Source organism: Sciurus vulgaris (assembly GCF_902686455.1).
Source record: "Sciurus vulgaris genome assembly, chromosome: 4".
Classification (NCBI taxonomy): domain Eukaryota; kingdom Metazoa; phylum Chordata; class Mammalia; order Rodentia; family Sciuridae; genus Sciurus; species Sciurus vulgaris.
The window spans coordinates 87,673,019-87,817,197 of NC_136464.1; the positions used below are offsets into that span (position 1 = coordinate 87,673,019).

At 43.3% G+C, this 144,179-nt stretch overlaps 1 protein-coding gene, 1 long non-coding RNA gene and 1 pseudogene across 10 annotated transcripts; 1 reads left to right on the forward strand and 2 right to left on the reverse strand.

Annotated features, from left to right (window-relative positions):
* Window positions 1-21,274: 21,274 nt before the first annotated feature.
* Window positions 21,275-22,078, reverse strand: LOC306658746 (glutathione S-transferase Mu 5-like; annotated as a pseudogene). Its single transcript has one exon. The product of its transcript is annotated as a glutathione S-transferase Mu 5-like (transcript).
* Window positions 22,079-32,774: 10,696 nt separating this feature from the next.
* LOC306660491 (cardiac-enriched FHL2-interacting protein) lies at window positions 32,775-58,720 on the reverse strand. 7 transcript variants are annotated; one of them, XM_079138761.1, is made up of 4 exons: window positions 58,699-58,717; window positions 56,557-56,660; window positions 40,480-40,582; window positions 32,775-37,888 (listed from the first exon to the last, which is right to left on the reverse strand). In XM_079138761.1, the coding sequence occupies exon 4, from the start codon at window positions 37,739-37,741 to the stop codon at window positions 33,440-33,442; it is 4,302 nt and encodes a 1,433-aa protein (XP_078994887.1). In that variant the 5' UTR covers window positions 37,742-37,888; window positions 40,480-40,582; window positions 56,557-56,660; window positions 58,699-58,717; the 3' UTR covers window positions 32,775-33,439. The 7 variants fall into 7 exon arrangements, with proteins under 7 accessions (XP_078994887.1, XP_078994886.1, XP_078994888.1 ...); XM_079138760.1 differs by lacking the exon at window positions 58,699-58,717 and adding an exon at window positions 56,783-57,122; XM_079138762.1 differs by lacking the exon at window positions 58,699-58,717 and adding an exon at window positions 51,854-51,949 and having other exon boundaries at window positions 56,557-56,776.
* Window positions 58,626-97,552, forward strand: LOC306660492. 2 transcript variants are annotated; one of them, XR_013763648.1, is made up of 4 exons: window positions 58,626-58,757; window positions 60,970-61,054; window positions 66,776-66,808; window positions 97,384-97,552. It is a non-coding gene; the product is annotated as an uncharacterized lncRNA (long non-coding RNA). The 2 variants fall into 2 exon arrangements; XR_013763649.1 differs by lacking the exon at window positions 66,776-66,808.
* The last annotated feature ends 46,627 nt before the right edge of the window (window positions 97,553-144,179 follow it).

The following is a 144,179-nucleotide window of genomic DNA, read 5'->3' on the forward strand; positions in this document are numbered from 1 at the left end:
TCTCTGACCTTCCTCTTGTTTGTCCTCCTGCAGAACAGAACTGTTCCCTCCCCTTTAATCTCTCCAGACCTTCACTCAGGTTTTAGCCCAGACATTGACTGGTTCACTGTGGTTTGGAGCCCCTGCAACCCTTTATAGAATGAGTGTGATCAGTTCCACCTTGGGTGGGGTAAACATCTCTGGTTCAGTACGGAGTGGCGAATCATGGCTCCTGGGCCCTGCCCTGCTTGGGGAGGGGACATTGTTAGAGTTTAGATATGAGGTGTCCTCCAAAAGTTCATGTGTGAGACAATGCAAGAATCTTCTGAGGTGAAATAATTAGATGATGAGAGGTGTGACCACCAATATGGATTAACTAGGTGACAACTGTTGGCAGGTAGGGTGTGGTTGGAGGAAATAGGCCACCTGACTGTGTCTTTGGGGTTTATATTCTGTACTTGGTGAGTGGAGCTATACATCTTCTGCCTGGTGGCCATGTCCTAAGCTGCGCTCCTCTACTTTGCCCTTCCATAGTGATGTTCTGCCTCACCTCAGGCCCAGAGCTATGGAGTTGGCCAATCATGGATTGAGCCTTTGAAACCTTGAGTCAAAATAAACTTTCCCTTCTCTACAGTGTTCTTGTCGGGTCTATTGGTCACAGAAATGCAAAAGCTGACTAAAACAGAAGTCTTTCTCAAGGATGTGGGCTGACACTGAGAATATGCCCACTCATGGAAGGCCACACCAGATCAGAGAAGGGCAGAGATGCAGAAGGGCTAGGTCCTGCCGGGGCATGTGAAGAGCAAGGATGCTATGTTCCTTAAAGACAGAGACGGTAAAGGACTCGTAATATTCATTTTAAAAATGACAGTACAGCTCTATTCTGAGCTCTACTCCTTGACATAGTCAATCTACTTCTGGAAAATTCATCATATTTTTGCTCTCCAAACTTGGCCAAATACTTTCTGTGGCAATTGCTATGAACCAGTGTACAAACTTGAAATGTGGGGCATGCCCAGCCCTGCACCCAATTGGCCTATGAACCCTGGGTTGTGTAACACTCCTGTGTCCTCATAAGCTAGCATCAGTTGCTCATCCAATGACAACACAACTCTTGCTGCTGAGTTTGGACTCACAGGGCCCCAGCACCACCAGCTTCTGTCTGAGGGGACAACATACAACATGCTGGGCCCACAGGCATTAGTGGTCTGCGATCTCTGTGTCCAAGAGCAGCGGTGGCCCCTCCCTCCTCCCAATGTGAGTTGTTCTCCCTGCAAAGCCAGGCACACCAACTCTCTCAGCCTCCTGGCAGGAGACAGAATGATGGGTTTGTGTAAACCAGGATCTGCCCCCTCAGTCCTAAGATGTATTCAAAAGAAGGAGCTGTGCCCTATGCAAACACGGACTTTTAAGCTACTTCTTTCAGAGTTATCTCAAGACAAAGCAAGACATCTTGGTGGAAAGCAGAATCTACTTACTGGGCACCTGAGAAGCATCCAAAGTCTTCTTTTTCACTCTGACAGACAGAAGGAGAATGGACCTAGAAGTTGAGCCTTCTCTCCTTGTGGCCTGCCCTCTGCTCTCAGGCCACCCCTGCTGGGCTAATCTGCTTCATTTTGAGCCTGGCTGTGTGTGGGAGACAGCTGTTTCTCTTAGAACTGGGGCACAGCCCTTCCCTCTGTGCTGGGTGCATTAGGGATCTGGTGCTAGGACAGTGCCCTGGGAATTTTGTTCAGATCATGCTAGGGCTGTGGCTGCCAAATCCTGACATGGAGCAGCAGGGAGTGCAAGTGCCTTAGCAGCCCCTATCTTAAGATGTCTCTGCTATTGTCTGGAAGAGACTTGCCAGATGGCCTAGAACCCCGCCTTGGCCACAAGATTGGGAGTGCTGATACAGCCTGAGCAAAGGGACCAGAGAATGTAGGGAGGGCTAAGCAGGGGCCTGCCAGGTCAAGGACTACCTGGCTGCTGCCAATGGGTCAGGAGTTCCTTTGGAAGAAGGCTGTAGTCTTTGGTAGCTTCATGCCTTTATTCAGCGGAGAGAAGTGGCTCTTGCTCTTGCCCTTGCTTTGAGGTCGTATTCTCCACACATGGTAACACACCAACAGGATTGCAGCAGCATAGGTCTGGGGAAGCATCATAGGTCTGGGAATCAAAATTTTGATGGTATTAGCTGTGTGACTGCGAGCAAGCCACGTAACCTCTCTGTGCCTCTTCTTTATCTGTATAGTGGATATGATCATCCTAACTTAGGATATGAAGAGCAAAGGAGATGAAGAATGTAGTTTGTGAACAACTCTCAAGAGCAAGCACAGGATTTCAAGAGCCCCTTGCTCTCTGAAACTGCCTCCTGCTGCTTCAATGTGGCCTTGAAAAATGCAGCCTTAGGTTGGAGAGGAGGCAGTACCAGGAAGTGAGTGGTGTGGGCCCTCCCCAGGCTTTGCGAGCCTCATGGATCCTCCCCTCCCAAGGTCTGGACGGGGCAGGGAGAGGGGCTAAGTGATTGTGTAATGGCCGCATCTGTCAGTGCTGGCCAAATGGTTTTTCCAGGAGTCAGCGAGCTAATGGCCCTGCAGCCGGGAGAGAGCTTCCCTAAGTGGAGTACTTTATCTACCGGGTAACATGGCCCCAGGCCGCTGGGACTCAGAGAACAGCTGCTCTGCCTGCAGCCTGGAGTTAGCACCCCATTCCCATTGGCTTGCCTCACACCTGCTATTAGGGGCCAGCCTGCAGGTGGCAGCCCAGGGTGGCCAACAGGGAAAGAACAGGAGTCCAGCTGGGGCGTTACCAGACCTGGCCTTGAATCTAGGATTCGCTTCCACCCACTGGCTTTGGGATCTTGGCATGTCCCTTGCCCTCTCTGACCCTGAACTTCACCATCTGTAAGATGGAAGCAATGAGGATTAGGTGGGATGAGATGGTGAGGATCACTGTGCCCCAAAACCATCCCTCAGCCAGGGTATAGAATGTTCCACCCTACCCCCTCCATTCCAGGAGACTTTCATGCTCCACTTTATAGTCATAGCCTACCCTGATCCTAACAGATTGGTTCTCCATCACTATCATTAAAAACAAAAAATGTTTGAAAACAATCATGTACCTGGGATCTTGCAGGGCTATAGACTTTTTTTTTTTTTTTTTTTTTTTTTTTTTAGAGTGTTAAACATGATCGGTTATTTGTGATTATTTAAAACACTAAATACAGCTGGGTGCCTGTAATCCCAGTGATTTAGGAGGCTGAGGCAGGTGGATCACAAGTTCAAAGTCAGCTTTAGCAACTTAGTGAGGCCCTAAGCAAATTAGGGAGACCCTGTCTCAAAATAAAAAATAAAAAGAACTGTGTATGTGGTTCAGTGATTAAGCACCCTTGGGTTCAATTCACAGAACCAAATCAACCAAACAACTCCCCCTGGCTCCCCCCCCAAAAAAAAAATTAAATACAGAGAATAAACACCAACTATATACAATGTATATTAGTCAGCTCAGATTGCCATTACAGCATATCACAGGTTGCATGGCTTAAGCAAGAGAAATTTATTTTCTCTTGGTTTGGAGTCTGGAAATTTAAGATTAGCGCGTCAGCAGGGTTGGTTCCCTTACGTTGGTGGGGGCTCTCTTTGAAGTTTGCTGGTAGGTGTCTTCTTCTTGTGTCTCACCTTTCCTCCTGTGCATGCAGAGGTGTGGTGAGGGGAGGGGAGAGTGTGAGAAGGAGGGAGAAATATCTCCACTGTGTCATCTTATAAGGACAGTAATCCACTCGAATCAGCACCGTATCTTTATGACCTCATTTGATCTTAATTACTTCTGTAGAGATGTCAGCTTTATATAAAGCTATGCTGGGGGTTAGGGCTTTCACATGAGAATTTCCAGGGCTCACAAATGTAAGTTAACTTCTGAAGGACTTCACAACAGTCTAAACCTCAACATAACACAACATAACTTTTTCTTATCCCTGAATGTAGTTCTGTTGGGTAACATACAGTGACAATTAGGAGACAGAGGAAATTGTTTTTGAATTTTAAACATTGTGGTGCAACACACATAACACAAAATTGGTGATGTTAGTCAATTATGAGTATACATTTAGCAGTGTTATGTAGATTCATGTTGTGCATCTATTACTACCATCCATCTCCAGAAATTTCCATATGATAAAACCGACACTCTATGCCTATTAATCTATAAACCTCCATTTCCTTCTCTCTCTATTCTTAGAAACTCGTATTCCACTTTGTTTCTACAAATTTGATTGCTTGAGGTACCTCATATAAGTGGAAGCAGTACTTGGCTCATGTTACTGGCTTATTTCACTTAGTAAAATGTCTTTAAGGTGAATTCATGTGGCTTCATGTGTTGAATTTCCTTCCTTTAAAAGGATGAATAATATTGAGTTGTACATATCTAGCTCATTTTGTTTATCCACTTATCTGTCAAGGGACATGGGTTGCTTATACCTTTTGGCTACTGTCAGTGCTTATATGAGCAGGGGTGTGCAAAGAACTGTTCAAGTCCTGCTTCAGTTCTTTTGTACATATACCCAGACATGGGAGTACCAGATCATATGGAAGTTCTATTTTTATTGTGCATTTATGTTCTTCATACCATTTTCCATATTGGCAACACCATTTTTCATTCTTGCTAATCATGCACAAAAGTTCCAATTTTTTCACATCCTCACCAACGTTTCTTGTTTGTTTTTCAAGTGACTGTTCTTGTGGGTGTGAGGCAGTATCTCATTGTGGCTTTGATTTGTATTTCCCTAATGATTAGTGATGCCAAGCATCTTTTCACGTGCTTATTAGAGGGAATTATTTTCAATGTGGAACAAGCTTTGCTGATGGGGATTCTGCCAAAGATGGAGCAGGGTAATGTGAAATTGACTTTGGTGACGTCTTATTAAATTTTTGGAACAATTTTTCAAGAGGCCATGAAATGCCAGACAGTTTGTCTTGGCAAAGGAATCTGTGGCAAGACATAAACATAACATATGGACTCATAAATTTTGTCTTCACTTGGGTCCTTGTACTACAACCTACTCATGGTAAGAAAAAACACTGTTGGCCTTTCCTCCTCTGGTCTCTCTCTCTTGAGGTGCCCTCTGCTACAGGGTTCTGTGATGCACAAGTAGTCATATCCCTCTTTCAAACAAATAGTAGCAAGCCATGCACACTGTTTGGTCTTTTCTTTTTTCCTCTTAAATGATATTTTGGGGAGAGTTCTGTATCAGGGTGTATGGATCTGCTTCTGAAATGTCCTTTTGCAGCTCATTCTCAATCCACGGGTCTCCTGTCCCTCTGTCAATGCACTTAGCTTCTAGAAACTTCCTGTTTCCTCCCAGCATTTGGCAAGTAGGTTCATTCTATATATGGTGAATACCCAGTGCCCAGGCTGTCCAGTGAACATCAGAGTGAAAGCAGAGGTTTAGGGTAGCAGTGTACCTAATGATTTTTAGTTTCTTCTGCTTTAGTTTTAGTTAGGAGCTTAACATCCCTCTTTCCACTTTTATTTATTTATTTTTTAAAGATAATGTAAGTTTCAGTAGTCTTATATAACAGAAGTACTGCTGTATTGATAAATGTATTACTACTAAGGTGCTAATTTTTTTTTGTTTAAAATGTTCATTCATTGACTGATGTCCCAAAGTTTAACTTTGATTTGAGAAGTTGATTTATATAGAATGTTGGGAAATTCTATGTTTATATCAAGAGTTCCTGTATCCTGGTAGGCTTGTTTTTACTACCATTTTTTGGAGTTTGAGGTTTTAGTCCCTTTCAAAGATTCATAATTTTTTCCAGGCTACTTCAGAACAACTTTTTGAGGGTTCAGCACATGGCCAATGGACTCATTGCAAAGTCTTAAGCCAACCTTGACCCTGGAGTCTTTTCTGATGTCTTATGAAGAAGGCTTCCCAAAAGATCCAGTGGGCTCTCATTCAGTCTTCTGAGAAATGTTAATAAGGGATTTTTGTAACTTGAATCTCAACTCTACTGCCAAGTTGCCTTCTCCTCTACCAGAAGGTCTGCATCAACTATGGGACAGAGGTGAAGGATTTTATAAGAGATCAGAGACTACTTTCCCCACAGGTAGAAAGGCATCTCAACATTGTTATCTATGTGGAAAGAGCAGTTGGCCAAACTGAGATATTTTCTAAGCAATGGATTTTTCCAGCTTGAAAGAATAACTAAGAGACATTGTCCATAAGGGAGTTAAAGCGAACCAAGAAGTGTACCATTCAAATGTACCTGCAGTTATTGTGTATAGCATAGATGGGCTCCTTCTGAGAATGCTAGAATAGGGAATGAATATGAAACAACTGATTTAGGCATAAATCTTATCCTATTCTCTCTTGCTGGTAACTTTACACAGGGGATTGAGAAAGCTACTCTATGGTAGAATAGACTATATATCAATAATTTTGAATAACCTATGATATGGGTTCTATGATATTTTTCTCTTCTTGTATCTCTTCCTACCTCAAAAGTAATAACTTAAAAGGAATCTGTGCAGTTCGAAAGTATATAAATGATTTCAACATACTTTAGTTCAACTTTCTAATTTGACCCAAAGAAGCACCAATAGGTCTCATGTTTTCCTGTGTATTTTAAAAGCCTGAAGGATGTGAGATGAAACCCCAAAACTGGAAAGAATGTAAAGAGAATATTGGATAATTTGGTTAGAATGTAATAATAAGGGTAAACAGTTATATTTTCTTTTTTTTGAAAAATTGTGTTGCAATCAGGAAATTTGGATGTGCTATTTCAATTTTCAGTAGTAAAAATTTCAACTTTTAACACTCACTCTATAAATGGATATAGAGAAACTTATTTAAATTGACCTATTAAAAGTATTGGAAAAAATAGTCCCTGTATTCCAACATAAAGAAATGGTAAATGTTTGAGGTGATGGATATTTTTACCCTGATCTGATCTTTTTTTAAAAATTTTTTTTTATTGTAAACAAATGGGATACATGTTGTTTCTCTGTTTGTACATGGAGTCAAGGCATACCATTTGTGTAATCATAAATTTACATAGGATAATGTTGTTTGATTCATTCTGTTATTTTTTCCTTCCCTCCACCTCTCCCACCCCTCTTTTCCCTCTATATAGTCCTTCCTTCCTCCATTCTTACCACCCTCCTTATCCCTAACCCTAAACCTAACCCTAACCCTAACGCTAACCCCTCCCACAACCCCATTATATGTCCTCATCCGCTTATCAGCGAGATCATTCGTCCTTTAGTTTTTTGAGATTGGCTTATCTCACTTAGCATGAAATTCTCCAATTTCATCCATTTGCCTGCAAATGCCATAATTTTATCATTCTTTATGGCGGAGTAATATTCCATTGTATATATATGCCACAATTTCTTTATCCATTCATCAATTGAAGGGCATCTAGGTTGGTTCTACAATCTGGAGATGGTGAATTGAACAGCAATGAACACTGATGTGGCTGTATCTCTGTAGTATGCTGATTTTAAGTCCTTTGGATATAGGCCAGGGAGTAGGATAGCTGGGTCAAATGGTGGTTCCATTCCAAGCTTTCTGAGGAATCTCCATACTGCTTTCCAGAGTGGCTGCACTAATTTGCAACCCCACCAGCAATGTATGAGCGTACCTTTTTTCCCACATCCTCGCCAACACCTATTGTTGCTTGTGTTCTTGATAATCGCCATTCGAATTGGGGTGAGATGGAATCTTAGGGTAGTTTTGATTTGCATTTCTCTTATTACTAGAGATGTTGAACATTTTTTCATATATCTGCTGATTGCTTGTACATCTTCTGTGAAGTGTCTGTTCATTTCCTTAGCCCATTTGTTGATTGGATTATTTGAATTCTTGGTGTAGAGTTTTTTGAGTTCTTTATAGATGCTGGAAATTAGCGTTCTATCTGAAGTATGAGTGGCAAAGATATTCTCCCACTCTGTAGGCTCTTTCTTCACATTACTGATAGTTTCCTTTGATGAGAGAAAGCTATTTAGTTTGAATCTATCCCAGTTGTTGATTCTTGCTTTTATTTCTTATTCTTTTATTTCTTCCTGTTAAGGAAGTCTGATCCAAAGCCAACAAGGTGAAGATGTGGACCTACTTTTTCTTTTATAAAATGCAGGGTCTCTGGTCTGATTCTGAGGTCCTTGATCCATTTTGAGTTGAGTTTTGTGCAGGGTGAGAGATAGGGGTTTAATTTCATTCTGTTGCATATGGATTTCCAGTTTTCCCAGCACCATTTGTTGAAGAGGCTATCTTTTCTCCATTGCATACTTTTGGCTCCTTTGTCTAGTATGAGAAAATTGTATTTATTTGGGTTTGTGTCCATGTCCTCTATTCTGTACCATTGATCTACCTGTCTATTTTGGTACCAATACCATCCCGTTTTTGTTACTATTGCTTTCTAGTAGGGTTGAAGATCTGGTATTGTGATACCCCCTGCTTCGCTCTTTCTACTGAGGATTGCTTTAGCTATTCTGGGTTTCTTATTCTTCCAGATGAATGTCATAATTGCTTGCTCTATTTCTGTAAGGTACGTCATTGGGATTTTAATTGGAATTGCATTGCATTTGTATAGCACTTTAGGTAGTATGGCCATTTTGACAATATTAATTCTGCCTATCCAAGAACATGGGAGATCTTTCCATCTTCTAAGGTTTTCTTTAATTTCTTTCTTTAGTGTTCTGTAGTTCTCATTGTAGAGGTCTTTCACCTCTTTTGTGAGATTCATTCCCAAGTTTTTTAAAATTTTTTGATGCTATTGTGAATGGGGTAGTTTTCCTAATTTCTCTTTCTGAAGATTCATCACTTATGTATAAAAATGCATTGGATTTATGAGTATTGATCTTGTAACCTGCTACTTTACTGAATTCACTTATGAGTTCTAAAAGTTTTCTGGGGGGATCCAAGATGATCTGATCTTTATACCTTGCATGATCAAAATATTGTACTCCATAATATGTGCCATATATGTGTCAATTAAAAGTTAAGATACAAAAAACAATAAAATTTTTTAAAAAAGATGATAATAAAAGAGCTAATGTAGTCCTAAGTGAAAAAAGCAAAAGCATGAGTGGTTGGAGGATGTGGGTGAGGCGATAGGAGTCAGGAACACATGCTGGGGCCAGATGCTGAGGGGCCTTACGAACGAGGGGATGGTTATACCCTGCAGAGGATGAAAAAGTATTGGAATACCAAGGGTTGATGGGTGACTTTATCTTTGGTTATAAAATAAAAATGATAAAATATGAAGCACCTAGCAGAAGACTGTGCTAAGCCAGGTACTTCTTACTTATTACTTCTGATGCTTATATCAGTTTTAAAGGCTGCTGTCTTAGTTTGTTTGTGCTGCTATAACAAAATACCTGAGACTGGGTAATATATAAAGAGTAGAAATTCATTTGATTATGGTTCTGCAGACTGGGAAATCCACTGGGTCACAGTAGCACATCATAAGATGGTAGAAGACCTCACATGGTGGGAGAGGGAGGAGGAAGAAGAGGAAGGGAAAGAAGAAGAGGAGGAGGAGGAGGAGAGGATAAGGGGAAAGAAAGAAAGAAAGAAAAATCAAGTGCAAGACTTGCTCTTATAAGAAACTCACTTTTACAAGTCCACTCCCTTGTAAGGACATTAATCTACCCATAAGATGAAGGTAGAGCCCTTATCATCTCTCAAAGTTCCCCGTCTCAACATTGTTGTTTTGAGAGTTAAGTTCTAATATAGAAACTTTGGGGGAGACATTCAAGCCACAGAAGCTGATGTTGTACTTCTTCAACTAAAAAATTTAGTTGTTGGGAGGCTGAGGCAGAGTATTGCAAGTCTGAGTCCAACCTCAGTGACTTAATGAGACCCTAACTCAAAATAAAAAAAGTAAAAAGGTCTGGAGATCTGGGGATGTAACTCAGTGGTAATGTGCCTCTGGGTTCAATCCCCTGTACAAAAAAAAAAAAAAAAAAAAAAAAAAAAAAAAAAAAAAAAAAAAAAAAAAAATTAAGTGAAGCTTACTTAAGTGACTCACTTTAAGTGATGTATCCAGAGTTAAATGGCATCAATTGTTGGAGCCAGAACCAGAATCCCACTTGGGACCTGTGACACCCAAACCTTGGCTCCTTCCTTTCTTGGCACTGGTGTTTCTCAGTAGAGAAACAATCTTGAGTGCATGTGAGGCTGCTACAACCCTCCCACCTCATTGACTGTAGAGAGGCATCCTCTCTGCAGTGCAGGTCACAGAGGATGCCACAGCTTTCCTAGGGCTTCTAAGCAGAGGGGCCCTTCTTATGATTTGTTTCTCCTGGGGCACTGGGCACTGGGGATCCCAATTCCTATCTCTAAGGATAGCTGCAGGGATCCTGCCCCTCTCTGTGAGCAGACTGGGTCCATGCTTGGTCTCAGTTGGAGCAGAGCTTCCTGAGTGTGGGCCATACTGCATTGGTGGCACTAGAAATACCTAGAAAATTGGTGCAGCATTGCTGTTATCTATGGAGGTATTAAAGTAGCACTGCTACTATTAGTGCTGTAAAAATAAATAAGAAATAAAGAACTGCATGCAGACCTTTGAGATGAAGTTTCCTTTTAGTCTATTTTATTTGAATGAAAAAGTGAGTTGATTTAAAGAAAAAGTACTAATGACACTGTGGTCCTAAGAGGACTTGGCTAAGACTCACCATGGGCAGTGGCCAGATAGTGCTGGTGAGTGCACGACCCTGCCAGCGGGTAGCTCCATGGTGATGCTGCATCCAAAAGGCCCAGTGGGGTGCCAGGATGCTCTGGTCTGAATTGCTTGCTCCCTAGGGGAGCACTATGGGGAGGTGCTGAGGAGCTTTCAGAAGTGGCGCTTAGTGGGAGCTCATGGGGTGTGTTTTTGAAGGGGATAGTGGGACCCCAGACTCTCAGGCTCTCTCTGCTTCCTGGCTCATAATGAGCCTGCTTGGTCTGATGCGTGTTCCTGCCATGATGTCCTGACCTTGTCAGAGGTCCAAAATCAAGGGGCTGCTGGATCTTGGACTTGAACACTCAGGACCATGAGTCTAAATAAACTTTTCTTTACTTCATAAGTAGCCTGTGCCTGGTGGTTCATTGTGATAATGTGACAGTGACTAACACACAGGAAAAGACTCCTTTCTTCTCTCCTTCCCCCCTTCTTTCCCTCAGCCTTCTTCCCTTCCTTCCTTTCTCTTAATTTCTTTCCTTCCTTCCCTCCCTGCCTCTTTTTCTCCCTCCCTCCCCTTTCTTTCTTTCTCTTCATCTCCTTCTTTCCTTCTACTCTTCTCTCCTTCCGTCCCTCTCCTCCCTCCTTCACCTTCTTTGACTCTGTGGCTCACTCAGTGGGCAGCTCTATCAGCCTGTCAGTTTCAACTTGTCACCCTTCCCCCCAGCATGCATAGTGGGTGTGGTAGCAACTCCTAAAATGATTCAATGATCCCTGACTCCCCAGTGATCCCCTCCCCTTGATTGTGGACTGGGATTGAGTAACTCGAAGTTATGGGGTGTTACTTCCCAATTAGACTATGAAAAGATGGCTGCTTTCATCTTGAGTGCATGCTCTTGCCCTTTTTTGGATAGCTCCCTGAGTAGGGAAACCGATGCCATGTTATGAGGCAAGAACTAGGGTCGGGGGATGGTCCCATAACCCCAGAGGAACAGGGGCCCCCCTGGCTGGTCCTGGAAGGGTCCTCCTCCCTGTAGTCTTCAGGTGAGCTTGGGCCAACAATTTCATGGCAACTTTATGAGATTTCATAAGCCAGAGGCACTTAGCCAAGTCATGCCTAACTCCTGACCCACAGCTACTCTGAGATAATCAATGTCAGTTGTTTTAAGCAGCTAAGTTAGGATAATTTGTTATACAACAGCTGTCGGGGTCACTGCCATTAAGACTTGGAAAAGAGGAGCTGGACCTGGGTATGAGTTGGCATTTGGAATCATCCAGGTCCTTTCTGGCTCCAGGCATGGGGTAGAGAGCCCGGTGCCTTCCCTTAGTGAGGCATTGTTAAGCAACCTCTTATAAGAGCTTTATCAGTTAGAAGCAGTGGAGGACCTTATTGAGGTGGGGGTCCTGGGGTTCCCTTTCCTTTCATTACTGACTGAGCTCAATGTCTCTTTTATTAATAATACATGCCTGATGGTGATGTCTGAACGCAAGTTCATCTCTCAAGTCTAATTGTTCTGTCGGGCATGCCTCCCGTAGATTCATCATTCCATCTCTGTTCTTTATTTAGCAGTTTTATTGCCAGCAATTAGTAATGGCATCAGTTGGAGTCCCTCTTTATGGGGAAGATTCATCTCTGTTTACTCAGTGGGATGATTTTGGAATGAAGGGGTTTGCAGGGACAGAGCATGGCCCCTTGCTGGCCTCCCTCACTTAGCAGCTCCAGGTTCCCTAGTGACTCCAGAATCTTGGGCTGCCTGTGCCAAGCATCAGCCTGCCCTCCTGGCTAGGCCCAGATGTCCCTCAGGCTTGGCTCTGCCTCATCACCCTCAGGAGGCCTCACCAGGCAGGGTGCTCCTGAGCAGCTCTGTGCTTTACTCTCCTTGCTCCCATTTGTGGGACTGTTATGGCTTGGATCTGGAATGTCCCCCAAAGGCTCATGTGTTGAAGGCTTGGTCCCCAGGGCAGCAATGTCCAGAGGTGGGGCTTTGGGAAGTAATGTATCATGAGGGCTCTAACCTTATCAATGCATTAATCTCTTGATGGAGTCATACCTGAATGGACTCTTGGGAGGGTAGATACTGTAGGTGGTGGAAACTAGGAGGTGGGGTCTAGTCAAAGGCTGTGGATCCTGAAGGGGAGGTGCTCTTGGGGACTATACCTAGTCTCCAGCCCCTTGCTCTCTGGATTTCCTTCTCTGCTTCCTGGATGTCATTAGATGAGTAGCTCCACACTACCACCTCCTCTCTGCCATGATGCTTTCCCTCACCACACACCTAAAAGCAATGGAGCAAGCCGATTGTGGACTGCAATCTGAAACTGTGAGCCAAGATAAATCTTTGCTCCTCTAAGTGCATTTTCTCAGGTATTTGTTGCAGTTATGAAAAGTTGTCTAACACAGGAACTTAGACTCTTGATAACCTCTGAGTTTCCCTCCAGGCTTCTCTGCAGCACCATCTCCTAAAAGCAAATTCTCAGGAGTCTTTTATAACTGGAAGATGTTTCTGTAACAGATGTGGAGATGAGTTATTTGCTTTTGTCACTGCATAGTCTAAAATTTCCCATTGCTTGGCCCACCATTGCTGCCTGTCCAACCCATGACCCAGTAATGGACCTGACTAACTTCAGGTGAATTGGCCCTTTGGTTGCTGTGGCCCTCCATGACAGTTATGCCTCTAGAATCACCTGAAGCCTGCAGGACCCAAGGCTGGGGTCTGGGGTATGGAATTCTCACCTTCACTCTAACCTGCCTAGGCATAGGGCAACTTCCCTAATGCCCCTGTGCCCCTGATGATGAAGGTGCTTTTGTGGAGGTGGCGTATGGACTGCTGCAGGGGTGAGGCAGGCTGATGCCAGGGTTTGTGGGGAGGGAAACATCTCCATGGATAGATGTTGCTGTGCCTTCTTGTGAGGGTAGGAGAGATTCATGGGCAGTAGTGGCCCAGCCCTCTCTCAGCAGGGCCTTGACCTTGCTAAGCCTGGCTCCAGAGTCATTTCTTAAGTTGCTCTTTTCAGAACCCCACCCCATTTACTCCTGTACTGGGGTGCAGTCTGCACACTGTGGCAGAGCTGTGCCTTGAGGAGTCACAGTGTTGTGATGTAGCCTGGGCTTTGCAGATGAACCAACCTTGGGCTGGGATCCCCGTTCCACTCTGTGTGAGCACAATGACCTTAGTATATACTGGACTACTTGGATTTTAGGTTTTTCTTCATTACTGTGAAGACAATAATCACTTATCTGTATGGGGATTATCAAGCCCCTAAAAACTGAAGGTAGCCCTTTGAGACAATGAGGACTGCTGGTCAGAGATGATAGACTCAACTCCTACCCCTGAGTTGCTCTCTTACTAATCAACGGCCTCCTCCACACTGGCCCTGAGGGATGAGGGATGCTTATTCTTAAACATAAGCACAGACATCCACCATTTCCTTGCTCCCAAGGAAGGAAGATTTCTAGAATATTCCATTGTTTTTGTTATCTATTGCTGAGTGACAATTACCTCAGAATTAGTGGCTTAAGACAATAACAATGCCCAGTGTTAAACATGAGTCTGAGTCAGAAATGACTTGCTGGGTGGCTCTGATTCTAAACTTTTTACATAGTTTTCCTGAGAGAGTAGCTGGAGAGGGCAAGGACTGGGGCAGCTTGGGGGTGGCCAGGCATCTCTCTCCTCACATGTTTCAGGGATTCTCTGTGTGGGCTGCACAAGTGAGCCCATTAGGCTTCCTTAGAGCATGGTGGCCTCAGGCTTCTTACTTGGCAGCCCTGGGATTCTAAGAGAGAGACAGCTGGGTGGAAGCTGATTGCCTTTTGTAACCCAGACTTGGAAGTCATATAGGTTTTCTCCTACACTCTATAAGTGGGGGCAGTCACAAAAGTCTATCCAGGGACAAGAAAAGGGATGTAGATTTCTCCTCTTAATGGGAAAATGGAAAGTTTTCAAAAGAGCAAATAGGATAGGAAATACTTTTCAGTGTTTTAGAAAACACCATTTGCCAAATTCATACTAAGGGAAAAATGCACTGTGAAGAGATCTATGTCTGGGGGTCATCATAGCCCAGAGTATAACACCTTCTTCAGCTGGGAGACCACCATGGCTCCATCCCTCCTCCCTCTGCCCAGCTCCGTAACCTCCACCAAGATATTAGCTCAGTTATTTCCACTGGAGAAATTTCATGTCCTCAGTTGAGGTCCCAGGTAGTGAGGTCTGAGAGCTAGGCAGGACTTATCTCACTGCCCTTTCTTTTAAGATCCACTTTCTGTTTAAGGACCTTCCCTTTTCCCATGACTGACATGGGGGAAAGGGCTTGCCCCCAGCTTAGGAGGAACAGCCGTAACTACAGGTCTGTGGTCCGACATCGTGATCTCCTACTTTCAGGCGTTCTGGGCCAGCAGGGGACACTGTTTCGTCCTAGGCCTGCGGAGTTGTGGACCTGTCCTCTGCTGCGATCACAGGCAGTGAGTGACAGGGAGAAGAGGCTCTGATTCCTCTGTTGTTCTGGAAGTCCCCCCGACTGGGCTCCGCAGCCTCCCCTTCCCCACCCACCTCATTTCCTGACTTTCCGCCTAGCCCAGGACCCTGTTGGGTAAGGGTCCTGCTGGCCTGTGAGTTGCCCCTGGTGTCATCAGGGGCTTCAGAGGGTCTTGGACTCTGCTTTGTGGCTGGAGGCATATCTGATGGTAAGTCATGCTCCTGCTTCTCTGCCTCCCTCCTCCTTCCCTTCCCTGCTTTCCTCCCTGCCTCCTTCCTTCTGTAACATAAGAACAGAGAGTGACTCTCGAAACACGATGATTTTACTCGGGAATGAGTAGAAGGTTGAAACCTGGGATATGCATGCCAGGACAGATCATAGGCATTTTGGGGGAAGAAGCAAAGGGAGACTATGATTTTTAAAGGTAAAGTGAGGAAGGTCACATGATTGTTTTGAAACAATTATTCTGGCTACAGGAGTAATGACAAAGATAGTGTCAGGCAACTGAACAATCAACTGCTGGGCAGAGGTCCTTGCAGAAATATTTTTTGTACAAGGTTGTGGTTTTGGGAGTCTCTTGTGATAGTTACCTGGCAAATTGTGCACGAGGGGCATTCTTTCAGGACCTCCTAGCTTTATTTTGCTAGGTTGAAATAAATGGCGCCATTTTGATTGGGACAACTTACATCCCCCTCTTTCCTGCCATCCATACGTATTTATTGAGCCTACTATGTTTCTGGGTGCAGAGAACAAAATAGACAGAGACAACCCTGCCTTCTATGGTTTGTTTTCTTCCTAGAGGGGAAAAGACAATAAATCATAGATGTGACTTGATCCTAAATGACCTGGTGTGCTAACAGGTGACAAGCACTGGGAAAAAGAAAGGAAGAGGAATAGGGGAGAGGAGCCTGTCAGTGTTGGGGTGCTGGAGGTTGGGTGGTAGGAGACAGAGTCAGAGAGTGGAAGCAAGATCTGGGAGGCCTCCGGCGTGGGGTGGAGGGTGCTCGTGGGCCGTGGTGAGACCTGGTCTGAAGCTCCCACTTCAGTGTCTCTAGGATTCTGGGTCTCTCTCACACCAGGCGCTGCAGTCCAGGGCTGGCCAGAGTCTGCCTCTCTCAGAGAGTGCTTCCCATGGACAGCACCAGGAGATTCTTTGTCCAAGGACTGAGCCCAAAGCCTTGGACACTGACTCAGAAGCTAGGCTCTGTGCTGCCCCCTGGCTCTGGTGGTGCCTCCCTGTGGTGCCTCAGGGGCAAAGCTCTTCCCCTCACGTTTCTTCTTTGGCTTTTGTTCTGGGAGTTGGAGCAAGAGAAGGCTGAGTAACTTTTTTCCAATTAAGCTGCATCGCTTTGTCATCTGAATCCAATTCCCCGCCAGTCCCATGGTCTAGGAGTTTCCTTTATTAAACTTGGGCCTTCCCTGCACATGCCAGGTCCAACTGCAGCCACAGCAAATCCAAAGCTGTCCCCTGGTGCCACGTGGCCCTGTGCTTCTGGAGATTTCCCCCTTGTAGCAATTTTAGACCTGTTTGGTGGGAGGAAGCACACTCAGCAGTGACCTCCTTGGCCTTTGGGAATGTTGGCTGTGGTGGGCAGGACCCTGCCCCAGTCCAGTCCTATTGCCAAGTACCCAGGGTCTACAGCAGGCTGTCTTTGGATCATGGGGCATCTGCTGAGCAGTGAGGGGTTGTGGCCAAGGATGTGATGGCAACCCTCTGATATTTATGAGCACTTGGTAGGTGTCAGGCACGGGGATACTAACTCACCTAGTCTTTATCACCATTCTGTGAGGCTGGGATTTTATAGATGAAGATACTGAGGGTCAGAGTGTTCTCTTTAGTAACTGAGTAAGTAGTGGTCCAATGGTACATGAACCCAGACAACCTGATTCTAGGTCTTGCCCCCCTCATAAGTGGGGCCTGTCTTTAGTAATGACTGTGAAGTGCCTTTGTGGGTTGGTTTATAGGAGTGGTTTTCTTCCTGGCATGCTTTGATTGCAGGTCTTTCTATTGATGGCAGGGACTCTACCTTCTTTCAGACTTTCTGACTAAGGAAGGCCAGATAAATTCAATCCCAACCAACATTTTGACTCAAGATCCTAAAACAGAATATAATAGCTAAGCCACTCCTGAATTTCTTACCCATGATAATGTGAGAAAATATTTTTAAATTTTAAGCTGCTATGTTTTTGGTACCATTTATGTATCAATAGATAACTAATACAGTGTTTGCACTAATTAATATTCTGATAGGCAGTGTCCTAAATTTCTCATTATTTGCTATTCTTGTTAACACTTGAGATTGCCAGAATTTATAATTTTTCCCCAATCTGATGAGAAGGTAACACTATTTCTTTATAGCTCTTATTTGTTTCATACTTGAGAAGCAACAGTCTTACTGAGTTGCTTAGGGCTTTACTAAATTGCTGCGACTGGCTTTGAACTTTTGATCCTCTGGCCTCAGCCTCCCAGGCTGCCGGGATTACAGGTATGCACCACTGTGCCTGGTGTTACTTTATTTTTACTAGTATTAGCATGGTCTATCTTTTTCTTTCTTTTAATTTTTATTTTTACTGACTGCATTTTGATTCATTTTACACCAATGGGGTACAGCTTTTCATTTCTATGGTTGTACACAATGTAGACTCACACCATTCATGTAATCATACATATCCATAGGGTAATTCTGTCTGTCTCAGTCTGCTATCTTTCCTTCCCCCACCCCCTCCTTCCTCACCATTTTTCTCCACACCATCCAAAGTTCCTCCTTTCTTCTCTTGCCCTTCTGCCACCCCCTGGATTATGTATCATCATCCACTTATTAGAGAGATCATTTGGTCTTTGGTTTTTTGGGATTGTCTTATCTCACTTAGCATGGTATTCTCCAACTCCATCCATTTACCGGCAAATGCCATAATTTTATTCTTCTTTATGGCTGAGTAATATTCCATTGTGTATATGTACCACAGTTTCTTTATCCATTCATCAATTGAAGGGCATCTAGTTTGGTTCCACAATCTAGCGATTGTGAATTGAGCAGCTATGAAGATTGATATGACTGCATCACTGTAGTATGCTGATTTTAAGTCCTTTGGATATAAACTGAGGTAGCCAAAGCAATCCTGGGCAGGAGGTATCACAATACCAGACCTTAAACTCTACTATAGAGCAGTAGTAACAAAAACAGCATAGTATTGGCACCAAAATAGACAGATAGACCAATGCTACAGAATAGAAGACACAGAGACAAAACCCAGGTAAGTACAGTTATCTCATAATAGACAAAGGTGCCAGAAACATACAATGGAGAAAAGATAGCTCTTCAACAATGGCGCTGGCAAAACTGGAAATCCATATACAGTGAAGTGAAATTTAACCTCTATCTCTCACCCTGAACAAAACTCAACTCAAAATGGATCAAGGATCTAGAAATTAGACCTGAGATCCTTCACCAAATAGAAGAAAAAGTAGGCCTGAATCTTCATCATGTTGGCTTAGGACCAGACTTCCTTAACAAGACCCCCGGAGCACAAGAAATAAAAGCAATAATCAATAAATGGGCTAGATTCAAACTAAGAAGCTTTTTCTCAGCAAAGGAAACAATCAATAATGTGAAAAGAGAGCCTACAGAGTGGGAGAAAATCCTTTCCACACACACTTCAGACAGAGTACCAATCTCCAAAATTTATAAAGAACTTGAAAAGCTTTACATCAAAATTACAAAGAACCCAAACAATAAATGGGCTTAGGAACTGGGCGGACACTTCACAGAAGATATACAGGTGATCAACAAATATATGAAAAAGTGCTCATCGTCTCTAATAATTAGAGAAATGCAAATTAAGACCACCCTAAGATTTCATCTAACTCTAGTTAGAATGGCTATTATCAAGAACATAAACAATACTAGGTGTTGGTGAGGATGTGCGGAAAAAGGCACACTCATACATTGGTGGTAGTTTTGCAAATTGGTGCAGCCACTCTGGAAGGCAGTATGGAGATTCCTCAAAAATCTTGGAATGGATCCACCATTTGGTCTATCTTTTTCTATGTACTTATGTTTTAAACTGTGGCTTTACATTGAAAGTTAATATCATTTGCCAGCTTATAATAGGATCGTTTTTTTCAATCTGATCTTTACCATCTGTATCTCTGAACTGGGGCATTTAGGTCATTTCTGTTTAATATAGTTAAGTATTTTGGATCTAAATTAGTCATAGTTTGTCCTGTACCCTCTTTGTTTCTTTTTTCTTATTTTTCTTCCCTTCTTTTGGATATATTTTTTAATAGTTTCATTTTACTCTATTATTGGTTTAATATTTTGTTTTTCAGTGGTTGTTCTAGTATGGGCCATTTAATCCTTAATGAAAAAAACCTCCCAATAATATTGCCACACTTGATGTGTCACAAGAACCTTACAACAGAATTATTCTCTTTACCTCTTTTCATGATTTATGCTATGGTTCACATGTATTTTTCTTCTGTTTATGCTATAACCCCACACCATCTTGTCATAGTTTTTTCTTTAAGCGATTATCTTTAAAACATGTTAGGTGAAGAAAAATGTCTCTTTTATTTCACCACATAACTACCGTTTCAGAGCTTGTTAGTTCATTTGTATATACTTGGACTGCTGGATTGCCATCTTGTGTCATTTTCTTCTACTTGAATAAACTGTTTTTATATTTCACAAGGTATGGGTCTTCCAGAGATGAGTTCTTTTAGATGTTGTAAGAAACTAATTATTTTACTTTTAGTTTTGGAAGCTCTTTTTTTTTTATTGTAAACAAATGGGATACATGTTGTTTCTCTGTTTGTACATGGAGTCAAGGCATACCATTTGTGTAATCATAAATTTACATAGGGTAATGTTGTTTGATTCATTCTGTTATTTTTTCCCTTCCCCCCCCACCCCTCCCACCCCTCTTTTCCCTCTATGCAGTCCTTCCTTCCTCCATTCTTGCCACCCTCCTTAACCCGAACCCTAACCCTAACGCTAACCCTTCCCACCCCCCATTATATGTCTTCATCTGCTTATCAGCGAGATCATTTGTCCTTTGGTTTTTTGAGATTGGCTTATCTCAGCATGATATTCTCCAATTTCATCCATTTGCCTGCAAATGCCATAATTTTATCATTCTTTATGGCTGAGTAATATTCCATTGTATATATATGCCACAATTTCTTTATCCATTCATCAATTGAAGGGCATCGAGGTTGGTTCCACAATCTGGCGATGGTGAATTGAACAGCAATGAACATTGATGTGGCTGTATCTCTGTAGTGTGCTGATTTTAAGTTGTTTGGGTATAGGCCAGGGAGTGGGATAGCTGGGTCAAATGGTGGTTCCATTCCAAGCTTTCTGAGGAATCTCCATACTGCTTTCCAGAGTGGCTGCACTAATTTGCAACCCCACCAGCAATGTATGAGTGTACCTTTTCCCCCACATCCTCACCAACACCTATTGTTGCTTGTGTTCTTGATAATCGCCATTCGAATTGGGGTGAGATGGAATCTTAGGGTAGTTTTGATTTGCATTTCTCTTATTACTAGAGATGTTGAATATTTTTTCATATATCTGTTGATTGCTTGTACATCTTCTTCTGTGAAGTGTCTGTTCATTTCCTTAGCCCATTTGTTGATTGGATTATTTGTATTCTTGGTGTAGAGTTTTTTGAGTTCTTTATAGATTCTGGAAATTAGTGCTCTATCTGAAGTATGAGTGGCAAAGATATTCTCCCACTCTGTAGGCTCTCTCTTCACATTGCTGATAGTTTCCTTTGCTGAGAGAAAGCTGGAAGCTCTTTTTGCTGGACAAAGAATTCTAGGTTGACAGTGTTTCTTTCAATACTTTGAAGAGGCTTCTCCAATGTCTTCTCCCTTGTATAGCCTCTGGTGATAACTGTGGTAATTCTTATCTTCTTGATGTTTTTATTAATGTATTATAGTTATACATAATAGAGGAGTTCATTTCAACATTTTCATAAGTGGTATAACATAATTTGCTCCATTTTAATCCCTAGTACTTCCTCTTTCCCTCCACTCCTCTCTGCCCTGATTCCCTTTTTCTCCTTTATCTGGCATCCTTCTATTTATTAATTATTTTAAATTGGTGCATTATGCTATGAATAAATGTGGAATTCATTGTGATATATTCATACATACACTATAATTCTTCTTTTTTTTTTTTTTTTTTTTTTTTTAACCTAAGTGCTATTTATTGGAAAGAGAAGAGTACAGACCCCTGGGTACAAGATGGAACAAAACAAGCAGTTTCTCTTGCTCAGCATATACACTTGTTACCCCAATTGGCCATCTTGTTATTGATGGGCATCCTGAAGAAGCTGTCAGACTGCAAGTAGGTAGATATTTTCTCCAAGGCCTCAAAGTGGCACATAAAAGCCTTCAGATTTGGGAATTCATTCAGGCACTTAGGCTCAAACATACGGTTCTGGTCTAATACATCATAGGTGAGAAAATCCACAAAAGTAAGCTTTTCCCCTGCAAACCATGAGTATTTCCCCAGGAATAAGGAGAATAGTTTCAGTTGTCCAGGTAACTGTTCCGGGTACTGAGGCTTCAGTTTTTCATGGTCAGAGTTGTAGCAGAGGCGAATCAGTTGCATGCGGAAATCCATTACTTGGTTCTCCATGGTATCTACTCGAATCTTTTCTTCTTCTGTTTCACCACACATGTTGTGCTTGTGAGTGAGGTAGCGCAAAATGGCATTACTCTGGTGATTTTGTTTTTCCCATCCATGAGGTAGGGAAGATTAGGAAAGTCCAGGTCTAGCTTGAACTTCACATCCAGCCATTGGCTTTGATCATAGTCAGGAGCTTCCCCGCAAATGTACTGCTTCTCCTCATAGGATGTATCAGTGAACTCCAGGAGCAGGCGGATAGCATGCGCCAGCCGGCGAATATCCCAATAACCCAGAACCATAGACAACTTGGACAACGTGGTGAGGAAACTTGTGGGCTTTGGAAGACAGGCCTACACTGTAATTCTTTAAAAAAATTTTAAAAATTTGTTCTAACTAGTTATATGTGACAGTAGAATGCATTTATGCATTTTGATGAATCACACATAAATGGAGTATAATTTCTCATTTTTCTGATTGTACATATTGTAGGATCACATACACTGTACTTCTTTGATGTTTTAAATGTACTTTTATGTGTCTGTTTCTCTGACTGTTCAAGAAATTTTCTCTTTATCATTGGTTGGCATGATTTTGTTTAGATTTATTCTGCATGGGCTTTGTTGAACTTTTTGGATTGTTTGGTTTATGTTAATTATCAAACTTGGAAAAAAAATTCAGGTACGGTTTCTTTAATACCTCTTTCTCCCTCTCTCTTTTTGATTCCAATTAAATGTTTATTTAACTCTTGGTAATGTCTCACAGATCACTGATGCTGTTAACTTTTTTTTTCTATGAGTCTCATTTAAAATAGTTGATGAATGGATAAAGAAACTGTGGCATATATATACAATGGAATATTACTCCGCCATAAAGAATGCTAAAATTATGGCATTTGCAGGCAAATGGATGAAATTGGAGGATATCATGCTAAGTGAGATAAGCCAATCTCAAAAAACTAAAGGAAGAATGATCTCGCTGGTAAGCAGATGAGGACATATAAGGGGGGGTAGGAGGGGTTAGCGTTAGGGTTAGGGTTAGGTTTAGGGTTAGGGATAAGGAGGGTGGTAAGAATGGAGGAAGGAAGGACTGTATAGAGGGAAAAGAGGGGTGGGAGGGGTGGGGGGGAAGGGAAAAAATAAGAATGAATCAAACAAGATTGCCCTATGTAAATTTATGATTTTTAATTAAAATTAAAAAAAACATAAAATTGTTCCATTGTAAAATGATATTCATGTAAATCGTCAGTATTGTTATCTATTATAACAATATTAATTTTAATATTAATTCTGTACCTCAAATGTCATAGTTCCTGGAATGCAGAAGGGGCTTATTAAATTTTTGTTGATTGAATGATTGTGTAAATTGACAATTTGTATGCCCAAAATATCAAGTATGCTTATGGCATGAAAAAGGTAAAATGCTTACACTTTATTATTCTATGGTAACAATAAATTCACACCCTTTTCATTGTGGAGTCATCAAAAAAAATAGTTTCTATTGCTATGTCTTCTAATTTTTTTTTAAAAACTGATTTTTTTTTTCTGTCAAATAGGTTGTTAATCTCATCCAGGGTATTTTTCATTTCAGATATTGTATTTTTCATCTCTAGAATCTATATTTGAGTTATTTTTATACTTTATTTTTATCTTTTCATCATGCCCATGTTTTCCTCCACATTTTAGAATACACAGAAAATATTTGGATTAGCTTTTACATGTCCTTGCCTGCTCTTTCATTTAAGTATCTATTTCTTCTGAATTTTTTTCTTGGTTAGTAATCATATTTTTCTGCTTTTTTGCAGTCATAACCTCTGATTGCATTTTGAAAGTTGGGATTTTAATATTGTTGGTTCTTGATTGTGTTATTTTCATCTAAAAGGACTTGTATCTTGTCTTGTGAACAACTAAGTTACTTGAAACCAGCTAGATCCTTTAGAACTTTATGATAAAATGGCCTGTAATCTGTGTTGTCTAAAGTGACCACTACTCACATATGGCTCATGAGAACTTTCTATAAGGTCAATGCAACTGAGGGACCAAACTTTTATGTTTCCCATATAGAACTTTACAGCTTTAGAAGATAGTTTTCAAACTTTTTAAGGATAGATTCAGTGAGCCTTTACTCTGAGATTTATTTAGTACCATCACTAAGATGATAACCTTCTGAAGATTCTTCCCAGTGTCCCGTGTCTTGGTAGGTGCTTACCTTTGATGAGTGGGACGTGAACTATTCCCAGCTGTGTGTGAACGTTGGGAATTGCTCTGCTTATGCATTTCTGGTGGTTCTTTTCCTGGCATTGGCAGTTTCCTCTCACACATATACATATGCTCAACTGAAGACTTGAGGGAACTCCTTCCAGCAGGTTCCTGGAGCTTTCTTTCTATGAAGTCCCTTTCTCCCCAGTATTTTAACTTGCAAATTTTGACTTTTTTGGCGTCTCTAAAAATCTGGTCTCTGTGACCACAAACCCAGATTGACAGACTCTGTTTGGGCCCTCTTCCCTGCATTGTACCCTGGAAATTGCCTCCAGACAATAAGCTGGAAAATTCATGGGGCTCACCTATTTATTGTTCTTCTCTTCAGGACCCTCAACTGTCTGTTGTCCAACGTCTAGAAACTTGTTTCTTACAGAAATTCTGTGGCCAAGAGGGATGGTATAGAGGTAGGCTTTCACAGCGTGTGATTCAGTTGTGGTGGTGAATTTAAGTGATTGGTAGATTCAGTTAAGAGTTATTCATAGAGTACAATATGATTCTTTTTGATACCAAGTATCCCATTGAATGTCCAGAAGGCTTGGTTTAAATCAGAATGAGGTAATCAGATGGGCTTACTGATGTCACATTGGACGGACACATCTTATCTGGCTTTTTGGAGTCTGAGTGGCTAAAAGAGAGGAGTCACATGCTGAGAGTTTTATTGTACCTGGAAAATTTTTTCCAGGGTCATCAACATAGGACTTAGGTTTATTTAGAAAAACTCTTACCTGTAGCATCTTCTGCCAACAGCCTGGAGGACTCAGATTAAATTTAAATATAACATGGACATTTTTGGAAATTTCTTTCTTCCTTCTTCTGGCTTCTGGTGGCCCTTGTCCTACCCCTCCCCTATCCCTTTCCCAGGGTTGTCAGAAAAGATAATAGGAAGACAATATGGTCAGGGTTCCTTTAACCAAGGAATTTAGCCAGGGTTTATTGATTTCAAGTTTTTGGAGACTCAAGAAAAGAAAACAAAGAAACAAACTACCAAAACTTTAAAAAGTTAAAAAATTTTAAAAGTTAAAAAAGATTTTCAGTGGCTTATTTGACTTCCTGGGAAGTCTCAAGAGTCACCAGTTTCAAAAACTCATAGAGAAATGTGTTGGAATATGAAGATGTCAAGCCTACCCTGGGTGCTCTAGGCTTTTCAAAAGCTCCTCTGTGTTTGATGGTGTTAAAATTGTACTACAAATCCAAATGCGAATGTGTGGATACTACTTGTCTTTTAGAACCATCAATTTCTGTGATACTATTTATTTCTCCATCTATGAAGCTAAAATTCAATGGGTTCATTGGATTGAATTGAGGGAAAATGAGAAGAGAGATAGAATAACTATCTTAGTAAAGCTTCCTGATCCTTAAGGATAGCATTCTTGATTTTCCTTGGGTGACTTAAAAGTTAAAACCCATCTATGCTAACCTGGCCTTCCAGTTTGGCAACCAAATGTGATGAACCACTTCAGAGGGCTGTTGCCTGGTGCCGAGCTCTCCTCTGGTAATAAACACAGAATTCAGGCACATTCACCACTTGCACTTAATACAATTTGCCTAATGTCCTCATCATTCCACCATCACAAAGTCAAACAATAATTTTGTTGGAATGTGGATTTTGGATGTTGTTATGAGTACTGGATCAGCCTTTTGGCTTCCTTTTGTTGGCAGGTGTAGAATCTCTCATCAAAGAACATTAGTGAAATGTGAGTACCTACTTAGGGGTTACATTGTGGGACATCTGTTCTTGGATCTTGAGTCCCTGAGACTCCATCTGTGGCATGTGATCTGCTCAGCTGCCCACCACAATAGGGTTAGGGGATCAGAATAGCCACTCTGCTTTGGGCCTGGGACTGGGGCTCATCTACATGATGTTCCACAACCAGTTGGGGAAATTCAGAAAATAATAAAAATAGCAATGTTTGCTATATCAAAAGATTCTTTCTATTGGCTTCAATCCAGAAATTTAAAATGAAAATTTCACCAGCTCTAATGATGTTTACTGACAGTCCACTGCATACCTGCACTGTTAACCACTGAGGGATGCCGCAATAATTCAGACCAAGCATGATTCCTTCCTTCAAAACTGACCATCGAGTTTGTAGGAGGGACAAACAGAAAATAAGGTAATTACAGTATGTGCAATAATGGTGGAAATACACAGTGCTGGCAGACTCAGTGAGTCAGATAGGGCCAGGAGCTAGGGCATCAGGTGTAGTCTCCTGGAGAACATGGTGTCCAAAATGGGGCACTAGTACATAGGAGGTAGGTGAGAGGAGACGGTAAGTTGGGACCCATAGGAAATAGGCAGGAGAAGGTTGTAAAGTTAGAACCTGTAGATATCAGACAAGGTTAGTACCAATGGGAAGTAGATGAGAAGAGGCTGTGAGGTTAGAACCCATAGGAAGTAAACAGAAAAAGGTTGAGAGTTCAGGACCCACAGGAAGTAGATAGGAGAAGGCCGGCAGGCGGAGGGTAGGGGTGGAGAGGGAAGGGAGCTCAGAAGACAGGGTCTGGCTCTCTGTTGTTGGGTAGTGAAACCCTCCAAGACCTAATGGATTAAAACAATGACAATCACTTTTTTATCTCTCATAGTTTTGTGGGTGAGGAATCTGGGAAGGACCCTGTCAGTCTGTGGCTGAAGCTGGCTAGGAGGCTGAGCATGTCTCCCTTTCTCTCCACGTGGTCTCAGGGCCTCTCCAGGCCTTCTTTCCACATGTCCTGGTGTAGGCTTCTTTACAACTGGTGACCCAGGATGGCAGACTGCCTGTATGGGGACTTCAGAGTTGTGTGTTCCTGAGGACCAGTGGAATGGCATGGCATTTTACCATCTTCTGATGTAGATGTTAGAGCAGTGTTAGTGCAAAAGGTGTGGTCGACCCAGAGAAGCTTGGTGCAGTTGGGGTCTCAGGTAGCTGCAGAGACAGGCAGGCTATGAGGCCAGAAGGCCAGAGATCTAGCACATGGCCACCTTGCACTCTGACTCTGGAGCCCAGCTCTTTTCTGAGGTGATCAGAAACTTTCTGGACGAGGGTGGTGCTTAAGACAGGACCTTGGGTTACCCTGTGGGGAATGGTTTGTAAGGGATATTGATTTGGGGGCAAGAGATTGGAGCAGTGAGAAGGCAGCTCAGGAGGAGCCTGGACCACTGGGCAGAGTCGTCCCTGAACATGGGATGGGAAGAAGACCTGGCTTGGGGGCAGGCCCTGGAGCTTCTTCTCCCTCCACCCTCCCCTGTGGAGTCAGTGCAGTTGCCTCACTGTGACCAGAGGAGCACTGAGCAGGCTCTCCTATTCACATAGAGCTCAGAATCCTGACTCCTGCTTGACATTTGCTCTTTCATCTGCAGGAAGAAGGTGGAGCAGAAGAGCCAGGAATAGAGAGGGCATCTCCTTTAGGCTCCAGCCTGCATTTGGGTGTTTCAGTGGGTGAATGGAGTGTATCACACCAGGTAAAAGGCTTTTTGTTATGTTTTTTTTTTTTGCTTATGATTGTGATAAAGTATACGTAATCTAAAATTTATCACTTTAACCATATTTAAATGTCCATTAAATGACATTAAGTATATTCATCACCATCCATTCCCAGGCTTTAAAAAATTTTTCCAACTAACTCTGTACCTATTAAACAGCAGCTCCCCATCGCCCCTGTCCCCCAGCCCCTGGCAACCACCATTCCACTTTCTCAATGAATATAACAGATATTTCTCTTAAATAAGTTCAGTCATACAGTATTTGTCCTTTTGTGAGTAACTTATTTCACTGAACATAGTATCCTCCAGATTCATCCATATTGTAACATATGTCTGGATTTCCTTTTTTTAAAGACTGAATAATATTAAACTCTATGAATATGCCCGATTTTGTGTATCTGTTCATCCACTGATAGATGCTTGGTTTGTTTCTACCTTTTGGATACTGTGAATAATACTATGAACATGAATGGACAAACATCTAACTGAGGGCCTGCTTTCATTTTTTTTTTTTTTTTTTTTTGGTTTGGTGTATATACCCAGAAGTGGAATTGCTGGATTGCATGGTAATTCTATGTTTAATTTTTTGAGGAATTGCCAAATTATTTTCCACAGCAGCTGCGCCATTCTATATTCCCACTAACAGGGCACAAGGATTCCAATTCCTCCAAACCCTCACTAACACTTGTTATTTTCCATCTTTTCTTGTTGCTATTTTTATAGTAGCCACCCTAGTGGGTGTGAGGTGGTATCTCACTGTAGTTTTGGGTTTATATTTCCCTAATGACTAGTGATGCTGAATGTGGTCAAAAGTTTTCAATCGGAGGCATCTTCCTTCTGGGAAAGTAGCATATCGGACGGTGTAGGTGTGGTAACTGGATGGGTCAGGATAGATGGGGAGTTCCATGCAGTGGCTCACTCCTGACATGGGTGCACATAGGTGCAAGGAAGAGCAGCCATGACATCTCTATTATGGCAACAGTAGTGGGAGTCTGCTGGAAGCCAACCATTGGATTTACCCTTTACTGGACTTTCTGACACTTTTAGTTTTGGTCATTGAACATGTGGAGAAGCTAGTGCCTCTGAGTTCTTCTTGTCCCCAGGCAAGGTGGGTAGACCTCTGGGTCCTGTAGCACCTTGCTGGTATGTTGGTACCAGGTATGGGACCATGTTCTGGAATGGCATTTATGAATCTGCATGCACCAGAGTTTCTACAAGCTTTTGTATCTCTAGCGACCCTTGCCCAACATCTGGAGAGTCTGATGAGTAAATTGGAAGTAGGGCCTGCAACTGTTTTGTCAACAAGTGCTCTGATGATGCTATAGCCTAGATAGGATTGGGCATCTTGATTGGGAATTGACAGGTAAGGGAGGGCTCAGGCAGACGCCTGGTGGAAGGGAGGACCCTTCTGCTCAGATGGCTCTGCAGAGGTGACACTGAGGAAGCCTAGGCAGAACTTCATGGTGACAAGCTCTGGTGACATGGTCCAGAGTTCTCTCTATTCAGATTAGATTTCATATCTGAATGATGCTGAAGACCCACACAAACGAGTATGTCCAACGTTATGGTGCTGCTTTGAAATATTCTACATCTATAGAATTCAGGTTTGCCACGGAGTTCCTCCTTTCCTTTTTTTTTTTTTCTGTACTGGGGATTGAACCCAGGACTTCACACATGCTAGGCAAGTGCTTAACCATTGAACTATAGCCCCAGCCCTTTTAATTTTATTTTGAGATAGAATCTCACTAAATTGCCCAGGCTACCTTGAACTTGTGATCCTCCTGACTCAGCCTCCTGAGTAACTAGGATTATAGGCATGTGCCTACTCTTCTTGGTTAGAGCTCCTCTTCTAAATGCAAATGATTCTTCAATTACATGCACATGGTCACCTTCCACTTAGATTTTTGTATCCTTGCCATTGACTTACTGGAAACCTAACACATAACATGGGTCATGGAAAGCCATGGTTATGTCCCTTATGGTATCTGTATTTATGTGTGTCTTAGCAAAGGAGTCATCAGCTTCCATGATGCATCTCTAACCATGGGAAGCTCAGCACTCCTAGCTCCTCATGTCAGGTGGTACAGCACTGGTCATTAGCATTGGTTTCTTTATACATATTGTAAACTGGTCTCCCTGTAACTCTCCCACCCAGGGAGGAAAGCCTTCCTTCCCATGTAAGTGACAATACTGTACAGCCATGAAGACATTCCATGCACCTCCCTGAAGTTTTCTCTCCGTGCTGAGAGGTCAACAGTACTTCTCTAAGTTCACTGGGTGGATGGAACAATCACCTAACTGACCTTGGGAAGATGCAGATTGAGATCCTGGGATCTTATGCAGCCACCCGGTGAGGTACAGGTGGCTGATCCAGGGACCACACTAACAAAAGCCCAGGCTAGGGGTTAGGAGCATCCATCTAGAAGTGAGAGGCTTGAGCTGCTGGCACCGTCCCTCCTTTTGTGGCTGTATGACCTTGGGCAGTTACATTCAGTCCCAGTGACTTGGCTTCCATTGCAGTAAAACAATGAGGGTGGCCAATGAGGGTGGCTCTGGTGGGTTTGTTGTGAGGACCAAGACCAGATTCAGTGCTCCTGGCTCAGGACTGGCACATGGAACCCACTCCATAGTGTGGGGTCATGGTCATTTCTATCTGAACAGCCCCAGGATATTTGATGTTTTTCTCAAGGCACTCCACATTTATATCTCCTCCTAGGAGACACTTTGAGGGGCCCTAAGTAATAGAAAATGTCCAGGGCACTAAACAGAAGATGTAGGCAACATCTACAGTTTCCACAAACACATATTCCTATTTCTTACCACCAACAAGTAGGGGTTTTTCCGGGACACAAGATGAGTGAAATACCATTTCAGAATCAGAAGTACATATTAATAAACATCTATGCTATGAGTCTACACTGGTTTAGCTCTTGTGTTGATTAGGAGGTGCTAATGAATAACTAGTCAACTCAATATACTTTGATATGATAAGATAATCTATTAGTACTTAATTGGTGTCATCTTTGATAGGCAAATTGAAGCTGAGGAAATTCTGATTTCTTCATGAACAGATGTACTACTTTGTGTTTCTTTCTTTTGAGGATTGAACTCAGGGGCACTCCACCACTGAGCCACATTCCCAGTCCTATTTTGTATTTTATTTGGAGACAGGGTCTCACTGAGTTGCTTAGCGCCTCACTTTTGTTGAGGCTGGCTTTGAACTGGTGATCCTCCTGCCTCAGTCTTCTGAGTTGCTATGATTACAGGCGTGTACCACTCTGCCAGGTAACTTTGTGTTTCTTGACTTGGCTCAGGCACCACCTCCCAAAGGAGGTTCGTTTTCCTTCCAGTTTGAATTAGGTGGTCTTCAGAGAAACATAGTAAATTACTGAACACTTGGGATGACAATGGTCTTTCTCATCTGTTAGATTTTAGCTCCTCAATTGTGGAAACCCTATCTTATTATAGCATCTTTAGCATCTATGGAAGTGCCTGGCACAGTGTAAAGGTTTGTAAAAGGGAGAGAGGAAATTTGGCAGGAAGGTAGGATGGCAAGAATGAGGGAAGAAAGGAAGGAGGAAAGGTGAGAAGAGAGGATGGGAAGGAAAGGAAAATAGGGACTAAGGAAGAGAGGGAGGAAGCAGGCTCCCCCCAACCCTGCAGGACAAACTAAAAGAGGAGAATACCACCGGCAAGTGAGTTGGCTTTCACTAGGTAGTGACTCTACCTTTTGTCCCCTGGGGCATTACCTGAATTTAGGAACATGAACGTTTTGCTGTGAGCAAGTGAGGGCTGGCTTGCCAGGTCCAGTAGTCCAAAGCATTCCTGCTACCTGTCATGAGTGGATGCTGAAATCTGCCGTAGTCCTGCACCTCTTTTGCATCCACAAGGGCAAAGAGGACTGGAAAGTTGACATTGATCTCCAATGACATTGATCTCTATGCTTAAGTGTTTACCTCTATCCATAACCCTGCCAATATTGCCTTTCAGATTGAAGGTGACTGGCTTCCCCAAAATAAATTTCCTGAAGTGTTTTTTCTTGTAGGGATGAAGTTCTTCTAACTATGGTTTTTACTGAACTGAGGGCCTCTTCTTCAGTTAGACAATTATTTTCTTGGAGCTCTGAGAATTTTAAGATGAGATTATTTTTCATCTAGTAAGATGAAAATATAGTTAAGAGAACCCTCAAGGTGATTTGCTGGTGGCATCCAAATACAACTTTGTTTTTGTTGCTCGCATCTCAGTGAATGGCTCATGGGAACCAAATCTGTGGGACACTCCAGACTGGTGGTCTGGCTGATTGACCATGTATAGTCAAACCTAAAGGCATAAGGCTGTGGGGGAGCATTTTCAGAATGAAAGTCAGGTGTGGCCACACTAGCTCAGGAAACAGATACAAATCCTTAATCCAATCACAACCTCAAATATGGCTCAAAGTCCTCTCTATTTGAATGAGTTTGATCCATGCATCTGATCCTCATCCTCCCAGTGTGGAAATGACACCTCTGTGAATAGAAACAGGATGATGCAGTTTTCATGGTCCCCTAGGACTTGTGAAGCATGATCTTGACAGCTGTTAGGATTTTGAAACAAGGAGGGAGGTGCTTGTTAGCAATTATCTTTCCCCAGAACAAGAATTAAGAGGTTTTAGCAGAGCTTCCACATAGAAGTCCAGGAAGTCCAGGGATGGCCAGGGAAAGAGGAAAGGAGTGGGCCTACTTTGTTCCCCAGCACTACTGCCTACAGGGCTTGGGGACATCTGAGGGACTCAGACCCTCAAAGCCTTACATACTCAGCTCCCTCAAGTTGATTCAGATACTTTTCAGATACTTTCTTCCAAATCTCCAAAGGCCAGGGACTTAAGAATCATATAGTCTTCTTTGGAGTGCTAGGCAAAGGGATAGATCCCCAAATTAGGGCAGCCAGGGCCTGCCTCAGTTTCCTCTGGCCAGCCCTAGTGGGATGAAGTCACCCTCAGATGCAGCAATGGCAAGAGCAAGTCCACAGACTCAAGGAAGCTCCATTGCACATCCTCATGATCCATTGCTTTACCTGAGGATGACTTAGAAGACTCCTGTCCCCCACAGTCACTTGGCACCTGTTGGGAAGGGTAGAAGGCCTGACCCAAAAAGGCATGAACAGATGTTGAAGGAATGAGGTGACTTCTGGGGCTACAGTAGACCCTGGAAGCAGCTCTCTTTAAACATAAAGACCCCATGTGGTCCATGGCTGCCATGGAAGACTCCATGGATGACCTGGAGGGTACATGGCCCTTTACTCATTAGCCTGACCTCCCACCCACAGAAAGACAGGAATCCAGAGACAGAACCACGTTGGCAAACTTGTTTCACTTTTTAAATAATAGCCTTTTCCTTATCAGAAAATAACTTTCAAGGGCAAGTTTCTTTGGATAAAGAAAACCTATTCCATGCCAATAATCCTTTCTGCAAGGTTGCCTTGGCACAGTCCTCAGCCTGTTCCACCTGTGATGACCTGAAACCTGGCTGTTGTGTGCCATATCTGACCTTGAGCAGTGGGTGGTGGACAGTCTGCTCCCTGCCCACAGCAGGGCTCAGCTTTTGGGGGTGTGTGTCACTGAGTAAGCCCATCTTAAGAAGGAGAGAGTGGTGCAAGAGCCCAGCATCCTGTGCCACCCTGATGCAGGTTCACAGAAGGGCAGGGATGGCCAGGGAAAGAGGTAAGGAGGGGGCAGGTCTGGGAAGACGCATGGAGGAGAGGGGACTTGGTCATGCAAGGAGTGCCCCTACCTCAGAGATACCCCAGGGGAGACTTTCACATGGGTTCTTGGAATCCCTACTTCCTTTGGGGCTTTTGGGATCTAGAAGGGCTAAGTATAAGTGAATGTGTGTGTGTGTGTGTGTGTGTGTGTGTGTGTGTGTGTGTGTGTGTGTGTTTGCCTATTGGGAGGACAGATGTAACCTTTTTTGTTTTTTGGGGGGAGGTGTGGGAGTGGGGGTTAGTCTGCTACAATTCTCAAGAAATGCCTTCAGTGGCAAAGTCCTCCAGGTCGTCAGTGGAGATGATGCCCAGACCTGGAGCTTCTGCACCCTCCTCCTCTGGGCTCCTGGGAGGTCCCCGGGGCTGCTGGGCAGCAGCATGCTGAGTGGAGTCGCCTTGAGGCCCAGGGATCGGTTGCAGTCCTGCCTCGTGGGCGCTCTGTGGCCTGGCGCGGGGGCCTTGCCTGAGGAAGGTAGGGGCAGACAGCTGGGAGGAGCAGCGCAGAGGCATCAGGGCGGTCACAGGCACGGGCCTGAAGCCAGGGTACAGCAAGTAGGGAGCAGCCAGGGCATCCTGCAGGGGCGGCTCAGGGGAGACCCCCTCAGAGGATGGGACGGAGACCTTGACATACTTGCCAGTCTCTGGGTCATAGAAGGTCTTGATTTTCACCTGGAGTGGCAAGTCGAAGACAAAGTATTCTCCAGACTGTGGATCCTGGAGGACCTTCTGGGTGGCGGGGTAAGGAGGCAGGGGCGTGAGGGGCTGGGGCCCCCAAGGCCGCCTTCCCACAGGCTCGGAGACCCCGGACACTGAGTGGCGGTGCACCGGCGGAGGCAAGGAGCGGACCATAGGGAACCTGGCGCGGGACCTCTCTCCAGGTGACAGAGGCCTTCGCTCTGTCCTCTGTGAGTCCTCTGCGCAGGGTTTTCCCTCCCAGAACTCGCTGTGCTTCTCCTGCGCCAGGTCGGTCTTTCTCCTCTTGCTTGCCAGTTTCTTCGCCCTTCGCAGGGCCTTCTCCGTTTTCGGTGGGACTGCAGGTGGTTTGCCGGCGGCCTTCTCCAGCAGAGCAGGAGGCCCTGGTTTCTCAAGAGGGGCTGCTGAGCCGGTGGCCACGTCCATCAGTGCACCTCGTGGAGAGGCGGTCCGGAGGTCTTCCGCCCCCGGCTCGTGTTGGGTGTCGGAACTGTCCTCCCACATGAGGCCGTGCGTCAGGTCCTCCCTCCGAGTGAGCCTGGCAGGACCCGGGCTCGCCCAGGGGCTGGCACGGGGCTGCTCCTCCGAAGGACCCAGTTCCTCAGGAGCCTGGGAAACATCATCCCAAACACTGCTCGTGGCAGGGGAGCAAGCGCTGCTCTCTCCCGGGGAGCTGGAGTTGGGGGAAGTGGCCAACTCACCAGGGACCAGTCTTCTCCCAGGTGGCCCTGCTCTGGGTGCAGACAAAAAGTGACTTTGGAAACCTTGTTTCTGCGCCTGCTCCTCCCAACAAGTGCTGAGTGACTGCAGGGGGCGCTGATCTTCTAAGTCGTCCTCAGGTAAAGCAATCCTGGGGATATGCAGTGGAGCAACCAACTTCCCTGAGTCTATGGACCTGCTCTTGCCATCGCTTGCCATGATTTCATGTGCTGCTTCAGGGGGTGGCTTCATCCTGTCCCCCTCTCCCACCAGTGATGGAGATGAGTAATTCCCTTTCAGGGTTGTTTGGGAGTTATCTGTCCTGGCTGCATTGAATACCTGCTCAGGGTCTTCTAGGCCTTCATAGGACATGTGCTTCAAGTGTGTACCCTGCATATTAGTGGATGTCAGGGTGTTGGGCATTTCCTGGCTTTCATGGGCACAGGGACCAGCAGCATCTCTGCCCCACCCTTGCCTTGGTAATTCTTCCTCTTTTTGGTCACTGCCAAGTGAGTCCTCTGAGGATACGGTCCTCAGAAGAGGCAGGATGATAGGTTTGATCACAGGGGTGGCTCTAAGAGTGTTGTCTTTAATTGTAAACAGTTTGTGCTTGTTTGTAGCAGAAGATGGAGAGGGGGTGGGGTCTTTGCCATGTGAAAGGGCCATATCCTTATTTCCCCCAATCCAAGAGCCTCTGAAATTTCCTTCTTCCATTGATGCCTTCCTGGGTCTCTCTCCTCCCAGACTTTCCTCTTCTCTCTGTAGTGCTTCCCCTTGGCTGTGCTCATCCATGCACATGTGTCCATTTCTTAAAGCATTCTGCTGTAGCTCATCTTTCCCCATCACCTTTTCCTTCTCATCCTTCTGTCTGTCACCTACACTCATATCATTCTTCCTGTCTTCTCGTTGGTTCTCAGTAAACCAAGACTTCTGCTGATCATCAAATGAGGCAAAGGATTGATCTGAAGAGCTGGTGCTGAATTTGGCCTTACTTTGGAGGTTTGGCATAAAATCAGACTGGCTGTCACTGTAAAACACATCCTCCTCCTCAGGGGATAAGGGCCCTGGGGAGAATTTCTGGTTCAGGAGTGGGTTCTGAAGTCCTATATCTCGCTCTGCCTCCATCTCTTGGGAGATGGATCTCAAGAGCCCATTCTCCAGCTGGTGGCTCTTTGTTTGCTCTGCAGCCTGTCCAGCCTCAAGCTCCCTATTGCAAAGTTTCAAGGAGAGGTGCTTCCTGGAGCGGCGTTCCCTGGAGTCTGGACTCCAGCCTGGCCTGGTGGGACACAGCTCTGAATCTCCGTTGGCATCTTCCTTTCCATCACTGCTTCTTTCTGCAGTCTCCCCATTGACACAGGGGTCTTTGGTGAGAGTTGGATGTGAATTGAGGGTTGGATGATCATCTGCAGGGGACTCACCAAGGTCAGTGGTAGGGTCCTTTTGAGTACCACTCTGTGATGCACTAGGGACATTGGCTGGTCTTTCCTTAGAAAGTTCACTAGGAGGGCTTTCCTCAAGTCCATTGGAGAGGATGACCCCATTGCTCACAGGTTCTTGCTGGCCATCAGTCTTAATTCTTGTTTTCTCATCGAAGCCTTTCAAGAGAGGTGAGGGACTGTATGTACTCTTAACACGCTTCCGCACATCCTTGAGGTTGAACAGCAGACTGGGTGCTTTGGATTTGTAGCTGTCTCTTGACTGACATTCACTGGGTTCCTTCTCCTGGTATCCATTTAGCTGTCCTGTGGGGGATGGGCTTATCTCCCCTGACTGGGTGTCTGATGATTCCAGGACATGCTTGGTGGGTATAATGGGAGTCAGGAGCTTACTGATATTAAAAGGAGGACTATAATGCTCATTGGGGTCCCCAGGCATGTCCAGAACCTCATCTTCTGGAAATTGCCCCTGGAGGTTGTGCTTTGAATGCAGAGGTGGGCCTCTCCTGTTGGTCGGTTTCTTTTCTTCCAAAGTGTCTTGTAGACTTTCCTTCCCTCCTTTGCCAGTCTTTGGCTTCCTCCATGGAGGCTGGGTTGACTTCACCTGAGGGTCAGACTGTGAGCTGGAAGCTTTTCCCTCCACAGGGAATACTGGGAGTCCTGGATCTCTGCAGCCCCAGGGTCCGGATGTGGACAGAGCCCCTGCTCCTAATCTGCTTTCTTCCTGAGTGCAGCTGGCCCGGACGGGGCAGGGAGAGACTTTGTGCTCAGGGGGATAAGGTTCTCTTGACAGGGGTGCGTCCTCATAATGTTTGGGCGTTTTACTTTCTGGGATGGTTTCAGTGATGTCCTTTCTCTCGAGCAGCTTAGGTTGATGGGCATTCCATGACTCAAAAGCACTGTTTTCACTATGCAGAAAAGTCCCTTTGTGAACCCATTCCTTGCCTCTTATGGGTTCGGCCTTGGCTGGCTTATGGGGTGGAGAGGGGAATCTTGACTCAAATGAGCTGGCTGAATTGTCAGGCTTGGGGAGAAAGCTGCCGGAGCCATGACAGGCCATTTCTGGATTCTTTGGGGACTCTTGTTCTCCGTGGTTCCTGCCTGACTGGAGGCTGTTCTGATGGGTGTTGGAGACTTCAGCGGGCACCCTCCTGACAGTCAAAAAAGCAGAATCAAAGCAGAAGTTGACACTGCTGTCTGGAAGAGGGGCAAACTTGGGGGGATTTTTGAGAGCTGGGGGCTTGCTGGTGGGAGGCCTGCTGTCGCAATGTTGGCTCTCAGTCCTGTCAAAAGACTTGATTAGTGATGATACTTTGGAAACAGGCTTGTTGCTGCTCCTCAGGCCAGAAACTGGCATCTCCAGTCTCCTCTGGGATGGTGTTGGTGGGGGGCTGCTTTTGGGGTACTTTTCCTCCCCTTGAACATACTTGGGTAGCTGTTGGAAGGTGGCTGCCCAGCCTGCATGCTCTGTGCCTTGTGACGGAAGCTGGCTCCAAATGCCACTTTTTCTATGGGTGTGGCTCACTGTTCCCTGGTGGAATGTCCCAAACACCTGGTGGGTGATATCTGGGGACAGATTGGAGTCATGGAAAGATGCGTCCTCTGAGATGCACAAGCTTCGGAACGCCCGGTCTGTGAGGTTGCTCACCTCCCTGTCTGCATCATCCAACACACTACCAATGCTGGAGGAGTCGCTGAACCCATCTGTGCATTTCTTGTTCCCCTGCATTGTCTGTTGGCTCTAGGAAGACTGTATCTGCCAGCTGGTGGGTGCCTTTAGGTGATGATTCTGGCAAAGAGTAGGTGCAGGCCACTTCCCACAAAATTAGAGCTTCTTGTTGACCAGTTACAATTGCAAAATGAGGATTATTTTTCTCTGCAAAAGAAAGAAGTGCATGGTATGAACAGGACATCCAGCTTAATAGCTTTGCACAAGAACTACATTCTGGGATGGCTAATTTTATATGTCAACTTAGCTAGTCCATTCTACAGAGTGTTTGGTTAAAAAACAGTCTATGTATAGCTCTGACAGTATATTTTAGATGTGATTATCATTAAAGTCAGTAGACTCTGGGTAAAGCAGATTATCCTCCACAGTGCAGGTGAGCCTCATCTTTGTAAGATGTAAGAGGGAAAATTTATTGAGAGGTCCTAGGGAATGAAAACAAAGATGGACAAGTGGGATTACATCAAATAAAACTTCTGTGCAGTAAAGAAAACAGTCAGCAAAATGAAAAGGCAAGCTGTGGAATGGGAGGAAATATTTGTGAACCATATATTTGATAAAGGATTAATGTCCAAAATACATAAAGTACTCCTAAAACAATAGTAAAAATAATCTCAAAAGACAAAAGCAAATGATCTGATAAAAAATTGATAAATGAACCGAACAGATATTTCTCAAAAAAAAAAACCCAACTAACTACAAGTGGCCCACCGGTATAGGTAAAGGGCTCAAGATCGTTATTTGGGAAATGCACATTAAAATCACAATGAGATATAACCTCATGCGACAGGCTCCCTATGCAGCTAGCATGACTAGAATATGTGGTTCTGATCACAGGGATGGAAGCAGCCAGATGTCAGAGGAATGTTCTTGTCTTTCTGATCAAAGGAACAAACCCTGTCAGTGCCTTTTTTTCCTGCTTTGAATGCAGACAGGAAGCCTGAAACTGTATTTGCTATGATGCTCTAGCAAAGTTCCATATGCTGATGCTTGAACAATAGAAATATATCATGTCTCAGTTTGGGAAATGGAGGTCCAAAATTGAGGTGTCAGCAGGGTTGTTTCCTCCGGAGGGCAGTGAGGAAGAATCTGTTCAGACCTCCTTTGTTGGTGCCTAGATGCTGTTCTCTTCCTATGTCTGTTAACATTGTCTTCCTTCCTTGCTTGCCTCTGTGTTTCAGTTGTCCTTTTTTATGAGGACATCAGCCAAACCTGATTAGTATCCTTCCCACTGTCCTCATCCTGTCTGATTATATCAGCAATAGCTCTATTTCCAAATGAGGTATTAGAGGTTAGAACTTCAACTTATGGATTTTTGGGGGTACCATTCAACCATAACATGGGACAAGCCTTGACCACCAAAGTCCAACTTGCTGAGGACGGCAGTTGAGTAGCCCCAGGTCCTCAGTAGTATTGCTGTGACAAACCCATTCTGAGGTTTGTGTTATCAGGGTCGAGGGGAACCTTAATGGTTTGAGCTACTATAAATCAGGTTTTCTGTTCCTTGAGATCCTGTTCATATAGCCAGGGAGTCTCTTGGTATCCTGAATGCTGGGACTTTGATCTTGGCAATGACTAGTAATAAACTCAGTAAAACTAGTGCTCCTACACTTCCACATTAAGATGAAATTAAGACAGTTGCAGACCTAAATATCTAGAATCTTAGAGTCAAGTAAATGGTCCCTAGCTAATTAAATGCCCCTTACTATTATATTAACAGAATTTTCTTTTTTCTTTTTGAACACTCAGCTTCTATCCCTCTCTGAGTAAAACCACTTGTTATTTTTTGGGAATTTCTTCTCCCTGCCACCATATTTAGACTTGGGGTGTGAGAGTCAAGGTGCCAGGCTCCCCATGTGGATGTGAGACTCAGGGCAGGGCCACGTGTTTTACCATTTCTCCTGAAGTCAGGCAAGGATGGAAACAGGCTTGCGCGTTCTTCTCTGCAGTAAAGCTTTCAATACGCCGTGGGGGCTGCCTGGTCCCTGACCTTTCCTTCCCTGGTGCTGCAGTCTTCACCTTGAGTGCACAAGATCACAAATTTCCCTTTCATACTTGCCATTTTCCTTCATTTGTCCACTTTCTGTTGCCTGTGGCCAAAGAACTGTAACTGATCTTGGATTTACATTGTAATTCCAAATAGTAGTGAAGGATGTTCACTGATAGAGCATTCAGAAAATAACCATTTTACTTCTGTCTCTGAGAGAGAGATACCTTCCTTCCCAACTTTCTTCAGGTAATTTTTCCAGTTCTGATTTGGAATATCTAGAGTCATATGAGACTGTCATAATGTTGGCCTCATTCTCTCACTACCCATTGGTACCCTTCAGCACAGTGCCCAACCACAGAAAGTGTTTCCAGTGTCACAGAAAGTGTTTTCCTGGCTTTTAGGTTGGTTTCGTATTGCTTTGGTTTGGATCTGAAATGTTCTCCAAAGGCCCATGTTTTAAAGGCTTAGTCCTTAGCTTGGCACTATTGGGAGGTGGTAGAAACTTTAAGAGGTGGGGCCTAATGGGAGGTTAGGTCATTGGGGGTGTGCCCTTAAAGAGGATATTGGGATATTTGTCCCTCCCTCCTCTTCCTCTCTCCTTTTGCAGAGGAGGATGAGCTGATCATCCTCCAAAAGCAATGGGGTCAACTGACCATGGACTAAAACATCCCAAATGGTGAACCAACATAAACTTTTCATCTTTTTAAGTTGATTGTCTTAGGTATTTCTTACAGTAATGGAACACACATACCTGTTACATTAGTGGGGGCTGTGGGTGCCTGCCTTGCTGCGGTTTAGGATCTGTAGTTTTAAAACTTCTTTTTATGCTTATATTTGGTGTCATCACTGCTCATCTAGGAAGAGGAGGAAAAATCATTTTAGTGGAACCCAATTGACCAAAGGCCAATAACATGCTCAGTGGGAAAGCTATCTTTAAATGTCAGTAATATAGCTATAATGCCGGCAGTGGGACTTCAGTCTTTTTTTTTTTTTTTTTTTTTTTTTTTTAATCTATACTTGAACTCAACAAAATTCCAAATGTAGGCTTTTTTTTTTGTTTTGTTTTTTGCAAAAACGCTAACACAAGTTTAATTTTTCTAATATTCATGAATTTGTTGATGGCCCAAGAAATTTCAGAAAACTGTTTTAAACCTTTGGGATTTCTAATATGTTTGACCCAGTTTGTGTAGGGGTGTGTGTGTGTGTGTCTTTTAGTAAAATCTGAGCAAAGGCCCTTTTCCCACTGAATTAATAACTTAGATTTTACAGGAAATAGAACTAGAGCGGCCAAACTCAAGTCCACTCAGCCAGCAGCAGCACGTTGTTCAATTTATTGTTGGCAGGAGGCTCGAGTATCTATTTTGACAGCTAAAAGAACCAAAAAGCTGCCCAGGAGAATTTTCAGAGTGCTCAGAATGAAGTGTAAACTAATTAAAATAAACCCACTATGCAAATGTTAAATGCAGACCCTTGGGGCTTTCACAAGACCTTCCCCAGACTGTAGCTCCTGGATATTAATCTAGTCTAAGATAGTTTATTAATAATATTAATAATCATAATAACTCAAACTTGGGGAGTACATTTCTTTGGAGAGTCACCAAGGTACTTTGTTTCTGCCACCATACGGTGGGGCCCCATCCTGACTCCCCAGTCTGGTTCAGATGGGCTCTTTCCTGTCCTGTCCCCACATCACGCTGGGGCTACCTTCCCATAGCTCATGCTGTATTGCTGCAGATCACATGTCGTAACCAATATACTTTAGAAATTGATAATTGTTTCTTTTTCTCCTCAACTGGAAAGTTTCTTGAATCCTGGAAGAAGGTCTTACATGCCTTTGTATGCTGAGCATATCAACATAGAAGCTCAATATTTGTAGTAATGCTCTGAATTGGCTATCTTTATTCTGACTTAGTGTTTCATGAATGGAAAATTGAGGCACAGGAAACAAAGGAGCAAGATAATAGAAATTTTAGTAAAAAAGACCCATGACCATGGATCTTAAGACCATTTGTAAAATTCAGATTGACATGTTTGTATCACTGAGATACGGCTTAAGGAGTCGGATAAAGTCCAGCAGGTGCTGTGTTTGGACAAGACATAGGAGTGGAATGATGTGGCGCTAATTTTGTGGACATTTAGGGGACCTATCACTCTGTGCTTGGGCTCTTTCCTGACCAGCAGCCTCCTGGAAGCATTGCCACTGCTGCTGAAACGACCTTTCCAGAGACCATTGTGGAAAACTGTCCTGCTCACTACTTTCAGTCATGTGAAGGAAGCCAACCTGAGTTGGCATACAGCCCTTTGCAGGTAGAGTGGTGTGAGTACCTTCAGATGACATGACTGAGGATAAGTTGCGTAGGGCTGAGCCATGCTAGAAACCAGGTCTTGGAATCTGGTCCAATGAGCACACAGAAACAAAAGTTAATACTTAATCACAGCATGATAAATTCCTTGCATATATCTATGGCTTTCAAAAGCATTTATTTCTCTTAAATGCTTCCTATCCTACCCTTACCTCCATTATTTCCTTCACCCTCCTTGCTCTGCTTTGTACCCCTTACCATTGCCCCCTCTGTTTGGTCCAGATGAGCCTTCCAATGAGTCATGTTCACTGACTGACTTCTAAACTACAAGCAAGACTATTGGCCACTGTATTCTTGTGAGGGACCTTGACTCTTGACTTCTCCCTCCCTGTCTGGCTGGTCAGCCGCTTGTCTTCCTCTTCCTGAGGGTTGGCTTTCCTTGGCTCCCAGCACTGGGGCTTCTCTTCTCCCTCTGCAGTGTGGACATGGGTGATCTCACCCATACCTGGTCTCAGCACACACTGACAATGTGCCCAGGCCATGCCACTTGTCTGGTTCCAGCCCATATCTCCAACTGCCCATTGGACGGCTCTGTACCTGTGTATTCTAGAGTTTCATACTCACATCCTTCTCTGGGGATCTCACAAATCTGAGAATCTCCTATGACTTCTCCCTTTCCCTCCTCCCACGACTTCTCCCTTTCCCTCTTCCCTGAGCCTTTTCCTACCCAATCCATTTCCAAGTTCTGTAAGTTCATCTTTCAGGGGTCTCTTGCCCCAGATATGCTGGTCTCCATTTCCATGGTCACTACGTGCCCCAAGCAGCTATCATGACTTCCTTGGACTTCTGCAGAAGCTCATATTCATCCACCCAGATGAAGCTTCTAGAACTCAAATCTGTTTTTGCCAACCTGTAGCTTAGAACTCTTGATGTCTTCCAAGTTTTCAAGAATGAAAATTAACCCTCCTAACAAGGAATCTCCCTTCCATCCTCCTCTTGGACTATTCTCCCCCTGATGATTGACTCTAGCTACCCTGACCTTTTTTCAGCTTCTTCAACTTGCTATGTTACTTTCTGCATTGGGACCTTTGCACTTATTATTATCTCTGCCTGGAATTCTTTTATTTCCTTCTTTTCTCTGTTACCTAGTTAACTCCTGCATATACTTCAAAGCATAGGCTACCTTCAACTCCTCAGGCTATTTCAAGAGCTCCCATCAGTACATTCAGAATAGGTTATAGCCATCTTCTTTGTTGCACTTAACAAAATTGCAGCTGTTTAGCTGATTGGTTTGTTATTTGACATTTGTCTGTCCTGTAGCCTGGGTGCTCATTTGTCTAGCTCTCCATATCTTCCTCATGTGCACAGCATGAGATATCTGTTAAATACATGAGAAAATCTCTCCACCAAGACATTATTCATGCTATTAATTGGCTAATTAGGATTTATTTTATTGAGTCAAATATAATCTGTAATTGTAGAATGATCACAAATTCCAAATTAGTGAATTTGAATCCAAATGGATTTTAATTACTTTTTGATTTCAAGTCCTAAAACAAATTAAATTTATGGAAGTGGGTGAACCAGATTATTCTTAGCATGTTCACAGGCTGGCTGGGTGGAAGACATCCATTCACACCACAGCATACACCACTAAGTTAGAACTGAGTTTCAATATTGGTTAGCATTTATATTAGAAAGAAAGAGCAAGTTCATGACTATGCCATTTCCCTGTTTCCCTGTTTTCAGTGTTCCAGTTGGGGAGTGGCTTTGAGGTGCTCTGAGGGCCAGTGTCTAGCAACTATCTGTTGAATGTACCCCATATTGTCCCATCATTCCAGATATGGAACACTATAAAAAACTTCACTATAGTATGTCATACATAGTATGATGTAATAATTTTAATTGTTAGTATAATTAATGAACATATAAGCTCTAGATTATTATTTGCCACCTATTTTAATGCACCTGTATCAATTTTGTTGAAATATTTTCAGATTTGGCAACTTGGAGCTTAAAGGGTTAACTGGGATTCTGTTTATAGCGACATTGCACGTGGTCATTAAATGATACATCATGTGAATGATGGGCATCAACAGATGAAATGTTTGCTTCTGCCCTATGAAACTCAACCCTGCAGAACTCAACAGCATTCTTCTCTACAGACTTCTAGTCCCCCATCCTGTGACACTGGACACAGAGCAAGAGTGCATCAGTACGAGCAGGCTCTGCAAAACACCATAGTACACGAGGCGAAAGAGGATCCCTGGGAGAAATGGGTGGACTGTGACATATGAATGGTGAATATGTGCTTGGGGGGGACACAAGGGCAGAGCCTTGAGGTGGGAGAGTCACACATGAGGACACATTTTGTCTTCTCCTTGTTGTGAATCCGAGTATATCAAAGAAGCCAAATTTGAGCACACCTCCCCACAAACCAGTCTTTTCTCAAGATGAGCACCAAAATATTCTTTGCACAGTTATCACTTTTCCAAAATGTTTTCTCATGTGCTGCTCTTTTGGCATGTCATGTGAATGGTGCTGTTGTACTGTCAAGGACCGGTATGTGTTGCTTTTTGTAGATATGATATTTATCCTCTCTCCTAACCCCTTACAAATGCCTATGCATGACCTCAAAGTCTTCTTGAAGGGGACCTTGACCTCCTTTCATGCTCCCTACTCCCAGCCTATAATGCAGTGGATGTGTGTCCTGGACTGGCTCCTCTGGGATGTCCCTCTGTCCCCTGGCTATGCTGCTGACCATTTCCTTCTATTCTTGTAAAATCTGTTTTTCTTTAATTACTTGCATTACTTTTTATTTCACATTTTTCTGTTGTGACTCCATCACTCCAACTAGATTTTGAGATCTTTGGAGGGACATCCCTGGACTCATTGGTTTTTGACTGACACTGTGCCTGCTGTGTGGTAGTACTTTGTAAAAGTGTCCAGCTGCTATTGCCGAGAGCACTTCTTGGGCCACAAGGATGTGATGACAGAGGTTTGCTGGAGTGTGTGGCATACAGATGGAGGAAGGGCTGAAAGCTCAGTCACTTCACGTGCTCCACATCTCCCATGGGTCTCTCGGCTGCTTATTATCTCAAGCCAGAGAATGTCAGACAGCTCAATTTCTTCTGGTCCACTGCAGACCCTCATGCACCCCAGGCTGTGAGCCAGGAAGTGGCCATGGAAGTGACTCCTGCATACCAACCATATATTCCAAGTCCCGTTCCAGATACATCACATACAGCTACTGCTTTGAGCCCTCCAACTGAGGAGAGATGGTCCCACAGAACCAGAGTTCTGATGGGTGACCCTGGAGGCTCCAGGTGAGGGACCATCTGCCTTGATCTAGCTGTGCATTATCATTATGAGATGAGACAGTTGAGCCTCAGAGAGGAGATGAGAATATTTTCTCTTTGGTGAGTGACAGAGCAGGGCTTGGGACCCAGGCCTTTGTGGTCCTGGGGTCCTCACCAGATTGAGAATGTTAAAAATACAGGACACCCAGTGAAGTATGAATTTCAGATACATGATAAATACTTAAAAAAGTATATCAAGTACACTAAAAACTTAAGTAGATCTCATGCAACATGTGGGATATACTTATACTAAAAAATTACTCATCTGAAATTCAAATTCCACTGGACTTCTTATTTATTTTTCCTTTAAATTTGGTAACCCAAGGACCACACCAAACTCTTAGCACCCAAAGTGGCTCACCATCAGTAGGAGTCAGTATGACGAGTCAATACTGGGATGACACAGTGACAGTGATGGCTCATGTATGTCATGACCTGCTTTAGCATTCACTATCTTGTTTGATTCTCACAAGCCCTTTTAAGAGAATTGAGCGTGCCTTACTATCATTTTCTAGGTGGAGAAATGAAGGCACAGAGAGGTGCCAAATATTGCTGTGTCACACAGCATGTAAAGAAAAAGAATTTGGACTGAGACTCAGCTCGGGTTCACCACTTGACTACCCTGCACTTTCTCCAGGACGAAACCTTGAACTTCTGGCCCCTGGGCTCAGGATCCAATGGGAGTTTTCTGGGAGACACCCTCCTCAAGTTTACTGCTCCTGGGCTGGAGTGCATGGAAGAATTGAAGGGCCCAGTAGACAAAAGGAGGGTGTTCATTTCATTGTCATGTCACGTCCCAAGGATCTTCTCAGCTCAACTTTTCATGGCAACTATTGGAGTAGAACTATTGATTCAACTGGTGAACATAGGGAGGGCTCTGATGCTAGGTGGCCTCAAGGTCGGGCCCCACAGACCTGGGAGGGTAATCTCTATGGCCCAGGGCATGCTTCTGAGCTTCCATATCATTCTGCTCTGCATCGCTCCCTGTCTTTCCACAGGAAGCCATTGGGGTTTGCTTGGCTGCTGGGTTTGACCACTTGCTGTAGTGTGGTTTTTGAGCCCAAGATCTTTGGGTAGATCTAATTACATTAATTGAATGATATTTTCACTTTTCAGTAAAGGGGAAGCAGGAAGACAGCGGAGATGACAGAGGTTGGCTTTATCACACCCAGAAGGCCCTAACAAATTGGAATTGATTCCTTTTGCTGTTCTTTCTGGGTTGGTCTTTTTTGAGGCATCGACTTGGGCATGCCTTAAGAAGTGGTTCAGTGTAGTGAACTAGGATGGCTCCCTTGTCTCTGTGCAGCCTAGAATCCTCATTCTAGCTATGAATGCACACACAGCCTCCATCACCCCACCCCACCCCACCCCAGCCCCTTACTCTGGACTTGCTGGCCAGTCTTGGGCCAAGCTCTTGACCTCTGTGTTCAATGGCCAACAGTCCTCCTGTTTCAGAGGGAATGTTCCTGTGCGCATTCTATATTTTATGAGATAAGTATATAAATTGGCTTGAACTAAAATATCGTAGACTGGGTGGCTAAAACAATAAACATTTCTTTCTCAAAGTTCTGGAGTCTGCAAAGTTCAAGATCAAGGCATTGGCAGATCTGCTGTCTGCTGAGGGCTCTCTTCCTGACTTGTGATGAATACCTTCTTATATGTTCATATGAGAGAGAGAGAGAGAGAGAGAGAGAGAGAGAGAGAGAGAGAGAGAGAGAGAGAGACAGACAGAGGGGGCTATCTTATAAGAGCATTACTCCCATTCATAAGGACTCACCCTCATAACCTAATTACCTCCCACAGGGGCCAACTCCCAATATCATCCTGTTGGAAATTAGGATCGCAATATGTGAATTTGGGGAGTACAAAAAGTCCATAGCAATAAGTGACATAGCGATAAGGCAAAATTAGCTTCCTCAGTTGGGGGCCTTCAGGAGAGGGGAGCAGACATAGGTAGATGTCTATGGAGCAGTAGTCTTTTGGTCCATGCACCTTCATTGATTCACCAGTAAAACCTGGCAAAGTTGGCCTCCTTCCCCATCTTACAGTGGGGGAAACTGAGGTTCCCTAGTTTAGTTGTTTGTCCCTTTCTTTGCAAGGGAAAAGTGAGTGATGGAGGCCACCAGTGCCAGAGCTGGGTAACACCTCATCCTCGACCTTGGTGTCCTGTTCTCTGGCCCCATGATGATTCTGCTTTGGCTGTTCACCTGATATGATGATTTCTCTGTCCTTATTACCCCTCCTGATTTTTGGAAATCAAGAATTTCCAGTTCATTTAGACTCTCCTGGAAGAAAATGTGTGCTCTCACAAGCTGAACTTGAAGCTCTTTCATTCAACAACTACTCACTGATCACCTAATATGTGCCTGCCCCACCTTGCTCTGGTGCTGGATATGTAGCCATATGCAGGAGGGTGCCCTTTCTTTGTGAGATTGGATGAATCCTGGTGTTGATTTGTAAAAGCACATTGGTCTCTGATTGCAAATTGGCTTCTATTGGGCAGCACCTCTTATACACATAAAATGCATCTTGATTTGCACCTGAGTCTTGCATATCTGGTTTAACCAATTTGGCTCCACTGATCTGGTATTTGGCACCCAAGGGAATGTTCATCAGCTTATGACTTGGCCTGGCTGGTCAGGCTGGCCTGGCTTGACCAACCTTCAAGGCAGGAGCTAGAGTGTGAAAGCCAATGGCTTTCAAACTGACCCTGAGTCTCCTGTGCCATAGTAGAGAACAAGGCTGGCTTTATCCAGCCCCAGGAATACAATGTGGTTGGTCCTGGGGATCCTAGTGTTGGCACTGGTCTGATAAGAGTCTGAATCCTTCACAAACCATGTCACATGTGCAGGGACCTCTAAACTCTGCAGCTGTTGGGAGTCCAGGTCTTCCAGGGATCACAGATGAAGAAAACAGCTCTTGCACTGTCTATGATGGTGTGGTCACCGTGGCTGCCCATGTACCTTTGGGAAGAGTCTGAGGAGAGATGCTTTCTCTGTGGAGCTCAGTCTCACTGGAGGCTGAGTCTGCCTGGGTAGTCAGTCTGTGTGTCTAGAAGGGGCGTTTCCCCAGAAGCTTATGAATTTGCTCAGACCTGGGTTGAGTCTGAAGTTAGAGGCCAGGGAGCCAGGCACAGGGAAGGCCAGGCCTAGTCTAATGTAGATTTAAGGTTCCCTTGTTCCTGGCCTCACACACTCAGAGGAAGACCCCAGTCTCCAGAGAAATGAGAAGCCACAGGAGAAAGAACAACCTGTCCACTTCCAGCTTCTGTTCCTGATCCCTGACAACCTTGTCAGGCCAAGCAATGTTTAACCCAGATCTCTAGGGCAAAGGTGTTGATCTGCAGCCATGGCCAATTTTCTGATGCCAATCTGACATCCAGAGGTAGAGATGAGATGAAGTGTGGATGTTGGTCCTTTTGAGGTGGGATGGACTCTGGGGCACACTCGAATGGCAGCAGGCTCTGACTATCCTTGCTTTTAATATGGGTAGAGTCTCACTCACAAAGTCTAACCCATAAGCTATCAACCCACCCTCCTCCTTGTTTCCGCTCACTTCTGGAGGCAGGATGGTGCTGGCCATCACTCTTCGTAATGCTTATGGTCAGGAGACTGGATATGGTCAAGGCAGGGCCTCTGGGTGCTCCCTTCATCAGGAAGGAGCTCAGCCTCCCACTGCTAGTGTTACCATGGTGCTTCCTTAGGTATCTCTGCAGTTTCAGTCCATGATCAGTTGACTCCTTGGCTTTAGGCCTATGGTGAGGCAGAACATCATGGCAGAAGGGCATGGCAGAAGAAAGCTGCTGAGCTCATGGTAGTTGGGAAGATCAAGGAAGGGGCCTGAGACAGGCTATATTCTTCCAGGACATGACCTTTGTGACCCACTTCCTCCAGTCAGATCCACTTCCCAGTAATTAATAGAATTATGAATCTATCAGTGGATTAATTCACTGATGAGGCCAGAGCCCTCCAATCACATCCCCAGTTCCCACTTCTGAACATGCTTCAACACATGAACCTTTGGGGGACATCTGTCCAAACTAAAACATATCCCGTAGCCCCTGTTCTTACCCTCAGTTCTCCTTGGAGCTTTGTTTTAAGATGTCTGACCAGATATCCTTCTGTTCCCAGCATTCCACTCATCACACCTGGGATTCCATAGCATGGGGTGTAAGACCTTGAACCCTGTGGTGCCCTTATTGACTAGGACACAGGAATCTCTGATTAAAATCTTCCACAATCAGAAAGAATTAGGACAAGCCATTCTATTTAAGCCTCAGCCTTGCGTTGGACACCTTGGGTCGAGTAGAATGGCCAACCTGGCAGTCTGATACTCACAGAAATCCCTCTGGTAGTCAGAGACAGTTGTACCTGATGGACTTCACCTTGCAAAAACCTGTCTAGGGAGGAGCCCCCTGGAGGAAGAGGCATTTGGGATTGTGGGAGCAGGGGTGTCCCTTAGCAATCATCTTCTCCCTAGTTCTGGGAAGGGAATTAGACAGTGTGGGGAGGGGACTCTTGGCAGGTAACTCTGTAGTATATCAGGGGTGGCAGGGAGTGGAGATTCTAGGCAGGGTTCCCTGGAATCATGGGGTTCAGGACTGCTACAGAGTTGTCTACACTATGAACTTAATTCCCCCAACTGAGAAGTGACACCCCAGAACTGGATGACAGCAGCAAAGCAGAGGTGGAAGAGCTGTCATTGAGCATCCATACTTCAGGGGTACTCCCAGGCATCCATCCTGCTTATTGACCTCCTGATCCCCATCACACACTGTTATCCATAATCTCGCCCAATGGTATAACAGTTGGCAAGTCAGGCAGGGCTGGTGCCAAAGAAATTTTAGGTGGAGAAATTGAGGATCAGAGAGGTTGAGGAACTCTGTCAGGATCACATGGACAAAGAATACAGAGTCAGAATTCAGACCCAGGTCTCTTTGCCCTCTGATTGCAGGGAAGGTAGAGAGAGGCAGTGGGTGCTCACTTCGTTAACACAGGGCAGGGAATGAATGGCAGCTTCTCTCCTGGGACCTCCTCTTCTATTTCTCACAGTTATTCTTTTCACCAGGAGGCTTTGCTTTGGTAAGGTTAGAGAAGGTGTCATTGGACCTGGCTCTCCCCTGGAGGCCATCTTCCCTGCTCTGGCCCTTGGAAGCTGTGCATACCTGGGACAAGGAGAAGGGAACCCTGCCCAGAGCACGTCTGAGGATTTCTAACCCTTCCACAGAGCTTCTCACCTCCCTGCTGGAGGCTGGGAAGGAAACGGCAGAGGGCTGGTGGGTAGATGGTGACTGTCTTTTCTTCAACCTGTGTGACTGTGGCAGTGGGGTGGGTTTGGATGGGGAAAAGAAGAGGAAGGGGCTCAGACCTGTTACTGACATACTCACAAGGAGCTGAATGGCAGCTCCTTTATGGATTTTCTCATAGCAAGTACAAGCTTTCAGACGTGGCTACCCAGGCCTGTCTTTCTAAGAATTTTAAAATGAAAGACAGGTAAGTAACTTAAAACAATAGTGTTCCTTGATGTGATTGATGTGTTCCTTGCAGAGTCTCCTCTTGAGCTGGAGAACAATGACGGAAACATGTCCCCTTTCCTTGCCTGAGTCAGAGGTCAGGTCAGGCCCTGGGCTTCCCAGAGTGCCCTGGAGGCTTATTAAACTGCTGGGCCTTGCCAGGGCCTCTGGGTGGGCCCAGAGCATTCATATTTCTAGTAAGTCCCAGGGGCCAAGTTGCTGCAAGGCCTGAGGCCACACCTGAAGAAAGCTGCTCCAGCATTGGAACTTGAACTGGTAAGTCATAGATGCTTGGGTCGCTTGGGTGCAGTGGTGGATTGTGCCCTGTCTGCTCTTGTCCTGTGCCTGAGTCAGGGTAGATAATGTATACATGAGGTGCAGAGATGGATTAGAAATGCCTTCCTCTCCAAGGGACTATGCTGTAGAAGGGGAGAGCATGCTGCTGGGGTCCCCAGGGCAGAAGGAGAGAAGACTCATGGGACAGCTTGTTCTAAAGCAGCTGGGAGGCTAGAGAGTTTCAGCTCCCAGGCTGTGCACAAGCAGCCAGTGGGGCCCAGCCTGGGCACACCACAGAAGGTGGTGATGGAAAGAGAGAGAGCAGCTTTCCCGCCTCTTAGCTCTGTGCAGCACCTCACAGCACGTCTCCCAGGCTCTGTTCATTCATCTGCAGTTATTGGTACTTACTTCCTTGGGTGGTTGGGAAGGACACAGTTAAAAAGCGACAAGAGCCCAGACAGTTACACAGAGTGAGGACTTGATAAATGGAAACTCCCACCATTAGAGACTGCTGTGGTCTGATGAGGCCCCTGCCAAATTCATGCATTGAACCCTAATCCCCAGTGTGAAAGTGTCATGAGGTACAGCCTTTTTGGGGGTGAGTAGGTCATGTGGGTGGAGCCCCCATGAACAGGATTAGTTCCTTTATGAAAGGATCCCAGAGAGCTCTCTTGCCTTCTTCCCACCTAGGGAAGATACAGCAAGAAGGTACCATCTATGAGGACACTGGGGCCAGTGGCACCTTGATCTTGGATTTCCCAGCCTCTAGAACTGTGAGGAATAAATATTTGTTATTTATAAGCTGCCAGTTTATGGTATTTTTGTTACTGAAGCCTGAACAGACTAAGGTTTTTGAAGCAGACAGTGCAGGGAAGAATCCCATATCTACTATGGCAGTAATAACACCTGGCAACAGGATTGTCATGTGTGTCAAAGGAGCTCATGTGATAAAGCACATAGTAGCTGCTCACTAAATGCCAATTCTCATAATTTCTAACCCCAGATGGGGACAGTATAACCTAGTGTGAAGGACATGGATTGAAGCCAGACTGTATTGGGCTTGGATCCTGGCTGAACTAGTTGTGTGTGCCTCAGTTTCCTCATCTGCAAAGTGGGACTAAAAATAACACCTGCTTCTTGGGGTTGTCATGAGGGTGAAGTATCTGGGTCCTTGTGTCTGTGAAGTGGCTGGCTCCTAGCAACTCTCAAATAGACCTCATTGTTGTTATCATCATATGGCACAGTTAATCCAGGGTCAGGGGTCATTAGAATCACTGGGTTGGCTGTGCCTTTTCCCACATGAAAGGAAGAGGCCCTGCATGGACTGGGACTGACTAGAGTCCTGGAGGGCTTCCCTGTCTTGGAAGCTCCTCCTGGGTTTGCCCCCTGGGGTCTGGTTCCTCTGTCTCAGTCAACCACTCACCCCCCTCATTGCTTAGAACACACTTTTCCTCCTTGATTGCTCAGTGATCCCCACGTGCAAGTCCAGCACGATGCTCCCCTTGGAATACGTGTCTGCATTTCCTAGATTGTCACCTAACCAACATCAGGAAACCTTGTATGCTCAGTTAAAATGAAGACTCCTGCCTTTGCCCTTGAGGCTTAAGATTCGAGTTCTGTAAATGTGGCTCTGAAGTTTCAACCCTTTTCTTGTCCTTGGGAGTGGATGGTGGGGTTGGAGCAGGGTGTCCTGGCTGATGGCTTGTGCTCTGAAGCCTTGCTACACCCATGGGAACATCATGATCACTTAGGGCTAGGTCATCCTCCCCAAGTGTTGAAGGTACACAGATCCATGACCCACTCTAGAACAAGAGAGAGGGTAATCATGGAAGGTGATCATGTGCAAATGTTCAGTGGTCACCCTGGGCACATGGGGTCAGTCCTTCCTGGTTCCAGCTGCTCACCAGCTGAGAAATAGCATGAATCAGCTGAATTCTGAAGCATGAGGCTTTTTCCTTGGTGACCTCTGGAAGGTAGAAATCCAAGTTGGAGTTTAAGTAGGAGGAAAAAAAATCACTAAAGGACAGTTGAGGGCAGGAAGCAATTCTTAAACTTCTTGCACTTCAAAGGCCTTTCGTGCCTTTGTTTACTTAATGCTCATAGGCGCCTTTGAGATTGGGGTAAATTGTTCCCATTTTACAGAGGAGAAAATTGAGGCTCAGGAGGCTTGCTGAGAAGAGGCAGAGCTGACCTGTGACTCAGATCTATTTGTTCTGTGAACCTGCATAGCCAGCAGGCTTTAGAGGCACTGTATGGAATCCTGCTCTGTCCTAGACATCTTCCTTAAGAGCAAGGGACAGGATGAGGCCTGTGTGCTTTCCTAGGCGCACCTGACTTTTCCTAAGATTTTGACTCATCGATGAGTGACATGGCTTCCTTTCTAGCACGTCTGTTGGCTGCTGATGTGAGCTGTAGTATAGGCAGGTAGTTGGGAAAGATACAGGCTCCAGACACAGATCTCCAGTTCTGATTACTGTGCTTTCTTGAGCAGGTTACTTAATCTCTCTGAGCCTGTGCCTGCCTCTGTGAAGAGTATCACAAGGACCACCATGCTGAATAACCTCCAGAAATAAAACCAGACCTACTAAGGTTTTGCCCACTGGATTGCCATGATGAACAAGGGTGGGGGTGACTGAGGGCAAGAAATGGTTCTGATGTGGCAGGTTTAACCCTGTTCTCTGAACTCTGTTCCTTTGACTTCTGCAGCCTTCAGGCCTGACCTGCCTCTCAGGGTCAGACAAGGCCACAGGAGGGGATGAACTGATGGGGCTGCATGTGATCCAGGGGCCCCAGGACAGAGCCAAGGGGCAGCAGCAGTGTGACCTGGCCCTCACAGAGGGGGCTCAGCAGTACCAGATCTGAAACCAGCCTCCAGCCATGGAAAGGAATGAGAAAGAGCAACGTTGATCTCAGATACCCCTCGAGAGGCGCTTCAGCAAATCTAAGCATTTCTAGACCCCACTGCCTTCCTCCAGCGTCAGGTGAAGACTCTGTGATGGGAGTCAGCTGAGACAAAATCCTTCTCTCAGCCCAGCCTGCTGTCCCCAGCAGCTGAGCCCAGTGGAGAAGGGACATTGCAGGCAAAGAAGGGACCTGGGCCCAAAGGAGTCCTGGACTCCACTAAAGAAACTATGGGATTTGGGAGCCCTGCTGGGGCCTGGATGCCTGAGCTGTGCTTGTGTCCTGTCTGGGCTGGACGCTGGAGGGTTGGCCAAGCAGAGAACGGAAGGTCTCATGAGCTGTGGTCCCAAAGAATGTCCCTCTCCTTCCACCTGACTTCAGGAGCTGCGTGTTACATTGCACTGTCACGCATCCAGCCATGTTCCACAATAGCATGACTTATGCTGGGCTGCCACACCTCAGCATCAGCATATGCTCCATGTGCTCCACTTTTGGGTCTTGATCTGTGATCCTTGTTTGACCCCTTGGCCTCCTGCCTCTGGCCACTCCTATCAGCTCATGTCACACAACCCCTGGGAACCAAGCAGAGACTAAGAGGCCTTTGGGTTTTTTTCCAACTAACTAAATGAAACTTAAGGTTGAGTTATAGGGCTACGGATTGGTTGGATTTGGTGAAATGGGGTTTAAATCCTCAAATGCAAATTGAAACAAGACCCACTGCAGCCTCCATGGACCCTGTTGGGGAATGTCAGCACTGTGTGCTTCTAACCAGGCGCCCTTCTCTCAGAGACCTCCAATTCTTTCCATTAACCCTGGACAGACAGAGCAAAACCCCAAGGGCTGGCAAGGAAGGCGCCCAGCCTCGATGCCATGGGCAGGTCTCAGTTACTGAGACTGGTAGGCTGGAGGAGTAGCCTATTTCAAGAATGGGGCTTCCCTTCTTCAGAAGGGTCTCCAGGGCATCCTTAGGGTCAGAAGCAAAGGGGCAGGAAGTACCTAGACACTGCCGGGAAAAGTCAGGAGAATGGATGTGCTCTTCCTCCAAGGATGCAAAGCCAGCTTTCCTTATCTCCCCCACATAATCCAGCTCTCTACGTTTCCAGGGGACTGAAGCCTTTTGCTTCCAGGAAGACACAGCATTCTCTCAGCCCCTCTTCCCCAGCACCTTTGCTCCCATCCCAAAGAGCTTCTGGTCACCAAAGAGCAGGCACAATAGTTTCCAACCCAAGGATCCAGGGGCAGACACTAGTTGGACTTGGGTCACCCGGAGGTGGCTATTTATAAACTATCCGATAAGCACAATCTGCCTTGCTTGGTCTGGGTCACACAGACACGTTGTCCATCTGGTGACTGCACAGCCAACCCTCCCAGGGCCACTACAGCAGACTGAACATTTCCTGTAACCACCAGACCTGAAATACAGGCCCTGGGGAGGGGTAGAAGTCTGAGAGCCAGCCAACCACTCGTCCTGAAGGGTCTTCTTCAAGGGCTTTATTAGCTGCAAAACCTTTTATTGCTATTTTTGAGGGGTGGGGTGGGGTGTGAGTATATAAATTGACTTATCTCAAGAAGCTTTCTTGTATAATAGCATTCTGCAAACTTTTTCTGTAAAGGGCCCCATAGAAAACGATTTCACTTTGCAGACATGTACTCTGCAGGTATAGTGTAAAAGTAGCCAAAGACAATATGTAAATGAAGGAGTGTGGCTGTATGCCAATAAAACTTTATTCACAAAGCCAGGCACCCAGCCCAGAGGCCATACATAGTTCACCAACTACTATTGTAAAGGGTTCTCAAATGCTGGAAATTTGGACCTCAATTAACATGCACATTTGGTTAATCTATTCCCTTGAATTCCAATGATTTTGTGAGTATTTTAAGGTCCTAAATAATTTTTCTTAAGGCTATCTAGCTTTTCACACATATCCAAAACTATTCTTTTCACCCATCAATTCTCCAACAAAGAAAAAAAAAAGAGAGATGATTTTACACTGGGCCCCAGTGTGTGAAGACAGGCCATCCGTGGAGGGCTTTGGGTTGGGGATACGTGTGCTTTCAGGGTCCACAGGCCAGAATGTTTCAATAACCACTGTTTTTTGTAATAGCAGGTATGATCCTGCCTGGCACAGTACTGGGAGCCACCACCTCCAACTCCAACTGCCATACAACTTGTGACTATATGGTTGTCTTCATTTGGCCACACAAGGACTGGGCCCATCCACAGGCATGTGCTCCCTCAGCCATAAGGGAGCAGAGTGACTGACAGACAGCACCGAAGGGCAGAATCACACATGTATATACCTTGTCTTCTGTATGTGATCCAGCACGCTGGGAAGCTCAGCACCCAACATGCCCTTGCCTCCCACACTACCCTGCACATCCAACATACCACCAGCCCTCCCAGAGCAAAAGCTCCTCCTGCCACCAGCTTGAGACTCCTTGCCTACGCCAAGGAGCCAGGCCAGCGTGGACAGTACCTTCCGTTTTCCGCGTGTCCCAGCTGCTTGCTCTTCAGGCCTCCCTAGGAACGGAGAGCAGCCTGGCTCTGCCCAGCAGCCCGAACTTCTTCTCTTGAGCTGGGCTGCCCAGAGATGGGAATACGATGGATTGAAGATCCAAACTTTCTATTCTTTACAAACCTGCCCACCTGAGGAAAATCAGTGACCAGAAGTTGGCCAGACACTGGAAGTCTGAGAAGCTTACCTAAATAGAGACCCGGACGAGGGAAACCAAATGGTGTTCTTGGTGGGGAAGAGGCGAACAGTCCACACTGCAACACCCGCGTGGTGTCAAGTAACAGTCAGATTAAACAAACAGCCTCAGCAGCTATTTTTACATCCAGATCAGCCACGGGTAATAGATAACTTGGGGAGTGAGAAATTGCTTGCTGATTAGCTGGACCCTCACCACAATTCCAACTTCAATCCAGAATGATTTCTAAAGCTATTTCAGCACCTAGATTCAAGTAAAAATCTCTCAAGGTGGGAAAGAAAGCACTTGTCTAGGGAAACATTAAAAACACGATAGTGTGTGTGCCTTGGAGCCAGCGCCTGGAGGCCTGCTGATGTCCCAGAGCAGAAATAGCCCGTTTCATCATCGGCTCTGGACGACCACAGCCTGCATTCCTCGAGTAAGGAGCGTACTCTGCTGTGCTTTTGGAGCAAAATAATATGCCCAACTGCAGGCTGGAGGAAGGCCAGGCTGGGTTTCAGGGTGAGGGTTGCAGAAGGATATGAAATAATCGGGGAAGAGGCAAGGTAAGTGTCCACTTGGGGAGTGTGGCCACCGCAAGCCCAGTTGTTTGTAAGACCTGAGAATCAGAGGACAAATCCCTTCTGCCAAGCAAGGGCTCCCCTCTCCATCTCTAGGAGGAGCAGCAACTTATGACCCTGAGACAAACTGCTGTCTGCCTTCCCAATGGATGCTTTCTGTCTTGGTCCAGGGCCACCTGTTCCCCGAACTGCCCACAAACCCCAAACTTCTATCTGCCATGCTTTAGCTTGTGCTGTGCCAGCTCTTAGGTCACTGTCATGCTCCCCTTCTCTGTGGCCTGAGAAAGCAGAGGTGACCAGCCCCTGCCAGTGCCCGGTTCTATAGGGTGTCCAAAGCCCCTGGAAGTCTGCAGCGCACTGTATCTCTGGATCTATTTGTGGACTGCCCCTCCTGCTCCTCTGGGCTCCTCAAGGGCAGCAACCTTTGTCCCCGCCCCAACTGGGGCCTGGCACCACCTCCAGTCTTGAACCTGCTGGTGGTCAGGGTCACGGGGACCTATGTCTATATATTTTTGTCTGAACCAAATCAGAAAGAACAGCTCCTCATTGTCTTGTAGACAGGGTGTCACACCCCCCACCAGGAAGGTGCAGACCCTCTCCTGCTAGCCTTGCCAGTTGCCTTTTGGCACCTGCTTCCTGCTGAGCACTCAGAGATGACTCAGGCTCAGCGTGAACCCCTTAATGTTACCCACAGCACCCACCTCCTCTGCTTGTCAAAACAAACATTAGCCAACTTGAGACATGAGCCAACACTAAAAACTAGTACATAGGATTTGTAGCCTGGGCTCTGTCATTTCCTAGCTCTTTGACACCAATGTCAAATCACTTCAGCTCTTGAGCCTCAGTTTACCCAGGATCTGTGGGGTTGAGGGTCAAAATTGCTCATGAACACATCTGTGCTCATGTACTATAAAGCTTCCCAGATGTTAGCCACTTATTTGTTATTTTTCATGACTTTTGCCACAGTCTTAACCATCTGTAAGATTATTTGCTTATTATTGTCCTTTAAAGAAAATTTAAGTCAACTTAAATTTTTAAGTTATTAAGTCAACTTTAAATTATTTAAATCAACAGTGCTTTATGGTAAACAACAATATCTGAGAAACAACAGTACCTAATTTTTTCCCCCTATTACAACATGGAAACTAATTTATAGCCAGTTCATATGTCATCTGTGTCTGACTCAAATCATTTTGCCCCAGATGTTAGGAAACCTCGCATTACTGAATCCCATTCTACGCAGGCAGTTGCAGGGGTGTTAGTAACAGGAGCTGCAGCACTCAGCGAGGCCCCTGCTCTTCCTAACTCGCTTTCCTCCCCGCCTCAGTTTCGTTCTTCCCAGCTTACTTTTAATTCTTCACAGGTGGAGAGCATGACCTCATGTCTGGTTTAGGATCCTAGAAATGGTGAGCAGTGCTCTGTGGCTGGAGCTGGTGGTGTTTGCTTCAAGCTGCTGACTGAGAAAAGAAAATCTCGAGGGTGACCAGGGGAAGGAACATTCAGGGGGCCGGGCAATGGCAGGCAGCTTTGTCAATAACGTCAGCAGGAGGGGTCGGGACGGAACAAGAAAGCACAGTTGTCCCAGCAAGACCCTCAGAGCTTGGCTCAAGGCTCCATCTAGCTAACCTAAGCACAGCTGACGGCTGCAGAATCCAATTTCCCCTGGAAAATGCCTCCACCTTCCCTAAGCCATGGATCCCCACAGTTAATGGTGGGCACATTGGCATGGACCACCCCCAGCGAAGAGTACAGCTGGGCTCTAGACCAAGAACTCAGGGTCTGCATGGTGGGGAGCTGGCATCATTCCTGGGGCCTGGCCCAGGCAAAGTGACCACTCTCTTCCAGTCCAGGAGCCGTGAGCTGCGTGGAAAGAATGTGAATGAAGACACAATTCTAAATGTAGAATCATGGACACTATGTGAGCCAGCATGCTCCCTAATGGCCCAGAAAAACAAGGCCCGCTTGTACATTCGGCAAGAGCATAAATAAAGCTGTCCTCAGGCAGCGTGCTACGATGTCCCATCCTTGCAAGGACTTCAGTGGCCACAGCTTTCAGCAGGGTCTCTGGAACACTGCGGGGGTGGTGAATCCGCCTGATGGTGCTGGCGAAATGGCCTAGTTATCACCTTGATGCGCATGATGATCAATAACTTAATTTTACAGCAAATTGAATCTGCTCTGCATCTGTATTAATTAGATATGTTCAAATGCTGGCAATGAGGGCAATGCAGAATGGTTTCTGCAGTTAATTTCTGTTTCTGGTTATTGGAAGCTCGCATTCCTCCAAATAACATGAAGCAACTCACCTGATTCTTCTACCCTTTTGACCTGTTTATATGTGACTTCTTGTCAGGTGACATGTCATCACTAGAGCCCAGATTTCTTTAGGATCGCTTCTGTAAACTTCTTCAGGAACCTGGTGCATTTCCCTGGCTTAATAATAATAATAAAATAAAAATGCTAGCCAGCACATGCAGAATGCCCACTTAGTGCTCTCCACTGTTCTAAGTCTTTACATAAAGGAACCTACGCACTGTACATGCTGTTTTTGTTTTTTTTTTTTTTTTTTTTTTGGTACCAGGGATTGAACCCAGGGCACTTAACCACTGAGCCACATCCCCAGTTCTTTTTATTTTTTATTTTGAGACAGGGTCTCACTAAGGTGCTTAGGGCCTTGCTAAGTAGTTAGGGCCGGCCTTGAACTTATGATCCTCTTGCCTCAGCCTCCTGAGTCACTGGGATTTCAGGTGTGCACCACCATGCCCAGTTGTACACTCTTGATCCTAGAACCATTTTCTTCTGTCAAAACCAAAGGTTGAATGTTTTCTCTGAAAAGTTGGTTTTGATATATAATGGGGTTGGGGAGGGTGGGGGGTGAGAGAAGAATGGAGGAACTTTAGATTACATAGAGAGAAATGGGAGGGGGAGAGGATGGGGCTATGAAAGATGGTGGAATGAGACAGACATCATTACCCTATGTACATGTTTGATTACACAAATGGTATGAATCTACATTGTGTACAACCATAGAAATGAAAAGTTGTACCCCATTTATAGACAATGAATCAAAGTGCAGTCTGAAAAAAACAAAAAAAAAAAAAACCAAGAATGCTGCTTATCATGGAGCTAGGAAAGATAAGGTAAGTGAATCAGTATTTTCACTATGTGTCAGGAGATCACTTTCTGCCCTTTAATCACTAAATTCTCACTCTAGTCCTGTGTTATGTCAGTAAATGATTCTTGTTCATTATTATTTTTTAATCTTCCATCTTTTTTATTGGTGCATTATAATTATATAGAATGGTGAGATTCATTATGTCATATTTGAATAAACAGATAATGTAATTTTATCAGTCTCATTCCCCAGTATCATCTCTTTCTCTTCATTCCTTTCTCCACCTGATCCACTCTACTGATTGCCTTTCTATTATTTTTATTATTATTGTCTTAATTAGTGCATTATACTTTTAAATATATGTAAATGGGATTCATTGTGGTATTTCTGTACATGGGCATAGCATAATTTGCTAGATTTCATTCCCCATCTCTTTCCCATGTCCTCCCCTCCTTCCTCCCTTTCAATCCCCTTCCTCTATTCTAATGCATGCTTCTTTACAGATGAGGAAACTGAAGTTTTCAGAGTCCTGAGATGCCTCACAGCTAACAGATGAGGGTTTGTCCACCTGCCTGTCAGGTCTATATGGTATGTCTTCATTGCACCCTGCAGCTCATAGCTCCACCAGCTCAAACCCAGGACACAGCCTCCTTCCACACACCAGTTTGCCTTGCTTCTCCCGGGTGAGAAACAAAGTCTGACTCAGACACCTCCTTAGCTACTGATTTGTTATGGGAACCATGGGAATTCTGTGCCCTAGTGTTGGCACAGTTCAAATGTGTTCCCAGGGCCGATGGCAAGAGGATGCATCACTGGAGGAGGGCCACTCCTCTGGGGCTCAGGGCCACTCCCCTGATGCAGGGCTTGAGAAGTAGACCTCTCCTTGAGAAACACGGCACTGGTGCTGATGTGGAGGGATGCCGCCTGCTCATGCCTGTCCAATGTCTGGCTTGGGCCATGAGGCTGAAGTTCCAATCTGCATAGTCTGGCAACCGAGGGGCCAACCAGGCTCTCCTGAAGGCCTATCCTTCAGGGTTCTTTGCTTAGGACTTTATAATAAAAGGCTTAAACAAAAGAACCTGCACTGTGAAATGAAGCTGGTCCACTTTACTAAAATGCTACCCAACACAGTAAGCCAGCAGGGAGGTCTGTCTCCCTGCCAGTCTGGGGTTTCAGGAACCCCTCTCTCCAGAATTTTCAGGGACGTAGAAACCCAGGAGCTGTTCTTTAGAGCACAGGCTGGCATGATTTTTCTGCAAAAGACTAGATAGTAAATATTTTCAGTTTTGCAGGCCAGAGAGTCTTTGTCATAAGTTCTGCCATGCCAAATTAGCACAAAAGTTATCAAAGACAATCTATAAACCAATGGGAGTGGTAAACACAGTAAGTAAATCATTCCTGAAGTTTTTTCCTTCAACTATTGAAATTGGTAGAAACCCGTCTTAGTTTATGGAGCCTCACCAACATCTAGGCAGGCTGGATCTGGTTCATGAGCCACAGTTGGCTGTTCTCTGCCCTAGAGCTGCTCTGTCCCCATTGGTGGACACAGTGTCCATCTTAAAAATGGCTTAAAAATGGCTGACTTGAGTTGAGAGGCACTGTGTGTAATGCTCACAGGATTTCAAAGACGGTGTTAAAAAAAAAAACAAACCTGTGAAATATCTCAATATCGTGTTGTATGGATTACACGTGGAATAGATAATACAGTAGCTAACTCAAAATGATATGAGCTAACAATTTTTCCACTTTATGATGGTGAGATGTATTCATTGGTAAACCCAGCTTTGTGTTATGAATTAGTCTTTTCCAGGGCTGGTGCTGTGTGGTCCATTCCTCTTTGGTGATGCTGGGTAGCAGCAGAGAGCCATGGTTCCTGCTTAGCCATGTGACCACAAGGCTGTGATCACACCTGACACTCCAATGTCCTGGGCAGCTGAGTTGGGGTGTTCAGCAGGTTAGGTGCACTGGACACATTTTCAACTTACGGTATTTTCAACTTATCATGGGATTTTTGTGTTGTAACTCAATTGTATATCATCTCTACTTTGGATATTTTGGGTTAAAATATATTAAAGTGTGTTTCGCATATTTCTTTTTATTTTTCAAATGGGGCTGCTGAAGGATTTAAAATGACATGGGACTTACCCTGTTTCTATTGCATTGTATTGGGCCAGCTCTTCTCTGGGTAGTGGACACTCACCTTCATTGCTCACTATTTCCATCAGGTTGGATCTGCCTGGGTGCTGGGCAGAGGTACTCTGGGGGAGAGGGTCTCAGCTTCTCTGTGGTAATTGCTCTGAGTCTAAACATTAGGCAGGAATGTTGGCAACTGTATCCTTGGATCTCTGGTATTGTTCCTATTTGCTTCTACTAGTCTCTGTAAAATAATGGGTCTTAAGAAGTTAACCTTTTTCTAATAAAAAAAGTTGCCATTTTTGAAGTGCCTATGAGAAGCTGTCTGCTGGCATAGCTCTCTTATACATTGCTATATTTTGATCTTCACAACCACCCTGGGAGATATTCTTAGCTCCATTTCCAGATGCAGAACACGGTCAAAGAGGTGGAATCCCTTTCCCTGAATTATGTAATTGGAAGCAGAGTTGGTCTCAAAGTCCAGTCTTTCTGTCTCCCCAGAATGTTTTCCCCCCTGGTTCCATATCACTAACATGCTGGTGGAAGCAGGGCCTTCCTTAAAGAATCTCCTCTCCCTCCAGTACAGACAGGTCTCAGGGATCACCTAGAGCACCTGGCTGCAGGGGATGGGGACTGGAGTGTGAAACTCACTTCCGTATCCTGGGCATTGCCTGCTGCCTGCCATGTGTAGCAGTGGGGAAAGGAAGGCTGCTAATTGTCCCACACACATTTCTGGTGCAGGGGTAGCAGGATTGTTTTAATGTTAGAGATGGCCCAAGGGCCCGCTTCATGTATGCAACTCCATCCTGCCCCAGGGCCTTTGCACCTGCTGATCTTTACATGTCTACTTCCTACTTGCCATTAAAACCTCAGATCAAGTGTCACCTCATCAGAAAGAACTTCCCTGACTATCCCAACTAGCCACCCTATTTCCATCCTTTGTGGAACTGTTCACTCACAGAAACCATCTTGCTTCTTTGTGCATAGGTTTATACTGTGTCGCTAGATGCCTTGCCCCATAATGCAGTGCCAGCAGGACTTTTACCTTCCTTGTCTTGTTCTTCCCTGTACCTAATGTGCTAGTGAGGGAGTAGGGGGGCACTTCCCCACACCGAGGCCTCCTTACTGCCTTGCCTCTCTCCCTGACACAGGCCCTCAGCGTTGGCTTATCTCAGAGCAGGGGTCCTCAAATCTCCCAGAATAGAGAACACTGATTGCTGGGGCCCTGCCTGAGTTTCTGTTTCAGTGGATCCTTGATGGGCCTGAACATGCAGACTTCTAACAAGTCCTCAGGTGAGACTGAGGCCACTGTTCTGGGGACCACCCTTGGAGAGGGAAGAGCAGGGTCCACCAGGTGAGCTGGGCTGGAGTGCCCTTCCACTTTTGCTACAGATTATTTACTGGAGTTGCTGCTCAACTTGACGCAACAAATACTCTGCTCTTAACCATGGATTGGTGCTCCTAGGGGCCTTCTCATCTGTAAATCTTTTTCTATACTACATCTCTGAGGTGGTGGGCAGCAAGAGATCTGTCCACCGGAAAACAATAGCATATCAACAACAAAAAATATTTACCGAAGGGAAAGGAAACAGGGTGTGGGATAGGGATAGAAGTTAGATTTCTCTGAATCTATTTTTTTGGGGGGCGGGGGATAGATTTGTCTTGGATCCATGCAAATATCTAAAATTTTAAATCTCAATTAAACAATTTTTTAAAAGAAAAAGGCAGTTCCTAAAAATTGAGGAGCAGTTTGTTTCAACAAAATGAAACAAATGAGCTTAATGGGTAGGTGGCACAATTTCAAACAGGGGAATTACATAAATGGTTTTTTAAATACAGCAATTTGATTTAACATCCATAATGGGGATATACCTCAAAACAAAATTAAATGTAAAATAAAATCTTAGATTGTTTGCAGAAATCTAGGTAGGTAGACAGATAAAACAAATTAACAGGCATGTTAATGTCATTAGAGTGAAAGATTTTTTTTTTTCCCTTTTGGTGTTAGAGAAAGGAAATGCAAATTATAACATCAAAATGTTTAAATAAAGCCTTGTGTCCCTTACTGGAATATTAATGTCAACTTGTAATTACTTTCTGTTAAAAAGAGAAGTATGTTCTCTTATAAAAGGAAAATGTTTTCTGTAACAGAATAGCAATCCACAATGCTTGAACCTACATTTTTGTCTCTAATCACTATTCTTGTTAAAAAAACAGAAAATACAAAAGAAAAGTCTGGAAAACCTTATCATACCAGAAAGGCAGTAGCTATCAAAACCTTCCCAGGACCTTATTAAAAAAGCTAAGGTGCTGACTTGAAGAGTCTTCCACTAGGGGAAGATGTTGATCAGTAACAATAAAAATGGCAAAGAATAAAAAGAAAATTAAATAGGTTTCAACCCATGAGTTCATAATGACACTGAGAAAAGAAAACTCAACAAAATAGCAGCTCACACAGTGCTCTGTGGTCCTTTGGCAGAGAGAGGGAGCAGGTTCATTCTTCTTTTTCGAAATTTTTTTTTTTTTTTTGGTATCAGAGTTTGAACCCAGTGGTGCTTAAAGAGTGAGGCACATTTCTAGTCCTTTTTAATATTTTATTTAGGGACAGTGTCTTGCTGAATTGCTTTAGGACCTTGCTAAATTTCTGAGGCTGGCTTTGAACTTGCAATCCTTTTGCCTCAGCCTACCAAGCCACTATTACAGGTATGCACCACCAAGCCTGGCACAGGTTCATTCTTCTGAGAAGTGGGATGAGGTGGGAGACTTGGCCTGACCCTCCCGTATAAACTGTATTGAATAGTCCAACACACCAAGTGATAGACAAAAGTTTCCCTAATAAATAAAAAAGGAGTTGTAGAACTAGAATATTATAATTTTTCAACCCCCAACCCCAATGAAACCATGGCTCAAGACAGTGATGGTCAATGGCTGCCTGTGAAAACACACAGGATACACTCTTGCTAGAACAATAAACCTCAATCAGAACAAGTTTCTAAGCCTGGATTTAACCACCAGATTACAAGAAGAATGGGTATAGAGAAAAACTGTTAAATGACACCACCTGGGAGCAATCAGCTAAATTCGGGAAAACTGGAAAACCCAGTGGCAAACTCTAAAGGACAAGAGGCCAATTTCTCTAACAAAGAAATTATTGAAAACAAGGCAGGTGGGAGCTATTGATTAAAAGATGCCAGAAGGATGCTGACCCTCTGCATCCGGATCCCAGCAAACAGTTATAAGTCAACTAGGGAACGATGTGCACTGCTTGGGGATTTGATTATATTAAGGAATTACTGCTGCTTTTTAGGTGTGATAGTAGCATTAAGTTGAAAAAAAGGCTTTAGTACTTAGAGAACTTACACTAACATTTATAAATGAAATACTATGCAACCTGGGATTTACTTCAAAGTGATATGATGTATGAGGAAATGGGTTGAGGCATAGAATCACGATTTTTGAAGTTGAGTCATCATTATACCACCTTCTGAACTTTTGTATTAACTTTATTTGAAATGCCCCATTACTTTACAAAAATGGAAAATTCCCTGAGTTGAAGATGATGGAAAGAGGATTAGAAGGAGCTGACAAGGAGGTGGGAGAGCTCCCAGGAAGGAGACGCAGCCAGAGTCAGAGAACTTGGGCGGGGCTGAGACTGGGCGAGATCTGGGACTGTCCCTCTAGCCATGTGGCAGAGGAGGTGGCACCTGGGCCTGCCTGGCCAGTCCCTCAGACTCCAGTCTGTCTGGTAACCTCACTTAGGGTTATTTGATATAAAGTGGCTTCGGGGAAGCCAACATCTCTACCAATATTGGCAAGTACATGAAACAAGAGAAATAATTAAACGTCCAACCTGAGAGTTTGGTTTCCTAAGGCAGCCCTTACAAATTAAAAAATTAAAATAGGAGAACATGGTTAGGGTGGATTATTATATAACCAAGTAAAAATCGATTTCACACAGTAATATAAAACCATGTCTATACATGTAAAAAATGCAAAATGCACTTAAATATAAAAATCTCTCAAGTACTTAAATTGCCAAATATTAGATAAAGAAAAGTACCTAAAACTAAGAGGTACCACTTTGTAATGTATTTTCATTTAGTTGACTTGCAGCAGGGTGAAGAGAAACTGGTCCTACTATTGACAAGACACTTTCTTTTCTCCCACCCCACGTAGCTCCCTGGTTTTTCCTGCTGGAGCCATGCAAAGGTGAGTGGCTAATCCCACCTATGACGCAAAGGTCCCTGGAAAGGAGGTGCGGTGTCTCCGGGCTATAAATACCCTAGTGCAGGTGGCATGTTTCCAAAGAGCCCTGAGCTGTCTACTTTCTCTGAAGAGCTGGTCAAGGGTCACTCACCAGGGGCCAGTGCTGGTGATTGTGCAAGAGCTAAGAACTGCTTCTTGGAGACTTGCAGGTCCAAGGGTTCCTGTGGTCATTGTCTTTGCTTTAGAAGGCACCTTGGCCCCGGAGGGAGGCAGGGCTGATGACGTCTGTGGACAGGCAGCCTGATGCATTTATCTTTCCCATCAGGGTTGCTCGGCTTCCGGTGGTGATGTGGGGATGTGAAGTCTGCCCCACCCCCACATACCGTGGCTCCACCAGAGGAGGTTCCTCCTCATTCTCTCATCCCAGTCAGAGCAGAGTGGGAAGCAGATACCCACAGCGGGACTCAGCCTGGCTCAGGCACTGTGTGAGGTCAGGCAGAGGCAGACTGTGGGCCCACAGGGCAAGTGGCTATGCAGGTCACCATTTCCCTTCTGGAATTGATATTTGGTATTCAGCTCCAAACTCTCCAAAACTATCTCTGCTTCCAGAACCTTCCAGAGGCTTCCAGAGGTTTCCAGAGGTCAGCATTCAGGAAGGTGTGAGACTTTCAAGTGAGGTACAGGGCCGGTTGGTCTGCAGAGGGCTTCCTCTCACTCTTCCTCAGGAATGCCCCACAACCCTGTCACCCTCCACACTGCAGCAAGGGACCAGGATCTTGGAGTTACATGGGGAGTCCAGTGGATAACAGTACTTGTCCAGATCTTGGGGACCCAACTCCTAGGCTAGCATGCTCTCAATCTTTGCCCTTTCCTGACCTTCCCAGCACTTGCTTTTGCTTTGTATAACTCTGGCTCTCAGCTCTGATGCTGCCTAGCATGACCCTGGTTTTTTTAAAAAATTGGATTGATTAGTAGTAGTTAGAAATTGAGAGATTTTTGTGGGGACAGTTGTATCTCTGGCTCTTTGTAATGGGAGGTTGGGCCCCTCTGGGTGGCATTCCCATGAAGGGGCAGGGGCGAGAGTTGAGTAGGTTTGTCCCTGTTACTGGCTCCTTGCTACTTTCCCTCACATACAGACCCCCTTGGCAGGAAGGCTTTTGCTTCTGCAGTTTGGGTCTGGGCGGAGCATGGCTTGGGCTGTGTAGGAGACATCTTGTTGGATCACAATAAAGACAGTCTGCCTCACCATATCACCTTGACTCAGCTGAACTGTCAGGACCCCATAACATGGAGCTCCATCACTCTCCTCAAATCTGCCTAAGGACATCCCCCAACCCTCAGAGAGATGGGTGCCACATTGAGTTGAGTTGAATTAAGCCTCAGGAGGACATAAAACAGGAAACAAGGAAGTGTTCTGTTCACATTAATACGAAATAACTCTTCTCTTCAGAAACGTTTACCTGCTGTGAGCAGATAAATCTTCATGAAATATGAAATCCACCCAAATTTATTAAAACCGCCTGCATAGTAGTGGGAACTCAAACTGAGAGCCCTCCGTAAGAGCCTCATTATTATTATGGCATTATTTATTTATATCCTACCGTAAGACAGACATGATGTAATCCAGTAATTAAGATTGTTATGATTGAATATTTATTAAGCACCTACAATAAGCCAGCCACTGATCCACATAAAATGAGTCTATACCCTTAAGAGCTCCCATCTCACTGCCACGGGGAGCTCCGTGCCTCTATAGGGGAGCAGGGGGGAGTTTAATGGATTTTTCCTTCCCTGAGCAAGCTTGAGAAATGAAGCTGATCAGAAATTGGGCCTGGTTTAGTTTCACAGTTCAATTGGAATGAAATGAAAACTATCCATCGCTAGCTTAGAAGAGACATAGGCATGTGAAGGGGCTGTTACCAAAAGTGGCTGTGGATGAGGATCAAGGCTTTCCAGAATCCAGAAGTGGGGTGGGCAAAGGTCTCTACTAAAAATTCACCTCATAGGCTGAGATGGAGCTGCTCTTTTGTACCTCTCCTGAGTAGCCCACTCTGTCGCAAGCCAGCATTTGTTGGGTCCCTACCACTCCAGGAACCGGGGCTGCAGAGGGGAACCAGACACAGCCTAAGACCTGCCAAAATCAGCTCCCAGCACCAGGCCCAAAGTGATCTCTTTCCAGTACTACCTCCTTCTCCAGTTGCTCCGAGTTATTCTGTGAGTTCTGTGTGCTCTCTTCTTCCCTGGCTCTCTCTTCTTATGTTCTTGCTTCTTCCCCCTCCCTGGGCCACTTCTCCTGAAAAGGACCTGCTAGGTGAGCTCCTCAGGCCATGGCCTGCACCCTGCTCCCTCTGCCTCTGTGTGGCCCAGGGCCTGGGGACTGTTTGTAGAGTGAAAAGGATATGAATGAATGAGGAAGTCAAGGAAGGAAGGAAGAATGACTAAGGAGTGTGTGGCATTGACAGAGAAGTGCTGTGGTCTCTCATAGAAGTAGCCCACTCTGACAATCGTCCTTTGCTTACAGTTGTCCTCTAGCAGATGAGTTCTGCATTTGGGGAGAGAGTAGAATGTTCCTTGGGTACGCCATTGCCTTTGGAAGGAGATGTTTTGAAAACTGGTACAAACATGCTGTGCTTTCCTTGGCATTAGCCCTGACTCAAACATTTGGTTCAGATAAAATTCACTTAATCATGAAATGGACCCTAATCATTTCCACAGATGTCAAGGAATTTTTTTAATATTGTGATTTTCTTTTTAAGTTGCATTAAGGTATGTGTAACATAAAATTTATATCTTAACCATTCTTTAGTGCACAATCCAGGTACATCCACATTGTTGTGAAACCAATCTTCAGAACTTCATTATCTTGCAAAACTGAACTCTGTACCCATTAAACAGTAACCACCACTGATCTTTGTCCCACCAGCTCCTGGCTACTATCATCCTCCCTTCTATCTCTACAAATTTGACTCCTCTAGGCACATCATATAAGTGGAATCATGCAGAATTTGTCTCTTGTAACTGGCTTATTTCACTTTGTGCAATGTTTTCAAGGTTTGTTCATGCCATAGCATGCATTAGAGTTTCTTTCCTTTTTTAAGGCAAGGTATTGTATGTTTCTGCTATAGTTTGTTTTTCCATTCATCTTTGATGGGTCACCTTCGGTGACAGAAAGTAATACTGCCATAAACATCTGAGAGCTTGCTTTCTTTTTTTCCCACCTTTTTATTAGTGCATTTATAGTTGCACATAATGATGGAATTTGTTTTTACATATTCGTACATACACACAATGTAACAATATAATTTGATCAATATCACTCCCCAGCTCTCCCTCCTTTCCCCCCCACTTCCCACCCCTATGTCCCTTTCCTCTATTGATCTCCCTTTGATTTCTTGAGGTCCATCCCCACCTTTGTTTTCCTTTTTCTTCTCCAGCTTTTGCACATGAGAGAAAACATACACCCTTGACCTTCTGAGATTGACTTATTTCACTTTACAAATGTTCTCTATTTCTATCCATATTCCTGCAAATGCCATAATTTCATTTTTCTTTTTGGCTGAATAAAACTCCATTGTGTACATATAACACATTTTCTTTATCTATTTGTCCATTGATGGGCACCTAGGCTGGTTCCATAATTTGGCCGTAATTTGAATTGTGCTGCTATAAACATGGGTATGCATGTACCTATCACTGTACTAAGATGACTTTAATTCTTCAGGGTAAAAACTGAGGAGTGGTATAGCTGGGGCATATGGTGGATCCATGCCTAGTCTTTGGAGGAGCCTCCATACTGATTTCCATAGTGTTTGTCTAATTTGCATATCACCAACAGTGTGAAAGTGTTCCTTTTCCTCCACATCCACCCAAGAATTTATTATTTGTATTTTTGGTGACTGCCATTCTGACTGGTGTGAGATGAAATCTCAGTGCAGTTTTGATTTTGAGTGCCTTCTTTCTTTATATATATATGTATGTGTATATATACACACACACACACACACACACACACACACACACACACACACCTCCAGCAGTGTAATTGCTAGATCATGGTAATTGTATGTTCAACTTTTTGAGTAACTGCCAAATTGTTTTCCATAGCAGCTGCATCGTTTTACAGTCCCACCAATAGTTCGCGAGAGTTCCAGTTTTCTCCATTCCTGCCAACGCTCGTTATTTTCCACTTTTTAGTTTTTTTTTGAGAGTAGCCATCCTAATGTGTGTGAGGTAAGACCTCATTGTGATTTTGATTTTCATTTCCCTAATGTTAGTGATATTGAGCATCTTTTCAAAAATAATTTCTAAAGAAGCATCCACACGGAACAATTTGTTTCATTTAAAGTGAGAATCCTCACACTCCAGCTTAGAGCTGTTTAGAAATGCAGATTCTCAGGCTCTCCAAGATCAGAGACGCTGCAAGTGCATCCAAAAAGTTCTATTTTGACAAACTCTGCAGAGGATTCTCCTACAATCACTGGTTGCAACAAAGCATCTTTAGCCCTTATGTTGCATTGGTGGGGAAACTGAGGCCTAGAAGAACAGCACAAGCTGCCCAGAGTCAGACAGTGAGCAAGGATCCAGACTCAGGATCCAGAACCCTCATGAACTCCTTTCCCAGTGAATGCAGGGGTAGGTAAAAATAAGGACCTGGAGCTGAGGGTGTTCAGGAGTCTTAGCCCTGATTCCAACTTCACTGCAAGGGATGTAGAGAGCCAATGGGAGCAATGAGATAGATGCCAAACAGAGAGGACTTTCACCAAGTTAGAGTAAATTTGGGCAATAGTCACATGAATAATGGTTACTTCTCACCCCAAACAAAAATTCCACCCTTTGGGGTCTAGAATTTTCCATTAGGTTGAAGAGGTAGAACTCTTTAAGAAAAAGGATTGCATAACTAGGCGAGTCAGACATAGATCTGATGTCACCAGCACCGAGGGCATCCAGGAGAACAACGTCCATGAGAAAACTGGACTGCCAGTGACCATAGTTTTAATTTGGAGCAACATAAAAACACTAAACCCAGGCCACACCCTTGAGAACTATTTTAATAGCTTTTGCTGTCGAAATGCCGGGTCAGCCCAGAGCGGAAAGGAAACCTCCAGAGTGGCTGGGCTTGAAAGACAGCAAGACTTAAAGCAGAGCAGTGACCTCAGGGAGTGTGTTCTACCTCCTCTGAGGAATGCTGGCCGCCCCCCACACCCCACCAACCCGATGATAGCAGACCAGCCAGTCAGAGGCAAGAGAATTCTCTCATCTGGCTTCAAATTTCATCTTGGCCTTTTACTAGCTGTGTGGGTGTGGGCAAGCTCTTTACTCAAGCTCTGCCTTGGTTGTCTCATCTATAGAGTGGGTATAATTCTTTTGACCTGGCATTAAAATTTTTTTTGATTTCTTCTTTTTAGTTATACATGAGAGCAGAGTATATTTTACATATTTATACAGACATGGAATATATTTTATTCTAAGTAGGATCCAAGTCTTGTGGTTGTACATGATGTGGACATTCTCTGTGGTGTATCCATATATGTACACAGGAAAGTTATATGAGAATCATCCCACTGTCTTTCTGATTCCTGTCCCCCTCCTTTCCCTTCTTCCCCTCCTTTATAAAAAAAATTTATTTACTCTTTTTAGTTGTACATGACAGTATATTTTAACATATTATATATGCATGGAGCACAACTTCCCACTCTTGTGACTGAACATGATGTGCAGCTACCCTGGTCACGTATTCATATGAGAACGTGGTGAAGTTATGTCCGATTCATCCCGCAGTCTTTCCTATTCCCATTCCCTCTCCCTTCCCTTCATTCCCCTTTGTCTAACCCACTGACCTGGCCTTTTTGAGTGGATTAAAGACAATGTATGTTAAACCCTTAGTTCCCTACTTAATCTGAGGTAGCACTTAGTAGACAGCAGTTCAGACCATACTATCTGTGGTCCTTGAAGAAGGCTTCCTTTTGTAGAGCCTGCCATTTTGGATCTAAGCAGATAGTCTTAGCAACAGGAAGTGGTCCCAGGGAGCTTCTTTGCTTCCAATAAGTGCACTGGGCTAAGTCATCACCACCTTTCAAGTTTCACCTCCCCAGAAAGTCCCAGATCATCCATTGTTTGATCTATTTTAAATCCAGTACTTTCTGCCTTCATTTTTCTAGGACCATTTTTTATCAATTCAGACTTAAGCTTCATATTTCTCTCTCTCTCTCTAACAACTGTCCACGTGCATTTACACTTTTGGGGTGGTGGGAATGTGTACAGATGTGTGTGTGCACCTGTGAATGTGTGAGTGTGTGAGATTGTGTATGTGCATGTGCGTGGCTGAGAGTAGGTGTGGGTACATGTGTGACTGAGGATGTGTGTCTACATGACTCAAAGTGTGTATGTGTGTAGCATGTCCTTGGCTCTGTGTGTGTGTGTGTGTGTGTGTGCGCATGTGTGTTGTATAGACAGGTTTGTGACTCAGACTTTGCATTGTCATCTCAGCAAAAAGACAAGAAGTTGATTTATGCTTTCGGGGGGCTAATTTTCTAAGGCTTATTCCCTGAATTCTTTGTAGGTGTCATGACAGAAATGTCTCATATTTTTTGAAGTGCTTTGATATTGAGGTCCTTTTATATTGAAGGATCATAGGATAGAACAGCATCAGGTTCAGCTAGGTCATCCCATTTTGTCATTCTATTCCTGGGAAAGCTGAGACCCCCAGAGGAAAAGGCTTGCTCTCAGGTTACCTGGTGAAAGGAAGGCAAGCCCCAATCCTGGCCTTTCTCCTCTGTAGCACTGTTGGGTGGGACTGGCCCTTAGGATGTCTTCTAAAAGACCAAAAGTGGGTGGACATTGACTCTTTCCTGTGGAGAGATGTATCACTGTTCCAAAAGCCCATTTCTTAATTTAAAGCTCCAGAGTGCTGACAACAGGCCTATGGTCACACTGGCTCACCCAGCCAATGTTCCTGAGCCCCTCTGATACTGGGCACCATGGCCCCTGAGATGTGGAGGCACAGGCTGGGACCCCACCCAGGCATAACATTCTGCCCCCTGCTGGTGAATGGCTGATCTGCAGATCAGATTGTTCCCATACCGGGACTCCCAGGACTGCCCTGAGGCAAAGCCAGTCTCTCTGGGGTTGCAGCAGCAGGAGACAGAGACGGTCTGCTGAGGGGCTTCCTGTGGAAGCTGGTTTGAATTGGGGGATTTCAGGAAGATTGGGGTGTTGAGAAAGCATTGAAATGGTCTCCCCTACTTAAGAGAATATGTGTAGACAGGCAAATGAGGTCACAAACTTAAGGTGGTGAGGAATTCTGGGTGCTAAAATAAAACCATGTATCAAAAAGCTTAAGTGTGGTATATATATACAATGGAATATTACTCAGCCATAAAGAATGATAAAATTATGGCATTTGCAGGCAAATGGATGAAATTGGAGAATATCATGCTAAGTGAGATAAGCCAATCTCAAAAAACCAAAGGACGAATAATCTCGCTGATAAGTGGATGATGACACATAATGGGGGGTGGGAGGGGTTAGTGTTAGAGTTAGAGTTAGGGTTAGGGAGGGGGGCAAGAATGGAGGAAGGAAGGACTGTATAGAGGGAAAAGAGGGGTGGGAGGGGTGGGGGGAAGGGAAAAAATAACAGAATGAATCAAATAACAATACCCTATGTAAATTTATGATTACACAAATGGTATGCCTTTATACCATGTACAAACAGAGAAACAACATGTATCCCATTTGTTTACAATAAATAAATAAATAAATAAATAAAAAATAAAAATGAAGAGGATTATGAAAAAAAATAAAAGGAATATGAAATAGAAAAAAAAAAAAAAAGCTTAAGTGTTGAAGCCACCCAGGTTTTTACTCTGGGACAAGTTGTCCCCTGCTCCCTGCCCTCCCTTTCTCCCTGTCTCCCACCTTCCCTTTCTTCTTTCATCCCAAATAAAATACATTTTTCTCACTATAGACAATTTGAAGATGGGGAGAAAGTGGGAGAAAAACCCCACCCTGGGATGTTGGTGATGGGGAGACTAGGCATATGTGGGGACGGGGGGTACCTGAGGAAAACTCTGTATTTCTGCTCTATTTTTCTGTGAATCTGAAACTACTTTAAAAAACAAGTTCTATGCATAAAAAAATAAATAAAAACTCTACCCACAGTCCCAAGTGCCATTTGAATGCCAATTCACACATTCATTTATATTTTACTTATTTTTTCTACCCCTCCACATAGTGATGGTTGTACCATTTAGATAATTTAATAACATTCTTTTGTCACTAAACCTTACAACAAAAGAATTTCCATGTTACCATGGATTCGTCTGAAATACTATTTAAAAAAATTTTATTTGTTCTAATTAGTTGTACATGACAGTAGAATGCATTTTGACACATCATGTATACATGGAGTGTAACTTCTCATTCTTATGGTTGTACATGATGTAGAATCACTTTGGTCATGTAGTCATAGATGCACATAGGGTAATAATGTCCAACTCATTCTACATTCTTCCTACTGCCATGTGCCCTCTCCTTGATTCACTCCCCTCTGCCTTGTCCACAGTACCTCTATTTTCTCCTAACCCCTTCCTCACACCATTATTGTGAATTAGCATCCACAAATCAGAGAAAACATTCAGCCTTTGGTTTTTTGGGATTGGCTTATTTTGCTTAGCATGATATTCTACAGATCCATCTGTTTACCTGCAAATGTCATAATTTCCTTCTTCTTTAAGGCTGACTAGTATTCCAATGTGTATATATACCACATTTTCTTTATCCATTCATCTGTTGAAGGGCGTCTAGGTTGTTTCCATAGTTTGGCTATTGTGAATTGAGCTGCTATTAACATTGATGTAGTTGCATCACTGCAGAATGCTGATTTGAAGTTGAAGCACTATTTTTAATGGCTTCATATACCATACTATGGGATTTTGAGGCTATTTGGATCTTTATAAAATGCCATGATGAAGATATTTATAAGTAAGGCTTATTTTTAGATAGGCAGACTTATTGCCTTAACAAATATTTGCAGATGAGAGATAAGTGAGCCAGAGTAATACACCTTGTTAAGCTCTCCATGCATACACACTGCCAAATTGCTTCCCATCACACCATCACTGAGTGCACCTGCTTGTTTCATTGTATATTTGGCAGCACTGGGTGTTTTCATTTTATGAGTCCTTGCTGCTATGAGCTGCAGGAAAAGGAGCCTCATGTATGCAGACACCTTCCTGGTTATGCCAGAGGCCAGGGGTAGAGTGCCAAGCAGGGTGCTGTAGCAGGTTCACAGCAAGCAGTTTGGAGCAGGGGGCTTTTTAGTCACTCCCAGGGAAGGAAACCTTCCTGAGTTCCTAGTTGCTGATGGTGAAGCCAGTGGGATCAAGCCAGGGCAAACGCAGGTTCCAATCTTCTCTTGGAAGGCAGCTCCTAGGTCTTAGGGGCATCAGGGCGAAATGCAGGGTGCTGGCTAGGGTAGAACCCCAAGTTTGAGTCTCCTCTCTGCTATGCTCTGGGGTAAGAGGTCATCTCCTGGGTCTCTGTCTTAGTATACTGTGAACCTAAAATGCTCCCAAGCAGAGCTATTTTGGGAAGTATAAAGACGACACACCCCCAGGTGGACATCACTGCAGGCTAGTTCCCTTTTTTTCCTTTGCTTTGCTGTCAAAGTCCTCAGCAGCCAGGTCACAGCCTGAGACTCAGCTGATGCAGCCCAGATTGAAGACCCCTGTCAGAGCAGGAAAGGAGGACACAATTGACGCCGGGTGGCAAATCCTGCTTGCCCCAGAGCAACTCGGGCTATCTCCACTCAAGTTGTGCCTGGCTCATCCTGCACGCAGGTGAGGCCAGCTACTCAGTGCTTTCCAGGGTGAGCATCCGGTGGCGAGCCGTCCATCACTCCTGCTCCTTGTCTTTGGGATGAGATCATGAGATGCAGCTGATAATTGCTCAGGAAAATAAAGCCTCCTTTTTAATCAGGTGCTAAAAGTGCTTTCAGCAGTCTCATGCGGGGCTGCTGACAGGAGCAGTCTCAGGCCAATTTTGTGACACTTCAAAGAGCAGAGGTAAGATTACTTCTGGAAAGTGAGCTCTCCTGCCCTCAGCCTTGATTTTTTTGGACCATTGAGCACAGGTCAACCCCAGAGATGGGAAATATTGATGTGTCTGCAACATATATATTGCTGAGATCCCAGGCAAAGACCTCAGGCAAATCCCCATCTCAGAAAACTTTGTCTGTTGAATGAGGATAAATTGAGAAACACCTACCTGGAAAGATTAGGAAGATTAAAGGAAGGGGAGGAAGAGTCATGGCATGTATTGTGCTGCATACTTTATATCTTCCGTTTCATTTGGTCTTTCAAAAACTCTAAGTGGTGGGAGCATCCTTGTCCAGGACTTGAATCCATCCTGTTGATCAGTCTAGGTTCCCTTTCCAAAGAAGAACCCAATGCACACAGACTCCCTCATTGTAATCACCAGAGATGCAGAAGGAAAACCAGTTTCGTGACCCACATCCACCACATTGCCTAACCCCCTTGTGCTGAAATTCCTTCTGTGGCAAACAGAGCCCATGGCTTTAGCTTCTACCTCCTAACGGGGTTGCTATGCTGGCTGTTTCTCCCAGGCCAAAAGTACTTGGCAAATCATAACGCCTCCCTAGAACTGGAAACAAAATGTGTTTGGAAAGTGGACACTTCCCTGGAGCAGCTAAGTGGAGGTGCAGAGCCAGGGTGGAGTGGGTGGGTGGGGGTCCTCTCCACCACTTCTCTCTGTCCCCCAGTGCTGTGTTTCTGTCTCCAGTTGATAGCATCTTAGGTCAAGCATGTGCTAAATATAGCCACCCTCCCAGCTGGGCTGTCATCGGGCTGTCAGCAGCACTGTCCCAGGTTTTCAGACTTAGTGGTAGGCTTTGACTTGACAGCCAAGGTCAGTTATGGGGTGGGGAGTTTGTTTTCAGGAGGAGTCCCACCTCCTTTCCATTCCAATTTTAGGCTCAGGAACAGACCCCACAGAGCAGGCTGGAAGTCAGGTGGGGAATAGGGTGGGAAGAAGAGAGAGCTGGTCTTGGAGACCCACCATGATGGTATGGCTGAGTCTTAAAGATCAGTGTCCATCTCCTAGGCCCCAGTGACCTCAGGCAACAGCACTAACCATTGGGATCTGAAGGACCCATTGGTAGGGCTGTCTCATCTTCTGCAACTGTGGGAATATGGGCAGTCACCAATTCTCCTTGAACCACTAGTAGCCTCCTGTGCGAGAAGGAATAGTAACATTCATGCTTGCCACTCCAGTGAATCAGACTGAGCCAGGGTGTGCCAACTCTGGATGAAGTGCAGATCCTCGTGCTGGTGGCATTTGCGTGTACTGAGTCAGCCAAGTGGCATGTACTTCTTGAACTCTCCATCGGTCCTGCCATGCAGACATTCAGTCCAGCCTAGCCAAAATGTCCCAAGATCCCTATGGTCTGGGAGCTCAAGGCTCAGAAAGATGATGAGCTCAAGTGTGCTTGGCCAGTGAGCAACAGAGAAGGGCTTACAGCTGCATTTTATAGAACCAAAGTCTCCTTCCTACCTGCCCTTCATTCTTCTTCCTCCCAAAGTGTTATGGTTTGGATGTGAGGTGTCCTCCAAAGGCTTACATGTGAGACAATGCAGGAAATTGCAGAGGAGAAATGATTGGGTTGTGAGAGTCTTAGCGCAATCAATGAATTAATCTCTGGTGGGATTAATTGAAGTAGTAGGGTGTGGCTGGAGGAGGTGGGAATTGGGGCATGGCTATGGGGTACACATTTGGTATCCAGAGAGTTGAGTCTCTGTCTGCTTACTGATTATGCACTCTGCCACACTCTTCTGCCTTGATGTTCTGCCTCACCTTGAGCCCTGAGGAATAGAGCTTGTTGTCTATGGATTGAGACCTCTGAAACTGTGAGCCCTCAAACTCTTCCTCCACTGTAATTGTGCTGGTTGGGTCCTTTTAGTCACAGCAGTGAAAAGCTAATTAGAACACTAAGTGACAATCATGTTGTATTCTCTGGTTTATTGGTCTGAGCGTTCTTGAAACCTGTTGAGGCTGGAGATACACAGCTGGATCCCGAGGGCAGAGAGAAGGGGGCTCAGTGGGGGCTTTCCCTGATGGAGGAGTTTGGGAGATCCAGGGCTACTTACTGTACTGCCCTATCTAGAAACTTCAGGCATGTTCCTCTATGTCAAGGGCACCCTTGGATTTGTACAGCCCACAGCTTGTGTAGCTGAAGTGGTGGTCACCTTGGCCCTCAGAGATGCATCTTGCATGTATACAAACTTTTTCACTTCTCAGAGTCCCAGTGGCTCCCAGGTTAGTTTCAGAGACTGAAATGAGCTTAGTCAAAGTGATTTATTTTTATTAGCATCTATTCCCTCTGAGCAGTGGTACAATGCAGTATAATTAGTTTTTGCATGGATTTGAATCATTCATTTGTTTTAAAAGCATTTTCTTTTGTAACAAACATGGGCCAAACAATGGGGATACAACAGTGAATAAGTCAGACAGGGTCTCTGGTTTTATGGAACTTAAATTTGGGGAATGGGATGGAGGATTCAAGAGAGAGCAGGGAGCAAATAGGGCCAGGTGATCTGGAGCCTCGAAGGTCAAGTCATGTAATTTTTATTTTATCCAGTGCTACAAAATGTTAGTGGTGAGTTTAATCAAGGTCTGACAGGATCTGCTGTATTTAAGACAAACAAACAAGCAAAAAACCCCAAACCTGTCTCTGCTCAATGGAAAATGGAATATAGTAGTTTGAGAGTTCCAGGTGACAGCCACCAGGGCTGCTAGGTGGACACCTATTGCAGAGGTGTGGTGAGAAAGAAGGTAGCTCAGAGACACAGGAAGAGGAGAGTAGGGACTACTCAGAAAAGACGGTCCCCCCCCCCCCATATTTTGCAAATTCTTCTTAGTGAGTGTCATCACCTGTTGATGGTCTGCATGTGAGGGGTGAGGAAGGGAGGACCCAAATGGGTGTCCTGATGTTGGTCCCTTACTATCTGCATGGAATGTCGGGATGTCACTCACGGTCTTGGTTAGATTCCAGGTGTCTACTGGGCAGTGGGCTGCACATTCCATAGCCAAGATGCAATGACTATGTCTCTGCCAGGCATGGCCCTGAGTGTATATGACCATGAATTGACTTATTTTAATGATCACAGCACTCCTAGAAGAAGCTACTATTGTTACCCAAGTAGTTTGCTTAAGGTCACTTGGTTAGTAGTCCAGGCATCCTGGCTCCTTCAGAAAATTGGTCTCAGCAGTAGCGATTGTCCTCTCCTCAGGCTATTAGCTCTGGTCACCAAAGGGAACTTAGCTCATGCCTGTTGCTAAGGGATTAAGTCCACATTTAGGAGTTTAATGCCTACTTCCCCTCAAACACAGGTTTGCAATTTCCCTTGGGGGTTTGCTGAAAGCTAAATTAACTGTCCCAATTATCTGTCCCTTAAATAGGAGATCGGTCTCATTGTGGAGAAGGTGTGAGGTGGCAGAGAGGCTTGGCACTGTCCAAGGAGCTAGGCCCCTCTGTTGAGGGGACCCACAGAAAGAGCTGGAGCCCCTGACCCTGGATACTCCAGGGGCACTTATGAGTTCATTTGGAAGTTTTTCTAGGATAGGAAGGTCATCACTCAGTGTCCTTACCTATGCAGTTTGCATCTCATTTGCTAAGAAGCAGAGAGGGTTTGTGAGGGCAGCTGACACTGGTGATGACCATACCAGTCAATATCATGAGAGGCCAGGAGGAGAGAGGTGCTCAAGGAGAAGATCACAAGTCTAGAATAAGCTCGGGGCCCCTTTTGTCTAAATTTGAATCTCTGCCCTGGTGTATTTTTTTCATGAAAGATCTGTGGTCATAAAGGCCTCTTGTCCAAAATACAGTGGGACACGGTAGCTCAGAACCTGTGATGAACTGTCCCACATGTGCATGTGCATGTGCGTGCTGAGCATGCATGTGGAAGTGTGTGCGGCTCTCCTTGAGGACTGTGGGAGTCAGAGTAAGGAGAGTGGCATTTGGGGGCATCTTTGGCAGAGAGGTGGTGGTGCAGCCAGGGATCCAGGTAAGGGAGGAGGAGGGAATTTCCTCAGGGTCGACTGAGAGCTGAGTGCTTTGCACCTGGGTATTAAATACCATAATCTCTGTCTTCCAGAACTTTCAGCTGAAACAGGTTCCAGCTTACACCAGCGCTCAATGGCAGGACTAGCTGTGCACCCAGCTCCCCGGCTGTGCCCCTTGCTCTTACCCCCATCTGCTCCCACATGGCCATCCATTGTGTTAATTAAGTGCTTCAACAGCGTTTGAAGGCTGGGTTTTGTGCTTGAATATATTGCCACATTAATAACTTCAGAACATTTCAGGCAGTGTCGAAATAGTAAATTAGGATGCGACGGGCCATATATTCAGTGCAGGGAGCCGAAGTACCATTTTATTACATGTGCCATGGAATTAAAGGCTTAATTTTCTTTTAAAAGATGGCGATGCATCATTTCCTGCAGCCAGGTAAAAACAGTTAGCAGAAATGATTTATCCTTCATTCCATTTAAAAATAGGAATCTGGAATCCCAGGATCTTGCTCTCTGTTATTTATTTCTGCCTGGAGGGCACTTGAGACTTTTACTAACCATCTGACTTGAAGGACACAGCCAGGCCCTGGGTGTGGCCAGGAAGGAGGAGGGTGTGGTGGTAGCCATAGTCACTGGCTGTCTGCAGGTTAGAGGCTGGCATGGGCTCTGAGGGCAGGCTGTTGGTCTCCCAGGCTTGGGCCCAAGCTGGCTCTGTTGTCAGACAAGTGCCCCATGGACCCCCACACTCACCTGCAAAATGGAATAACAGCAAGACCTTCTTGTGATAACACTTTAAAGATCTCTAGAGATTATAGATGGAAAGAAAAGTGGGCCTCCAGCCATGCTGGCACAATCATGTGACATTTTCAAGAAGACATAATTTTGAGAACAGCTCCATTATTTCTGATAATAAAAGTAATATACTCTTGAGAACACTTTGAAAAAATAGAGAAATAGTAACTAAGAAGATAGAGAACATTGCATCATATCGCCCGGATGAACAGTGTTTTTTTTTTTTTTTTTTTTCCTTTCTTGGTATATATTTTAAAAAATAGGCACATGCGTATTTATTATATGGTATTCTGGTATCATATTTTCCCATTTGATAGTACATGAACATTTGTCTAATCATTAGCTGTTGTCCACATACTCCCTTGCATGGCTGCATGCTATTTCTTTGTACAAATGTGCACATAATATATTTCAATTTCCTGTGATTGGATCTATATATTTTTTCTTTTATAAAGACTTCAAAATGCTTCCCTACAACTGTAACTGGTAGATATGAACCCATTTGTATGTCTCTGTATTAGTGTACTGTCTCATATAAGAAATTTCCAAAAAATGGGTAACTTAAAACATAAGAGTTTACATTTCACAAGAGTCTGAAATTGAGCTGTCATCATGCCATGTTCCCTCTGAAGGCTGAGCCTCAAGGGAAGAATCCGTTCTAGCCTCTTCCAGCTTCTGGTGGTTTTAAGCATTCTTTGTCTTGTGGCTACATTACTTGATCTCTGCCTCTGTCTCCACGTGGACTTCTCTCTGTGTGTCCTTTTCCTTTGTGTTGTTACTGGGGATAGGACCTACTTGGATAATTTTGATGTCCTCATTTCAAGATTCTTAATTTAATCATGTCTGCAAAAATCCTTCCTCCAAATAAGCTTACATTCCCAGGTTCCAGAGACTAGTATGTGGATGCATCTTTTGGGAGCCATGATTTGGTCCATTGCTGTTGGAAAAGTGGGATACTTTGGTCAACCTCACAAGGATTTAGGTGTGAAATCTAATTTGGGCATATTTCTCTGATCATCTTTTTTGTTCTGTCAATATTTTTGGACCAACACACTCTTTGTTGAAGTGTGACTGGTTCTCTGCTGCCTGTCCTTTCTAGGTCTTATTGCCCTTGGAGGCTGGCCCTGCAGACCTCATTCTTAGATCTGTCCCTCTCAATAGGGGTGGGCCTCCACCCACCTGGCTGCAGTCTCCCCATCCTCCTGGGAGCACCCTGGTTTTAGCCTCAGTTCTGATGGGACACTGATGCTCAGAGCATGGCAGGTATGAACCCTTCTGAAATTCCTGCTGTTCTGATTGACCCCCCACCCTGTGAGATGCCTCAGCTATCAACATCATCACGTGGATCCAGACTATCTACCCCAGCCTGGCCCCACCCACTTCTGGTTTCTCTCCTATCCCAAGGAGAACCTGAGTAGGGCTGCCCGGGCTTTTCACTGTGGTCCATGTGATACAATCCTCCTCCCCCGAGTCTCCTCCCCAGGCATTTGGCTCCCTGTGTGACTGAGAGATTCAGAGAGGGTCAGGAAGATGGCAATGCAGCTGAGAACTTCATTTCCAAGAGTGATGTTGCTCTGTCCACTGCCCTGCTGATTGATATGATTAACTCAGAAAAGAAATTGCTAGATTTCCTAGTGAGGGAAGTGTGAGGTCTGGCCAGCTGACTCGTCCACATTTCCTACAGCGGATCTGGAGGTTCATCCTTGCCACCCTCCTGGGTTATTCTCAACTCACTTAGGTTTGTGGTTGTCCACACCTATAACCATATCTAGGTTCAGATCCCACCTCTACCCATTACTGGTAGGGCCTCTGTAAGTCAGGAATATGAAGGCCGGTAGAAGACATGGATTGCAGGATTGCATGGATTGCAGGCCAATGAGCTGGGGAGAGTGGCAACATTTCAAGTCACCTGAGCTAAGTGCCCTGTCCACATCTTGTCCAGCTTGTCTGAGTGCCTTGCATACTCTGGTCCTGGGCATAGTTGGACAAGAAAGAATCCCATACACAGGCTACCTCACTCTGCCACTCTTGTAGGCTCCTCTTCCACTGCTTCTGCCCTGGCAGCCTGGCAGGACTGTGGCTGCAGATGGCCTGGGAGTAGCTTTCCTAAGAGCATCCCAAGGAGCAGATGGAGACTAAGCTAAAGGTGGAAGCCATCACACTTGTGGGTGGGAAACTCTGCAGTCAGCTAGCCATGAAGCAGAAGGTCTCTTTCCAGGCCAGACACCTGGAAGAGCCAGCTTCTCCTTTCTGCCCTCCTCTTAACCCACTGTGGATTTGTGTCTGTGTGTGTTAGAGTGTGTACACATGTGTGAGTTTGTGTGGGGCTGCATGTGAGTGAATGTAATTGCCCGAGTGTGGCTGAGAGCCCTTTCCTACTCAGGAAAGGTGTCATGTTAACTGAGCACCTACTACACAACAGGTGCCATGCTGGGTGACCAAGGGTCAGCCATAGTCACCGTGTGACTCAGAGATGATAATGTCCATTTGAAAGATGAAGAAACTGAGAGGAAAAGTGAACTGTCCAAGGCCACGTGAGAAGCTTGGAGCAGCACTCTGGCTCCTTAAGGCGGTGGCTGGTCCTTTCCACAGGTGGTCCCTATCATGTGCACATTTTTTAAAAAAATATTTTTTAGTTATCAATGGACCTTTATTTTATTTATTTATATGCAGGGCTGAGAATTGAACCCAGTGCCTCACACATGCTAGGCAAGTGCTCTACCACTGAGCCACGACCCTAGACCTCATATGCACATTTTGCATCTTCTTCAACATGAACTCAACCTGAAGAGGGTCGTAACCTGACTCTGCAGGAATGACAAGGCATGAGGAGTGAGTGATAAAGGTGCAGGTGATAAAGGTGAGTGATAAAGGTTCAGAATTCAGGTCCCCTGACTGTGCCCAGCAGAGCCCAAGTCTGGAGTCATGGGGGGAGCTGCAGATGCTTGGGTCACACAATCCCACATGATCTGCATCCCCTGCATGTAGAGGCCAGCCCTGGGGGGCACATAGTGCCATACTGAGTGTTCCATGTGACCACATACACAGCTGGGATAGAGTGGACCCCTGCAGCTGTGGCAGACTTTCTTCAGGAAAACAATTAAAAAGAAATGTTCAAAGATGCCCTTGAATGAGATTAAAGCTTTGGTCACACTTATTGTTCCATCTAACTTTCCCAGAAGCTTAGTGAAGCAGGCCTGTTATTCTAATTTTACAGACAAGGAAAATAGACTCAGAGACGCTGAGTAACTTACTTAGGCTCACATAGCCATGAAAGTGGGGGAGCTGGGGTTTAAGGTTTATTAAAACTCATCCTCTCTTAATCCCATCAGGTACAAGACTACCACCATTCCTCTTCTTGATAAAGCAAGAAGTTCTTAAAGGCATTTAAGACAGAGAGGCCAGCACCTCATATTGTCATGGATGAGAACCTGTCCAGGGCTTCTAGCCGATAGCCGGGTCAGAGGGCCCTCCTGCCACGGAACACAGCCTGCTGCTAGATCCAGGACCCCTGGTGCAGGAGATCAGGGCATCTCCCACACAGACCTGTGGGACGGGTTGGTGTGGTAGCCTGTGTGCTGTGATTTCCTTTTTTCCAGCTGTTCCCAGCACCAGATGAACTGAGACTGGGTCCTGGTCCAACTTAGTCACTAACCAGCAGGGTCCTTGTCCCCCCACAACATTGGCACTGTGCACAGCTTCCTGCCCTTTGCATGACAGCCAGAGGCTGAGACACACCCACTAAGGCCCTCTGCCTTGGCTCTGCAGAGGGAGCACCCTTTATGGGAAAACAGGAGCACAGAGTCCCCCTCACCCTGACAGTGTCTCCTCAGCTGGCAGGAGTGTGGTGGGCACAGCTGGCCACAGACAGGCAGGGTGCTCCCCTTCTCACTTCCTTTCTCAGAGAGGCAATGAGGCAGCAGGAAAGAATCTGTTCCCACCCAGCAGGGCCTGCCCTTCGCCCGCCTGGGACACCAGATATGACTTGGAAGCCAGCTGGACATTCCTGTTCAGAAAGGGACCATGGCCCTGCTGCTTGGAGAGGCCCTGAATGCCCCTGGTCCACCCCCACCTTCCTCTCAGGGCATTGCTTTCTCTGCGATGTCCTCAGTCCCCTCGGGACTGGGCCTCTGACCTTGGTGAAGCCCTCGGCTGACCCCGCCTCTACTCTCTGGCTCTCTTCATTTATAAATAGGCCCATTTCTCATTTTGCCCTAGCCCAGGGCTCCACACCCAAGCGGCAGATGCAACCTCGGGATTCCCTTCCCGGCCAAGGGCAGAACAGGAACCAACCGGCTAGTACGCCTGAGGGATGAGATCACAGATCCTCCTGCAAGTAGTAGCTCAGGCTCCCTGGTGGTAAAAACCTTGTGTGTTAGATACATTCCTGTGGCTGCTGTGACCAGTTCCCTTGCACCAGGCAGCTTTAAACAGAATTTTATTCTCTGGCGGTTTTGGAGGCTCAAAGTCAGAAACGAAGGTGTGAGCAGGGTCCATGGGAGGATCCTTCCTTGCCTCTTCCAGCTTCTGCTGGTCTAGTTTTTTCCTTGGCTTGTGGTCACATCACTGCCATCTCTGCCTCTGTGGTCACATTGCCTCCTCCTTCTCTGTCTCTTAAACATCTCTGAAAAGGACACCTGTCACTGGACTTAGAGCCTGTCAGGATCATTGCCTCATCTCAAGATCTGCTAAGATCCTTTTTCCAAATAAGACTGAAATTCCAGATTCTGGGGATTAGGACATATCTTTTTAGGGATTCGGTTCAGTTCAGTTTGTCACAAATGACATGTACTGAGATGGCCACTGACAGGTGGGTCAAACTAGGACGCCTGGGAAGAAGGAAACATCACACAGGCACACAGGAGTGCAGGTACCTGCTGCCGTACTGTCTGGGACACGCCCGGGTGAGCTAAGTGGTGCCGATTCTAAAGGCTACTCTTTAACGGTGACTAACACCAACTAATCCGAGGGCTTGGGAGCAGGCTGGGTGTTGCCTTGGGCTCAGCAGAGGCCGAGTTTGTGGATCAACTGCCCAGCTATCGACTGGATTAGTGAATCGTCAATAGATCCGGTTGAGCTAAGACAGCTGGAGTCAGCAGACCACACATAGACACTCGCTCGTTATTCTGGCTCTTGTGGTGACGTGCCATGATTTGTAGCTTGGCGCTCGGCCACCATGACACTCACAAAGCCAGGTCAGCTGTTGCTGTGTCCTGCTCTTTGCTGAGTGCTGATGACATAGGTGTCCTCTCATGGTACTTAGGGCTCTGGAGTCCCAGGGACCCCATTGGTGCCTCCCCTCCATACCTCACTGCCCCTCGACACTTTGAGAGGCTCAGACAGTTTCATTCCTGTAAAACTAGGAGGAAAAAACTCCCCTCACCCATGTCGTTGAAATTACAAATCTAGATGCTATCTCAAGCACTGGTACATGGTAGGCCTGGCACACAGTAGGTACTCCTGTATTGGTTGTTCTAATTTCAGTATGGAGAACATTATCCTCTCCTCATCCACACCAGGCTGGACCTTTCCATTTCCTCTTTCTTCTCTTTCCCCTCTCTCCAAGTCCTGCCTGTGTCTCGACCACTCCCTACCTGCAGCCTCACCCGGAACACTATAGCAGCTTCCTGACTACCCTTCCTGCCTCAGGCTCCCCTTTGGAGGGCCTTCATCCAGCAGGCGCTGCTGGCGACACCTGGATGTGCACCCAACCTGAATGTGTTCATTTCTCAGGCCTGCTGAATAGGAAACCCTGAGCATCAGCCCTGCCCCTCGACAGGCTCAGTATCAGCGGTCCTCTTTCACGCCATGCATGCCAGCACCATGAGCCACTGAATCCTTCCTTCTTCTCCCTGCTTTTCTCCCTTTCCTTCCCTTCTCCCCTCCTCTTCCCTCTGTCCTAGAACCCAGCCTGTGGGCGGCGCCCTTCCCTATTCTCCCATAGCACTTTGCACTTAACTTGTGCTGCTAGGCTGGCTTCCCATCACCACACTGCTGAGCCTCTTGATGGCCTGGGCACTACCCTTGGTTTTGGTATCTTGCAGTGAACACAGTGCCCCCAGCCTGCTCTTCTACCAGATATCAAGGGTCATGGTTCAGGATACAGGTGCTGGGAGCCAGAGTATCTGGATTAAACTGTCTGGGTGGCCTTGAGCAAATCAATTCACCTCTTTGGTTCTCATTTTTCTCAGCTGTAAAAGTTCCTGCCTCTTCAGGTTTCTGTGTGTTAATCCATGCCAAGCACTGAAGATGGTACACTGTGTGTTTGTGAGAGTGTGGCTTTCCATCATGGTGTTTACAATCCCATGGGAAGTCAGGCAAGACAAAACATTGTGATGCTGTTTGATGAGGGATGTATGGGGCGTACTGAGAGGAGAAGGGTGCCTCAAAGGTCAAGGCATTATGTATGGAAGCACCCTCCCTCAGGAGGCCAAAAGCTGCTCAAGATCAAGGACATGTCATGGTCATTGATATCTTCCAGGGCCTGGTACTCTGTTCTCCAGAACTCAGCAAAGGCATTCTTAATGAAGGAATGGTTGAACAGAGGATAGATGGAAGGACAGATGGACAGGTGGATGTATGGAAAGATGAATGAATAGATGGATGAGGGAATGGATGAATGAGTGGGTGGATGTGTGTATATAAGCATGTATGTATGTACTGATGGATGGATGGATGGATGGATGGAGAGATAGATGGGTGGAGAGGTGGACAGATGGAAGGATGAGGGGATTGATGGATGAACAGATGGATGGGTAGATTGATGGATGGATGCTTGGGATATATAGAAGGATGAATGGAAAGGTGAGTGGACAGTTGGATAGATGGGTAGATGGGTGGGTAGATGAAAGAATGCACAAAAGGATAGATGGATGGACAGATAGATGACATTTTGATCACTCATACACTTGGACTTTATTCATATTCTCACTATTGCAAGAGGATGTGCAAGGCCACATGTGATGTGAGGTACTTGCTAGTACCTTCTCAAATCTCAAAACTTTGTGTGATATGTTGTGTATCAAGATCTTTGGGGTTTCTGGAGAAGTTTCTTCCTCATCTATTGTCAATTTCCAGACCTTTGGATCAGGAGGGCCATGACTTACCAAATTCCTTATCCTTCTGAGGGCCTCCAGTAGTTCTAGAATGACCACCAGTAATTCAGAGCCTTCAGGCCAGTTCACACCCTCATCCGCAAGGGCAGCTACTGCCAAGAGACTTCTCCTTTCAAAGCCAGGTCTTTCACAAGACAAAATTGCCAATCATATTCAAGTTGGAAGTGTCTTTCAGAATCCCCTGGAGCTCAACTGGGGAGCAGTTCATCTTTTGGCTCCTCTTCCCACCGGGTGTAAACACCCCTACACTTTGGGACTGCACCTGTGTTAGTGTGGTGGAGTCCCACAGGTGTGACCATTTTCCCTAGCACCAGGGAAGGTCTCAGAAAGGGAGTGAGAGGCAGACAGACAGGGGGCTCCCAGAAGGGGGTTGTACAGTTCCCAAAGCAGGTTGGATGCCTGCTTGTTGGTTACAGGGGGAGGCAGCAGTGACAAGAACAATAGGAATGGATAGACAGATTGGCAGTGGTGCTTAAAAGGTGTCCAACAATGTAGAACAGGGATGTTCCAGGAAACATGGGTCATAGCTGCCAGGCACACACATTCCTTCTAAACAGGCCTCTCCAGTAGTTATCCACCGTCATGCCCCCTTGGGACTGGTCAGTTTCCACATTACCTAAACACTTCCCAAGCTTGGATTGGGCTGTCATGTGTACATATTTTTATGAAGATAAATTCCCATTTCTCTGAGGTAAAAACCCAAATAGAGCAATCAGAGGGTCATGTGATAACTGCTTGTTTCATTTTTTAAAAGAAACTTCCAAACTGTTTTCCAGAGTGGATGCACTATTTTTTATTTTCACCAGAATGTATGAGTGACTCAGTCCTCTGCATCTCTTTTTAAAGATTGTTATATTTTGGTGTATACTAATTGTTTCATTTTGGAGTATAGTGATATTTGGTGTATTGTGGAGAATGATTGAGACACGGTCATCAGCTGATCCTGCAGAGTCAGCAAAAGCCAAGCCTGGGAAACATTTCTTGCCAAACGGCAGGATACATATATAGCCTTGACACTCAGCTCTGATGTCAACAATTATCAGATGCTCCAGGACAATGGGTTTTCTGGGTATACCTTGCGGTATTCTTAACAGTGTAATTTTTAGAAGCCTCTTGAGAACTCACAGGCCTTGAACAATTTGCAGAGCTTCTGTACTTAAACTTCCTGATCATGAGACCCTAGTAATGAACATGCAGAGGTAGTTCTGAGTCATTGTTCCTTCATCAGGGGACAGTGTCCCACCCGGCCCCAGCTTTACTTAAAAATGTCTCTGTGTTTTTCTTAATCTTCTTTTGCCCTTCTCCATGATCTTTTGTTGTTGCTGTGCAGGTCATGGCAGTGTATAGTGGTTTTAATTTGCTTTTCCCTCATGATTATTGAAATTGAACCTGTTTTCATTTATTTGTGACTTATATATTCTCTTTGGTAAAGTACCTGGTCATGCTTTTGTCCATTTTCTGATTGGGGTATTTGCTTTTTCCCAGAACTTCTGAAAGTTCTTTATATATTTAGATATGAATTCTTTTTCAGATTCGTGGTTTGCATTTATTTCCTCCGGGTCTTTTCACCTTCTTAGCAGAGTCTTTTGCAGAGCTGGTGATGGGGTTTTTGGTATTTTCCTTGTATGGATGGTTCTTTCAGGATCAAAAATTCTTTGTCTAGTTCTAGATCCTAGTATTTATTCCCATTCTAAGAGATTTAGGTTTTGGGTTTACCACTTCAACCTTGATCAATTTTGTGTTAAGTTTTCTGCATGATATTTAGGTTTGGGTCAGTTGGATGTCTGGTTGCTCCAACATGGTTTGTTTCAAGTTTGTGCTTCCTCCATTGAATTGATTTTGTACCTTATTCATGCATTCTTGTAGGCTACAGTCCTCTGAAATTTATAGTATCTCAGAATGTGCCTATATTTAGTGAAAGGATCTTTAAAGAGGCAATTAGGTTAAAATGAGTTCTTTGGGGGATGGCCCTAGTTCAGTATGACTGATGTCCTGATAAGAAGAAGAAATCTGTACACAGACACACAAAGAAAGTAGAGCATGTTGGGGACACAGGGAAAACCAGCCACCTACAAACCATGGAGAGAGGCCTCAGAAGAACCAACTCCACTGACACCTGGATCTTGAACTTCTAGCCTCTAGCATTGTGAGAAGAAAAATTTCTGTTGGACAGATGGAAGGAAAGATGGATGGGCTGAAGTACAGATAGGAGGATGGCTCTAGTCTATGTTGTCTTGTTATGGCAGCTCTAGCCCAGCAATGCAAATGTATTCATATGAGTCAATTTCTGGATCTGTTCTAAGTGTCTACCCCTCCACAAATATTACACTGACTGAATTAAAGTAGTTCTACAGTAAGCCTTACTATTCAGTAGTGTGATTACTCCCATTTTTATTTTTGTTTTTCTTGATCATTTACACTATTCAATTATTTTCAAATTTCAATGTAAGTTTAGAATAATAACTTTGCCAAAATCCTTCCTGGAATTTTGGACAGAAATTGCATTAATCTATAGGTTAATTTTGGGAGAGCTGACATCTTCATTATGCTCATTGTCCCAACCCATGAACATGATATGGCTCCTTTATTTAGGTCTTCTCTGATTTCTTAGCATTTCATAATTTTCAGCATAAATGTCCTGTGAATGCTTTGTCAAGTTTATATCTAAATGTTTCATTTCCTTTAGAGAGAATTGTTGATGGTATTGTTTTTAATTTTAGTTTCAAAATATCCATTTGTGTATGTAGAAATTCTGCTTATTTTTGTGTGTTGGTCTGGTATTCTGTGACCTTGTGGAACTCACTTTTTAGTTCTGGCTGTAGGTCAGTTTTATTTCTTTATTTCTAATCTGAATGAATGCCTTTTATTTATTGTTCTTTTTTTTTTTTTTTTTTGCGGTGCTGGGGATCGAACCCAGGGCCTTGTGCATGCAAGGCAAGCACTCTACCGACTGAGCTATCTCCCCAGCCCTCATTTATTGTTCTTTTAAAAACAATTGTAATCCTACAATATGTATAATCAGAAAAATGAGATTATACTCTATTTATGTATGATCTATCAAAATGAAAAAATGCATTCTACTGTCATGTACAACTAATTAGAACAAATAAAATAAAAAAAAAATAATCTACTTTTGTGCTTTAACTGTGTTAACAACTGTTTCTCAGTATCTGTGGGGGATTGGTTTCAGAACCCCTGCAGATACCCAAATCAGTGGATGCTCAAATAAAATGGCATAGCAGTTTTGTATAATCCATGCACACCCTCTTGTGTACTTTAAATAATCTCTAGCTACCTTATAAATACCTCAAAAAGTGCAAATGCCATAAAAAGTTGTTGTTATGCCATATTGTTTAGGGAATAATGACAAGAAAAAAGGCTGTACATGTTCAATACTAGTATGGTTTGGATCTTAAGGTCTCCCCCAAATCTTAGGTGTTGTAAGTGTGTTCCACAGATGGTGGCACTGTTAGGAGGCGGTGGAAACTGTTGAAAGTGGGGCCTAATGGGAGGATGTAGATCCCTGGGAGCATGGCTTTGAAGTGTGTATTTTGTCCATAGCCCCTTCTGTACTCTTGCCCTCTCATATTTTCTGCTTGCTGGCTACCATGAGGTGAGCAGATCTTCTCCACTGTGCGTGCCCCATCATGGTGTTCTGCCTCACCACAAGCCTATAGTGATGGGCCAAGTGACTATGGACTGAAACCTGTGGAACAATGAGCCAAAATAAATCTTTCCTCCTTTGTGTTGATTTTTCTCAGGTCTTTTGTCAAAGCAATGGAAAGTTGACTAACAAAGCTACAGACACATTTTTAAAAAAACATATTCACCTGTAATCCCAGCAACTTGGAAGTCCAAGACAGGAGGATCATAACTTTGAGACTAGCCTGGGTGACTTAGTGAGACCCTGTCTCAAAATAAAAAAACAAAAAGGACTAGGGATATAGCTCATTGGAAGAGTACCCTGGGTTAAATCCCTAGTACCAAAAAATAAATGAATAAATAAATATATAATTAAAAAATAAACATTTTCTATTTGCAGTTGGTTGAATTTAAGGATGTGGAATATGCAGATAAAGAAGGCTCATTATACTTTCAATTTTATAGCAGGAATTGTTTATACAGCATACAGCATATAGTATTCTTACAAATTAATTTATAAAAGACATGCATACTTATATTTAAGCAGTGTTTTATAATTTATGAAATATTCTCATTGAATTTAGAGCTAAAAAGTATTTTAGATTTCATTCAGTCTAAATTTATCTATGTCTCCCCAACAGGAAGATCAACCAAAATCAAGATTTCCTGCTCTCTGTGTCGACCTTTTTTCCTCATCTTATTTCAGTGGCTAGAACTCATGGTACTTTGGTGAACAGGAGCAGGGACAGTAGGCACTTTTGCCTTGTTCTTGAGTGTTAAAAAGGTTTCAATAAGTATGTTGGTTTCAAGGAGTAAGTTAGTTCTCATAAGACCAGGTTGTTATAAGGTGAGGCTATTCCATGTACTTAACCCCTTCTGCACATGGCTATTTCTTTTCTACCTCTCCAACAAGTTGTGATACATTTAGCAGGGTCCTCCCTAGAGGCTGAACAGGTAGGACCACTTAATTTTGAACCTTTAGCCTCCTGCTGAAGTAAACCTCATTTTTTAAAAATAAAGTACCCAAACCCAAGTATTTTGTTATAGCATTCCAGTGTAGGAACTTAATTCAGTTTCTTGAAGTCATTATTCCACATCTCCACTCACATCTCAGTTTCTTCTCAGAAGGGCCCTGCACCTAAAATCCACTGAATTCCCAATATAAATTCAGATAACTTACAGAGGTCAGGCTGGAGAAATGTCAGGAGGGGCACAGTTCCACTACATGACAGTTTGCTTCTATTTCTTTCTTCCTTTGGAGAAACAGAGAAAATGAAGAGCTAGTGGAATCCACCAAAAATGCCTCATTGCTCTGCCATGCTGCTAAACTACCCTCAACACAAACTGACCTGAACTGGTAGCAAAGTTTAATCATTTTTCATTGTCACTAATGAAAAAAGCACTGCCTTTGGTTGGATAGTTCAAAGTGCCCAACAAATGAATTCTGAGTCCCAAGTGAGAACTCTAGATCTGGAAGGTCTTGGATCAACTAATGACACACCTTGTGCAAATTTTAAACCTCCCAATAATGTCCATGCATGTGGCCTAATGGTGCTACAGAGATTTCAGGATTGGTACATATATTAGTCACTGTAATTAAAATCCTGGAGTTATATTATATGTTATTTGTATGGCAGTTTGTGATGTGTTTAATGTTCCCAGTTTCAAAATTATTAAAGCAACTGTCCCTGGGTTGGCCCAAAGTGATAAGCAAAGTAAGAATGTGATCTTATTCCCTCTTGATGGGGCAAGCGGGGAGGAGGATGCATGTGGGATTTTCTTATAAAGAGACCAAATGCCAAATAAAAGAATTCCAGCTGTGCCACAGGAAAGTTGAAATGGTTTGTTAGGATCATTAATATTGCAATGAAAACTAATTAAACCTGGAGCTAGAAGGAGTTCATTAGTGGTTTGGAGCCAGGGATTCTGCTTCTGCAGTCAGTTATAGCACATTGGAACTTGGAAAGTTGTCAGCTGGGCTTGGGGGTCATGTGGCTCCCCTTTTGTGGCCTCTGAAACTGGGCTTGCACCCTGACAGGTACTGGCAGATATGGACAAGGGATTTCCTTGGAGTTCCTAAAGTCCTCCCAATCTCTTTCCCCAAGAGAACACAGACATTGCCACATCTGTCTGTGCTGGGCACACCTTGCAGGCTACTAAGAATGCACTTTTGAAGAAATGAAGAAATGGGATTATCAGGTCTTTTCTCAAGCAAACCTCAATTCACTCCAAACCAATAGAAACAAAGGTAACACACAGCTTCTATCCTAGGTCTTTGTGACTGAAGCAACATGCTGTCTTAGGGGCTCCTCTCAATGGCTCTCAGAAAATTGCTTTATCATTTTTCTCCTCGAGTTTGTTATTTTTGTTGCAAGCTGAATTTCCTGGGGAAGCAGACCCTGAGGTAGAGTTTAGTGGGCAGGGTACCTATTAAGAAGGGCCTTTGGGGCCAACCTCCTTGGCTGGTATGGCCTGGAGGCAAGTGTGGGCAGAGGGAGAAGTCAAGCTGTGATCTTGCACAAGGAAGACTTGGCCAATACCATGGGGGCTAGAGTGAACTTTAGAGATGTCCGGGGCAGGGTTGAGATGGCCAGTTCTTCATCCTTTGGAATTGATCTGTTATTAAATGGGTGCTGCCTGGGAAGGGCAGGACCTTGGCAGTTACAGGCTTCTTGCCAACAGCATCACCAACAACTGGACAGCAAGGACTTCCTTGAAGGGAGTCTGGCTGGCATGTCATAAACTCCTCTGCTGTTTTGTTAATCTTAATTGCTCTTGACCTCTACATTGTACCTAGCATATAGTAAGGTTTTAATAGGTATTTATTACTGTTAATTGTATAGTTTGATTTCACACAGAGAAAAGTAAGGATTGAGAATGTGAAATAAACAGTGTAACTGGAGTTACAAGGGTCCCTAACTCCAGAATCCCAGTGTATGCCAGTCTTTCTATTCATGAACAATGAAGAGGCATATCTGGATGATGATTATTTGGCTCCTGCTACAAACAAAATCAAGTTAATCTTTCAGTACCCAAAGAAGATAGCAAGGTGATATACTTAGGATATAAGGTGAAAGGATTAGATTATGAGACCTGTAACCTAATGGATTAATCCATTAATTCATTAATAAGTGGATGGATCCTTTTGATGGATTAATAGGTAGCAACTGTAGGCGGGTAGGGTGTGGTTGTAGGAAGTAGGTGGCCTTTTTGGTTTATATTATCTCTGGCTCTTGCTTCCTGCTTCCTAATTGCCATGTACTGAGGGGCTTTCCTTCTCCCTCACTGTGGGCCTAGAGCAATGGAGTTGGCTACCCATGAGTCCAAATGCTGAAACCATGAGCTCAAAGTAAACTGTTCCTCTTCTCAGTTGTTCTTGATGGGTATATTGGTCACAGCAATGCAAAGCTAACTGGTACACAAGGACTTTTCTTTTTCAAGTCCTTTCCCTGGATGCTCAACCCAGGTCATGATTTTGGTGGAAGATAGCCAATGGTTTGAAGAGGAGGGACTGGGAATTTTCCATCGGGTTTGAACGAACTTGGCCTTGAGTTTGAGAGTCTTAGAATGAAGGATGGCTCTTCTGGCCACATTATGGTTTGGTAGCTTTGGTCAATCCATGTGACAAAGAGGGCAAGAGCCTGTGGATAGACATGCTCAGGGTTTCAGGGAAGTTGCTCTGAGATGGCTTTGGGCAATTTGCTGTAAGTTCTCACCCACTGTGATTGTATTTTAGGCCAAACAAAAACAAAAAGATAAATCTTATAACTAAACAAATAAGGCAAGAAATGTGTCCTTTTCTTGATTTTCTGGTATTTGAATATAGAACTTCTCAGCGTGCCCAGAAGGGGTTATAGAAATGCCGATGTATTTCCTCCTCAATCTTGGGGGGCATCAAGTAGAGCGCAGCTGGTCACCTCCAACTACAGGCGGCCTTGTCTGTTTAGTCCCATGTCACCCATGTATCGTGACTAGAAAGGGTTGGGAATATACCCCTTAATTCCCTTTTCTGTAGGAAGCCTGCTTTGAATGGTGGAGGCTAAAGGTGTTGGGCATATCCAAAACCACTTCATTGTGGTAAAGACCTCTCTCGGTTTTCCAAATCAAATCCCAAGTCCCAAAGGAGATGACCCATTTCTCCCAGGGCCCAGAACAGCAACAATTTAAGTGTGAGATCTACAAGATCCAACGTCCCTGGAGAGTGGCTCACTCAAGTCCCGTGCTATAGCTCGGATCTTGAATGTTCCCCAAAGGCCCATGTGTTCGGTACTCAGTACCCAGCTTGTACTATTGCGAGTTGATGGAAACTTTAAGAGGTGGAGCCTCTGGCCAGTCTTTGGTCACTGGGTGTGCACTTGAAGAGGCCTGTGGGACCCCAGTGCCTTCCTCTTTCTTTTCTTTGCCTCTTGGCCACAGGTGAGTAGCTTTGTTCTGCCATGGGCTCCACCACAATGTACTTCTCTGCCCACCATGCCATCAGAGTCTAAAAAGCAAGGGGTCTGCCTGATCATGGACTGAAACTTCCAAAATCAAGTAAAAACTAACTTTTCCTCTTAATAAGTTGATTTCTCTTAGGTATTTGTTGCAGTAATGGAAATCTGACTAACACATTCCTAGTTTTATGGATGAGAACACTGAGGCCCAGGGGGGGAAAGTCCTGGGCAATGGGCATAAAAAAGAGGTGGGTTTAATTGGACGACATTATTGACCCTGCTCATTATCCTGTAAGAATGATCCAATAAGCACTTACAAAGGTGGTAATTATTTAATTGCATACTTGATCTACATAGTATATTTTACATATTGTATAATTATCACCATCATAATTAATGGTGGTTAATTCCTCTGTACCTGAAGGTAGTCAGTGAAAGTGGGTATTTAAATATCTTTTCTTTTTCACTTCAAGATTAAACCTAAGAACACTTTTGCCTTTCTGTTTACCCACAGGCAACAGACAGAGGGTGTAGATGACAAGTTTGTGGGACATCACTCATGGACCCCAGTTCTGGAATGATTAGACATGATTTCCCATTGCTTCCAGAAGAACACTTCTGCGTGGCATTTGAGCTGCTCGCCATGCCTGAAGATTCTCCCTGATTTTATCCTAAATGCCATAGTTTCCAGGGAGTGGGAAATTACACAATCTGCTCTGAACCTTCCCTGACTAACATTCAAGATTATTGAAATAATTCATATTTTGTCCTCAGCTCCATACAATGGAGAAACCCAAAATCTCAGAGGTTTTAAAAAAGTCTGGAGTCAAGGCTGTCTAGTACAAGGAAGGTGATTCCCATGGTGTCACCATGGAGAAGGTTCCTCCTTTTTCTTTTCATCCTGGTGTGGCTTTCATCCTCAAGGTCACCTCATGGTCCAAGTTGATTGAGAAAGCTCCAGCCATAATGCCAGCATTCCAGGCTAGAAACAAGAAAGAGGCAGATGTTGGGGACCAAAGTCTGTTTTTCCCAGTTGAATAGCCTTTCCAATATTCCCTGGAACAATTCATTCATTCACTGGCCAGGATTAGTCACATGATTACTTTTTTTTTAAATTTATTTTTATTGTAAACAAATGGGATATATCTTGTTTCTCTGTACATGAAGTAGAGGCTTACCATTTGTGTAATCATACATTTACCTAGGGTAATGGTTTTTGATTCATTCTGTTATTTTTTTCCTTCTCCTCCACTCTTCCCACCCCTCTTTTACCTCTGTACAATCCCTCATTCCTCCATTCTTGCCCCCCTCCCACCCCCCATTATGTATCATCATCTGCTTATCAGCGAGATCATTCATTCTTTGGTTTTTTGAGATTGGCTTATCTCACTTAGCATGATATTCTCCAATTTCATCCATTTGCCTGCAAGTGCCATAATTTTATTCTTTATGGCTGAGTAATATTCCATTGTATATATATACCACAGTTTCTTTATCCATTCATCAATTGAAGGGCATCTAGGTTGGTTCCACAATCTGGCTATTGTGAATTGAGCAGCTAAGAACATTGATGTGGCTATATCTCTGCAGTATGCTGATTTTAATTCCTTTGGTTATAGGCCGAGGAGTAGGATAGCTGGGTCAAATGGTGGTCCCATTCCAAGTTTTCTAAGGAATCTCCACACTGCTTTCCAGAGTGGCTGCACTAATGTGCAGCCCCACCAGCAATGTATGAGTGTACCTTTTTCCCCACATCCTTACCAACACCTGTTGTTGCTTCTATTCTTGATAATTGCCATTCTAATTGGGGTGAGATGGAATCTTAGGGTAGTTTTGATTTGCATTTCTCTTATTACTAAAGATGTCGAACATTTTTTCATATATCTGTTGATTGCTTGTAGATCTTCTTCCGTGAAGTGTCTGTTCATTTCCTTAGCCTATCTGTTGATTGGGTTGTTTGTATTCTTGATGTAGAGTTTTTTGAGTTCTTTGTATATTCTGGAGATAAGTGCTTTATCTGAAGTATGAGTGGCAAGGATTTTCTCCCACTCTATATGCTCTCTCTTCACATTGCTGATAGTTTCCTTTGCTGAGAGAAAGCTATTTAGTTTGAATATATCCCAGTTATTGATTCTTGCTTTTATTTCTTGTGCTATGGGAGTCCTGTTAAGGAAGTCTGATCCTATGCTGACATGTTGAAGATTTGGACCTACTTTTTCTTCTAAAAGATGTAGGGTCTTTGGTCTGATTCCAAGGTTCTTGATCCATTGTGAGTTGATTTTTGTGCCGGGTGAGAGATAGGGGTTTAATTTCATTCTGTTGCATATGGTTTTCCAGTTTTCCCAGCACCATTTGTTGAAGAGGCTATCTTTTCTCCATTGCATATTTTTGGCACCTTTGTCTAGTACAAGAAAATTGTATTTATTTGGATTTGTGTCTGTGTCCTCTATTCTGTACCATTGATCAACCTGTCATTTTTGGTGCCAATACCATGCTGTTTTTGTTACTATTGCTTTGTAGTATAGTCGAAGTTCTGGTATTGCGATATCCCTGCTTCACTCTTCCTGCTAAGGATTGCTTTAGCTATTCTGGGTTTCTTATTCTTCCAGATGAGTTTCATGATTGCTTACTCTATTTCTGTACGGTATGTCATTGGGATTTTAATTAGAATTGCATTGAATCTGTGTAGCACTTTAGGTAGTATGGCCATTTTGACAATATTAATTCTGCCTATCCAAGAACATGGAGATCTTTATATCTTCTAAGGTTTTCTTTAATTTCTTTCTTTAGTGTTCTGTAATTCTCATTGTAGAGGTCTTTCACCTCTTTTGTTAGATCGATTCCCAAGTATTTTATTTTTTCGAAGCTATTGTGAGTGGGAAAGTTTTCCTGACTTCTCTGCTGAAGATTCATCACTTATGTATAAAAATGCATTAGATTTATGAGCATTGATCTTATATCCTGCTACTTTACTGAATTCACTCATGAGTTCTAAAAGTTTTCTGGTGGAATTTTCCAGTTCCTCTAAATATATAATCATGTCATCAGCAAATAGGGATAGTTTGAGTTCTTTTCCTGTTTGTATCCCTTTAATTTCCTTGGTCTGTCTAATTGCTCTGGCTAGAGTTTTGAGGACAATGTTGAATAGAAGTGGTGAAAGAGGGCATCCCTGCCTTGTTCCAGTTTTTAGGGGGAATGCTTTCAGTTTTTCACCATTTAGAATGATGTTGACCATGGATTTAGCATAGATGGCCTTTACAATGTTAAGGAATGTTCTTACTATCCCTATTTTTTCTAGTGTTTTGAGCATGAAGGGGTGCTGTATTTTATCAAATGCTTTTTCTGCATCTACCAAAATAATCATGTGATTCTTGACTTTAAATCTGTTGATATGGTGAATTACATTTATTGATTTCTGAATGTTGAACCAACCTTTCATTCCTGGGATAAACCCACTCGATTGTGGTGCACTATCTTTTAAATATATTTTTGTATGCAATTTGTTAAGATTTTGTTGAGAATTTTTGCATCAATGTTCTTTAAGGATATTGGTCTGAAATTTTCTTTCCTCGATGTGTCTCTGTCTGGTTTAGGTATCAGGGTGATATTGGCTTCATAGAATGAGTTTGGAAGGGTTCCCTCCTCTTCAATTTCATGAAATACTTTGAGAAGTATTGGAATGAGCTCTTCTTTAAAGATTTTGTAGAACTCAGCTGAGAACCCATCTGGGCCCAGACTTTTCTTTGTTGGTAGGCTTTTGATAACTTTTTCTATTTCATTACTTGAAATTGATCTATTTAAATTGTGTATGTCTTCCTGGTCCAGTTTAGGTAATTCATATGTCTCTAGAAAGCTGTTGATGGCCTCGAGATTTTCTATTTTGTTGGAGTATAGATTTTCAAAATAGCTTCTAATTATGTTTTGTATTTCACCTGTGACTGTTGTGATATTTCCTTGTTCATTCCGAATTTTAGTAATCTGAGTTTTCTCTCTCCTTCTCTTTGTTAGTGTGGCTAAGGGTTTATAAATTTTATTTTTCAAAGAACCAACTATTTATTTTGTCAATTTTTTCGATTGTTTCTTTTGTTTCAATTTTGTTGATTTCAGCTCTGATTTTAACTATTTCCTGGTTTCTACTACTTTTGGTGTTGCTCTGTTCTTCTTTTTCTAGGGTTTTCAGCTGTATGTTAGGTCATTTATTTGTTGATTTTTTTCTTCTTTTATTGAATGCACTCCACGAAATAAATTTTCCTCTAAGTACTGCTTTCATAGTGTCCCAGAGATTTTGATATGCTATATCTTTGTTCTTGTTTACCTCTAAGAATTTTTAAATTTCCCTCCTGATGTCTTCTGTTATCCATTCATCATACAATAGCATATTGTTTAATCTCCAGGTGTTGGAGTAGTTTCTGTTTTTTACTCTTTTATTTCTAATTTCAATCCATTATGATCTGATAGAATACAAGGTAGTATCTCTATCTTCTTGTATTTGCTAACATTAGGTTTGTGGCATAAAATATGGTCTATTTTAGAGAAGGATCCATGTGCTGCTGAGAAGAAAGTGTATTTGCTTCGTTGGATGGTATATTCTATATATGTCTGTTAAGTCTAAATTATTGATTGTGTTATTGAGAGCTATGGTTTCTTTGCTCAATTTTTGTTTGAAGGATCTGTCCAGTGGTGAGAGAGGTGTGTTAAAATCACTGAGTATTATTGTGTTATGGTCTATTTGATTTCTGGAATTGAGAAGGATTTGTTTGACATATATGGATGAGCCACTGTTTGGGGCATAGATATTTATGATTGTTATGTCTTGCTGATTTATGCTTCCCTTAAGCAGTATGAAATGTCCTTCTTTATCCCTTCTGACTACCTTTGGCTTGAAGTCCACATTATTTGATATGAGGATGGATATTCCAGCTTTTTTGCTGTGTTTATGTGCATGGTATATTTTTTCCCATCCTTTCACCTTTAGTCTGTGGGTATCTCTTTCTATGCAGCAGCAAATTGTTGGATCTTTCTTTTGAATCCTATCTGCCAGTCTGTGTCTTTTGATTGATGAGTTCAGGCCATTAACATTCAGGGTTATTATTGAGATATGATTTGTATTCCCGGTCATTTGGCTCATTTTTTTTTTTGACACTACTTGGTTTCTCCTTTATTTGGCTGTTCCTTTAAGATACTTCCTCCCTTTGCTGATTTACATCGTTGTTTTTCATAGCTTCCTCATGGAATATTTTGCTGAGAATGTTCTGTAGTGCCAGCTTTCTTTTTGTAAATTCTTTCAGCTTTTGTTTATCATGGAAGGATTTTATTTCATCGTCAAATCTGAAGGTAAGTTTTGCTGGGTATAAGATTCTTGGTTGGCATCCATTTTCTTTCAGAGCTTGAAAAATGTTGTTCCAGGCCCTTCTAGCTTTTAGGGTCTGGATTGAAAAATCTGCTGATATCCATATTGGTTTCCTCCTGAATATAATTTGATTTGTTTTCTCTCGCAGCCTTTAAAATTCTGTCTTTATTTTGTGTGTTAGGTATTTTCATTATAATGTGCCTTGGTGTGGGTCTGTTGTAATTTTGTATATTTGGAGTCCTATAAGCCTCTTGTATTTGATTTTCCATTTCATTCTTCAGATTTGGGAAATTTTCTGATATTATTTTATTGAATAGATTGTTCATTCCTTTGGTTTGCTTCTCTGTGCTTCCTCTATCCCAATAATTCTTAAATTTGACCTTTTCATGATATCCCATAATTCTTGTAGATTCTGTTCATGATTTCTTACCATCTTCTCTGTTTGGTCAACTGTTTTCTAGATTAAATATTTTGCCTTCAATGTCTGAGGTTTTATCTTCCAGGTTTCTATCCTATTGGTTATGCTTTCTATGGAGTTCTTAATTTGGTTTATTGTTTCCTTTGTTTCAAGGATTTCTGTTTTTTTTTTTTTCAGCATCTGTAACTCTTTATTGAAATGATCTTTTGCTTCCCGCATTTTCTCTTTTAACTGTTGAGTGGTGTGATCATTCAAAGCCTGCATTTGCTCTTTCATCTCATCTATTGCTTCTCTGATCATTTTAATTATGTACATTCTGAACTCCCCTTCTCACATTTCTTCTGCCGTGCTGTCATTTGATTTTATTGCTATACCATCTAGGTTTGTTTGGGAAATTTTCTTCCCTTGTTTTCTCATATTGCTCAGGTATCTTCCCCTCTAGTAGTGAAACTCTGGGATATTGCAGATTTCCTCTATTGACTAATATTGTCTCTGTAGATTTCCAATAACTCACCTCTTAGCCTTCAGTAGCCTGAAGTCTTGGAGGAACTTGATAATGCAGTGATACACAAGGAAGCTGCCTCTCTGGGAGTGGTGGCCTTCAGGTGGGGTATATTCCCTGTCAGTGGGCAGAGGTGCCTCCACTTGTTCACTGATCGTCAGCCAAAGGGGGACTAGACTGCAGACTGGGGCACGTCTGATTTGGGCCTGTGTCTCTGGTTCTACTGCCCTGGTGGGAGAGCCTTGTCCAGTGGGGAAGACTCACTGGACAACTCTCCTCCGAGAAGTTTCCTTTATTCCAGAATTACCACCTGGACTGGGCAGCCCTCCTCTGCTATGTTCCCTGGGCACCAGAGTTACTGCCTGGGCTTTGGACCCTCACTCTGTGTTGAATCCTCTTGCTGGGTGGCCCTCCTCTGCAATGCTCCCATTTGACTGGGTTCATGGCTCTAGCTGTGGAGTTTCACTGGGCCACTCTACTCCACGAAGTTCCCTGCATTTAGGGACTACTGCCCCCTCCAGGAGCCCGCCCAGTGGGAGAGACTCACCCGGTGGTCCCGAGTCTCTCAATACCTCCTCTTCTTGACTCCTGTGTCCTGTCAAAGGTCCTCTAGTCTCCTGTAGGTGTCTCAGGAAGGGAGCTGCCCTTCCAATGATGATGGCCATGCTCTCAGGAATAATTCAAAATGCCTGCACCAGCCTATAAAGAAGCTGGGGAGCCCTCAGGGAGGGTGCACTGAGTCAGCACAGAGGCAATTGCAGTGTCCCTCCTCAGCAGTAGGGGTGCAGACAGGCAGGCTCAGCAATGGCACCCGACCTCAGTGTAGTGGTCAGGTGGGCTGTCTCACTCTCTGGCTGACTCCACAATGCAGGCAGGCTGGCTTGTCTGCAGGCTTGCTCTGTGATGGCGCCCGACCTCTGTGTGATGGTTGGGCACGGTCGCTCAGTGATGACGCCCGACTCTAGCCTGGTGGTTGAGCTGGTTGGCTGCCCGCCAGCTAGCTCGTGATGCAGGTGGCCTGACTCATCGGCCAGCTTGCTCCTCGACTCCACATGATTACTTTGAACTACAAATGAAAAAGGTCAATAAAGATTTTTAGCAGGTGCCTCTTCTCGTAGCTGGAAAAAGAAAAACAAAACAAAGCAAAAAACCCCACAAAAAACAAAACAAAGCTTTCTAACTAAAGAGAAAAGAAGAATAAATGTTGATGTAGACAATGTTTGTGACACACGATAACCCATGTTGAGTTTTTTATGGAACTCCTGGCATGTGATTAGGCTCTTGTTTATTTTAAAGCTGCTTTTGGTGTGTTTACACCTGTCAGGGCTGAGGCTATGGAGGTAAAGTAGTCCTGTTCTCAGGGAATTTTCGATGTTGTGCTTGACTACACACAGGAGCATGGACATTCTGCTGAGTGGAAGGAGAATCTTTGAGTGGATTTGCTTCTAATCCCAGCACCTTTGTGAGTTGCAAAGCATGGAGCTAATGAACCAACCAGTCAGGGTTCTGGGGTGTCCAAGTCTGCCAGTGCCTTGTTGTCATGAGAAAGTTCGGGGGCTGCTGAAAGGGTCTGTGCATGATGGGAAGCTTGATGTGGTGTGTATGGTGTGGACTGGGAGAACCCTGGGTTCAAACCTTGCAATTATACTGACATCTGCCCTCACCCTGGTGAGCCTCAGGTTCCTGGTCTTCTAGATGGCAACAGACTCACTTACCTCATAGGACCAGCATGAGAATTAGTCTCCAGTATGGCTTTTGTCAAGATATTAATGCTGATGTCAACTCTGGCAGGGCCAGCAGGACTGTCCCATGCCAGGAGCATGGCAAGCTCCTTGGATCAGTAGATGAGGAAAAAGAGTTGGGATGTCTGTCTCCACTCTTCCATCTCCACTCAGAAATCCATCTATTCAATGACTTATTAAGAATAGCAAAATGCATGTGGTGTTCAATGATCAATTCAGTACCACTTAACACTAATGTAGACCAAATTTATGGGAGTCCATTGTTTTGGACTGAGCTCTTACACTAGGTCCCAGTGGACCACATCAAATCAAAACAGAGTCACTCATGCTAAGTGCCACCTCATCAGATGGAACATCAAGGAAGCAGATCTCAAAGAGGATCCCAAACAGATTGTTTTTTCTTGAAAATGGGAGATTTGCAGCAAATAATCAGAAAAACCTTGATCTGTTTGAATTAGCTTAATAAAGAAGTCCTCTCTGATTTAACCCTTTCAAGAAAAGTGATCTGTTGTTTATAATCTTAACCAATCCACTTTTTATGTTTTTATGTTTTCTTATTCCCTCCTCACAAAAACCAACTTTTCTGTCAACCCAGATAAATATCATTCTGTTCAATTCAAGAACTGCAAATAAAAGGCAATTAGATCTTTAGATTATTGTAATTTTCCTTTTGACACTAATACCCAGAGACCACTGAACCACATCCCCAACTTGTTATTTATTTATTTTTATTTTGAGACAGAGTCTCACTAAGTTGCTCAGGGCTTTGCTAAGTTGCTGAAACCGACATTGCACTTGAGATTCTTCTGCCTCAGCCTCCCAAGTCACTGGGATTACAGGTGTGCACCACCATGCCCTGCTTCAGTACTTCAGTTTTGTAGTATGGGTGATATCAGGGTTGTGAGGTTCTGGGTTTGTGGGGTCAGCCTCCACCTAAATGAAGTGGGAGCCCTGGTAGGCTGCCTCCTTGGCTGAAAGTGAGGGGCAGGTTTGTCTGGGATGACCTTCTGAGCAGAAATGCCCAGAGTTTGTTTTATTGTGCCTACAGCAGTATTGAATTTTCTCATTCAATGTTAAAAACATGAACAAAAATAACTCCCTTCCTCATTGCTAGTTCCATAAGTGCTAGACAATATCTCATTGTTTTAATTCCCACCTCATTGATCATTAGTGGGGCTGAACATTTTTTCATACATTCATGGTTGACTGGCCATTTGCTTTTCATATGGAGACCATATTTCTATTGGTGATTTGTTTCTTGATAAGTTTTTTGTTTGTTGTTTGTAAGAATTATTTAAATAACAAGATTATTAACTATTGTGCCATATTTGTTGAAAATACTCTTTTCCAGCTTATCCTAGTGTTTAATCTTTTAAAATTTGATTTTATGTTTTTAATGCTGGGCATTGGCTCTCTACCACTGAGCAACACCTGCGACCCCATTTCCTAACCTTTTATTCTTAAGTGTGGCATTTTTATATAATCTATGTATAATGTACGTGCATAGATCACATAGTTTAGTCTATTGATTCCTTTGTGGTATTTCTTGTTGATTTTAGAAGTACCTCTACCATTCCGATATCGGCAATTATTGACATACATTTATTTCCTTTTTCTAAGGTTTCCCTTATAAATAAAAATATTATTTGATGACTACTGCATTCCTTTCCCCTTGGGTGTGATGTTCTCTTTATCATCTTCTTTGTTCTTATACATTTTTGAGATTTCTTTCTGTGCCCGTTTAGCTAGTTGCATTGATCTGTTTGCAAATTCTTCTGCCAATAAAACACTTAATTGTTGGAACTTTAGAATAGACTTTAAAATTTGGCAGGTCAACTCCCCTGCTTTAAGGAAATGCTTCTAACCTTTCTCACTTGCTTGGTTTTTGAAGTTTAGAATCATTTTACAAATATTTGTTTCAGGAAAACATCTCACTGGCATTTGATAGGGGCTATATTAGTGGTTTAACTGGAAAGCAGTGAAACTACATTCATTTATGACATCCAATGACATATTTGCAATATGCTTTCTATATTTTTTTCTCCATTTATCAAAATATTTCTTTATAAATTCCATACCTTCTTTTCAGGTCTTCCTGTTGATTACACACATGTATTGGATAGTTATTCCTGGTTATTTATGCCTTAACAATCTATTATGAAGAAGTCATTTTGTTATTATGCCTTTTAAAAATAATTATTGTTGGAGTTTAGTCATATTCTTGATTTATGTTTATTTCTCTTGCACTCAACAATCTTATTGATTTAAACAGTTTTTTGGTTAACCCTCTTGAGTCTTCTTAGTTTATAATTGTACTGTCTGTGAGTATCATAATGCTGTAACTCCTTCCCTGGAGTCATTCCTGTTCTTGTTCCCCACAACTTATTGCACGAACCTGAACAACCCAACCAGTGTTCACTAACAGTAATGGTAGTGGGCTTCTTTTTATTTTCACTTTCATTTATTTGTTTACTGAGAAGTGGTCTCCCTATGTTATCCAGGCTAGTTTCAAACTCATGGACTCAGGTCACCCTCCTGTCACAGCCTCCAGAGTGACTGGGACTACAGATGTGTGCCTCTGCATCTGGGGTGGGCTTCTTTTTATATGTTTTCATTTCAAAGGTAATGAAGCTACAGTTTATTTGTAAATTATTTATTTTGGCTTAAGGTTGTCTTTAACCCATTCCAGAACACCTAATTCAGTTTTTAAATTTGAAAAAAAGTCAACTTTGTGTTTAGTTTAATTGAATGCCTTTTCAGCCTCTGCTCACATCATCATTTTATAATCCATCTCATAAGCATATTACTAGATCTCCTAATAATTTAATCTTCCTTGTATCTTTCCCTCCCTCCCTCCCTCCCTCCCTCCCTCCTTCCTTCCTTCCTTCCTTCCTTCCTTCCTTCCTTCCTTCCTTCCTTATTTTGCACTGGAGATTGAACCAAGAGGCCCATTACCACTGAGCTACATCCCCAGCCCCTTTTATTTTTTATTTTGAGACATGATTTCTCTAAGTTGCTTAGGGTCTTCTTAAGTTGCCTGGCTTCAAAATTGCAATCCTCCTGCCTCAGCCTCCTGAGTCACTGTGATTACAGGTGTCAGGTCATTATGTCTGTCTTCTTCCTTGCATTTTAAAAATTAAATCATCTTTATCAAGGCACAGATTATCTTATACTATCATATTTTATTTGCGAGGCTTCTTACCAGAACTAGCTACATAACTTATAGGACCCAGAGAAAAATGAAAGTGTGATACCCCTTGTTCAAAAATTATTAAAAATTTCAAGGTGTTAATAGCAAAGATTAAACCAAGCAGAGGAGGCATGAGCATGAAACGGCCTTGGTTCTTGTTTTTATATTCATACACAATGTTGAAATTTTCCCACAGTTGCTACTTGGTGCTATCTTCTTGTTTTGGTATCAGGTTTCTGTGCATTTCAGAAAATGAATAGAGTGGCTTATTATATTTTTCATCCTGCAGTTTATTTGACACTGCGATGAATTATTCCTTGAAAATGTGAAAGGGAAGATGTAGGTATGACTGTTTGGCCATGGTACATTCTTGAAAAATTATTTTGAAAAAATTAAAGAAATAAGCATGAATATTGTTGTCACCCAGGCTTTCTAATTTTTCTTTTTAAAAATTATTATTATTGCTTTTATTTTTTAAAACTTTTTTTCATACATGTATATGGAGTGATAATGCCTGTCTTATTCTACCGTCCTTCCCATCCCCACTGCCCCACCCCTCCCCTCACTCCCCTTTTCATTATCCAAAGTTCCTTCATTCTTCCCTACTCACTCCCCACTGTGCATCAGGATCTGCTTATCAGAGAAAACCTGATTTTCAAAGTTGATTTTAATCATTTGCTTCGGTTACAGCAAAGTGATCATTGTTATCTTCATGTTTGTACATTTTGGAGAAAATTTCTATGTAGGTTTTCATGTTGATTTGTGTACTAGCCTTACCCTTGTTACATCTCATTTCACATAACTAGTTGTATTTATTTTTGTACCTCTCCCTTTTCTTCATCAGCTTTACCTGGAATTTCCCTATTTTGCTGGGATTTTTATCCAGCCTGATCCTCACAAGCAAATAGCCTGGTGGAGGAGAACCTATCATTCCTTCCACTTTGCACGCAGCTTACTTTTCTGTTTTGCTTGTGGTATTAATTTTTGCTTTTATCTGTGTTGGTTCCAGCTACCTGTTCTACTTGGGCTTTTGGTTTATTTGTTTTTTTTCCACTGACTTCCCATGCTTTTAAAGTGCATTTCAGATCATAAGTTGGTTTCTGCTTCCACTTTGTGCCACATTCCATATTCTTTGAAATTCAGTGTTTTGGTTTTTCTTTCTTTCTTTCCCCCCAAAATCTGTAATTTCAAGTCTGACCTCTATGATTCCAGGGTTAAGAGCCCACCCCACCAATTTTTTAAAAAATTTCACTTGTTTGTTTAAATTGCATTATCTGCTTTACTCATATTATACCTTGCTATACTTTGTTTTAGACTATAGCATGTATAATTTCTTTTTTTAAAGGGTTTTCATCTTCTTTTATAAATTCCCCAGGATGCTTGATAAATAACATTATCTATAGGACAGAGTCTAAATTCTACCTATTGATTCAATTTTATTAATTATAATTCTTATGTCTCTTATTTTTTTTAACCCCAGGGGTTTTCAGAATTTAAGAGATATGTGTCAAAACTTAGAGCAATGATGGTTTTCCTTTTTGCCCCTTTATTTCCACATTCCTTTCAGTGCTTTATTTCGTCTCATGCTGTGTTCTTCTGATCATGAAGTTTTACAACTATTATATATTTACTGGGAAAGGTTTCATTTCTTTTGTCATTTTCAATGTTATCCTCCAAAATGGCTTGCCACCTGCGTTGGTTCTTCATTGCTGTGACCCAAATACCTGACAAGAACAACCTAGAGGAGGAAGTTTATTTTGGCCCATGACTTCAGAGGTTCAGCCAGTTCCATCACTCTGAGCCCCAGGTTTGGTGGAGCATCATGGTGGAGGAGTGATTGTGGAGGAGAAAGCCACTCACCTGGTGGCTGCTGAGAAGGAGGAAGGCGCCATGGGAAGATGCACCCTTCCAGGCACATGCCCAGTGACCCAGCTCTTCCAGCCATGCCCCACATGCCTGCACTTACCACCATCAGTTCATGCAAAAAAACTAGGGTGGACTGATTAAGTTGCAGTTCTCACAGTCCAATCTCTTTACCTCTGACTATTCCTGCACGAACACGGGAGCTTTTGGGTAACATCTCATATCTGCCTTTTATGATTTTTGTTCCTTATTGTCCATATCCTTCTGTTATTCCTCATACATCCTGGGAACAGAGCCTTCCTGCTTGTTCCCCATTTCTTCCTCTGTGCCCAGGTAGTTCCTGGTACACACAGTGCATTCAATAATTATGTAACCAATGAAGACAACTCACTTGGACAGGTTAAATGTTTTTTTTTTTTTTCCCTCAAATTTTATTCAACGTATCAGGAATCTGATGACTCTGCTTTTTCTTGCCTTCTCCCTGGTTCAGAAGAGGACCATGTGGCTGCATCTTGTCTTTGTGTTCCATGTGGGGTAGCTCCACTCTCCCTTCTGTCCACATCCCCTGCTTATTTGCTCTGCCATTGCCTCACTGGCCCATGCAGGCAGCAAGGTAGAGCAGGAGGAGCACTGGACTCGGGATAATGACCGTATGACACAACTGGCTTGGCGGGCTGAGCAATCCTGGGGATACTCTCTAGATCCTCTTCTGAACTCAACTTTCTCATGCACTGAACATAAGTGAGATAATGTGTGTGAGACCCTGAGCTCAAGAGACAGTCTGCTGGCAGCCTTCCAGTCCCACACTTTAAAGGAAAACAATAAAAATACCATCTTCCAGAAGGTTGATATGTACCAGTGGGTGGGCCTGAGGTCTTGGGATTTTTGCTTGTTAAATGTGCCAGCTGCTGCTTCTGAGCCTGGATATAGGGACACAAATGCCATCCTAGCACCAGGGACCGACCTGACACTGGGACACCATGACTCATGAGCCCATTAGCATGTCAGGGCATCTGCCCTCCACATGGGTGGCAAAGTGACAGCAGTGGTTATCCTCATTTTGTCTTTGGGAATGAGGCTAAGAAGTTCCTTCTGATCCTGTGTCATGCGGTGAATCAGTAGGGGAGCCAGTTATTAATATCTTCAATTAACTTAGGACCCCACTTTGGAGAAGTTCAATATTCTCTCATCTCTCCTAAGATTTCTCATTTGCATCAACAGCATCATGAACAGTGAAGAAATCTTCAGTCATGTCTGATCCTCACATGCTGTAGGTGTCTTGCTGCTTCTTAGGGAGACAGTGGAGAGGACTCTTGGATCACTTTCTTAGGGGAAGAAAGCTAGGCAGGGTTTTGGACCTTTCCTGGGTCCCAGAGAAGGGCCTGCAGGATGGCTGCAGAGCCTTAGCACACCTGTTTGATCACTTCCAGGTGCAGCAAATCACTTACCACTCTATTGGCACAGAAATGAAGAGACCTGGGTCCCTCTGTCAGGTCCTCTAGAATGTGGGATATTCTACCCAGCTTCATCCTGGGCCTCAAGCTCTGGGACCTAACCCCTGTGCAGTAGCCTTTCTATATCATGAGTTGGACTTCTTCTCTTGCCCTCAGCTTAGTCTCCTAAGGCTATGAGCCCTGACTGAGGAGCAGCTTCTCTCTAGGCCAGGTACACTCAGGACTGTCCCTTAGGAGGAGGAAATCCCCAGACCTTCCTGTAAGCTCACCTGGGCTGCTGCCATCTCTAAGACCTTGGGAGCATCCAGTCTCCTTAAAGTCAGAGTATCTGGATTGTAAGAAGCCCAGGTGCATTTTCCAATTCCAGGCTATATTTGTTCAGTTCTCATGCCTCTCACTCTTCCAAGCCACAACCTTTAGCTCCAAATGCCTGACCAGAGCCTGAGGGAGCCCAGACTTGCTCCCAACCCTGAGCCTGGCTCTCCTAGCTTTAGCAGCTGGGCCCAGCCTGGCCTGACCCAGAGGGCCATGGGGATCCACACTTGGCTTTGCAAGGACTCCTGGCTGAGCAGCCCCAGCAAATATTGGATCTTGACTTCTCTAAAGTAAGAGGAATACTTTCTCGCTTCCCTGGGGTGCCCTGAGAATGAATTATTTACTATTTGTAAAGCACTTTATAGGGTTCAGTATCATTACACAGGGACCACAGAGCTCAAAAGCAGCCCTGGATGCCCGACAGGGTGGTTGTTACTATTAAGCATTTATATAGCACTTTACATTTGCCGAGTGCTTCCCAATCATTTATTAGTTAATTCTCCCAGCACTCTGGAGCTGGCAGTAGACTTCGGTTGCCAGGCTCTCCCACCTGCAAATGAGGTTGCTGGGGTCAGGAGAGGCTGGTGGTTTTGCCTAAGGCTTCCCAGCATGGGTAACACATAGCTTAGGCCATACCTTATGCAGGTGGCAGTCACTGGCTTTGTCTTTGACCCACAAACTAGCCTCAGATTTCATTTCTTCCAATCTTGTTATCTACCTATTCAGTTTCCGTGAGGCATCCCTGCAAGGGATTTCTACCACTGATGGCTCAGTGACACTCCCAGGAACATCCTGAATTGACGACTTACTGGAGCATTAAGGTTGAGCACGAGTTTACGAGTCACAACCTGGTTGTACAAGCTAAAAAGAATCATGACCCTAAGCGAATTTCTTAATGCTTCTGAAGCTGTGGTTCTCAATGATCAATTAGGGATAGAAAAATCAACACAGCCCTTGGGTATAACCGAAGTATTAAATGGAGGGAACTCAACATAAAATGAAGGCTAAATATTGGTGCGCTCCTAGCCACTGAGGACTGTCATGTCATGGATAGATTTTTGCTTCAAAGATGACACAAGCAAGCCATAGACATGATATAAAGAAAAGCTCTGCATCAAAGAAGTGCACTGGGACTCTACACATTTCCTGCCTTTCCCTGGGGAACCTGGGAGTAGAAAGATAAGGAAAAGGACAAGGCCAGACCTCTGCAATTTCCCTTATGTCAGTAAGTCATGCTGGTTAGAATCCACACTGCTCTTTTAGAGGTTTCTTCCTTTAAATTAACAAGTGTTGATTAAGTACCTACATAAAGCAAGGTTTTAGTTGACTTTTTCGCCACTGTGACCAAAAGACCCGACAAAAACAATTTTAGAGGAGGAAAAGTTTATTTTGGGACTTGAAGTTTTAGATAATGACTCCATTGCTCTGAGCCTGCGGTGAGACAGAACACCATGGCGGAAAGGTGTGGCAGAGAAAAGCAGCTCAGGATGGGACACCAGGACATAGAGACTTTTCCTTTCACCAAAGACAAAATATATACCCCAAAGGCAGGCCCTAGTGACCCTCCTCCTCCAACCACACCCTACCTGCTTGCAGTTACCACCTCTTAATCCCTGTCAGAGGACTAATGTGCTGATTAGGTCAATCATACTCCAATCATTTCACCTCTAAACTTTCTTGCCATATCTTACATGAGCTTTTGGGAGACACCTCATATCTAAACCTAACAAGCAACAACAGCTTTAGTAGTGAAGTATTTAGCAGTGAACAAAAGAGATGAAGTCTTTGCTCTCATTGAGCAGAGACCTAAAGAGTGAAGCAACACTGGTTAGGCAATGAGTAGAAGTGGATATTGGAGGGCGAAGAGTATGTGCAAATGGCCTCTGGAAGGGAAGGCTTCAGAAGGCCTGGGGAGCTGAGGGAAGACTATTGTGGTTCCAGTGAGGACATGAACGGCAAGAGGAGCTGTGTAACGACAACTGGAGCAACCCATACAGAGCCCCCCAAACAATAGTGAAAGTGGAGGCATTCATCCTCCATGTGACTCCACTGAGAGACTGTGAGAAAGGGAGGGAGGGGATCACTCAGGTTGCTGTGTGGGTCATCAAACCCTTAGTGGCTGAGACATTAAGAATTATCTCTGTTGGATTTTTCATGTCATGGCTCCTAGAAACTCGAGTATATCTGAGTAATAGAATCAGTGAGGGTGCTCAGGAAAACCCTGCAGCTGGTCTGCCTCTGGCCTAAGTTCTGGGCCATCAAGCAACACTTCCAGACGGTGAATTCAAACCCTCATACCCACTATCTCCTATTCGTCCAACAGGCTCAGTGAAATGCACAGACACAGGTGGGTTTACTTACTAAGCATTGATTTTGGGAGTGGATTCTGGATCCTGTGATTGTGAGGATCTAGCAGGGCCATTAGCTCCTCATGCTGCAATATGTCATCCTTTTCTGTCTCCCTTGTGAGATTTGCCTGCAGACTGGTAGTGGTAGACTCTTCCTGTGGTCTGGGGAAGCCATGCTATGGACCAGAGTAGTCCCTCTTCTCTGAGCTAGGACAGAAAACCATGGGTCCCATATCTCTTCCCTGGGACTCTTAATGGACTTTGGATGTTAGACAGTCTGCATGGGACTCTTGAAGCTGTCTAAGAGGGAGGTTCTGACCAGCTCAGAGCTTGAACTCTGATTGGAAAAATAAGACTTCAGTGGCTTAGAAATTATATTTGTAGAGCTGTATATAGGGTTCTAAAATGCCATGACTGGAAAGGACCCTTCCATTTTCAGATCCACCTCCTTCATTGCTGCTCAAAAATGGCTGCAATTACCAGGCCGGCTTAATTAATTGCTGGGTGCGTCATTTTGATGGTGTATGACTTGGAATCTGTGCTCAGCCCAGTGGTGATTTCCTTGAAATCCCATTGTTGAGAAGCTTTTGAGAAAAATATGGTTGAAGACTGAGGTCATAAATGAACCCACAAAGCACTTATACATATATATTTTTTATCTTCAATACAATAAAACAAAAGCAGCATACTAAATAAAGACAAAAGCATTGGCCTCCTATACATCATAAATTCATAATTGCAGGAAGTATATAATTAATTTCCATTTACCATCCCTTCCTCTCTAGAAACTTTTGGTATCTCTTCCTCACAATTTCAGCAAGATGCTTGTAAATTCACTTGGCTTCTATTCAGAGAACATGTTTAAAGGGGATAATATTTATGAAGTATTTTCATCTCCAGGAACTCTTCATGCCCTGGGCTCCCCACCTGTGTTGGACAAAATTTTTACTAGCAGACAACAAAATGCATACAAGTTAGTTTAATCAGAAAGGAGATTTAAAAACCATATTAGTTTGCTTACAGGATCTCCAGGGAAACCAGGGAATGAACTTGGCTGCCACACAGCCAGGAACATTGCCCAAGCATACATAGAATTTTTGTAGCAAAGTACCACTGCTCCCACCACCCACTGCTCAACACCCGTGGCACTGGGGCACTTAAAATCCATTTCAGCTGTGGAGAGCCTGTTGCTTCTGTCATCAAGCTTTCTGGGAGATATCAGGTCCTGTTGTGTGACCAGATCCTCTATTCCCTTCATTTTCCACGTCTGGAAGACATTACCAGCTTGGTGGATCGTAGGTCACATTGTGAAATCATGTGCAAAGGGGCCTGGGAAATGTAGTTTCTGACCTTCAATCTTGATAAAACAGGAAGTCTGGTAAGAAGGAAGTTGACTGAGAGGTTAAATTATAGGATTGACCACAGTGCCCATGGTGGCAATAAGTTTCAATGCTTCAGGTGGAAGGCAGATGTTAGTTAGAAAACCATGCCGTTACTCAGTTCTGACTTTTCAGATCTATAGCTTTTTTTTTTTTTTTTTTTTTTTTTTTTTTTGCGGTGCTGGGGATTGAATCCAGGGCCTTGTGCTTGCAAGGCAAGCACTCTACCAACTGAGCTATATCCCCAGCCCGATCTATAGCTTTTTGAGTCTCTAACAGGAAAATAATTTTGAGAGCTGGGATTTGCAGAGAGAGAAAGTTTCTTTTCTTATATATTCTTGAAACTCCCATTAACAGGTAATAGCTGGGCCCAACCAGAATGAACATCAAGTTTATGAAAAGTCACAGGGAAGATAAACTCACAATATAATATAATTGTAGTCCCTGCCACACAGGAAAAGTAAAAAGTCCATCCTTTCCATCCTGGTGCTCTGTAGAAAGAGAAGACAGGAGAGGTGACAGATTGGTCAAATCAGAGTCTTCATCTTCCCTCTTTTGGGGGTACAAGTTGGCAGGATTGGGATGCTTAAATATTTCTCAACTCCTGAAATATCAGGAATTCCTAGCTCACTTTCTGCATTTTATCTTGGGAGACTATAGACATGGCAGGAGACAGGCTTTAATTCATAACTATGGTCACCCAGTTGTGGGAGAAATAATATGTCATAGGCAGAGGATGCAACTCAGAAGAGGAGTCAGAGGCAGGTTGCATGGTCAGGGAGTCCCAGGAAGTCATTCAGGGACCCAAGCTCTTCCACCCAGTGGTCCTTCCTTGCCCTTAGTTTTGGGTTCTCTGCTATATTCTATCTTACTTTCCAAAAATAAGCAAAAAAAGAGAGAAAAGCCTATAGACAATTACACGCAATTTCAGGGTCCTGGCTGACAAGGGGTATACATTATTCCCTCCTTCATATTTGGCCAGAACTTAACCACATGGTTCCACCTAACTGCTCAGGGATCTGAAAAGTTTTTGTGCTCTGTTTAGAGGACACTAGGCCCTGAGGGGCTGGTGGGAAACACAATTTAGCAAGAGATGTCATATTGTAGATATTTCATGACCAAGTAAAAATGGTGGCTCCAGAACTCAGAGCTGGGTGCCACAGGATGTCCTCAAGTCCTCAAGGGGATCAGTGGCTGCCCCCACAGTCAGCATTGACAGGTTTTGATCTGACTAGCGTGGCTGTAGTGGCCTGGGTCTGAGGCCCCCTTGCCCAGCAGTCATGAGGCCATGTGAACCCAACATATGGTCAGATTACATTTTGGTATGAGGGCATAGTCCGCTTTCTTCCACCTTCCCTCTACCCCTTCTTTTGTTTGCACCTCCTTTAGGATTGGGGCAAGGAAGAATGGTTAAGGAAAAAGGCCAAATCTTTCCAGATAAGTGACAGGTCATTGATGCCTTCTATTGAGCATTACTGTTAATTGGGGCTGGTGTTGAGTCACTGTGGTTGCATTAGTGTGACTGGCATCCCACCTGGGCTCTGCAGGGCCTCCTGTTTCATAGTTCTCTGAGGTGGGGACCCATTCTGGTATAACCTCCCTCACACCTCTCCTTCAGCTCCTGAAATCATGATTTCCTCCACTGTTCCAACAACCTCTTATTGCTGGTATCCTGTCTTATGGTGGGCCATTCTCTGGGGTGCTGCATGGGCAAGGCAGCTCATCCCACTCATCTTATGGGGTATTGATTAATGCAGAGAAAGCACATATATTCTTCTTGCTGCTCAGATGACAGGAGTATGGGCCACTTGGCTGCTGTCCTCACTCTGGGCCATTATACCTTTCCATTTAATTTTCTCTCCCTAAGCAAGGTGTGGAACAGGTAAACAAGCCCAGAAAAGTGACCAATCAAGGAATAAGGGGCCAGTCTACCCTTTTAATAGGAACCTAAGTCTCTTGGAGTCTCCATCACTTGGCTTGGGCTTGGGGGAAGGAACGTTTTCCTAGGGAGAGTGAAGACTCCTACCAAGGACAATGACACACATCTTCTTCCTCTTCCAGACCTGACTGTCTACTTAAATAGATGTTAATGGAGCTGAAGTGGGTTGTCATGAGGGTTAATGTATTAGTTAGCATCTCTAGAGAAACAGGACCAAAATGGTATGTGTGTGTGTTTGTATGTGTGTGTGTTTGTGTACAGTCATGCTTCTTTTAATGATGGGGATACATTCTGAAAAACGAATCATATAATAGTTTCCTCTTTGTGTGGACATCATAGAGTTACACAAATTAAGATGGCCATGAGAGACATAATTTTATGAAGTCATTATCATGTATTTTATGAAATCATCATCATGTATGTGGTCCATCTGTGAGTGGAATGTCCTACATAGCAGAGAGAGAGAGAGAGAGCGAGAGAGAGAGGGAGAGCAACAGAGAGAGGGGTAGAGAGAGAGAGAGAGAGAGAGAGAGAGAGAGAGAGAGAGAGAGAAAGGAAAGAGTGAGATTTTAAGGATTTGTCTCATACCATTATGGAATCGGATAAGTCAAAACCCTGCAGGATGGGCTGGTGGGCTAAAGACCCAGAAATAGCTGATGTTGCACTTCAAGTCTAAAGGTCATCTGCTGGCAGGATTCCTTCTTGTTTGGGGAGGCCAATTATTTTGTTGGATGCAAGGTTTCAAGGATTGGATGTTGCCCACCCACATCATGGAGGGTAATCTGCTTTACCCAAAGTCAACTAACTTAAATGTAAATTTCATCTAAAAATACCCATGGAAACTTCTAAAAGAATGTTTGACCACCTATCTGGATCCCCATGGCTTAGCCAAATTGACATATAAAATTAGCCACCATAAATAGGGTTATTGGGTGAGTCTGCAAATTTCATCAGTTCTGAAAAAGGAATATATTCCCAATTGCTGGCCCCTCTTCTGGAAGTCTTTGGAATGTGGGATGTTCAACACCTCTCATTCCTAGATTTTGTTCTCAGCCATGAACTTGAGGGGAACAAAACCAGTTATAGTCAAAATGAAACAAATGCCTTCCCTATCTAAATTTTCAGAGATAACCATTAGAGATGGTTTATTGTCTTTCAAATTTTTTAGTCACATATATACTATCTCTATATCTCTCACATCTATATCCATGTCTGTTTTATCAACTTGTTTAATTAGCTTTATTGAGATATAATTAACATAAGGTACAATTCACTCATTTAAACTGTACAATTCAATGTTTTTGGCATATCCACGTGTAACAATCATTATATTTGTAGAGTATTTTCATCATCTCAGAAAGAAATCCATATACTTTAACTAGTGCCCTCTATCCCTGTCCAAGTTCCCTACCCTAAGCAACTACTAACTTACTTTCTATTTCAGTAGCTACACCTATAGGATTTTGCTATGAATGAAATCATGTAATGTGTAGTTTTTTGTGACAGCTTTCTTCTACTTAGCATGTTTCCAAGATTCATCCATATAGTAAATAATACTTCATTCCTTTTCATGGCCAAATAAAATTCAACTGTATGAATATATGAAATTTTATTAAATCATTCATCAGTGGATGGACATTTGGGTTGTTTCCACTTTTGGGCGATTGTGAACAATGCTGCTCCAAGCACCTGTGTACAAGTTTCTTGTGGGAACTAATGTTTTCATTTCTCTTGGGTATATAAGTAGGAGTGGAATTGCTGAGTCATGTGGTCATTCTATGTTTAACCATTTGAAGAACTACCACTCTGTTTTCCAGAGTGACTACACCATTTACCTTCCCTCCAGCTATGTGTGGGGATTCCATTTTCTCTACATCCTTGTCAACATTTGTTATCCTCTGTTTGTTTCTAGCCATCCTGGTGAGCATGAAGTGTTGCTGCACTGTGGTTCTGGTCTGCATTTCCATGATGTCTGATGATGCCAAGCATCTTTTCCTATTTGTTACTGATAAAATCTGGGAGAGAATATTTGGTGGTGGTCAAATTCTGCTTATTTTGACCGGAAAAGTCAAGACTCCAGGTAGTAATAGAGGTAATTTCTCCTTTTGCTTCTTTCCCATAGAGACCACTTCACCTACAGCCTCCACTTACTTAGCTGGGTAGAGCTAGAATTCCTTGAATTTGTAGGAGTTCCATAGCTAACTCCTTCCTCTGGTACTTTACCCTACTTGTTTTAGGTTTTCGCTTCTCCTGCATCCCAGCCTGGCCTCCCCAGAACTCCTTCCATGCCTCAGGACAGCCATGTCCATCCTGCTGATGTTGGAGAGGCTGAGGAGAGTCTGGGTTCAGATTCTCTTGCATTAGACATCAGAAATTCTTCAAAAGGTCTCAGCCAGTTTCTAAACAGATAAGATGCAGTAATGTATGTAGCATCCAACTCAAGTGTTCTTTTCTGTTTTTCCCCTCCCTACTGCCTCCTAAGAAGCCTGCGGATGCTGTCTGGAAGGTCTTGTGTTTGCTGAGTGCAAACAGTTATCATGCTCTGTGTAAGGGCTTCCATATGTTTGAATGTAGGGTGATTTGGATGTGTAAGTTTAAAAGGAGAAATTAGAAAATAGTATATGATACTATATATAATCGCCTTCCTTAATGAGAGAGAGGTAGCAAATTGAGTGATCCTGAGAAAAATCTGGAATTGGAGCTAATTCTGTGGGAGATTTAGAGCTGAGGTTGGTAACATCATCTTAAAGGGCCAGATAATAAATATTTTAGGCTTTGTGGGCCATTAAGTTTTCCTGTCATGGCTACTCATCTCTACATTGTAGCTCAACAGCGGCCCCAGACAAGATACAAATGAATGGGCATGCTGTAGCCAATAAAACAGGTGGCTGCATTTGCTGAACCCCAGGAGGGGTGTGGGTGGGGAAAAAGGAGATCTCCTGAAGAAGAGACATGACAAATAGAAAGTTGTCACCAGGTGTGCTATGTCTTGTGTGACATGAACCAGTGACGCCACGTACCTCACAAAATGCTTCCAGGGGGAACCCATCCTTTCTAATACATGTGAGGAGGTGCTCAGTGTTCTTCACAACTGCTGAGGGGTGAACACAGATGCTGTACCTGATACAGCAAGCATGGGGGTTCCTAGCAAAAAGTGTTGCTCAGTCCTGTAATTGGTGCTCAGGAAACTCTCAGCACTATATTTAGCTAACTCTAATCAGAATCAATCAATTGTGATCTAGGTGGCAGAAGTTTGCCTCTGTCTTTGGAAGGCCCTGTTGCTGGTGGAGAAATTGGAGAGGTCAAGGAATTGCTGATCATAAGAAGCCTCTTCATCAGCCCATCAAGACATCCATCAGAGACAGTGTCAGATGAAAGCTCTGCTTTCCCTAACAGCACTAACTTTTGTTACACATTAGCGCACTATCCCCCCTTTGGGGGATCTGGAATGTCCCCCAAAGGTTCATATGTTGAGGGTTTGGTCCCCAGCTGGTGGTGTTATTGGGAAGTGGTGGAAACTTTAGGAGGTGGAGCGTAGTGAGAGAAAGTAGGTCACTGGAGGTGTGCTTTTGAAAGGTTAATTTTGTAATCAGCCCTCTCTCTCTCTCAGCTTGCTGGCCACCGTGAGATGAGAAACTTTGGTCTACCACACACTCCTCACCACGATGTTCTTTCTTACCATGGCCCAGAAATGACAGAGCTAAGTAACCATGGACTGAAACCTCTGAAATGGTGAGCAAAAATAGATTATTCCTCCTTTTAAATTATTTTTCTCAGGTATTTTGTCATGGCAATGGAAAATTGATTAACACAGTTACCTGGTATGCATTAGAGAGATAAGAAACAGGGAAAAAGAGGCATGGCCTAGTAGGATACCTGAGTGCCAGGTTGGGGAGTGTCTTCCTGGGTGGTGGTCTGTGGTCTGGCCTAATCATATATTGCCTACAAGATCAACACCAACTCCTATTGGGACAATGTGGGTATCAGATCCCATTTGGGTGTTTTTTTTTTGTCAGTTCCAGCTTGAGTTATTTAGAAATGTGCCACTCTGAAGAAACACAGTCATCCTCCCCACCCATCCCCCAAAAAAAACTAATGTGAAAAAAGCATTGTCACTTTTTTCTCCAGTGTATATGGGTTATTTGTCTACCATAATGGCCTACTTTTACTAATCATGAGATTGCCTGATTTGATTGAAAAGAAAATAGGATGAAGACCAAATCAGCCATTTTTAAAAGTTAGTACCTCACATGGAAACACAGCCCAGGCCTTTGGTCTTTTTTTTTTTTTTTTTTTTTTTTTTCAGCAAATTATCTCAAGAGAAAGTTCTTTCATAATATTTTATATTCTAGATAAACATAACTACTTTGTTTTCTGAGTAAATGATTGTCTCACCAGGATATGGAGATCTTCTTAGAATGTGAGAGGTGGCATGCATAACAATCATCTAGTTATTAGAATGCCACTATACATTCTCTTTCCATTTAAATTGAGTTTTTCAGGAAAACATTGGAAGTAAACATGATGTGAGATGTAATATCTTTATTACTCAAAGACCTCATGCAGATTTTTGAAGAGCATTAACCCCCAGCAGAGGCATGGAGACAGAATAACTCACAAAAGAGGAATCAGAGAGATGGATGCAATACAACCAGTTAAAAAATTAATGCTAACTCCCAACGGTTAGTCTCAGATGGTGCAAATCGGTACCACTTTCTGGAAAGCAATTTGGCAAAATATTTCAAGATTCATGAACAGGATCATATCTGTGATCCAGAAATACCACACCTGGAAATCTCTCCTGACAAAAGATTACAAATAGGGAAAAGCACTATACATTTGAGTGTATTAGATAAGCAAGCTATAACTTCAACAATGAGAGGATGCTTTAGCATATTTTATGGCTGACGAACTAATAGGCAGCCACTGAAGAGCCAATTTTGAAGACTCTGGCAACATAAAAAGCAAAATGGGCAGGATTTAAATGGTGTGTATAACATAAAATATGTGCATCACTTCCAAGACTTGAAGGGAGTTCACAGAAATCATGGTGATAGGCAGATGGAATTAACAATGACTTAAAAAAAACTTTATTATGAAAAAATTCAGATACACATAGGGTTCAAACATGGTAATAAATTTTAATAAACCCACCCTTCAGATTGCATAATTACTTTTTGCAATATTTGCTTCATATATATTTAAAAGTGTCTAATAGATTTTTTTTAAAAAAAGCATAAAAAACATGCAGTAGTCATAATGGACAAAATAAATATTTTTTCTCATATGCAATTTCAAACTTAAAGAAAAGTTAGAGAGCTGGGCATGGTGGTGCATGCCTGTAATCCCAGCAGCTCAGGAGGCTGAGGCAGGAGGATCATGATTGTGAGTTCAAAGCCAGTCTCAGCAACTTAGCAAGAACCTGTCTCAAAATAAAAAAATAAAAATAAAAAGGATTGGGATTGTGGCTCAGTGGTTAAGCACTCCTGGGTGTGTTCAATCCCTGGTACCAATAAAAAAAAAGAAAAAAGAAAAATTAGTATAAATAATTCCTGTACTTTCTTTTTCTAGAATCTCCAAATATTAATGTGATATCTCATTTGCTCTATTTACTGGGCCCCCATGTTACTTTTTCTGAGCCATCTGTTGTGGTTTAGATCTGAAACATCCCCCGAAAAGTTCATGTTTGAAAACATGATCCCCAGGGCAGCAAGGTTCAGAGGAGGCAATGATTGGGTCATATGGGCTCTGACCTCATCAGAGGTCCATTGGATGGATTGATCCATTGATAGCTGAAAGAACTACCTTGAGGTGGATCTCTGGAAGGGTTTATAGGGTCTCCCTATACTTCCCAGCTGCCATGAGGTGAGCAGCATTACTGCATCACACACTCTTGCCATGATGATTCTGCCTTGGAGCTTGCTGACTATGAACTGAATCCTTTGAAACCTTGAGCCAAAATAAATCTTTTCTCCTCTAAGTTGTTCTTGTCAGGTATTTTGGTCAAGGCAATTAAACTCAATCATAGGCATGTGACCTGCTCAATTGCACATGATCTCACACTCATAAGGACCCTATACTTGGTTTAACAATTTGCTGTTACTATCTTGAAACTCTTAGTGATTTTTGAACAAGGGCCTGACATTTTTATTTTGCCCTGGGCCCTACAAACTATGTGATTGGCCTGTATATAAGACTATTATTTCACTTACAGACTTTACCTGATAGTATTTTAATAGTTAAAAATTTTAATAGTTAAAATACTATTAAAATAGTATTTTAATAGTTAAAATACTATTAAAATATTTTAATAGTTAAAAATATGCTTGTCTATGCACCTACTTAGCTATTGTTTATACATAGAAAAATATATCCTGTATTGTGTTCAGTTGTTATGCCTCTCTAGCTATTTCTAGTCAGGAATAATTAATTCCTCAGTCTTCCTTTATCTTCCATGACATTGACAGTTTTGAAGAGCATAGGACAATTACTTCAGAGAATGTTCCTCAGTTTGTGATTTCTGATTACAATTAGCTTTCCTCACAATTAGCTTTAGGATGAAGTATTTGGTATGAATATTGCAGAAGTGATAGTGTGTTCTTTTCAGTGCATTGTATCAGGAGGCACACATCTGAATTTGTACCATTACCAGTGATGTTAACTTTGATCAGTTAAGCAACCATAAAGTACTGTTTTTCCTGAGTTTTTAAACATCTTTTACTTCTCAAACTTTTTCCCATTTGTTTTTTAGCATTAATTGGTGATTCCTGTCTGAATGAAGCTCATGATTATTGATAAGTCATGATTATTGATAAGTGATGACTTTTCTAATTTCATATTTTCTTCTATTTTTGTTAATTATCTTTCATTTTAGGGAAGGGCTTTTCCTTTCTATTGATTGATTTATTGACATCAGGATGGATTCAATAGGTTATTATCTATTACTTCAATTACTTATTTTTATGTTTTAATTATCCCAGATTTGGTCAGTGAGAGCCCTTTATGCTGAATCTAGTGTCCTGTAGACATGTCTCCATACATTTTTGAGCACTTTCTAGCACAAAATGTTCTAGTCTCATCTTGTAAATTCCACACTTCAGCCCTGGAATTAACTATTTTTACCAAGAATTGATGGCTTCTCTGAGTAGAGATGGTATTTAGAAATTAAGATCTGGGTGCTAATTGTGCTTGTTGCTGGTAAGGTATCATTGTTTCTGGTAGTTCATACTAATACGTCTTTGTACCCACAAATATTCTTGTCTATGCATCTACTGAGCTATTATTTATACATAGAAAAATATATCCATAAATTTATACTTGGCTCTCATTTTAATCCAATACCATTTATCCTTCTCACTTTCCCTATTTGTAACTCTTCTTTGATCATAATAAATTTAGCTCCCATTCCCTAAATGTATTTATTTGCTCTACCAGATCTTTTAAAATTTGGACAGTTTCTGACTTTTAATTGCAGATGGTTTGAACTTTTGTAATTTTGTTTGTTCTTGTATTCTTTTTTTTTTCTTTCTCTTTTTTTGAAGGTTCATTTGGGAGATTTGGATTTAGTCATGATCATAGTGTTGGCTACTTACTATAATTTCTTGACATTGTCTTATCCTTTGTGTTCAGTTTTCCATGATTTTCCTTATAGCTGGTTTGTTCTCATTAAAATCTAAACAAATTTTGCACTTTTTGCTGGGTAATAAGTTTCAAGATAATTAATTGTGAAAGAACTAGATTGTTTTGTAGAATTTTCCATATTCTGGATTTATCTGATTTTATCTAAATGATGTTGCTTAACACATTTCAGCAGCCCACAGACTTCCTTTAATGGGATATTGGACCTAAATTCTTGCTTAAGGTTAGGGTCAGTTTTTGTTTGTTTTGGAAAGAACCCTTGCTAGATGGATGGTGTTTTGTTCTTCCTATAGGGTAATATCATAAGGAGCATGGTGTCTAGTGATCCCACTCTAAGTTATTGTTGATCAGTGAGCTCAGGTGATGTTAGCTCTTATTATCATGCAAATCCCTGTCAACCTTTCACCTAACAGACTTGCAGCCATTGATGATTGTTGCCATGAGATATCACCTTACTAGGATAACTGTCAACAACAATTAGCTAAATATTTCAAAATAAGTTGGTAAAGAGGATTTTAAATATCCTAATACAAATAAATGATGTATGTCTTAGGTGACAGATATGCCAGTTATCCTAATCTGATCATTGCATTGTATATATGTCTTGAAATGCCATACTGTACATAAATATGTACAATTTTTGTGTCAATTAAAAATGAATTGATTTTTCAAAAAGATTAATTGCCTGGATATGACAAAACCATGATTTTCTACATCTACATTAATGGTATTTCATCTCTTTCCACACTGTACAATGTTACAATATAATTATAATTAAAGATATAAATACATAACAGTGAAATTTCATACCAATACCTGTAGTAAGTGGGGGCGAGATGACAATATCCACACAAAAAATTTCTAATCTCTTTTCTCAGACATACCCTTGACTAATTCCTCTTGAAAGCACAGTGGAAGTTTCCAAACTCGGTGGGGTTTATTTTGGGAATGTGTGTGGCCAGTTAAATCCCTTTATAGAAGAGAAGGGATTTAAAAGGCACATATCCTATCACTCAACAATTTCACTTTAGGTATCAGCTCCAGTGGGACAATTATCTTTCTCAGGCTGTGGCTTTCATGGCCTTAAAGACAGAAATGATTTGGTGTGTTGGTTTAAGGGTAGAAACCAGGAGAGATGGTCAGGACATTTGTGGTAGCAATGTTTGTGATAATAAACAGTAACACCCTGTAGGTAGCATCAGTGTTGGGGGAGGGAATAAATTAAATGTACTCACTGGGAACATAAGCAGACAATACAGCAGGCAAGAAGCATAGGTTTGAGGCTTACTGGGTCAGTGTGGACAAATCTCAAAACCCTAATGTTGAGTGAAAAAAACCCAAGGTACAGAAAATCCATTTGCATGCCAGTCATGAAAACAGAAACATTCCTAATGATATTATTTATTTTGTATGACTATATATGTATCTATGTATACAGTTGTCTTTCAGTATCTGCAGGAGATTCAAAACTATGGAGTGTTCAAGTTTCTTCTCTAAAGTGGAATAGTGTTTTTCTATAGCCTATGCGTACCCTCCTGTATACTTCATATCCTCTCTAGATGATTTATAATATCTAATGTAATATAAATGCTATATAAGTAGTTGTTATGCTGTAGTATGTAGGGAATAATGACAAGAAAGTCTGTATACGTTTGGTAAGAATAAAATTTTTTTTTCCAGTACAAAGGGTTAAACCCAAGGGCACTTTACCACTGAGCTACATCCCCAGAATTTTTCCAGATTTTATTTTGAGATAGAGTTACTGAGTTACTAAGTCACTAAATTACTGACGTTGGCCTTGAACTTGCAATCCTCCTACCTCAGGCTCACTAGTAGCTGGGATTACAGATGTTCACCTCTGTACCTAACTTCAAATATTTTCAATCCACAGTTGGTTGAATCCATAGAGGTGGAACCCATGGATACAGAGGGCTGACTGGGTGTATAACCATAAAAATGGGTTGGAGGTAACACAAAAGTCATAAGAGAGTAAAAACAAGTGAAGTGAGGATAAATGGCCTTGATTAACATACTACTTGTGCAATTAAAAAAAAAAAAGTATATGAGAGCTGGGGATATAGCTCAGTTGGTAGAATGCTTGCCTTCAAGCACAAGGCCCTGCATTCAATCCCTAGCACCACAAAAAAAAAAAAAAAAATAAAATAAAAAAAAAAATAAAAATAAAAAGGGAAGCTAGAAAAGTATATGAACACAAAAACGGATGGAGAAGAAATATGCCAAAATACTCACAGTTTTAGTTCTAGGGTCTGAAATAACTTCTTCCCTTTGTATTTTTCTGTGTTAAAAAATTCTAAACATTCTATAAAAGAAGGGCAAGGCACCGTTTAGGAGTATAAACAGCGAAAAATAAAAACAAAACAAAAAAGGGTGTCCAGAAAGTTTTGTGCAACAGGTCCTTTGAGAGGTGACTGCTGTTGGAGGAAGGCTCATTCTGAGCTCGTTCTAGCTCTGGGGTGGGGACAGCCCTAGGAAGGTGGCTTCTCACCGGCTCCTGACTGGATCCTGCAGTCTGAGGCTCTCTTGATACAAGCCTGGTATAAATTATTGCCTGATTCAACCCTATTTTCGCTTTACCCACAAACCTATGGGCCAAACTCAGGGACCCAAGGCTGCACATTATGCCTCCAGGAGCAGGGTGACCTGAAGATTGGACTTGCGCTTTGGTGGGCGTGGCTCCTTCCAGGGGCTCAACTTCCTTCCAGCAGCCTGTGGCATCAGCCTCTTACCCCGGAGCTCTAGAAAAGGCAGTGCATTTGAGGGAGCGTTCATAATGCCGTCACCTTCCGGAATGGATGACGGTGGAGCTTGTACATGGCTGTTTTATTTTTACCCCATGTTTCTGGAGAAAGCTTAATGGCTTCGAGTGCTCCTCTCTGTTCATGAAATTTAAAAGGGGGGAAAAGAGCGCACATAATTATAATCCCACAGCAGGGCAATTGGCTTGCCTCTGACTATTAGGTCCCATTAAAGATGTAATATCTGTGGTGTCTCAGGAGAAATTCCTACTTATTTATGCTTAGTATTAGGGCGAATATTAGTTAGCATCAAAACAGGATGCAGTTAAGTCTTATCTGATGTCACCACTAGAGTTTGCCTTATAAACAAAATAAGTGGCAATTACTTTCAAACTGAAGTAATAATTTTTTCAAGCATTTCCATTTTGTATTCCTGAGAACCGTCCACAGAAAGGTGAGTGTTTCAGGAAATGTGCTGGTTGTGCTTTTTAATCACACTTTATTTAAATGTGCAAATGAAGACCATGGGTCTGGCTTTTCCCCTCTCCTTTTCCTGGGTTTTCCTTTGGGACAGTAATTAGGAAATACAACCCAATATAGGAAATGAGCATTGCTGCTTTTATGAGGATTTTAAACCAAATGACTTTGCTCCTGTAGTGGGAGGAGGTGCTCTCTCAGAAACTCAGCAGGTCCATCCATGCTACCTGGTGTTTCATGCATTTTGGAAAATGACTCCTTGGCCATCTGAAAAGCCGTTTCCAGAGAAAGTTGGGAAGGCTGGGCGGAGGACTGGGGCCAGATTTCTCCAATGGGAGTGGGTACCAGCACTCAACCTAGCCACATATGGCCAAGCTGGCTCTCCCAGAAGCACTGTGGGGGCAAGTTGCCCTTTCCCCATGGCAGTCTTCCCTGGTAGCTAATGGTTGCATGCACTGTCTATTCACCCTAGACTGTAGTTGCTGAGTTTCTAGCACATTCTCCTGAGGCACACCATACTGAGCCCAGGCTTGTTGGTCTAGAACTTTCTCAGGTTCTTAAAGCTCCCACCAGGACTCTCTTATGCTTTATTAAATGTGCTTGTGTAGACTGAGTGCATCCATGCAGTGCCCAGAGACACTGTGTGGCAAATGTGTGGGGCTCAGAGAGGACATGAGGTCCCAGCCTGTACCCACTCGGGGTACCCAGAGCTCTAGTCATTCTTGATGCATGGGGTCATAAATCCCTCCATCCCTCTAGAGGGACAGCTGCTCTGATTTTGTGATCCAGCCTATGGGCTTTTCTCTGGAGTGGAGAGAAGTCCTCTGCTAGAAGGCATGGGGCAGAGCTGGGCATCTGAGTGTAAGCCCAGCTTCATGTGTGTCTCTTGTGAGACCCTGGTTCCATGTCCTTGCCTCTGCTCAGTGCAGGGCTGGCCCAAGCCATGTGAAAGTCTAGGTTAAATTCAGCTTCATTTCTTCTCTCCATATGTGTCCATTGCACGGAACAATCTTCTCTAATAGTTTGATGGCCCCTAAATCTTTGTTGGGGACTTGAAGTCGTCTTGTAAACTCTGCCAAGGTGGCTCACAGGTGCAGAGAGCATAGGTCCACATTAAACAGAAAATGGCCACCACACTTGTCTTCCCATGTTTCTGTTCAAAATAAATAGTTTTACCATCTTCCATTCACTTAGGCCAATGTCTGCTTCTTGTCCTGCACTCAAAGCAGCCTCACCTTTCTTGTTACAGTGCCACAGGTCAGCTCTCCCTCTCTCACTGATACTTGTACCTCATCACCATGTCCACAGTAGCCCTTACTCTCTCAGGTGCACTGTCTCTGTCTGTCTTTCAGTTGTCCCTGGATGTCTTTGTTAGATTGGTTTCAGGACCCCTTGAAGATACTCAAATCCATAGATGCTCAAGTCTTATATAGGGTGGCTTTGCTTTTTATATAACCTTTGTACATACTCCAGTATACTTTAAAACATCTCCAGATTACTTATAATACAAAGTAAATGCTATGTAAATAGTTGTTATACTGTATTATTTAGGGAATAATGACAAGAGAAAAGATTGTATGTGTTCAGTACAGACAATTTTTTTTTCTTGATGTTTTTCATCTGTGGTTGGTTAAATCCGTGGATACAGCACCTACAGACACTGTGGCCAACTCTGTGTATGTGTGTGTATTTCATGCTATTATTTGAAAATGAATATTTCAATACTGAGTATTTTACCTTAAATACTCTATAAAACATCTTCTTGGAATTGAGCACTTGAATAATTTCATTAAATCAGCATACATATTAAGTTGGGATGACACAGAGAAGTTTTGTATGGTCCCTGCTTAATCGCATGAAGTGGAAGAGGGCTGGAATTGATGGAAAGGCCTGAACTCAAGAGCAGACCCACTGTTGACCTGGTTAGTGGCTGAGTCCCTGCTTACTGACCTTTAAAGAGGAGCTTCATCTGACTCCCCAGACAGAAGAGTGCCACAGGACTTGACTGCTAATTTTCTAATGTACTGGAGTTGCTGGCTACTAGGTCTAAGCTACACCACCTTTCCTCTGCAACCCAGGTGAGAGGCAGAATATTGCCTAGAGAGTGATGTCCAGAACTGAAAAGGGGGCAGGGGAGGCTTTGATCAGTTTGGTAAATACGTCCAGAAAACAAATCTTGTAAGAGTTCTGTATGAGGTTAGGTGTGTTTGGAAACCTTTTGCATGCCATGTTGTGGTGGTAGAACTAGAATTTAATGAACCAGCAGTAACTGGTGGATTTCCACACATACATCAAACTCAGCAGAAAGAATATCTTGGTCAGCAAGACGACAGAGATGCTAAGCTGCTAAAAAGGAAGGGATCCTACAGATGCAATGCTGTCCTAAGTTGGAGACAAGGAGGACTGGACAGAGCTGAGGAACAGCTGTGTGGGAGACTGAATTGATCTCATGGAGAGGGCTTGGGTATAGACTGATGTGACACAGAGTTGTTGAATGAAAATGACCCTGAATGGGAACCCGGCTGCACCTTGGTCCCTGTATGTGCCATTCAGTAACTTAAGTCCATATGACCCTTGGTGTTCTTCTCTTAGTCTTTGCTGCACAGAGGGAGATCTGGCTGGGAGCTCTGGCTGGGAGCTGACAGTGGCTTATCAAGTATGTTTTCATGGTAATATTTTTTTGGTCACTACTATGGTTTGAATATAATTTGTTCCCCAAAAGAATGGATCCCCAGTGTGGTGTTATTGAGAGGTGGTAGAACCTTTGAGAGGTGGGGCCTAGTGAAAAGTAGTTAGGTTGTTGGGGTGTGCTTGAAGAAGGGATTACAGAGGTTTCTCTGAGTGAGTTAGTTCTCGTGGTGGAATTGTTATAAAAGAGCAAAACTTGCCCCTGAATCTCTCCAGTTTCCTGTCTCATCATGTGATTTCTCCCTGATGTGTGCATTTCTGCCTTGATGGCCATCTGCCAGGGGCTCCTCACTAGAACAGATTAGAAGCTGATACCCTGCTCTTGTGTCTCTAGAACTGTATGCTAAGTAACATCTTTTTTTATATAGTACTCAGCCTCAGGTATTTTGTTAGAGCAATAAAAAAGCGGACTAGGACAGCCTCCTAATCTTAAGACTAGAAGGTCCTTCTTCTAGATGTCATCTTATTACACCGAAGCTCACAGGACATCAGTTTGCCAGGAGTCACTCAGCAAGGCACTGCAGTTTAGGACTCACTGTTAGTCCATGATTCTGTTTGTCTAAGTGGGGAGGTGACAGGGATTCAGGTGAGGACATTAAGTCAGATGTGGCAAGAAGGTCTGGCTAGGCAGATTCATCGCCCATTTCATTTTATAAACAAGGAAGAAGGAAAAGTCTGTGACTTTCACAGGGGTGCCCAGCATGTTAGGGAGTCAATGCATTAGTGCTATGAGCAGAGGACACTCTTGTCACAACAGATAGCATCCTGGAAGGCAGGGGAAGGAACCAAGGATGGGCAGAGTGATGGGAACAGTCAAACTTGCACAGGGTTCCCTGCCCCTCTGCTCTAGGTGCTGCGTTGCTCTTTTGCACCTCCATGCCCCAGGTCTGTGCTCCTCTGGAGTCCTATCTGAGCCCACCAGCCTATCTGGCTGACCATGACTATGATGATTTGACCATCAAGTTCTTCCCTCATTGGCCACTCTGAGACCTACTCTCAACCTGTTCCTACCGGCAGGAGGGGCACGGAGCTGTGGGATCCTGAAGGGACTTTGTATTATGATAGAAGGAAGTCACCTGCAGTAGGTGACAGGGGACCCCACAGCAGCTGCACCAAGGAGGGCAGGCAGAGATGAGAATAGATGACTATATATTGCAAAGTGGGCTGAGAACCAATGACCCTGGAACTGATACTTCACCCCAGAAAAGGACTTGTAGGAAGATTCTCAGAGCCTCAAAGTTGGGGGTGGAGGTCAGATGCGAAATGCCGAACATTTGTGGTTCTAGTTCTGGCTCCCCAGCTGTCTCCGTGTAGCTGCTCTGATGACTGAGCCCCCCACAGTCCTAGCTGGAGTCTGTCACATATACTAGTCCCCTTCCCACTGGACACTGAAATTCTAAGGAATAAATCTTGTTGCTTTGGGGCCCTAGGGATGTAGGGGTGGCAAGAAAGGGGCATGCGTCTGAGTGTGGGTTATAGTATCACTGAGACATGGGTTCAAATTCTGACTCTACTACTGATTGCTATTTGACTTGAGTAATTAGTAAAAGCCCAGGCCCTTAGTTCCCCTGTGTGATAACTAGACTCCATCCCAAATGTGGTGAGGACTAGATTGACAATGAATGTGAAGCCCTTGACACTGTCTGCTGCAGTGTACTCTGGTACAGAACTCAGTGAGGACAGTCATGACCATGCCTAGGTTCAGAGACTCCTGACAGTCACAAGGAGAGGGCAAAGAGGCTTTAAAACCTGACATACCTGTCCACATGTGTCTGTCCCTCTCAAACTCAACTCTCCACATACAACGGCATCTAATATTTGCCTGATAAATCTCTCCTCTTCCCAGGCATTCTGTGCCTAAGGAAAAATGTTGAGGATCAAAATGAGTACGCAGTTTAAAACATCCCTTTTATCTTTCACTCTGTAGAACTTGAGGCTAATGTTAACGTGAGGTAGACGCTCATTCAGACTCATCTGTGACACTTTCTAAATTCAATTTTAGTATAAGTGCTGCCAAAGCGAGCACACTTTCTAAATTCAGATTCAATCTGAGTATGTTCAGATTTATTTATTTATCATTCCTGGAATATGGAATAAAACACAAATTTAATTTTACCTGTGTTATTCAAGGCTTCTCTTTTCTTGCTGCTTTATTATCTACTTGTTTTGTCAGTTACTGAGAGAAAGGTCTTAAAATCTCCCTTTATGATCATGAATTGGTCTATATCTTTTTTAATTTTTAAATTATTCTTATATATATTTTAAAACTATGTTGTTTGATATAAAATTTTAGGACTGCGTTATCTGCTCGTTGACACTATTCTTATTATAAAATGTCCCTCTTTATTTCTAATAATGCTTCTTGCCCCAAAGTCTGATATTTATACAGCAACCTTGACTTTTTTTTTGTTTAGTGTTTGCATGACACAGCATATTCTATACTTTTACTTTTCATCTTAAAATAGGTTATTTTTAAGATAAATTTTGAGTGCACAGTAAAATGAAGAAGACACCGCAATTTCTCTCATGACCCCTCTGACCACACATGCATTATCAACATTCCCCACCAGAGTGGGATGTGTTGCAACTATCAACAACTGGACATTTGTTACAACTGCTGAACTGCAATGACATATCATTGTCACTCAGAGACTATAGCTTACATTAGGTGTCACTTTTTTTTCAGGCAGTCTGCACTGTTTTTTTTTAAAGTTATTTTAAAATTTTTAAACGTTTGTTCTAATTAGTAATACATGACAGTAGCATGCATTTTGACACATCATACATAAATGAAGTGTAACTTCTTCTGGTTGTACGTGATGTAGAATTACACAGGTTGTGTAATCATATAATGCACATAGGGTAATAATGTCCAATTCATTCTTCTATCATTTAGGGGTCTCTCTTGGCGTTCATATTCAATGGGTTTTGACAAGTCTAATGATACACATCCACTACTGAAGTATTTCACAGAGTAGTTTCATTGTCCTGGGCTCCACATATTCATCCCCACTCCCCACTAACTCCACATATATTTTTTTTACTGACTCCTTAATTATGCCTTTTCCCAGGATGTCACATCGTTGGGAATCATACAATATGAAACCTTTTCAGACTGGATTCTTTTACCAGGTGTTTTTTGTTTGTTTGTTTGTTTTTGTTGTTGTTTTGGTTGGAGATGGACACAATACATTTGTTTTTTGTTTATTTATTTTATGTGGTGCTGAGGATCAAACCCAGTACCTCCTGTGTGCTAGGCAAGTGCTCTGCCACAGCCGCAGCCCCTCACCAGTTGTTATCATATTCATTTACTTTTTTTGGGGGGGTCGGGTACCAGGGATTGAACCCAGAAGTGCTTTACCACTGAGCCACATCCTCAGTACTTGTTATATTTTATTTAGAGACAGGGTCTTACTGACTTGCTTAGAGCCTCACTAAGTTGCTGAGTCAGGCTTTGAACTCACCAACCTCCTGCCTCAGCCTCACACGCTGCTGGGATTACAGACATGTGCTACCTCACCCATTCCATTCTTTTACTTTTAACTGTTCTGCATCATGCAACGTGTGTGTTTTATAAGGGATTTTTTTTCCTCCAGTCTAATAATCTTTATCTTTATGGAGATATTCACTATGTTCTTACTTAGATCATTTACAGATCTATTTAGGTTTGTAATAGTCATTTTGCCACTGCTTTCTTGCCTTCTTTTGGATTAAGTATTTTTAAAATTATTCCATTCTTTTTCTTTCATTAGCAAGTTTCTTATATATTATTTTACTGTTTTTAATTGTTTCTCTAGAGGTTGTAACATGCATCACTGACTTATTAGCATCTAATTTAGATTAATATCTTTACAGCTTCCTGCACCATGTAAGGATGTTTTTCTTTAGTTGCATCTGATATCCTGTCTTGTGTGTTTTTGTTATCAAGCATTTCAGTTGTATACTCTAGGTAAATCCCATGTGGCTTTATTATTATTGCTTTATACAGTCAAGAGTCATTTATATGAAGACATATTTTCTCTTTCTGTTGCTCATCATTATTTTTTGCATGTTCGCTTCTATCTGGAATCATTTTCTTCTTTTTAAAGAAAATCTCTGGCATTTCCTTTAGTGATCTGTTTACTGGTGATAAACACTTCCTGTTTACTTGAAAATATCTTCATTTTTCTTTTGTCTTCAAAGAATATGTTTGCTAGACATGGAATCCAGGATCTGCAATAGTTTTTCTTGCAGAACTTTGAATATATAGTTCAATCTTCTGGAGTCTATCTTTTCTATTGACAAGTCCATGTTTGGTCTTATTGATGTTCCTTAAAGGTATGGTATATTCTTCCCTACCCACTGCTTCTTTGAGTAATTTCTGTTTATCCTTAATTTACTTAGATGTATGTAGCTGTGGTTTTCTTGGAATTTATCCTGCTCAAATTAATCCCCTTTGAGTCCATCTTTGTTGTTCCACTCCAGAGATTGGAAAATTGAGCCATAGCAAGGACTAAGGCCTCTGGATTCCTTGGAGCAGCATACTGTCCCCCAGCCTGAGGGGCTTCAGTCTTGCCTACCTTCATTGCCTATTCTTTAACTTCTGGGGTTTCCAGGAGAAAGTATATAAGCAGATCTGGAATATTTTGATGCTATGGTCTGAATGTTTGGTTCTCCCAAGTTCATACTTGGAAATGCTGTTCCCTAAGGTGATGGTGTTAGGAGGCAGGGCCTTTGGGAGGTGACTAGGTCATGGGGGGCCCTCATGAGTGGGGTTAGTGCTTTATAAAGGGGCCCTAGTGAGATTCCTTTCCCCACTCTAACATAGGAGAACACAACAAGAAGGTGGCATCTATAAATCAGAGAGGAATCCTAACCAGACACTGGACTTGCTGGGGCCTTGATCTTGGACTTTCTATTCTCCTGAACTGTAAGCAATAGAATTCCATTGTTCATCAGCCACTCACTCTATGGTGTTGTCCACATGGACCAAGACATTTGGGTGGGAAAATATTCTTCCAGCAATGTTAACCATGCTCAGGATTGCGGGGAGGACATCAGACATGGCACCATCCATCATTTGTTGATGCCCTCTTTGTAGTGATATCTTGGAATAGTGGTTAATATCCAGCATCAAGATTAGGTCACTTGGATTTATATCCCAGCTCTGCCACCCATTTCTCTGCCAATGTGTGGTTGAAGGAAGGTGATATCGTTTGGATAAGTGTCTTTCAGAGGTTCATGTGTTAAAAGACTTGATCATCAGAATGGTGCCATTAGGAGGTGCTGTGGACCTTTACCCAGTTGGGTCTAGTGGAAGGTCCTTAGGTCATTGGGGATTATTCCTTCAAAGGCATGTTGAGACTCTGGAATCTTCTTTCTCTTTTGCTTCCTGGCTATGAGGTGAGCAACTTTGCTCTACCTGTGTTACTGCCATGATATGGTGCCTTGCCATAGGACCAAAGCATATTTTCTTTTTATAAGTTGATTATCTCAGGTATTTTGTTACAGTAATGGGAATCTAACACAGATGGTAATACAGAAATCCTTCAGTTTTTCTTCTGTAAAATGGGTGGCACTAATAGTGCTGGCTCACAGTGATACTACTTCAGAGTTAGTTTTTTTTTCTCCTTTGAATAATTAAGTAATTAATACTAAAAAGGCATTAGAAGAGAGTCTGGAATAATGGCTCTTTATCATTGTTACCTGTTGTGTTTACTATGTGCCAGTCCTGCTCCTGACCATCTTGGTATATATGGTGAGTGGGGCTGGGGAACATGATTAATGAGAGATGATAAAGAGTACAGGAGCCTAACATGGAAAAGATCCAGATTGGAGCCACCCAGGGTCTCTGTGACCCAATGCCAGTAGGGTATTATACCCTCTACCATGTGTATACATCGTTTGTGCAGAGAGCTATCCCCGAGTCCACCTGTCAGGCATGTTGATGACCCACTTTAAAGAAATGAGGATTCTGTTTAGTCCAAAGAAGATTATGGGACCAGAGGTGCGAGCTACTCACTGTCTCCGCACTAATTGAGTCTCAGTAGCCATTTGGCTTCATTTCTACAGTCACCAGACACTATGACTCTCATTTTCTCCTCCAGCAATTAATAGAAGAGGCATCAAGAGCTATTTCAGGGAACATGAAGAGCTACTCAAAATGGCCAAATTGTTAGCAAACATGCTTGGAAATACTGCATGGAAATAATGCCCCATTTCAGGGCAACTCCTTTCCTGGAAATATGCAGGAAACAGACAACATCCTCAGGGTGACCTTTTTGTGACCTTGTTATTAATGTTTTTGCTCTGGAATGCCAAGGTGTTGTGAAATGCAAAGGTTTCTGGAGAAAGACGTGCCCAGATTTGGATCTTGGTTCCCCCTTGTGTTAACCTGGACCAAATCCCCTAGTCCTCCCCAACTTCAGTCTGATGTCTTTGGCTAGAGCCTTCTAACTCAACTGTAAGGACATCAGATGAGCCATACAAGAGAGAGGAGCTCATTGTCTCTCCAGCTCTGGGAATGATTGCTTTCCCCTGACCACACCTGCCTTAAAAATCTTGCATAGCTCCAGATTCTGATTGCACAGGATCTTCATCTTCTTGACCACTTCTGCCTGGAGATCCTGACTTCCTTTAAAGGGGTGAGTTTCTATGCTTGACATTGATGCAAGAGCAAAACCTAGTCACTGCTCTGAATGCAACAGGACATACTGTTGAGACAGGATCAGAGGAAGAGTCACAGAACACCACAGTGCAAACTTCTCAAATCACTTATTTGACTCCTTTTTTTTTTTCTTCCCCCAAAAGTTCCCTCCAGGTGCCTTTGAGTAAGGTCATCTCTTAGCCTGTCTCTACTGATTAGCTTCCCACTACTGTTCTTCTGAACCTCCCTCTTTCCATCTACCCCAGATAACACAGTAACTCCAAATTATCCTCCTCTGATTTTGCACCCAAACCATCTGGGGACTCAGACAAAAGAGCTTTTTATTAAGTAGTATCTACCTTTCAAAAAGGCAGCTAAAAATATAAATGGAAAAGCTCTTCATTCTGTTGTTTGAGTACTGTGTGTGTGTGCATGTGTGTGTGTGTGTGTGTGTGTGTGTGTGTCCTCAAGCAGAAAGTGAGACAAATCCTTGGGTGCAAAGAATCCATTGAGAATTGATGCTGGGAAGCGAGAGTAAGGAGGGTGAGACAGGGAAATAAATGCCTATAAAATGTGTGTTAGTGAGATGACTTCTAAGACGTCAGAGGATGATTACTTCAGGACTGAGAAGACTCATATAGAACTGTCTAATTAAAACTCAGGAGACTGGGTCATATGTCTACTTGGGGTTCCCACCTCCACTGTTTGAATTATCTACGGAGCAGTGATTCCTCCATATTCCCAGGCTGAGTGGGTTACTATACCTTTAGAGAAAGCTCAGAAGCCGGAAAGCAAGAAGACCCAAGGCTCATACCTTGGGATGTGTGCTTGTAACTATCTCCCTGCTGTGACGGAAAAAATCAAAGCTGGCCAGGTTGATGGGATAACTTTATAGCATCTGCCACATAGTGGAACACATCAAGGTGCCAAGCACAGTATCTGGCACTCAGAAGAAGTTCAGCAAAACTTCCTCCCTTCCCTTCATTCTTCTGCTTGACTCTCCATGGGATGTTGCTGGGGCCAGGATTCCTGCCAGGGCTATCCGATTGAATTTAAGTGTCCTCTTCCCATGACCTCAGCTTGTATTTGATCAATTTAAGGACTGAAACAAAGCTTGGTTTAATTTCTTACATTAATGGTTTGTGTTTCTGGAAATTACATATTTGCTAACTCTGGTGAAAAGAGACTTAGAGATCAAAGATCTGGCAACCTGGTATCTACCTGGAAGAATATATCAAATCAAACTTCTCTCACTTTATGCTTGGAATGTTTAGGGAGAGAAAATGAACAGAAGGTGAGATTGAGACTATGCAGGGAAAGGAGAGAAAACAGGTACAGCCCCTTGCAACAGGTCAATCCTAAGAAGGAGCCCAGACAGATGAAAGGCAAACCTAAGTCATTTTTTTTTTTGGATGCCATTTTTATTTTTATTATGAAAATAAAGAAAAAGAAACTAGTAGTGGATTATATTTTCCAAAAATGTTCACAATGGTATTTACCATCTCTCATTCTCCTTCAATTCTTTTTTTTAAATTTATTTTTATGGTAAACAAATGGGATACATGTTGTTTCTGTTTGTATATGAAGTAACAGCATACCATTTGTGTAATCATACATTTACATAGGGTAATAATGTTTGATTCATTCTGTTATTTTTCCTTCTCCCCACCCCTCCCACCCCTCTTTTCCCTCTATACAGTCTCTCCTTCCTCCATTCTTGCCCCCCTCCCACCTCCCATTATGTGTCATCATCTGCTTATCAGCGAGATCATTCGTTCTTTGGTTTTTTGAAATTGGCTTATCTCACTTAGCATGATATCCTCCAATTTCATCCATTTGCCTGCAAATGCCATAATTTTATTAGTCTTTATAGCTGAGTAATATTCCATTGTATATATCTATATATATAGATATAGATATATATATCTATATATATCACAATTTCTTTATCCATTCATCAATTGAAGGACATCTAGGTTGGTTCCACAGTCTGGCTATTGTGAATTGAGCAGCTATGAACACTGATTTGGCTGTATCTCTGCAGTATGCTGATTTTAAGTTCTTTGGGTATAGGCCGAGGAGTGGGATAGCTGGGTCAAATGGTGGGTCCATTCCAAGTTTTCTAAGGAATCTCCACTCTGCTTTCCAGAGTGGCTGCACTAATTTGCAACCCCACCAGCAATGTATGAGTGTACCTTTTTCCCCATATCCTCTCCAATACCTATTGTTGCTTGTATTCTTGATAATTGCCATTCTAATTGGGGTGAGATGGAATCTTAGGGTAGTTTTGATTTGCATTTCTCTTATTACTAAAGATGGTGAACATTTTTTCATATGTTTGTTGATTGCGTGTAGATCTTCTTCTGTGAAGCATCTGTTCATATCCTTAGCCCATTTGTTGATTGGGTTATTTGTATTCTTGGTGTAGAGTTTTTTGAGTTCTTTATAGATTCTGGAAATTAGTGCTCTATCTGAAGTATGAGTGGTCAAGATTTTCTCCCACTCTGTAGGCTCTCTCTTCACATTGCTGATAGTTTCCTTTGCTGAGAGAAAGCTTTTTAGTTTGAATCTATCCCAGTTGTTGATTCTTGCTTTTATTTCTTGTGCTATGGGAGTCCTATTAAGGAAGTCTGATCCTAAGCCAACAAGGTAAAGATTTGGACCTACTTTTTCTTCTATAAGATGCAGGGTCTCTGGTCTGATTTCAAGGTCCTTAATCCATTGTGAGTTGATTTTTGTGCAGGGTGAGAGATAGGGGTTTAGTTTCATTCTGTTGCATACGGATTTCCAGTTTTCCCAGCACCCCTAAGCCATTTTGTGTTGGTTATTTCAGGTACATCAAAGAATGATTTCCAAGTGTAGCCTCTATGGAAATGAAGTTCAGAGGGAATAAACTCATTATTGTAAATATTTCTTGAACCTGCTTGCCTTTTACCAATGACTCCTCACCTAGATTTTTCCAGATTGACTCTCAGTGAACTTTTGTTTTTTGTCTAAATGATTCATTTTAAGAGGACAAAACTTTGCCTAATTTAAAGAGAAAGAGAAGAAGCCCCCAATCGTAGATTTGTTGAGACCTGGGATAATAAAAGGGAGACCTGAGTGGGGACACCAAATAGCAATGTGACATGGATAGATCCTTCACATCTCCAGGCCTCTCACCTGCTCCAGGTAGGTGAACTTAGGTGTTCTCTAAGGCCCCTTCCTGTCTGATTAGTGTGTATGTCCTTTCCTGGGAAGGTTTTCATGAGCATCAATTGCTTGGGGGTTAGTTGAACAGGCCCATCAGTGAAGGAGCACAGGAGGCATTGAAGGCAAGCGACTAACTGATAGGAGGAAATTCTTTTGAGGTTGAAGGATGGAGCACATTTGAATGATCCAGAGCTTTTCTATATTCAGCTTTGGGAACCAGAACAGGTGTCACCACCATCCTTAAAGTAGTGGAATTCCAAGGTGATCCCTTTTCCTCTACGCACACCTGGTTCCCTTGTTGCTCTGAGTAGCACTCACAGAAATCAATCCCACAGAAGACTGGATCCTAACTGCTGATACAGACATATGTGCAGTTTCTGGATCCATTCTTTCTGTGTAGTAACTCTTAAAAAAAATCAGCACTAAAGTGATTTTAGACGGCCTAGATAAATCAATATGGCAAATACCATGATTCCTTTTATGAACAGCCTTTAAAATGCTAAATATCCTTCCAGATGGTCTCCAAAAATCATTCAGTCCTTGTAACCATTAATAACTCAGAAGATCATAGCTTATTTGCTCTTTAGTCTAAATTTTATCATGGGCTTTTGGCCAAAAGCAATAAAATCTGACCTAAGCTGCAAACCCTCTATACAGAGAAAGGTACAAATGAATTTCTTTTTCTCTTTTATATAATTTTCTATATTATGAGAAAGAATATGATCAAATAAAATCATTGTAGGGAGTGGTTTATGTTAGGTTCATCCTGGAATTGTTTTTAATTTCCTTCCTAATGAGCAAAATTGATTTCAGGAAGGGTGAGTGAGGCTGTTACCAACATCTGCTCTTTGTGTTGAGAATTGAGTTTGTCTTTAGTTTTCTCATCCAGACAACTAACTGCCTAGTCTTAGATGACTGATTCCAAACCAACCAAAGATTAGGATATTTCCTGCCTTTGAAATGGAAGCAGTTTCTGTAAATCTGACTCAAAGGCCACTGGGGAAGATGGTAGCCAAGACAATTATGGACTTGAATTAAGGCAGTGACTGCTCCTTCCCATTAGCTATCAGATTCACAGCCATTACTTCTTTACCATTCCATTCCAGGAAGAAAGGCAAGGTGAGGTCCTTGAAAAACTTCCTATACAGGATCTAGACTGTGGGTGAATGGCTTCAGGCTCTGTGGGGTGCACAGGTGATCTGAGAAATTGCTGTAGGTGTTATGTCTCCCAGGACTGCCCCTTCCAGGCAGTCCCCATTACTGACAGCCTGGATCTTGTGTCCAGGCTGAGCAGATTAAAGGAGACTTTCCTTCCATGAGAACTATGTGGAGGGTATGAATATGTGTCCCAGGATCTTCCCTGGTTGGTGGCAGTAGCCATATAATATCTTTTCTAGCCTCCATGGGTATTTTTAATTCCCTCTGCTTCATCAGGAGCAAAGCTGCCCGGGGGGATCATCCTCATAAAGGACAAGTAAATGATGTTTTTAATCCATAATGTCAGAAAATAATTTCTTTCTTAGATTTTCAACAGTGGGAGGAGAGAAGGGTACAATACTGGGGAAATTCAGATTTTTTTTCTGTGCAGAAGAGAGGCTCCTTATGGGTGTGGCTGCAGGACTGGGAAGAAAATCACTTGGCTCTTCAATTATTTCAGCTTAGCAATGAGGGGGTTGACAGTAGCTGGATAAACTCTGAAGACTTTTTTCCTGTCCCCAAAATAGCACCTTGATACCATGCTTTAGCCAAAGTGACCAGGATGGGCTGAAAGGCTTTTGTTATCCCTGAATCCAATTTCATGAATGACCTCCAAGCTCCCTTTGAACATTGTTTGGGGTTTTTGTAGTGAGAAGATCGTGGCTTTGGGAGTCACACAGCACTGGTGATCATGGGCAAATTACTCACCACTTTGAAAGTCAGATTCCTTATCTGAAAAAGGGATTTCAGGGCCCAACTCCTCTATGCTCAACATATTTATAGTAGCTACAACTATACATGATGTTTCTGGGGAGTAGAAAAACGCATGGGAGTGTGGGATACCCAAAAGAAGAGCCCCCAAAAATGGAGAATTATTTGCCTCAGGAGGGAGATAAAGGCTTGAGAGGTGAGTCTTTCTAGAATGTTCACTTACCCAGACTTCCTCTTAGCAGATTCCCACAGGCAGGGCCATGGCTTCATCATGGCTCCTCTTTGGGGGCAGGGTCTCTCTATACTACTGGGATTCCATGCCTCACCCGATTCACTTCCTGTATATGGCAGAACATGGTGGAGTGCCTGATGTATGATGGCCCTGCTGTGTGCTGGGATCTGTGCTGGCCCCAGAAACAAGGATGGATGAGAAGGAGTCCCTACTTTTCGACCCTCCTGAGGGATCATAGGAAGGGCCAGTACCCTGGTTGTGTGAGATCTGGGGGTGAAAGTGATTGTGGCGAGCCAGATACAAGCTCCATTTGTGCTATGACTGTAGGTCCCAAGAGTGGGGGGAGGTAAGAAGTGTGAAGTTGCTGGAACCCAGCATGGCTTTGTTACCAGCATACTCTAATCCATTTCTGGAGAGGAGGTTATGAGTGCTGAGGCTTTAGCCAGCCTGGTGCAAGGGGCTCCATGTACCCATACTTTTTGCCCAATGGAAGTTGAAGGAGGATAGGAAATGAGAACTAGGCCAGGCAGCTCTTAGTGGGCTATCATGGCTCTAGAGTCCCCTAGCTTGGGAAGTAGGAGCTTGTGATTGAGTCAAACCAGACAGCTGGATTTAAGCCAGGGGGATCCAGGAGAAGAAACCCACAAATGTGCTATGCTTTGCAGATGGCTAGGAAGTCAGGGGGGTTGGAGGCCAGGAGAGTCAGTGCCAGGCATCCTTACCATGCACCAGACACTGCACTAGGTCACCTAGTGAATAGTCTGTGCATGGCACATAGGGGCCCCATCGCCTTGCAGATGTCACCTCAATCAGTGCCAGGTAAATCTTACTAACATTATCTCGATTCTACAGATGAGGAAACTGAGGCCCAGGGAGCTAAATGGCAGTGTGTGTAAGTGGAAACAGACTGGGACTCAGGCAGCTTGGCTCATGAGTGGACCTCCTAACCATGCACACACTGCACACTCCCTCCTTCTTGGGCTGGCACAGCCTCCTGACAATGCTGTGAGACAACCAGGTTCCATCCTGCTTCACAGTGAGCCCTGCTCCTAGACACAGCTGGTAAGGGATGGAGCCAGGACTCAAAGCCAGCTCTTTATGGATCCAAAGCCCAGGACCTTTCTTTAGGCCTTAAGAAAAGCCTGGGTTCCCAGGCTGTTGGCTTCAGAAGCTTAGGACAAGGTTCAGCGTCTGCTTTTTTTTTTTTTTTTTCCCTGAGAGTTGCTCCTCCAACCCAATGCTGCTCACTTTCTCTTGCCTGTTTATTTTTGATCCTGAGCTCTGCTTTCTCCCT

Coding starts and splice junctions, on each gene's coding strand:
- LOC306660491 (XM_079138764.1), bottom strand. CDS start 37,741: ATGCAGGGGAACAAGAAATGCACAGATGGGTTCAGCGACTCCTCCAGC.